Raw genomic sequence first — 144,179 nt, forward strand, 5'->3', positions numbered from 1 at the left:
AAAGTTGGGATCCTGTCTGTTCTATTCCAATCTTTCTATAGGCAGCTCTAGGAGAATTTGGTTTCCCTGGGGTCAGGTTTACCCATGCCAGTTGTCTGTTCTTGCCAGCTGTGTTTGTTATAATAAAAGGTATTTTATCTACCTATAGCCTTGCCTCCAGTAACACTGTTCAGTCTGGACCAGATCTTGAGCAGAGAACAGCACTAGTCTAATTCCAGTCAAAATTAGAACTAGGCTTCAACTAAAAGCCTAATTCTTTGTCAAATTCATCTTGGAAACTAGGGATGCTTTCATCACTTTCAGCATGTGAAGAAGGAGATTGAAGATAAATGGGAATAGGCAAAGAAAAAAAACCCAGATAAGTAATAATACCAGACAGAATCAAGTGCTGTGCAGAAAACAGCTGTAAAGTAGGACAACTTTTCCCAAGAAGCAGCTCAAAGACTGTGCTCCCTACTCCTTCAACTCTGTTTTTAATGGTATTCTGTTCCTATAGCCTCAGTGAACACCTAAAGTCTCCCTCCTTGAGCAATGAGCTTCAAGAGGAGAGATCATGGGAACATTTCTGGCCTGGTATGATTGCATCTGCAAATACCTTGTCTGTGTCTTCACAAGTATCAAAAGAACAAGGGTGGAACTGTGGCCATACTGAAGCTGCAGGACCTTCTGCATCCATTCAGGACTACGAGAAATACATCAGTCAAAGATTACTTTTTCTAACTCTAAACTTTCATAAATACTTTACCATCTGCTTTTAACCAAGAAAATGGGCCAGAGACTGGGGAGTCAATATAATTGGAATTGTAATTGGCATTGACAACATGTATAATCCACCAATAGTTGTAAATAAGAAGAAAACTATGATCCTTATTTTTGAAACTTCTTTAGACTAATGATACTTGGATTGAAATAAAAGTTTGATTTGCTAAAGCACAATCTATAATTTATAGTGTGACCTAGATTAATAATCTTCCGTGCGTATTTAGACAATTGATCTACTTGCAAACTCAGAAAAAAAGAAGATTGCCCGTGCATGTAGAGGGAACAGGAATAATGGGGAGATGGTGCCTTCTCACCACAGCACTTGGGCAAAAAGCAGAAATCACTCAATCACAAAAACCTGCTCCAGGGAAGCGGAATACAAGTCATGCCAGAAGTCCAGCCTTTCGAACTAGAAATTCTGATGCGTTCACATTGTTGAGTTTGAGGAGGGTCAGCTGGAGCCGAGCACTCGGGCTCCCTCACGTTTCCTGACGGGCTCAGCGACAGTGGCGGCTGTCCCGCTCCCCGAGGCGAGCTGAAGCCCTGTCCCCGCCCGTCTGAGGAGCTCCGCGGGCTGCTCCGGGCGACCCTTGCGAGTGACCCCCGGGGTCCTGACTGCTCTGCAGGGCCCAGGGCTGCAGCTGTCCCCATGCCCACCACTGGTCCTGCCGCCCTCTCCCCCGGAGCCTCCTGTCCCGCCGCTGTGTCCCTTCTCCCGTGTCCCCCGCTCCCTGTCCCCCAGGACACGCAGGGGCTCTCTGTCCCTGCCAGTCCCCACACGGGTACAAACAGCTGGCCTGTTTCCGACGGGATGAGAGGACATAGTCTTAAGGCGCGCCACGGGAAGTTCAGGTTAGGCATTAGGAGGAAATTCTTCACGGAAAAGTCCGATTGGACTTTGGAATGGGCTGCCCAGGGAGCTGGGGGAGTCACCGTTCCTGGGAGTGTTTAAGGAAAGACGACGTGGTACTTAGCGCCACGGTGTAGTTGACGCGGCGGTACTGGTCACAGGCAGGACTCCACGATCCCGGGGGGCTTTCCTGCCTGAACAATTCCGTGATTCTGTGACCCCGCCTGCCGGCAAAATCAGCCCCGCCCCTCTCCGCCACAAGCCCCGCCCCTCTCCGCCCAAACCCCGCCCATACAGCCACGCCCATTTCTCACCCCGCCCTGGCCCCGCCCCATCAGGGCACCGCCTCTCTCGCCCCAGCCCCGCCCCCGTGGGCGTGACTCCGCGAGTCCTTCCCTTACGCCTAAGCCACGCCCACCGCTCTGACCCCGCCCCCCCCGCCCGCCCCTGCCGGGGTCGCTGCGCGGTGACGCAGCAGGAGGGGCTGAGGCGGCGCTTCCCGCCCTTCCTCCTCCTCCTCCTCCTCCGCGCCGGCCGGACGGGGACAGAGCGGCGGAGCCAGGGCTCCTCAGCCGCTGCCGAGGCCCGGGGGATTAGCCGGGCTGCCTCCGGCCATGGTGGCCCGCTCGTCGCCGGCGGGGCAGGAGCAGGCGCGGCGGCGGCGGCCGCCATTGCTCGCGGGGGCCGCGGTACTATGAAGGATGGAAGCGGACGAGGTGACGATCCGGGAGCAGAACTTCCACAGCCAAGTGCGGGAGTACACGGTAGGTGCCGCCGTGCCCCGCGGACCCTCCCTGACCTATCACTGCTCTCTGCCCCAGCCCCGTCCCCGGGCACGGGCGGGTTGTCCCGCTCTCTCCCGCCGTCCTTGCCTGCCCCTCGCCCCAGTGTCCGGAGGGACTCGGGGGCCTGTCTCGGCTGGGCTGAGAGGTGAGTGCACCTTCTCTGAGGTGCCACGAGAGCTGGAGGATCCCAGCGCTGACCCCCTGGAGGGTTTTCCTCTCCCTGTGCCTTCAGCGAAAGATGGAGATGCTGTGTATGCACGCAGGGCACTGGTGCGCTCCATGGGAGTGCTCTCGGAGCAGGTACCGGTGCGACAAGCTCGTGAGCAGTGCTCAGCTTCGGTAAGACATGACTGCGAGCGGACATCATTTATGTGTACAAGTATCTCAAGGTGAGGTGCCAAGAGGATGGACCAGGCTCTTCTCGGTGGTGCCAAGCACCTGGAGATGAGGCAGTGGGCAGAAACTGATGCACAGGAAGCTCCACCTGAACGTGAGGAAGAATTCCTTTACTGTGCAGGTGACCGTGCACTGGAACAGACTGCCCAGAGGAGCTGTGGAGTCTCCCTTCCTGGAGGTATTCAAGAATGTCTGGATTCAGTCCTGTGCCGTGTGCTTTGGGATGACCCTGTTTGATCAGGGAGGTTGGACCAGATGACCCACTGTGGTCCCTTCCAACTGTGACCCATTCGGTGATTCTGTGAACACCTCAGTCCTCAGGTGCAGCCTTGTTCCTGTCAGGAGTGCATGGGATTTCATGGTATCACTTGTCATACTGGGATTCTCCTGCCTTGCTGGGCTGTTTGCAGTGCTGTGTGTAATTTTGGTGTTTTCCCTGACCCGTCATGCCCTGTGCTCTCCCAGTGGAGCACATGGCAGTGCCTGTGCTGTCCCATCTCCCCCAGCCCTCTGTAGGCACGTACAGCACTACACCCTGTGTGCCGACAGAGCAGTTGCAGTTTCCTCTCTGACAGCCTTATAATTGTTCTCAGGACTATTCAAATCTGATAGAGGTGTTTTGATGGGGCTCATGTCTCTCCTACTTCAATTCCAGGAAGGAAATACAGGCTGCACAAGGAAGACATGCAGTGTGGTGAACGTGCTGTCCTGGCTCAGCAAGGGAATCATGTTTTCTTTGCCATCCCTGTTGTCTGGGGGAAAAAACTAATTTCTTGAATTTAAATAAAATTTCACAATTTAGCTTTAAGTGTTTTTCAGCCTTGTTGGGAGACTCTAAAATATCATGGTTAACTGATTTATGTAGCACTATGGCTAGGTCATTTGATAGCAGACTTGATTGGAATGTGTTAATTACTCTTCTATAGTATAAGAATTAATGTTAAGACCTTTCTTGTGAAATACTCTATTTCTGGGACCTTTTTCTCTGAAGAGTGCAAAACAAGCCTGTATGAGGAGAACAGCTACTTTTTGGGTTTTTTTGGAATGTCTCTTCTTTGGGCATGGACATAGTTTATGTCCTGGAAGCCATGACTAGTGGAGGGGCACTAAAAGTAAAATACTTCTTTGTAAAGAAGGCTCTAAGTATTATCTTAATCACTTTGGTATGAAAACATGAATGTATGTTCAAATAGTCTTTCTTTTCCCTCATGTCTGTTTTTCCATTTGTATTCCATTGTGTGCTAATTATCTCCTACTTACTTTCACCATAGTCTTGTTCTGATAAATTGGATGCTACAAATTGCGGTTTCATTCAGTAGGAAACAGATTTTTCAGTCTGAAGGAATGGCTGCGTGCAGCCTCTCTGGGCACTGTTAGAAATACTGAAGTCTATTAAATTTTAAAGAACTGGTTCATCTGTACTGCAGGTACTCCTCCAAAGTTAGAGGGACTTTTTCAGCCCCTCCAGAGCAATTGGTAATCTTCTTACTGGTGTAGTCATGTGAGAAATTGCACAGGACATCAGTAACTCGTATTTTAGAGGTGCAGTGTTGTTTTGTTTGGACAGTGGGCTCAGAGTATTCTTGCTCTAGAAACTTCACTTTGATCTTAATACTGATCACAGGCCAGCTTTGTTATTGTTTAATCAATAGGAATAACATTAACAACGTTTCCCTCTAAATCATATGTTGGTGCAATTGTAATCTTGTCTTTAATTTATGTTGGAACACCATAAGGTTTTATGAGTGCATAAAGTGCTGCCACCCCCATCTGAGTGTGCAACCTCCTGTGGCTCCCACGTGGCTGCAGGAGAATATTGCAGTTATGAGTGCATTTGTGGTTAGTCTGAGCATGCTGGAGCACACAGAGTATGTTGCTTACATGTGCAATTATGTTAACATCCTCTCCTTACCGGTCCTGCCCTTGTTGCTCATGAAGTTATATGGTGAATAGAAATTCTTAAAATATGCAAATAGACAGTTGTTGTGTGGGTAGTGGGTGTAATCATCAGCCCCTCAGCTGGAGCAGGGAACATATTGCACTCTGACACATACATTAAACCTTGATTCCAGCTGCAGGTGGGCTGGGGGCAGCAGAGCAGTTTAAAAGAAGCATTCGACATTACAAGATGTAGTGGCTTTAAATTGGGGTAGGGTAGGTTTAGATTAGATATTAGGAAGAAATTATCTAATGTGAGGGTAGTGAGGCCCTGGCATAGGTTGCCCAGAGAAGTTGTGGGTGCCCCATTCCCTGGCAGTGTTCCAGGCCAGTTTGAATGGGGCTTTGATGTACCTGCTCTAGTGGAAGGTGTCCCTGCCTGTGGCTGGGGGTTGCAAACAGATGTTATTTAAGGTTCCTTCTGACCCAAATCATTCCATTCCAGTTTTTTGTGGAATGTTACAGCAGAGGAGACTCTCTATGCCTATTAGGAGCAGGAGAAATGTATGTTGTCTGTTAGAAGTATCTTTGAAGAGCTAGTTGTGTGGCACAGTCTTTACTGGAAGCTAAAATGATATATTCATAAGAGAAATCAAAGTAAGCTGATGCAGTTGAAAAGAAAATCCTTTTCACTTTTCTCTTACAAATTTTCTTTGAATACATACAGAATTTCTATATTGTGCTTTCTGATGGAGTCCTAAGGGCACACTGAGTTTAGCTTCAGTGTAATGTTTTATTTCTGTTTCATGTATTCTCTGAACTGGCAAGCTACAAAGTTTTCCATAAAGTTGTGTAACATAAAAAAATTTCAAAGCTTGTTATCCTTCTGCTGGTGGTGCTTGTCTCTTTCTGCAGGTGCCAACTTCTGCTAATTCCACCTTCAAAAACCAGCTATTTCTGACACATGTTTATAGACTGAGCAAAGGTAGTAAAAGATTATTTTTTAAAAAATACATCCTTCATCTGCTTCTGAGGTGACTCAGTGGTTTAATGCTTAATTTAACTCAGGCCTGTTTGCTCCTGACCTCATTTGGAGTGCCTATATGGCACTTGTTTTTCAAGAGGGTGCCTGTTTGCAACAAAATCATCTGCCTTGGATTTTGTTGCTTCATGAGGATGATCTGTGCTACTAGAAGGTGGTTAACTCCCTAGTCAGGCATGGCTCTTCAAACATGAATCTGCTCTATAGAGGATCTGTTGTTTTGAGCAGTTGTTAAAAACACCAATACACAGACTTGGTCTGAGTCTGAACTTTAACATTCAGTTGCCATGAAGTGAATGTGGAGGTTGTGAACTGGTGACCCAGTGTAAGAGATGTGGCACAGCCAGGAGTTTTCTTGGAGTTAGTGAGATCCTTGACTTCAGTAAAGCAGAGTCATCCTCAGTTCTGGCTAAAGGAGGCATCTTTGAAAAGCAGCTTTAGGTGATTGCAAATTACAGAAAAGGGTTTGTGTTCTGCACTTGGTGTGTATTGATATGAAAGAGTTGTAAAGGCAGGACAATATTCTGTTTACCCTTCCTGGTCCTTTAGATTCATTTATAATTTGCTGAGATCTTGCACATCCATGGAAAATATTTGAACTTCTAGGAAACTGCTTTTCCCTTGGGTCCTGTTATTATGCCTGTTTATAAAGTGTTCCATGTTCCACTGGTATTGTTGTGAACTGTTTATTTCGAATGTAAATGGAGCAAGTGCAGCAGTTGAGCCTCTCTGTGTTCCCCTGGGTTTACTTTTTAGAATATTAACTTCCTTTTTTTTTTTTTTTTTCCAGTTTGAGTCTTCTATTCTGCAGTATTAGCTTGTATTTTTAAAAATACAAACTAATTTTTTTTGTTCTTTTTCCACTTAAAAAATGTAGGATTTTGAGTATGTAAAAATATACAAGTACACCTGATTACGAGGGTTCCTTGGCAAAATAAATACACTGTGCTTGCATTTGTAGTTTGGGGAAGGTTGTGGAAGAACACAACAGAATTACCGTGTTCTATTATTAGCACCATAGAACTATCAGTTAGGCATAAACATAGTATATTTGAAAATAAGTTTATTATATTAAATATGTAATAAAAAAAATCAGTCCTGGTAGAATAAGTTCAAATACAAAAGTGCTGTTTATAACTTTCAAGTGTTTCATGTGAGTTCAGGCAGATATTGAAACTGGTTTAATATGGAGTTTTATGTTAAATGTGATATGCTTCCGTTTGAAGGACTAAATGTTTTCAGGGGTGCAGGCTTCAGATGCTAAATATTCTGAGAAACTTAGTTTCTTTATTTCTTCTCTTAATTCAGCGTGGCTACTGCTGGCATTGACCTCTGTAAGGCTGTAAAATGGAGCTGGTTTGAGCACTTGATGTCTGTTGGTAGTGGACTCCTGTTCATGGCCAGTTGTGCATCCTTAAAAACCTGCGATTTTCTCAGACTCTTCTTTCTGCCAGCAGTGATGATATTCTGATTAGAGTGTGGGTGATTTGTAGGAATGAACTTACTACAAATACTGAAATGTTTTTGTCTGAATGCTTATGCAAGTTTATTTTTTATTTAAAAAATCACGTATTTCAATTTTTTTTACCTGTACACTGAAAACTTGAGGACTACTTAATATCTTAAGTGGCTTCTTGTATTTCAGAAAATAACTTTGCTTAGACTTCTCAGTTTTGCTTCTTTTTTCTTTTTTCCCTTAAATATATTGGGGAAGATTTGAAGAAGTATTTGTAGCAGTGATGTGAGACATAAAGCTGAAGGATTGGTGCACATTTAGCATCATTAAATATATAAAATGCTGGCATATTTCTGTAGTCTTAAAAGTATACCTTTATTTGTAAACGTGGGTGCTGTACTGAACTTTAAGAAGTGATGAATCATCATCTGGCTGTTGGTCCTGGGGATCAGCACTGTGGATCCATCTGGAATCAATAGGCATCTCAAAATACTTGGCATGGACAAGTGCAGAGAGATACTTATTCCCAAAACAGAAACAGCTTTTGGAGAGTTCCACTATTTCTGTTCATGTATAATAAGCATGAAAGGATGAAGTGTAAAAATTTGCAAATAGTTACAGTTCAAAAATAATTCCTTTTGAGTTAGTGGTGTATTTCTTTGGAGGAGCAGTTGACCAAAAGGGCAACGCACTTCATGGAGGGTACAGGCATCTGTTTAAGAAAAATGTTGTATTAAGGTGTAATTAGACTTGAGAAATCTCAGTGGAAAGAGGAAGAACTGGCAGCAAACAAAACCAGCTTTTCATAATGTGACCTAAACCAAGCATATCCATCTTGGGTTTTGTTTGACTGGCTGGGCACAGAGTGGAGGGACTGGGTAAGAAGGGAGGGTTGTAATAACAGCTCAGTCTTTGCTGTGAGGAGGTTGCTGAGTGTTCCCAAGTTTATTAGCACAAGACCCTGTGGAAATACCTGGAAACACAAAACACCTGGGAATAGATGTTTTCAGAGAGTTTAAAGAAAGTTGAGAGATGAGTGATTAGGTGACCAGAGTAGCAGAGGAGATGGTGATAAAGTCAGAGTGGAGAGAGAATCTGAAGCATGTCGCCAGTGACATTATGATAAATTCAGAGCTCAATTCTGTAGACATAGATGGAATTTTGGGTTGAGGAACACTAAAGAAAACATTCCATTCAGTATAGGTTTATTGGTTGTATTTGGAGATTATTCAAGTGTTTTTTTCTTTTCTTTCTCCTAAACTGAAGTGCTTTCTCCTTTCCTGTCTTTCAGCCTTTCCTATTTAATTTGATATTTATCCTCATTTATAAGGGCAGTGATAACTTTTGTTGAGAAAGTCTTAACTTCTGCATCACTCTCTACTCCCATGTTCTCCCTCTTACCTTGAAAACCACTGACTCTTTAATGTGTGCTGTCGAATGACTTGGGAACCTGCCTATCTAGGAACAATCATGCTCAAGAATTTCAACAACTTCTAACACAGGAAGAGGAGAGACTTTGAAAGTCATGACTGGAGTTGGTTTTTATGCCTCCAGTGACAAACAGCCTTGGTTGTTGTGTCACTCTGGAGGGTGAGCACAGAGCCAGGTAGGGGTGACCTGGAACAAGCTGCTGCTCTAACCCCCTGATGAGGTGTGACAGGTGAGATTGCTTCATGCTTTCAGCAGCTTTGACCCAGCTGACTCTCAGAAAGATGATTTCAAAACTCATGTTGCTGTTTTATCAGCTGGGTGTTGAATATTCATGTATAATAGTGTTGCTCCCCACACAGAGGTTTCTAGTTTTTTGATTAGCTGGATATGTTAAAAGTTGTTTCTAACTACCATCAACATGATTTCAAGAGAGAGCCCCGTGGTTCTTGCTGTTCTAATATTTGAATACTTGAATAATTTTTGAAATTTGAATAATTTTTGAAAATATTGATTAACTGGAAAATACAGAACTATGTTTCAGTTTCTCTGTTTCCAAATCAAGTGTGCTCATGCAGCAGCAGGTAGTGTGTGTATTGATGGCACTGAAGTTTGCATATGGCTGGGTTAATGTACAGAGGATAGAAGCAGTGTATGTGTGTGATATTTTCCCCCCTTTACATTCTTGTGTGGTTTCCAGGATAGGCTTCACAATTGCCATCAAAACATGGTGCTTCAGTTCTGCTGTTGATTTTAAGTGCCTGCTTAGGCCTTGATTATCAATTTTTTTCCCATTATCTAACTGTAATTTCTGGTTTTAATGCATTTATGGGAAAAATTGATGCTGATGAGTTTTAGTTGAATTTGACAATAGGAACGTGTCTAAAATATTTGCTGAGTTTTAGACTGTGGTAACTTGTATCCAGTAGAGAGTCTGCATAATTGGTGAGAATTATGAAAACATACAGCTATTGCAGTTTAAGTATGTTTGTGTTTTGGGAGAGGGGTGCCACTTAAAAATGCTCCAGGATGTATGTGTGAGAAGACAAGGAAGAGTATTTATATGTGTTAGGATGAGAAAGTTTATTAGCTCTGTCTTCTAAGATCTTCTGCGTCGTGCCCTGAAAATTAATATTATCAAAGAAGCTGTCTTAAATAAATTGTTTACCAAGTCTGTATTAATGAGGCTTTTGGGGTTATTTTTTCAGAAATGAATTTTTAATGGTATGACTCTGGAGTTTTAATATAACTGATTATTACAGCCTGACTTTCCAGTGTCTCTTATTCAGGGACAGAACATCAGAATGATCTAGGTTGGTGCTATTGTGTTAATTCTAGAGACTGTTTTTAAATCTTGCACCTATGCTGAAAAACATTTTTGACTGAAGGGCTGTAGAAGCTGGTTTTTATGTTCAGCAGAATTACTAGTACATGGAAATATATTTATAATATATTCATATATATTTATATATATTTTTATATATTTATATCTGTATTTATAAAATATATTATATTTTTGAGTATTTCTTACTTTCTGTTGGATCCTGGGTGTTTATTTTAGATGAGTAAGTCTAGGCACCTGCCTATGAAGAAATTATAAATGGTTCAGGACTTGGGAATCAAAAAAAGTGGGTCAACCTCTTGCAAATGTTTTAAGCCAGGGAGGAGTCCTGAGAAGAGACCATACATGGAGGGGAATCATAGATATGGAGGGCAGTGTTAATGAGCAAAATTAATCTATAGTCATAGACAGTCATAGAACATATTTGGTGTTTTCTCAGAAGGTTAAATTTAGTGTGTCATGCCAAGTGTATAAGGCTGGCTGGTTTAGAGTGAACTTAATCTAACCACAGCAGAGTTAATGTCTCATTTGAGGAAAATGAGATTTCCACAGAAGATGATTCAATGAATGCCAAGGTCAAACTGAGACCACAGATAAAATTTTCAGTTTTTTTAGTGTGCTTTGTTGGTTTGTCACTTACTCTTGAGACATCCAGAACAGGTGGAATGCCTTATTTGCTATTTAGGTATCAGTGGGATAATTGAGTTATTAGAAATAGACCAAGCAGAGCTGCTTGTCTCCACCTGTATTTTCTTGCTGTTTCTTCCTGCCATCTTTTCTATCAGTAAATAAAAGCAGTTGCCAAGTGGGACAGTGGGAGGAAGCTTTTTAGTTGCCTTGTGGTATAGTAATGCACATTAAAATACTTCAGCAGCATTAGAGAAGTAAGAGATGGGTGTATAATGGTGTGTTTGTTCTCTATTACAGAAATTAAAACCCAGAAGGGCAACACTATTATTTTCTGTAGATAGTAATCACGGGTAAAATACTGTTTCATTTTCAACACTTAAACATGTAAATAGACATATTCTACATGGTGATATTACCCAGAGTGATCTCTGCCTTCATTTTTATCTGTGCTGTTTTTTTCTGTTCAGGGAAAAGGACACATTCTGTAAAGTAGCAGGTAGAAGTGGAGATGTTCTTTGTTACCTCTGTAGCCTTGTTTTGTGTATCATTTGCATAGAAATGCTTCTGGATGTAATAGCAGTAACTTTATTTTAATACTGACACAGCCACTTCATTTTAAAATTATTTCCTTTCTTCCCTTACTCTTTGGAGCTTCTTGATCTTTCATTTCATACATGGCATAGTAAAATGTTGTTTGCTGCTTGTCTTTTGCTCCTTCAGATTTTCCCTGTTCTACATGCTGGTATGCAATCAAGTTGGAGGAAACAATCACTTATTTGCTTTGATGCTTTTCAAGTGGAAATGAATCTGTGTTGAATTTGTTTTGTGCTTGGAAGTGTGTTAGGTTAAAGAGCATTGCTAAGGTGTGGGACTTTCCCTGTGAAGGAGTTCTGTGGTGGTTCCTTGCTGCTAAAAGTTGTTGTTTTGCAAGATGTCAGGCTCTTTCATGGTGGGAGGGCATCCCTGACACAGTCCTACAGGAACCTACACTTAATAAGCACATTAATAAATGACCTGGAGAAGGGTATAAATTATGAAGTGACTAAGTTTCTAATGGTGCTTTTTTTAGTCAGGAAAGTAGAAAATAAGGCTGAGTGGACTCCAGGCTCCTGCTCAGGGGAGGGTCAGCTATGGTATCAGGCTACTTGGGGCTTAAAAAGCTCCAGGAATGGAGGTTGTGCAGCCTGGCTGGGCAGCTGGTTCTACTGCTTAGCTCTCCTCATGGAGGGGATTTCTTAACTCCAGTCTCCTCCTCCCACTGATACCATGGTCAAGAGCTCAGCTCTGTCTTTAATGACCTCCTCTTAGGAGCTGGCAAGCTGCTGTCAGTCCTCCTGAAGCCTTGTTGTCCTCAGGCTGAACATGCTGAGGTCCTTCAGCCTGTCTGCACCAGGGCAGTGTTCCAGCCTCCTGACCATTGGTGATCATCCTTTCTGTAATTACCAATTCCTGTACTGGTGGCTCAAAACTAGACACAACTACAAGTGACAGGGTGAATGCTGCTTGGAGAGAGAGAATTGCTTCCCATGATTATTGGCTTTGCTTCAGGTAATACAGCCAGGGATGCTCTTTAAGATGTGTGCTACCAGGGCAGGCTGACTGAGAGGTAATGAACAATTACTGGACAAGGCACCTCTATGCTTTTTTTCTAGTGTAAAATACAGCTCCCTCACAACAGTTGGGAACAATTCCATGCTATATAAATAGAATCCTGTCCATAGAAATGCAGCTTTTAATGTGCACACACACAAATTGCAGTTGTAAAAGATGGTTGAATCTTGTTTGTAAGAGGGGAAAAAAGAGCGTCTTACACATTTTGAGCATAGTCTTTCTTAGCATGAAAGTGTAGCTCTTACACTTGCAACAGAAGATGATGCTTTCCCAATCTGAGGCATGAATTTCAGTGCCACAGTTTTAAAGATTATCCACATGGACAAATGAGTGTCAGCTGATCTTCAGTAATTGTCAGTGGGATGACTACAGTGTGATTTGACCTGGTTCAGACTGTTACTGCTCCTGTAACCTTCAGTGCTGGCCCCTAAGAGGCACATAGTATGCAGGTGATCTCCAGCTCCATTCTCACAGTAGCTGGGAGATGTGTGGTACAGATCCAAAAGTATGATGTGCATCATACTTGGATGACTTTGGATGAGAGATGCAAGGGTATGACACTGTGGAAGAGTTGGTTACAAGAGACATAAGAATGTAGTGCAGTGTGTCTCCAGAAGCAGCCTCTCCTGGCATGTCTGGTGTGTAATCTAAGCAGGAGCAGAAGGTACTTCCTTTCCTGAATAAAGATTAAGGGCTTCAGGAGAAGACAGGTTTCTTTTTGCTTGTCCTACCAGAAGTTGTATTTAGTGTGTGGGAAGAGATGTAAATAAATTACATGCTTGAGGTTTGAAGATTTCTTAACGTGCCATCTGTTAAAAAGGAGCCCTAGGATGTGGCACAGAATCCATGGGTCTTGTTTTCAATTACTGAATGGTGTGGAGGTGACATGCACGCGAAGACAATAGAAATTATTAAGAATTGCCAAAATAAAACTGTTTGGCTATAACCATAGACAAGGCTTGGGCTCCTCATAATTTCCTTTTTATTTTGATCCACCTGGTCAAACATGGACAGTGTATTTCCCCTGTAAGTTCAGAATGTGCCCTTGTTGTGTTTAAAGTAGCTTCCCAGTCTAATTATGGCAACAGATCCACAACTGCTTTGTCCCTCAAATTTGGAATGAATTTAAGGAAATAAACTCTTAAGATTGAAAGGTATTATTTCTTGTGAAGTGGGGGATGTCAGAAATCATTGTTCTTCACAGTTGGGTACATTGCACAGTGTCTTGACTGTCTCCTCAAGTAAAACCTGGAAAAACTTTACTTGAGCTCCAGTGAAAAACTTATTGCAGAGACATTTGAGATCTGAGGAATACAGCCTGTCCTTGATTTGCTGTATTTGCAACATCCTTTTGTCAGCTGTTTTTGTAGGATGGGTGATGGCATTAATCACTGCTTTTTGGTTGGAAACAACTTGCAATATAATTTGGATTTAACACTGTATTCCAGTGTTGCCTCCAATACTGACACACCCAGTAGTTTCTGAAGGAAAGATGGCATTAACAAAAAATTTAAAATTTTTGTTTTTACTGAAGGCATCAATGTAGTTTTTTGCATGGTGTTCTTTTGTGAGTAGTGCTCTATTTCAGTATGACTACCTGTGCTTTTTAGTAAGTGATTAGAAATGGAACTGATAGATGATTGTATGTAGTGTGACATTAAGGTGTAGTTTTAAAACAAAAATGCATGGTGATGAACTTGAACCCTAAAACCAAGTTTCTATTGAAAATGAAGAGCTGCTCTGCTGTAAGCAGTTGGGGAGGACAATACTGATGGATCCAGTGACAGGAGGTTAATGCTGAGTTACCAGCATGGTTCTTAGGTTGATGCCCTAAGCAGCTGGAACAGAGTCTAGACATAGTTAAGAGGAATAAAGATAATATTTACTGAAGAGCCTTCAAAGGCCACACCCTGGCAGTACCAGAGCCACAGCCGTGGCTCTGCCCAGATGGCTCCAAGATGGAAGCAAAAGAGGGCTTGGCCACAAGATCTCACATTTTTATAAGTTTTAGTCCATTAGCATATTGGAGCTAATTGTCCAATTACAGCCCCAGCCCATGAAGTCCCATCCTTCTTGTTTTTCTCTCTTCAGTCCACATTGTTTATATTCTTGGGCCTGAGATTCAGATTGGCTGTCCTTGGATCCTCAGCTAGAGAAGGATTTGTTGTGTCTACCAACTCTGTGAAGAGAGCTTACTGTGCCCCAATATGAAATCCAGACCCACACCTTACTGTGCCCCAATATGAAACCCAGACCCACACCTTGCTATCCCCTAATATGAAACCCAGACCCACACCTTGCTATCCCCTAATATGAAACCCAGACCCACACCTTGCTATCCCCTAATATGAAACCCAGACCCACACCTTGCTATCCCCTAATATGAAACCCAGACCCACACCTTGCTATCCCCTAATATGAAACCCAGACCCACACCTTGCTATCCCCTAATATGAAACCCAGACCCACACACCAAAGCAGCACAAAATTGGAAAAAGAGAAAAAATAAAAAGCTAAAACCTGAGGTATCAAGGTGAGTGTGGAGAAGCATTTTCAGTGCAGCAAAGAAGGACTTAGTGCTGTTACCTACAGCTGTAAAATCTTACCTGGAGTGCTGCATACAAGCCCAGCCACCCATAATTGAGAAACATGAACTGAAACTGCAGCATTACAAACAAGGCTGGATGGTTTCTTTTCCTTATGTAAAAATATCTGAAACAAGCAGCAGTATGAGGAACAGGAGCCCAGGGTTGCAGTGCTGACAGGACAGTGGAGTCTATTCTTCAGCTATCACAGGCAACACATTCCTTTTGCTCAGCTTAACTGAGTTCTACTCTAAAAATAGTTGGGATGCTGACTTGAGCTGTTTCCTTTAGAAAACTATTCAGAATGCATGGTTAGAAACCGTTCAGGATCAGAGGGTTCACTGAGTGTAAATTGAGACTACAGTAATGATTCTGAGTTTGCTGTTTAACTTGTTTGGGTCAGTAATGGAGGACTTTTAATCTGAGTTATTTTTTAAAATCATAATGCTCTCACTTAATAGAATTTATTTTCTTGCCAATAATTTCAAAATATTCTGAATTTTCAGTAATAAACAGCTTTATCAAACATTTACAAAGTTCTCAAATCTGGCAGAAGTAAAGAGAGAGTTACACCAGGATGTAGTTACCCCTTCTCGCTGGGTTGCAGAATAGCTGTTATCTAAAACCAGAAATCCAGCATTTGACAGTTCATGTTACTGGACAGCTTTCATCTGCTCTACCCTCAAAATGCCTCAGTTACCTCAGTGGTACCTTGTAAATAGAGACCCACATTTTCAATGTAACCTTGCTAACACAGAGAGAATAAAGGTCAGCTGTTCTGTTTGAAGGTGTAAACAAGACTGCAGTAATTTTTATTCTTGTTTTAAATAAAACTAAAAGATAAGCTTAACTATATTTTTCTTTTACACAGGTTACACCGTGTTATTTGCATCTGACAGATTTTTAAAGAATTCACTTACCCTGTATATGTGATACCTGATTTTCAAAAGTGGGTGCCTAAAATTAGATGTCTCTAGCTGTAGCCTTGGTCTAGTTTTCAGGGGAACTGGAAGCTTAGAGAAGGATTCTCTTTCAGCACTGGTAATGTGTTTTCCAATACTGACAGGATGAGCTGTGTCAGGGTACTCTGAAAAACCAAGGCTGTTCTCAGTTTGTTTTGTTCTTCCTTTTTCAAAAATATACCAACTTTTTTATTAAATCTTAATAACATTCTTTAGAATTACTTATTTAAAGGACTGAATTATTTATTCTTCTCTTCTCCTTTGAGGCATCCTTAAGAAAATTTGAGTGGTAAGCTCTATTCAGACTGAAGATTGGAATTCAGAGATCTAGTTATGAAATCTCATTTTCAGTGCCTGTATTTTGGGTGTTGCTGCTGTGTGTTTCCTGCACAGAGAATGAGCTGGGTTGCCACTTTCAGAGAGCACTGTTGTACTTCTGGGAGGCACCTGGAAGTCGCCCAAATGCCATACTCAGACTCTTGGTTATACTTGTTTTTTTAAATCTAAAATGTCTGACTACATCAGACAAATAACCTTTTCAGTTTATATTTATCAGTATTTCTTACAAAGTCTGTCTTTCATGAATAATGCATTATTCTCCACTGTGATTTGCTGTTCTGGATGCAGTATTGCTATTTAGATGCAGATTTATCAGGGCTATGATCAGTACCTTCACTTTAACTTTTCCCTTTCTCTTAGGGTAGCCTTTTTGCTCTTGATTTTTTTTTTTAAGACAGTGAGTCTCAAAGGCAACAGATCTACAGATGATAGCTTAAAGAAATAGGTTAACTATTGTCCAGTGAAGTAAATTTCCAAAACAGAATGGCATGCTTGCTTCTTGATGCATTTCTGACTGACTCATGTTTTCAATAGGCATAGGCATCCAGGATTAAGGAAGCAGTGTTGAGCCACTGATGCCTCATTCAAGAGCAAATTAAATGTGTAGGCTTGGAGGGTTCAAACTTTACCGGCTGTTCAATTCCTTTCCTATAGTATTTCCAGCATTTTTTAGGTGTTTTGGTCTTACCTTACTGTATTGTAATTGTAGTGCTAAATCTTATAAACAACTTGGTCCAAGGCACTGTGGGCTGAAGGTGCATCTGACCTAAATAAACCACCAACCTTATGAGAAGGGAAGTTGTGCCCTTGGCTTCTGACTGTGAAGGAAACATTGTGTGTGATGAGCTCATGCTTGGACATCCACTGTAGGCACGAGTCTTTCTGTGTGTGTTGTCACCTGGAATTTGCTTGATTCAAGGCAGGATGCAAATAGTAAACATGTTTGTTTCTTTCCACATGTGCTGACAGCATAGCCCAGAATAGATCCTCAAGAGCCCCTTATATAAAATACAATTACCCTTAGGGTATGTTTGAAGGGGATACAAAGCTGGTAACTTTTACAAATCAAGTGCATTCAAACTTCAAAAAACAGCCTATCCCATCCCACTCCACTCTGCTCACTCCTCCCTCAGACAAAAAAATCACACTATGAATGAGTCTTCTCTTAATTTTAGAGTAAAACTTGCTGACCATATAATTGATGCATTACCTGTTACTCTAATCAAGTTGTTTTAACGGGTTTAACTTTCTGTTAGTAAGATATAAAGCATAACAGTAGTGAAATTTACATAAAATATGCTCATGTTGATCTGAATTCAATTTTAAATTGTTTAGACTAGATTTACTGCTTATTATAATCCAGGCATTTCTTCATGACCTAATAAATACAATTTTTTTTCCAGATCTGTTTTCTCCTGTTTGCTGTTCTCTACATCGTTTCCTACTTTATAATCACAAGATACAAAAGGAAAGCAGGTAAGCATAGAATTTTTAATGTGTCAAAAAAAGTTGTTTTTCAAATATATAGATGATTCTTTTCCTGTCCATCTCCACAAGGAAAGTGGAGAAACCAGAACTGTTTGTTAGGCTCCTAGTCTATGGCAGCCTGGATTGACCTGGTTATGTATGGCAGCCTACATGTTAATTGATTTGAGATGGAAGAAAGGGGTTAATGTCAAAGTAGATGCTTCTGCCTCCCTTGCCTTGAGATCCTGTTGTTCTCCTTTCACATCAGCTTTTCCAGGATAAGTATCTTCAGCTGTGTTCTAGCAGCAAAATCAGGTTCTGAGCTTTTGCTAGTAAAGTGAAAGGTTGCCAGTGCTACAGAAGGGAAGTAGCATTATTTCTTCAAAAAGTCCTGTTCTGATCAGGTACAGTTGTTATTTCAATTATCTTAACCTGTTTATGATTTCACCACTGAAGTTTAGAAAATACCTTGAGATAACACTCTATTTTTTTCCCTTTGGAAACACTGTCTGGTTTCCATTTCAAAATTAGTCTGTAGGAAGCCCTGTCATTTCCTTCAATATTTTTTCTAAAGACAAATAGCATAAAAATCAGTATAAAATCACAGAATCTTTGACTTTTGACAGCTTATCTGGGACCTTGGTGCTTGATAATAGTCAGGCTTTAGAAACATTATGTATTGTGATCTTGGTGCTTTGAACTTTATTGGGAACTGTTTATTGAGTGAGCTGTGTTATGATAGAGCTGCTGTCATGGATGGATTAATGCTTTAAAAAGTAAACTTTTTGTGGAATTTAATTCCTTGAAAAAAAGGTACATCTCTGTAAACATAGGAAGTAAGGTAGATACTATCTTCTGATCCAGATATGTATTTTGGACATTACAAAGCTGCTGCCATTTGGAGATGGAGAAGAGCAGGAAAGGGAAACTGGCTTGGCAGACACTGTTGGATGCAAAGACACTTTTATTACCTTTTGTTGGCACTTATCTCCTCAGCTGGGAAGAGGAACTGCTCTGCAGCTGTCCTGACTTTATGAAAGCTTTGTGAGCATGTGCTTAGGCACACTTTGTAGCCTGCTATGATCTTCCTGATGAGAAATGTTTGAAGAGTTAACACAGCTGCAACTCTTTCAGGACAAATTGTTCGCTGTTTTTCCAAGAAGCTTTTTAGCCAAAATGATTCATAAGAGACCTTTACTTAGTCTTTCAAAACACCATGAGATATCCATCAAAAAACCAACAACTCCAGGTTCTTTCACAGAAGAATTTCAAAATAGCATGAGGTTATTTGCTATGTGTTTATTTCAACTGTGTGCGTGCCTCTCAAGAACTTAAATTTATTTTAAAATTTAACAATAAACAAAGTAAGGTGTTCAATCTCGTACAGAAAATAGGAGAAACTTTAGAATGCTGAGTGTGATATTATTTCAAATTCAGAAATTTTTATTTCAAAATGCTTGCATTATTTCAAATTTATAAATGCTTACATTTGTGTACTGATGTGCATAAAGAAGGGTGTAAAGAATAAATGAAGGATGTGTTAGTGATTCATGTGTTAGTAAGTGAATAAAAATGGTCTAAAATGTGAAGTCTCAGAAGGAAGTCATGATGTCTTAAATGCAAAACAAATAACAAGAATATAACCACCTCTACTTCCTCCCCTCCCTCAAATCCCCAGGAGCTGGGAAGAGGGGTAAGTAAAGAGAAGCAACTGTGTAGTCATCACTATTGCTCTGGGTATGCTTTCTTGTTTTTAAAAGATTGCAAATGATTTCCAGCAGTAGTTAGTATGGATTCTTAGACTTTCCTGTAGCTTGCCTGCTGTCTGTGGTTCCAGACATGCCCAAAGGGGCAGTTTCTAGCTGTAGCTGTGGTTGTAGTAGTCTGAAAGCATGTGTGCCATAGAGCCCTCTGGAAGAGGTCTCCAAGAGGTTTTGATCTGCGTATTTAAGTAAAGTGAAATAACTTTGTTACATTGATTGAAAAGAGTTTGACTAGCCAAAAAACAGGGTGAGAGTATTCATTTTTGGAAGGAACCTTCTTAAAATATTGATGCTCATGAATTGTATCAGTACATCTGAATTTTAATTGTAAATTAAAATTATTCCTATCTATATACACTTTACCCTGAAGAAAGACAAGTGAGTATTGAATATAACCTGATGTAATTTAATTTTCAGATGAACAAGAGGATGAAGATGCCATCGTTAACAGAATATCGTATGTACAGCTCTTCTTGGCAGAACTTCTTTACCTGAATGTATTGTTATGATAGGAATCTTCTGTGCTTCCAAATAAATAATAATTTATTTGAAATATTTAAATGTATCTTAAATAGATTGCTAGAGGTTCAGGGAAAAAGATTTGGTGTAGTGGCACCTTGAGTTATGAAAAGTGTTGTGAAAGTCTGGTCTAGGCCTTTTTTCACTTGTAATTCTGCTGGTAGGTATGAAGTTGGCCAGAACATTGCATGAGGACCTGATGCAAGAGGTGAAACTGAGTGCAAGACCTGCATTTAGGTCTCTGAGACGTAGATGTTTGGATGGGAGGTGTTACCACAGCAGTCAGTGCAAGGGAGGCAGTGGATCCTGTGAGGAAAGTTAGCTCTCTCTGAAGAAGATACCTTTGACCAGTGTAAAAAAGCTGCAGAAGGGTGAGAAGTGGAAGGCAAGCACTTGCCAGACCTACTGGTCTGCCAGCAGCTCTCTCCTTATCCTCTTGCTGTGTAAAGTTCGTAAGGATATCTCTATTTGAGTGTGCCTCAGGATGTGCAGGGCTGCCGTGGCTGTTGCTGCCCTCTCAATTACATCGTTGGCTGGGCCATGTGCATTGGCTCCTGTGGTCTTACAGTGTTCTTGGCTCTTCCCTGGTGCTGCTGTCATCCCCTTGGAAAAGGAGCTTGGAGAAAAGTGTTGTTGGAAATAGAAAATGTTCTTTTTTCTTTCAGACTAAGCTTCTTTAAATGTGCATGTTGTTTTCCTAAAAGCAATAACTCTCAAACATATGTAAATAGATTTCTCTTCACGTGGCATAATTGTCGGGACTTGAGGTGTGGAGGGATGAGGAAACAAAGCCAAAGGGGGCTGCAGCACTTTGCTGTAGTTTGTTAGGTTTCCCAGTTATGGCTTAGAATACTGAAACATCCTTAAATAAAAGAAAAAATCTCAGAAGCCAACAAGAACAGCATAAGAATATTTTTAATGTTAAAATTACTTACTCATGCTTTCTTTTCTAAGTATTGTATGAATGAAAAATGGATTTGTAGACTATTAAGGAAAAGTAAGATTTCTGCAAGCAGGTTACAGATGCTACTGTTGTAGGGATGTTCTATTTATTTTGTCATACAATTTTGCATTGAGAATTATTTCTAGTTTTATTATAGCATTAGATTAGTTCTGTAAGAAAATTTTGTTGATTTTATTTTTTTAAGTACACAGTTCTTTTTAATGCCACAAGATGGCATTTGGTGTAAGTTGTATTTGCGATCTAAAAAGAATAAGCTTAAATATTTGAAACATTTCTGACAATTTCTGTATATTGACTTTACATCTATGAGATGAGAACCTGAATAACTCCTTTGTGAAAAAAACCCAACTTCTTTTTTAGTTTACTGTTCAAATATTTATGTATAATTGTACTCACTCTTTAGTTGCTGGAATGTTGCTCTGCTTTAAAAAATTGTACTAATAATGTAGAAACTGAATATTTTTTTACTGTATATGTGTCTGTGTGGGAAATTAAAACTGGCAGAGGAGACTTGTGAAAAGATATTTAATGAACTCCAGTAGTTTAACCTTTGTATTACAATGGAATTGAGTGCCTGCATGTGCCAAGAGAGTAATCATGGTTGTTGGTAAAAACAAATTATTTATATTGGGTTCTGTAAACTATTTTAAATTTGCTTTTTGCAAGTCAAATGTTTTGGAAATCCCAGTTTGTCCTGCCCACTTACAATGTAAGAATGTATTGCCTTTAGACACTGATTACCAGGTAGCTTAATTACTTTTTCCCCTGCTGTTCAGAGCATGTTGGTGGTAACAGTGGTACATTTCTTTAAATTTCAGGCTGTTCTTGAGCACCTTCACTCTAGCAGTTTCAGCTGGTGCAGTCCTGCTTCTACCTTTCTCAATAATCAGCAATGAGATCCTGCTTTCTTTTCCACAAAACTACTATATTCAGTGGTTAAATGGCTCACTAATTCATGGTTAGTACTCAGCATAATGTAATTAAAATGAATGTCTTCATTATATGTGCACAGATATGTTCTTATTTTCAAACTGATAACTCATTTTCATTTAATATGCTAATTTTCAATGTGCTGTTGTCCAGTTGGTTTTGCTGCTGTGAGATATATCACAAAAGTCTGTCTTAACTGTTCTGTTCTTTTTTTAAAGAATTATGCAGGCTTGATGGAATTAAACCAAATTCACTGCTTCAAATATTAATGTAAATAAGAGCTACTAGAAGCTAACTTGAAACATGCTGTTCACACTTCTTTATGTTAATGCAAGATTCATATGCCTTTCTCTTTATGATGATACCTATAAATTTATTCTCAAAAACATGTTTTAAGAAACTTGCTAGCTGTGGGCAGCTCAGACTAGATAGTTACATTCAGCTGTTGGTGATTTATGTACAAACAAGGAAAATTGTGGAATATAAATATTGTGATAAAGATGTGCAGTAAAATAACTGGTGTAAACAGGACATTGTTTTCTAGGTTTATCTGCAGAAAGTATGTTCACTATATGAAACTATTTAGTCTGGTACAAATAATTTACAGGTTAACTGTGGTGTTCTCTTTAGTCTTGTGAAGAGAAAGCAATTTGGCTTTGGAGGATTTTTCTCTGAAAAGTGCATACTTTTTGGTAAATGTCTAATAATATTCACACATAGCAAATTCTTGAATTTCTGGATCCCTGACTTGCAGGGATTTTTTCTTTTTTAGTCTGGGTTTTTGGTGTTTTGTTTTGTGTTTTTTTTTTTTTTTTTGAAGTGAGAGGTGAGAAGTGATGTTTGTGGGACATGATGGAATAATTCTTCACAGCAGGGATGGTTAAACAGTGAAAAAGGCACTGGGAGATCTTGAAAGTTTTCCAAAACTCGGGTGGCCAAAGCCCTGAGCAGCCCGATGGCACCTGCAGTTTGGCTCTTTAGGGGCAGGTCAGACTAGGTGACTTTACAGACTCTTTCTAGCTGAGTTCTTTTTTGATGTGTTTTGTGACATGTCATGGGGAATTGCTAATTTGGTATGTCTCCTACATGGGAGGAAAAAAACATAAGCTAAAGAAATGTTTTTACATGGATTTAACTGCTCAGACATTTATATTCTTTATTCCCAAACATGAAAAAAAAAATTGGAAGATAATCCTTCCTTCTGTGTCTGAATCATCTTTGGAAAAGGGGCAGTAAAATCCATCAGAGACTGAAAATTACATAATAACCATTTCAGAAATTTTTACTGTCACTTGTTGCTCCAGAAAATTTGGGTTAGTAAGAAATCTGCTGGAATAGCTGCTGTTAAATAGGAAAACCTTCGAATTTGCCAGCGACCACCTATTAGCGGGATGATGTTTGAAAATACCACTTTCTGGATACACAGTGTAGCTGCTGTTTCGCGAGGCCGGCAGCAGCGGCTGACAGGGAGGGAAAGCGAGCATCTCGGTGTTGGCCGGCGTGTGCGGGGCGGCGGGGCCGCTGCGGGCGCGGTCCGCGCTGCGTGTGGCGAGTCCGGCGCCTTGGGCTCGGAGCCGGCCCGGGGCCGTTCCCCGGGCTCGGAGCCGGCCCGGGGCCGTTCCCCGGGCTCGGAGCCGGCCCGGGGCCGTTCCCCGGGCTCGGAGCCGGCCCGGGGCCTTGGGCTCGGAGCCGGCCCGGGGCCGTTCCCCGGGCTCGGAGCCGGCCCGGGGCCTTGGGCTCGGAGCCGGCCCGGGGCCGTTCCCCGGGCTCGGAGCCGGCCCGGGGCCGTTCCCCGGGCTCGGAGCCGGCCCGGCGCCGTTCCCCGGGCTCGGAGCCGGCCCGGCGCCGTTCCCCGGGCTCGGAGCCGGCCCGGCGCCGTTCCCCGGGCTCGGAGCCGGCCCGGCGCCGTTCCCTGGGCTCGGGCTCCCCCGCGTGGCCCCCGCCGGGATCGCCGCGCTCGGGGAATCCCGCGCGGCTGGGAGCGCTCCCAGCGCCCGGGCTCAGAGATGCTCGCAGCCCCGTCACACTCTGCCCGCACAGCCTTCACGTATGGTTTGGGTACTGCTTTGGAAATGTTGCCAAATGTTGCTTTAAAACACTTTATTTTTTTCTAGATTTATGGTTTACAGCCATCATATGATATACTTGAACCTGACGCTGAGGGGTTTTATTCTGTAGATTGTTGCGTTACATCTGGCAAGTAAACCATCAGAAAATACATGCCTGAAACTTTTGAAGCTAGGCAGAAAGGCCAAACCTGGATCCACTATAAACACACGTAGCTAATTAATATGTGCTGAACTAGTCCAGAACTAGTTCTGACAGCGGTGTTCCCTTGTGCTGCTTTTGGCTACAACCGCCAGGTGGGGGTAAAACGTAATGAAACTGCCATGAAGAAGAAAAATGGAAAATTGCTTAGGGTCTAATCTGTTTCCTAAAGACTAAGAAATTTTTAATTTTTATGTTTTATTAACTTGTTTTATGGGGGACAGTCTTAGGTCACTACAAATACAAATGAAAAAAATTCTGTTTGTTTAAAGAGTTTCTATATGTTGATGTCAAGTGTCTTATGTAATTTTGTGATGCAGTCAGTATAGTAGAAAATAATTATTTTTCTGTGTCTATTTTAATTTGATTTCTGAACTATCATATTAAGATGAGAAATAGAGAAGATCCTTACTTTGAGGAAAGTGCATGTGTCTGTCAGCAGCAGAACAGCATTGCCCTTGTCTTTCCTAACTTTATGTGCCTGTTGTAGCTCTGTAGTTTCATATTCTGTAGATGTGTTTCCTGTAAGCTACTAATACGTAAATTTCTGGATTTTAACTTCTTAAAAATCACCCTGGATGTGCACCAGTCTCCCCTCCCTTAAAATGCTCAGTGCTCTCTGGAGCTGCTAAGCACTGTTTTCTCTTGTAAGATATCACGTAATAGAGCTGCTGAAGTTAGGACAAGCAGCTATTCAGCTTTGCATGAGGTAACTGAATGCACTCTGTCTTCAGTTAGAGAAAACTGCTGAAATGAGACTCCTACCCCCATCAAGTTGTGTTTCTGCTCTTCCTCTGGTGTCTTTTTTAGGGAGGAAAGAAAAAAAAAAAGTGCAGACTGCTGGAGTTAATGTCCCCTTGTAAGGGCTGCTAATGACATTCCTGCTGATGTTGCTATGCCTGAATGTTTCTCGAATGGTAACAGGAGCTTCCTGGCAAAGCAAATTCAAAAGGAAAAATCCCCCTCTTTGTTAACTGGAGTTTAGCTACCTTTAGGCACTCTGTTTTCTTTAGCAAATGAGTGTTATATTTCACGCATCTTTTGGAATTTTCTTGGTTTGTTTTCTGTAGCCTGTTTGGCTGAGTTTGGTTGCTGGTGTCCTGCTGCTGTCAATTGCTGAAGTTCACTTGGCCCCCTGTCCCCCTCCTCCCCTCTAGCTTTTATTTCTCCTTCAAATTTGAATGCTGTCATTTAAGAAAAAAAGAAGTATATGGTGGAAGCATTTTTTGAGAGGGTATAGGCAAAAATCACTGCTAACTTCTAACTTTTTTACATTTGGATCTAATTCAGAAGTTTCTCTTGATAATGAATACCCTGGACATCCAGTAAACGTCTTTTTCCTTCCCTATTCTTTACAAAATGCCAGTTTCAAAGAGGAAAAGGAACAAGCCTGTACATGGGAAGAAGGAAACAAACAAGGCTGTTAGTTCAAAATTTTTTATCATGGGGCAGTATTCTTTTTTGAGTGATATTCAGGTTATAGAACATAGTCCTGCAGAATTGTGGAAAAGTGTGTGGTTTGGGAAGGGTGGGGAACGAAATCTGTTTTTCTCTACAGGCCTTTATTTTTTTTAGGATGCAGGACATGTGACAGTGGTTAGACCTGTTAGCTACTAAATTGCTGATAAGCTTCTGCTTTTATAAAGAAGAAACACTGCCTCCTGCACAACTTGTGATAGGATGATTGATGATGGGTTCATGTTTAGGCACCAGAAACTGCCTGTTCAGAAAGTGTTCATCTTTGAAAATCTTAATAGTGCAGATACCCTAACGGAGATTAGCTATCACTTCAGCTTGTTCTCTAAAGCCTTTCTCTTCCTGCAGATGTCACATGTGTCTTACACATGTCCTTGTTGTAGGCAATTGTTGATTTTTCATATAGATCACAGAATGGTTGAGGTTGGAAAGACCTCTGGAAATAACCTGTTCCAGGCAGGGTCAGTCTGAGAAGGCTGCTCAAGGCCCTCCACTTTTAGGTTTGAGTATGTTGAAGGATGGAGATTATAAAACCTGTGGGCAGCCTATTGTACTACTTGAGTACAGTGGCAGTAGAAAATGTTTGGGATTTTTAGTTTGTTTTTCTTTCCCTTTATGAGTAAGTAGATTTTCCAGTTTTTCAGTTCATGCTCATTGCCTCTCCTCAGTTCAGTGGATACCACTGTGAAGATCTGACTCTGCTTTCCTTTGTTCCTCCCTCATCAGATATTTATATGCGAGGATAAAATCTCCCTAAGTCCTCTCTTCTCTGCTCTCTGTCCATTTGCCTGTTGAGGTTCATCAGAGTTGCAGGACACTGCTGCTCCCCATGTTGTCTCTTGAGCAGATTTGCTGGGGAAGTGCCCTCTCCCACCACCCAGGTCCCTAATGAAGGTGGTTGAGCCACCCTCAGCCCACTGGGGTGTCCATACCGCTGCTCACACAACCCTGGGAGCCCAAAGCTCAGCCACTGTTCAGTCCACCTCAGAGTCCACTTACCTTGCCCATCCCTCATTAATAGAGCTATGAGGGGGTTCATGGGAGATGATGTTGAAAGCCTTATAAAGCTGAGATAAAAAGATCTGCTCTTCTTTTGCCTACTGAGCCAGTCATCCCATTGTGGAAGGCTGCTGTTACCATGATGTCTTCTTCTGATTTGGAGGTGCTGATGGCATTTGTGTACTGCTCATGTTGAAATCCATGGTTTGCTTGGGAAAATATGGGAGAAAGGGAGTATACAGAACTGGATTTTGTGAGATGCACTGAGAGTAGTAAAATACTTTTGTCCTGAGAACTTCTGCAGTGGTTCTCAAAGGAGCCTTCAATGAGATTGTGGAAGTGGTACACCTGAGCTTGCAGTCCGTCCCCCAAGGTTTCAGACATTTGCTATTGAAAGGTAAGTTGTATCCAGGTTTTGTTTGAAGATCATTATGCAGAGAAATGGATATTTTTCAGCAGTGACCTGTAAACAACTATATCCATAACCCCCCGGCACTTGTACGTATATTACATTGTTATATGCAAGGGAGGAAAATGCAATATATTTAACTGTGAAACTTATAACATAAACTTCTTGTTTGTTGCAGGTTTGTGGAATCTTGCCTCTCTTTTTTCAAATCTGTGTTTATTTGTGTTGATGCCCTTTGCATTTTTCTTCCTGGAATCAGAAGGATTTGCTGGCTTAAAAAAGGTAGGAAAACACTATTAAATACAGAGTAATTGCAGTGTACACTTCATTTTCAGCCTTGTTTCTGATGAAATTGAAATTACAGATTGGGGAGGATTTGATGCTGGCATGTGTATGCTTGTGGGAAGGTTATATACAGCTGTATCCTCTGGCACAAGCCATTATATTAAAGGCCATGTGTACTAAAATTAAGAAAATTACTTTTAAAAAAAATAAAATGATTCAGTCAGGATTTTATTTTTTGGAAGATGATTCTCTTGGGATGTTAAAAGGAGAGAAGTTTCAAGAAATGCACTAGAAATAAAATAACAAGGAAAAGGACAGCTTTCTTGCTAATGGGAAGAGTGGTTAAATAAGAAACGACCCTGAGAATACAGGCTTGATTTGTGAATTTTAAAGATTACGGGCATCCAAAAAAAAGGATCAAATATGGTCAATATTAGCAATAATATGTTAAAAAACATGTCTTAAAATATTCACCTTAATTAAATATATTCACATTGAGAGGGCTGATTATTTCAGTGAAGCAGGGTACTTGACAAAGCAATTTTTGAACCATAAGGTGATAATATTGTTATAATACATGAACTAAAGAAATACAGTGAAAAATTATTATAATGGGAGGCACATCAAAATTAATTTCATATCATAAATATCAAATAGATTAAACTGAAATTACTGTCTGGGGACTAATTGTAGCACTTTTCCATTAATCTTTATCATCCAAATGATTACACTTTTGTTTTTAATGATACTACACTTGAGGGAGTTCTGCTCCCTTTGGATGACAAGTCAGAGAGCAAAGGGTCGTGGAAAGTGATCTTGAAATCTGGAGAATTAAAATGAATTAAAGATGGATGCAAAAGACTATGAGTCACTGAAGCATGGCATGTAACATAAAGCCACAAGGGGATAATTGTGTTTGGAAGGAAAACATCATTGCTGGTTGCATTGACAGGAACTGGCATGAAGGCAGTGAAGTTGCCATTTTGGTTCTTGGTGGGATTGGGGGAAACTCAACTGAAGTGCTGCATTCAAGTTGGGATTTTTGGGCTCACTTGAGAAGAAACAGAGGACAGCAAAACAAACGAAAAACAACTTAGGAACTACTGTGTGAAGGAAAATTTTAATTCAGAGAGAGTTATGTGGAGAAACACAGACTTTATTCCGCAGCAGAAGGTTCTGGTAAATTACAGCCCTACAGCTATGTTAGAAAACACCTGCAGGGCCTGGCCCAGGTGGTGTGTAAATGTTGTCTGGTGTCACCTGGGCTGAGTTGATGCTGCTGCAGCGTTGCTGTGCATTGCTCAAACTGCAGAAGTAGCCAGGTCACTTCAATTAAGAGTTTGGGTGACCAGACTAATGCATTCAGCTTCCAAGGAGTTTGGTGATAGGCTACTGTGATATACTTGTCCATCTTGGCTGGAAAACACTTTCCATTCTTCTTCATTCACTTCAGGTATCTCTACAGGGCTGAGAGCTTTTAGCAATTCTGTTTGTCCTTCAGGTTTTCATGTGGAGGCCACTCCATTTTCCTTTTGACACTAAAGTATCTAGCCACAGCTAATATTTCTCTTTTCTTCGTAAAAATATGTTAACTGATTTAATGGGATTTGTGTTTCCTGCAATCCAACAAAACCAAGGATTCTCTCCATTAGCATACTGGGTAAGGCCCTTCTGCTGGTGGAGTTCTGTTGGCTCCAACAGATGCTTTGTGTATCCCAGCTACATGAAACTTGCACTTTACAGGAAACTTCTAGTAGTTCATGTGTAACTTTCTTATGGTAGTGGCTATCAATCAAGATAGATATCTTGATGGATATCAAGATCCATCAGATCACCATTGCATATTTATGCTTGAGAGCATTTGTGAGATGAGATGGGTAAGATAGAACCATAATCTTCTGCAGATGCCAGAGGAAAAAATGATTTTTGATGCTTTGAAGTTTACTTCTTCATGGGGGCAGATGAGATCAGATTTTAGTACCGAAACCCACCTATTGGAGGGAAGGAAATTCCATTCTGGATTTTTTTTTTTTTTTTTTTTTTAAACTTTGAGTTCTGGATGTCTTTGGGACATCCCAGAAGCCAAGTATGATTTCTGGTACAAATTCTCCAGGTCTTTATGCAGTGTCCATTCTATCTCACTGCTCTGTTTAAAATTATCCAAAATGGATGGTTTTGTTTTGCTGGTTTGGAGTGAGCCTTAAAGCTGCTGGTCAAGATTCAGGAATTGTTGGATGTTGTAATATGAACATACCTTGTATTTGATTGCTTTTCTTGGAAAGTAAGTAGCAGATGGCACTTCTGGACTAAGGTGATAGTTAAAATTAAATGTGCTGTTCTTTTCAGATGCTGATGTAGATAAAGGGTTCTACTTGTAATAATTGCTAGATATGTTTTAAAGAATTACACACATAATTGGGTGATTAGAATTTGGGAAAATTCATGATTAATCAAACTCATGATTGCATGTAAGGTTTCATTTCTGGCGTCTGTGAAGGAAGAGTATTTCCCATCAATCTACTTTCAGTAGATTTTTGTCATGTTTGTTACCTCCTTTCCAAGAAGATTTTGAGACCACGATTACGTTATAGAATTCTTCGTATTTGAAAAAACTATTTTGTGTACATTTAAAAAAAAAGTCATATTTTGTCATTCACCACATCAAAGTAATGGACCAGAGAGATAAAACATTGTTCAAATGCTATTAATGTTCACTGTAAAAATCAGATTTTAGTGATCTCAATTAAAAAAAAAACATTTAATACATTTGGCAAAAGTTGTAGCATTTAAGAGAAGAATGATCTACTGTAAATGTGGAGACATTCAGTAAAGAGGTTTGGTATGGATCTTTAATCTTTCAGTTGGGAATTGGGAAAGCAGTTGGTTCTAGATATCCAGCTCAGATAAAAATTTGGATAAAAAGACTGTTCCAGTGGAAGCTTTTATGCAGGTCATTTTGTCATTGAATTGCCTTCATCATAATGATTAAATAGGTCACTTGGGATATAGGTGTGTGCACTGAAGAGATCTATTTGAAGGTCTTAATATATCAATTACTTGTTGGACTTCCATAAAAATTTTGAAAATGCATAATTAAAAGAGGTTCATTCCTGAAATTGAATTTTTTTCATGTTTTAATGGCTGTCTTTGTTCAGATTAGATAGCAACAGTAATTTTAGTCATTACCACTTGTGAGTCTGACTCCTGAAGATTTTAGCCATCTGTTTGTTTATCACAGACTGTGCTATAAAAGTTGATTTTATGTATTGACTGTAATGTGATTTTTTTTTTTGCAAGCTCTGATATTTCAGATAGCTCATAAATTACTGTTGTGAGTTTTGTATAACTTCTCATTCCTGAGTGGTAGCATTGCTCCCTTAACTGTTCTGAATCAGAATGGGCTTGATTATCCATCTTCCAATTTCCTATGGCCATTTTCCCTGGCTGCTGGTGTCCTTTCTAAGTGGCACGTGGCCCCTTTCAGAGGCTCACTTGGCTTCCCCAGGGCAGCAGTTTAAAACAACCAAGGGCTTGCATATTGTGCAGAAGAGAGAAATAGGGAAATTCATCACTGGCCATGGATGGATGCAGTGCTGCACTGGAGTTCAGACTGATTCTCTGCTAGCTTTTCATGAAATCCACTGTGTGAATTCAGAAAGGGCATTTTGGGCCTGAGGGGGCTGAGCGTGCCCTTCCAAAGAGCTTAAATGCTGCTCTTTGCTCTTGTTCGTTTCCGTTGAATGGCACTTGAACAATTCTGATGTCAGGACAATAATAATAATCCAGCCAGTACTGGAGGTGTATAATATATATATGTATGTGTCTCTGTATCTGCCATGTGTGTATGCATGCACACACATTTTTGTGTGCACATGTGGATTGGATTTTTCAAGACTTTGAATCATAATTGGCAACTTAGCCAATCCTGTTAACTGAGCTGTTGGTGTACCTGATATCACTTTAATCTCTGCATCAGTACTAAAAACTGTTTTACATCTTTCTCTGTTCTTGTCTTCTTTTGTAGAGACTGTGCATAAAGTTATGTTTCTTTGTCATTGATGTGCTCAGATTGTAATTACAAAACAAAGTTGTCAACAGTGTTTCTTAATGTCAGAATTAACCTCATTCTTTATCATTCCCTCCAAAAAAAGAAAAATTATGCTGTTTACAGTTGAGTAGGTCACAGTGCTGATATTTCCATGTGTGGTAACAGACTGCATAGAAAATTACATGTGTGCTGCTGTGTGAAGGAGGCAAACATTTTTGAGGAGATAATTGCCATATCTTTTCTTGACATTTAAAGTATGACCTTTCTCTTGATGAAATTTGTATTTATTTGAAGCTGACAAAGAGAAGGATGTTTTGGAGTAATTTCCTTTTAAGAAAATACAAATAGTGCAATTTACTACTGTGAGAAACTGGAAAAACTAGGTATTGCATAATCACAAGTGTAGTTTTTAAAAGGCTTTATGAAGTATATTACCTTAATACTGATCTTTGAACTTGTAGTCATAGCATAAAGTTTAACATGAGCGACAGCAACATCCTGACCAATTATCCAAATTATCCAGACATCCCAAAATGTTCAGAACACAACACACAGAGTCTGTGGATTAAGAGGTTAACTCCTGGAACATCAAAAGAAGTGCATGATAATAAAAACAAATAGTACAAAAATTTGAGGTAACTTCCTTGCTTAATTAATTAGGTAGACCAGGTGGAAGCGAAGAGGCCAGAGCTGGTGCTCAGAATGTCTATAAAGCTGAGCAACATGACAGCACAATGGAGGAGGAACAAAGATTTTTTTAATATACTTCTATCCTGTGTCACAGTTTGAAATTGTCCTGGTTTATGTCCCTTTTGGCAAACTTACATAAAAGTGACCCTGTACTGTATTTTATGACCAGATGACTTTTTTTCCCAGTGGCTAATTTGTATCAGACCCCCATCTTAAAGAGACACAGAAATGAGTAGGAAGTCCAAGCCGGTTTGTCTCAATGAGCTTTCATTGCATGCTTTCATTATTTTTGCTCGTTTTTGCCACTGATCATCCATAAATTGTTGGAAATGAGTGATTAAGGAAGTGCTGCTTAGTGTTAGTGGCACATGCACATTCTTGGTATGTTTTTTGTGGGTGAGAGGAAATCGTGTACTGCACAAACAAAAAGGAAAACTCCTGCTGGGAACCTTTCAAGGAAATTTAACTTGCGTAATGTTTTGATCTTGGTGTTTATTACAGAAAATAAGAGTAATATTTCACCAGCTATTGTTATGTGTCAGCTTGCTTTTCCTTGATGGCTCCTTCTCCATCTGCTTGCCTTTCCTTGATGGCTTTTCCCAAATTCTCAGTTTATTTTAATAAAAGCACCACTTAAAAATGTAGCAGTTTGTTCATATGCTGAAGGCAGGTGAGCTGGACCAGTGGTCAGAACATTTATTGTGTTGTGCTTGCTACTGTAGAAAGATTTGGCTGTTGTGGCTGCAAAGCCCTGCCTGTGTTACCAGCTGCAGCTTAACCCCTGCAAGTAAAACATGGGAGTGCAGGTTCCTCACAAAATAGTGAAATACAGGGGTTTCTGCTTTTAAAGACAGATTTCTTCCCTTCATCTCTTTTAAAAATATGTTTTGTAAGTAAAATTACTTTTTTGGGGAGAGGGTGAAAGTTGAAGCTTTGCAAAAATACTGTTATTAACAATTTTGAAACTGCTGGTTTTTTTGCTGTACTGTTGCAAGCTTGCTGAACAACCACAGTGTGTATGTCTTCCATCTCCTCAGTATTTTATTTGATCCACTTTATTAATAGCAATGACTTTTCCTAGTCATTGCACTATGAAATAGGACTGAACTAAGCTTGAGTTTCTGATGTATTGTGTCGCAGTGCATTGTATGTGCAAATTCCAAGTAACTAAACATAGTAATACATACAGTGAAAAGTGAACATGCTACTTTTTTATTTCTTGGTGGGTATGAAACTTCTAATTTCTGTGTTTTTCCATATAGAAAATCTGTACTCCCAGCTTTGCTGTTTGTACCAGTAGAACTTTGGTACAACTATAGTTGTAGATTACTGTAAAAGACATTTTACAGTGTGTGATGACAATGTAGGAAGTATGTTCAAAGTTAGCTTTGAAGTATTTGCATTTAGAAACTTTTTCACTTATCTCAAACAGATTTCTATGGAAATAAATTGTTCCTATATTGCAAAACACTGGAAAATAAGTGGCTTGGAAATATTTTCCAATATAAAATTCTCTAATTGAGATTAGTTTTTAAATTTTGCCTTGATTTTTCTGTAAAATGGATTTGGAGAGTTCAAGATTCTTGAACATTGTTTGCAAACAGCATTTGACTGTGCTTTATGCTTACTTCTACCCCTGCCTGCAATACCCACAGGCCACTGTGTGTATGGCTCACCAAATAGTCTTGAGGTGCCCTGTTGACAGTGGATGTTTATTTGGCATTTAAGCTCATATTTATTTTTCTATAAAGTCTTTTAGCATGAACTGACACTTCAGTGCTCTGATCTCTATGAAACGTTTACCAGTATGCAACTGAATTATTGTAGATTATATTACAACCCATTTACTCATTCCATTAGTAATACCAGAGACAAAAGTTGTTTAATCAGTCACATCAAAGGCAGCTGTTTGGGTTGGTATTTTTGACATAAACTAACAAGTTAAATTCAGATATGAAGTCCAGTTTTTAAACAGGAGTCCTTTAAAATTACACCACCTAAAATTTATTAGAGTTTGTTGTTGTTTAGAAGCAGATCCTGATGATTCTGGAATTTGATTTGGCAAGTAGCTTGGTTATGTTTTTTCCTTCTGCTAATTAAAATAAAAGTATACTTAGCTGACAATTGTACAAACCCATAACATAATCTGTAGGATGTAAGGTGCAGAGTTAAGGACTGTAAATGTAAATCTTGCATTAAGGATGGTGCCTATCCTGAACCTTTGTGTGGTTGCTGCTTCCACTAAAGTCTTAGAAACAGCTTGTGTATGGCCAAATGTAGAATGTGTTTGTAACTTGCAATGTAGAGGATAGCCCCATCTAATATTAACTATGAGAAGAGTTTATAGAGCAGCTGGGAAGGGAAGATGAGAAGGTTCAGTATAACTTGTTGGCTTGTAATATTGACAAGTGTTACACTAAACTCTGAAAACATGTTCAAATTACAGCTTTATACTGCCAAGTCCTTCACTTGCACGTCTGTAGAGGAAAAAAAAATTCTTATCTTACAGGTATATATATTAGCAAATTAGAGTTTGAGTGTTTGGCCTGCTTTTGTGAATCTGTGACTGGAATCTGTAACTCTACAGTAGTTTAGTGTGAAATGAAAATACCTTCGTAAAAGTCACATCTGTTTGCAGTGATGTCTACTGTCCTTTCACAATGACTGTAAGAGCATGAAAATTACTACAGGTAAGTCAGAAGAGGTTGGCAATCCTTGTTGTGTTATTTTTTGTTTTTCAAAATCTTGACTTGAAAACACATAATTTTTTTTCCCCCTAAATGTCTGAATTTAGACATTTATGATCAAAGGCTGTACAGGACAGGTAAATAACATCCATGTATTTGTCAGCTTAAGGCCATACCGTGTTTCACTGAGAGTGAAATAAAAACAAGTTCAAGAATCAGTGGCCAGGAGAGAGAAACTTGCTAGATGAGGAATAATGGCTTAATGTGAATTTGATTTTGCAGATATATAAAATATTTTATCAGGTTATTATAAGAATTCTTACTTAAGTCAGTTGGGGACATTATATGCAAAAATCTGCCATTTTTATATTAGCATAGGAGATCAATGGTTTGTTGAATATAAGTAACAGTTCTGTGTCTTGGGACAGCTGAGGGGGAAATAAGGGAATGTTTGGTTGTTGCACACATTGGATCAAGATGTGATGAGATGTGATCTGTGCTCCGTTTCATTGAAGTAGTTAAATGTCAGTTGGTTGCTTCCATAAATTAGATGGTACTTCGTTTAAAGAGGCCTCGGTGTAAGGTACAAAAAAGTAGGCTGCCAGGAGATAAGCTGATGGCAAAGTTTATTTGGTACAGCTTTTCTGCACTGGCTGCCTCACTGCACTTCGTTATCTGGGCAGGGGTTCAACCTTTCTGCAGCTGTGAATGGAGTTGAGATTATAATTACTTTCTGTGACCAATTCTACAATGTAGATAGAAAATCAAAATGTGTCAGGTTAGTTTGTGTTCTGGCAATGTTTTAATGTGTTTGAGCTATGGAAATCCATAATTGAACCGATGATGCATTTTTACCCCAATATTACTAACAAGATGAGCCAAGTGTTGTTAGTAATATTGGGGTAAAAATACTGCACAAAGGAAATGGTGTTATTTTGAAATGTGGTTTTCTGACTGACTTTTCTAGCATGCTGTGAGAAACTGCATTAGGTGACGCATTATGAGTAGGTAGAGGCATCTGTAAAACTTTCAGTTTTGGAAGCTAGCATTGGAGTTATTCCACCTCACCCCAGCCAAGAATGGGCTGCATTGCTGAACTTTTGTGCTTTCCCCACGCCTACGTTGCCCTGAACTTGCACGTTTGTGCTGTATGTAGCATGCTTATGCTTTGTAGAATTTCCACAGTTTCTGCTAAGAGCCTTAACATGTAACTGGAGGCCTGCAAATGGAATAAGAGGAGAGTATTTTCCTTTGCTGCTCTCTTAGTGGATAAATTGAGGATTTTTTTTACAGTTTTTATTTGGTTTTAGGATAGCTTACAGAGTTCTGCATGAGCAAAAATGCTAAAACATGTTTAAACATGTTAAATACTTCTACTGCTTGTTAAGTGTACAGATGGTACAGCTACCAATGCTAAGCTTGAATCTCTTAGTTTATCACTGATATAAACTGAAGCACTGGCTTTTAAAATATTTTTTCTTCCAAAGACACTTATTTTTAGGCAGAAATAAGTAGCTTTTAAATTTTGTTTGGATAGAGCATTCTTAATGCCCTCTGTAGGCCCATCTGTTTGTGGTAAAATGACAGCTGTGTATCTAAAAACCCCAAGATGTATTTATTTTTTCTTTTTTTCTTTTTTTTCCTTATTTTACTTGTCAGTTTATACTAGAATTCATGTAACAATTTAATTTAAAACTGAAGTGTTTAATGGAAAAAATTGCAGTCCTTTGGGAAGGAAGTATTCACACATGCAAGATGCCTGAAATGGCTGTGATTCAGACCCCTTTCTTAGTCAATGGAAACAGGCAGATGCCTCTAAGAATTTGGCATATCTGAGTTAGAGCCTTCAAGAGGCAATGTGAGCATCTTCCCATCTTTGCCTGTTTGGATTTATTTCAATAAATGATCAGAAACATTAATTGATTTGCTGCTAGTTTTAGTTGGAGGATGTGATTTGTTTTATAAAAGTAGCTGGTTTATACATGAGGACTATCTTATTAAGATTTGAATATTTAAATATTTCCACATTGGTGTCTTCATTTGAATCTTCATTGACATCAAGTACTGACTGTTCAGAACAAGCAAAACTTTGTCTCTATTTTAAGTCTATTTATGCACTTACGTTGCTTTATAATAAAATTTAAAAATACTTTACAGATTTACTATAATTGCAATTTTAATTCACAGAAGATGATTTCCAGGGAATTTTGTATTAATAGTTGAAAGGTTTAATATAATTGTCTTAATCATAGAAAGGCAATAAACATTTTTCTAACGGGTTTTCATTTATTAAATGAAACTTTACTAGGCAGACACCACTTTTCATTCCTTCTCTGAAAGCAGTGGGTTTTTGATACTGATAACAATGTGATATTTAGAGCTGTAGTCTGTATTACTTACTTAGTATTACTGAAATTACTTCACATTATGGGTTGCTCTATATTAGGAATTGCTTATTCTGAACTGACAAGGAAGGAGCTTACACATCTGTAGTGAAAATTTTTGAGGCAGACAACAATTTTATTTACAAAGGAGGGGGAGGAGGGAGAGCCAAAGACTTTCTCCCATCCCTGTCCATTTTTTTTTTTTTTGGGTACCTTTTTCAAGAGTTTCCCATCTTATTAATAGGAACTTCCAGCATTCTGGTGCTTTGACCAGTTCCTAGAAGTGGGATTTCTTCTTGGGCTTATTCACCCTGTCAGGGCATTAGTAATAGACATGACTTCAGGGAATTTACTTTTGTTTTCTTTACTTATTTTAGAACTTTAAAAATGACCTTTGTGCTTGTACATGTAATTTGCTTTTGGTAACTGTCTTCAGGGTTTCATTCTGCCAGAAACACAATCACAAATTCCAAGTCTTTCTTTATACTTAATGTTACTTATCTTAATGCTCTGCCAAGCTACAAAGAAGTTGGAAAACATCTATTTATCTTCCTATCAGGCCAGTCTAGCAGGAAAGATTCTTTCTGATCCAAAAGTAAATGATTAGAGGGAAGACTCATAGTGTCAGAAATCCCACAGCTCCCATGCTGTTGTTGCAGGTGGCATTGGAAAGTCTGGGAAACTTGGTAGGTGGAGGGAGTGGATCATCTGAGAGCTAATAGTGAGAGCTGGGCTAGTGAATGGAACAACAGAGCAAACTTGTGGGGGAAAGGGGTGACGCTGGAACAGTGACCATTTTACTGTGATTATCCTTTCATTTCTCATTTCCCTTCTCCCCAGAAGGTTTGGGTTGGATGTCCACAGATCTGTATCCATCCCTTTTAGGGTGAGCTGCAGCAGGGTAGTCATGTTCATCTGACAGCTGTAGCTTGTGATTATTTTATTCCAGTTAGTGTCTGCTTGAATTTTGGCTGCTATTCTGTCTAGCTTTTCCTCATTTTAAGAAATTGGTATGTATTCTGTATTCTGGTATGCATTCTGATACAAAATTTGTGTGCAATAATACTTCATGTATACTATTTCTCTGTTAAATTTACAAGAGTGATGCCTAATGTGGAAGAGCCAACTGCATGCTTGAGTTATTTCAATCCGTGCATTTGAAACCGCACCTTAACTGCTAGGCAATAAATGAATCCCACCTTATTATTCCCATTGGAGTCCATCTTGCATTGGATAATTAAATAGATTTTAGGGGGAAAAAGTGAGAAAAAACCGTTTTTTGTTCTTGTCCCAAGGACTCAAGTCTGCAAGGAGTCCATCTTGGTTCTTAGGTTATTTCACTGAATTATTTGTATGCAGTGGTGTCAACAGGAATGTTTGATGGGTATGGACCCCAAACTATGCTATAACATTGTGGTTTGGATGCTTCTCTGGGACACTGAAGAAGGGAGCATAACTTTTCTTTGGCAGAGGAGTCACTGCAGTGAGTGTACTGGATCCTGAATAGATGGCCTCCTCCCCAGGCTGTTAAGTAAAACATCTTTTTCTTGACCTCTACTTGAGGGATTTTTTGGTCTTTCACTTCCAGCTTGGCAGGCATAACTCTAATGCTTATTGTTACATGTCTTTAGCCAGTATCCAAAGAAATAATTTTGGTTTTTTTCCAACAAAACTAACTTTTCTGGATTTTCAGAATTTTCTGGATTTTCTTACTTAATCCTGTGTGGCTGTTAAGTTTGATATGGTTCAGTATTTTGGCTGCCTACTCTTGCTCCATTGACAGCATGGTAACAACTGTGAAACCATTTGAGAAAAGATACTGACAGAAAAATCAGCTGACAGTTGCTAGGAACGTTTTATGACTGAATTTTTCATGTTTGTATTGTGTGGAAAATAAATATAAGCTTTAAATTATACTTGTGATGAAAAGTGCTCTTTTTAATCTTAAAATCCCTACAGGCTGTGAAGATTCTGTGAGGGGGGAGGTGGTTTAGGAGAAGACAGTCAGTGATAGTTACAGTCTGAAGTACTTGATTCTTGTATGGGCAAGGAAATGTTGGTTTTCTTTTTCCCCTACTTCCTTGAATCTGATGCCTGAATATATTAATTCTTGATTAAAATTTTCTTAGCTTGCTTCATGAAGGTTCTGAGTCATTAGCAGCTACATTTTTAAAATGAGCTGAGTTTTCCTAAAACTACAGCATCTGTTTTTGACTTAGTAATTTGTGTAGTCTCATGAGGTAAAGTGTTCTCCTTTACTTATTAAAAACTTGTTTGTGGACTGCCTTGAATAGGTCACAGCAAGGATTGCTCCAAGTCTGGTGTCAAACTATAGAGAGGGGTGAAATGCTTGACACTTGTCTCAGGGGGTGTCGCATGCTAAAAATGTAATTTGGGTTAATATATAACATCCCCAACCTCATACCTAGTGTAATTCTCCCTTTTTTAGTGCCTCCACTTCTCCTGAAGATGTTATCATGTGTATTTGTTGCCATCAGCCCCTCGCTGAGCAAATCTTGAGGTTACTAAGACTCCTTTCTGTCACGTGAGAACAATGGGTGTCATGTGTACTTTAAATGTGCCATGATTGCAGAAATGTTTCCCAGGCTTTCCCCATGGGTCAGGGCATGGTGTAAAAAGTGGTGTTTACCTACCTTGCAAGAGGTCAAGATGTCCAAGCAGAACCGTGTTCACGTATTCAGCACCATAGAAACTTAGTTAGCACTCTCTGGTTTTGTGTGTAACATGTAATTTTTATTTCATTGATGATAGGGAGTTTTAATATTTTTTTTCCTACACAATTTGCAACCAGATTAAAATGTCAAATTAGTAAAAGCCATTCCATGCCCTGCATGAACAAGGTGGATCCAGAAATGTCAGTTTTATAAGAGCTAAAATGTTCATCAAAATCTCTATAGTCAGGTAATGTTCCAACAAAGAAATGCCTTAAAGTAAGGATGAGGCTGTAGTTCTTTCACTTTACCAGGAATTTTGCCTCTTGCAAAAAGAGATGATAACATACTGAAAGGTTTTCTAATGATTCATCGTCATTTAAACGAAAGAACTCTTGGTAAATATCTCTATGTATATGTTAAAATCCATATAGGATTAGGCAGCTTTAAAAACTAAACTTAAATTTCTGAAGAATAATGTTTTCCTCACAATGTGTTTCTCCTCACAACTGGCAGAGAAAAAAATGGCAAGAAATGGCTTGATTGCTTTAATTTATTTATTCTTTCCCAGAAAATAACAACTTGTGATTTTCTGGGCCAGGTTGTGCCACATTATCTTCCACAGTGTCTTTCCTGGAATATGGTGCATGTATTACCTTAGCATTGCTAGAATGGCAGTTGTCAGAGATTTCCTTTTAAGCTTTCCAGAGTTTCCATGAGGCTCTTAATGGAGAGAGGAGCAGGCAGGAGGTTTCTTGCCTGTGCACTGTCCTTGTGTGTCAGGAGAGATCCCTGTGCCAACTGCTGGTTATGTGAGAGGCCTGAAACCTGGTGGACAGCCAGTGTGCAGAGCAAGGTCTTCACTTGTTACTGGTGCCACATTAATGGCAAAGAATGTTGTATTCTTACATTTGTATAATTCAAAGTAGCAACAGAATTTTAAATGGGAAAAAATCCCAACACTTTTGTCTTTATTACCAAGAAATTTTCCTTTTCCTTATTGAAAAGCTGTAAGGACCTATCACCACACATGTTTTCTTCTAAAGCAGAAACAGTCTCTAGGTGTTTTGTGTTGACACATATAGCAGGAAGAGTCTTAATGTGTTGTAAGTGGCATAATAGTCATCCCTCAACACAAATGTACTGCAGGGGAGAGGTGGTGTCCTTGGTAATTATGCTGAGTTGCTTGTATGACATCTGTTATTCCTTCAGGACTGTTGTTGCCATTTGTACTTCATTGGGGTTTTCAGATGAAGAATTACCTTTTTTGGCCATGTGCTGTTTTTTAATATCTTTTGGCTATTTGTCATCTGGGATGATTTATCTGTGTTAATCATAATAGAAAAGAAACATGGTAAGATTTTGATGATACAGAGTAGCAATTAAAAATTTGTCCGAACACTTCAAAAATAATTAAAACCTTTCCTGCTAAAATTAGGCTTTTCTGGAAACATGAACCCTTAGGCCTGGTGCTCCAGGCAGCATAAGTAGCTCAGGATTAAGCTATAAAAATTTCTGATTGTCTTGACAATTGAATTTTAAAGAATTAGAAGCCTGAGAGTCAGATATTGATAAGGCTGTACAAACCACAAGATCCTTAGAATGTGTTTGTAGGACAGCTTTTATTTGTAGGCAGGCCTTGAGAGCTTCAAATGCTCTTTTTTTTTTTCCACTCCCCCCATTAGTGCAGAGAGAAGATGACAGATATTACTGAGCTCCTGGCAAGTTGCAGTCTGCTGGGATTGATGTGTTAAATATCTTTCCTTTAATAAAATACTTCACTTGGTTAAGTGCTCATGTTAAAAGAACTAGGTGGATTTTGAAAATATGCTGCGAGTGAAAGTGTAGGTGAGCTGTGGACTCATAATCTGTGAAACTTTGAAGTTTAAAAAAAAAGGTGGGGGGTTTGAGGGTATAATCTGTCAGTTCTTTTCCCCAATTCTCTTGATAAACAGTTAAATTACAGTTTCTATTGGATTATAGTAATTTGCTTCCAAAATTTCTTGTTTATCATATTTTTTTCATCTTCCATAAGAGACTCTTTTAATGTGTCAGTCAGCCTGTTAGGGGTCAGACTTCTGCTTAGGGACAGTAGGGAGCCATGCAGGCATTGACTTTCAGGAGTGGCTTTTGCTTTATGGATAATCTGAAATTCAGCTGGAAGAATTTGTAAGGTGTTGGGTGTGTTTTGTTTTCCTGCTCAGCAGTTACCAGAGATGTTGTTCTGGGCTTGTAGTGCAATGACAGATGGTGCTTTATTCTAGATACCTTCATGGAAAAAGACTTTCAAGAGGAGAGCTACTAAAACCAAAATCACTGTTGAGATAGAGAAGTACTGCCTTCCTTCAAGCTGGCAGGTGTTCATGCTTCCCAAACACTGATCCTGAGTCCATTTTGGGAACGTGTCCCTCTCCTTTACTGACATGCAGAGAAGTCTAGGTATGAATTGAAGACCAAAGATCAGACTCTTTTTGACACTTCTGCCTTTCTTTTAAGCAAGAATTAGTTTTATAATTTTGCTCTTCATGGTCCAGTTCATCTCTTTCTCCCTCTTGGTGTACACAGCCTTCCCTCTTCTCTGCATGTCCCTGGAGAGTAGGAATAACCCCAGTGTATATAAAAGTGAGGGTGCTTTCTGAGCCCCTTCTCTCTGTTCATGTCACTCCTTTTTTTTTTTTTTTTTCCCTCTGATATCTTCAGGGAGTGTTTGAAGAACCAGCCATGCTTTATATTACTTTATCTGTTTCCATTGATGAAAATGTGTCCTGGTTAGAGATTCACATTTTCTAATCTTAGAGTGGCAAATAGTCTTTCTACTAGTAGGCTTTGTGTTAGACAAGATTTTTTTTAAAGGAATATATTTTCCCAGGTCTTTTTACTTCCCTTATTTCTTTCCCACCCTTTTCCCCTCATGCACAGAAATGTAACCTGAAGATGTAGCAGTATTCACAGTGTACAGCAGTAAGTGTATGAAAGCCCACCACCTTAATATGCATTTCCATTGTCCACTTAATTTTATAATGTTATATTTTAATTGTTACAATTTTATAATGTTATAATTTTAATTACATTTTGTGTATTTTGTGATTTTTTTTTTTTTTTACTCCTCCAACTTAATCAAGATCCCAGCATTATTTGGCCAATGAAAAGTAAATGTCAAATGAAAATTTGACTGCCTTAAAATAGAAGTACTCCAGGGGGCAGCTTGTTTTACTGAAAATGAAGCCAGAGTTTGTCTAGAGAGGTTTTGGAGTCTCCAAGCTTGGAGGTACTCAAAAGATTCCTGGGCAACCAGCTTTAGGTGTCTCTGCTTGAGCAGGGGATGTCACCAGGTGACCTCTGGAGGTCCTTGCCAACCTCAATCACTCCATGATTCTCCAGAGGTTTTCTCCGTGTGCACAGGGGGGAAAATTCTGTACCTTTCTTTCCTTTGAAATAGCAGCTATTTGGCAGGTACTCTAATGTATGTAAGTATGAACTAATGTGCCTGGAACATTAATGTTTTCATAGGGCACAGTCTTATGGGTGCCTAATTGAGATTAAGTATTTACCTATGTGCTTTAAGTGTCTTAATTTCTTTTTTATCCTGGACCATTACCAAGTATTCATTAGTGTCTATGACAGAATATTTCTATTTATCACTTCACCAAAGTTCTTTATAGTATTAAGATTTCACTATGTCTAAATGAGTGTGAATCCTAATCTGTGTGTGCTGTGCAATATAAAAATGTTTCTGCCCTGAGCAGAATGGAATGAGTTGTCAGTGGTAATCTTCCTGTTCTGCAGAGGATTGATGGTGGAGAGGAACTGGTGTGCTACAAGAGATCAGTACTCATGGTTAGGATGTCTGGGGTCCTCGTTCATGGTTGGATGCCATGATTATGGAGAGAGCATAATTTTCAGGGTAAATGTCATATAAAGATTACCCTTAAGTAAACCCCTACTTAAGCAGCGGTGAAGATGTGATAAAAATAGAAAAAATAATAAAGTAAAACAAATTTTCTGCTTTTACCTATCAATTAGTTTTTGCAATTAAATATCCTCAAGCTGGGGTGAGCCTGTATGAAAAACAAGTTGGATTTGCTTGTGGAGATGTATACTGGCAAAGAAAGGAAAAAAAAAAGTAAAATCATTATGTAAATATCATTCTGCTATTTAATGACCTGGATGCTTGAAGAAAGCATCCCAATCACTCTATTACTCCAAATTAGTGAAATGAGTGATACCAGTAAGAAGTAAAGGTGAATTTTTTGTGCGTGTTGTTTGGTGTTACCCATATTTGCGAATCAGCTGTCGGAGCGGTTGTTCCTCTCGAGCAGACGCGGCGGTCCGTGCCCTTGCGGAGCTGCGGGAGCCGGGAGCCGCGGGCGGGAGCCGGGAGCCGGGAGCGGCAGTTCCGCAGCCGAGCGCTGGAGGGCTCCGCAGACTGACGGCTGCCGGGCGATTTTCAGGGAATTGCTGCATCGTACCTGCGCAGGGTTTAATGCTTGCCGGGCCATTTGGCTATTTGCCATAATTGGCTTTCCATTCCCTTGATTGGAATCATAGATAAAAATTTGCTAATCCACTTTCTTTGCTGAAAGTATTAGAAAAGTAATCCATCTTTTCAAAATGCTCGAACAAAATCATATGGTATAAAGAGTACTTTATGGAATAATGAGATTAATGAGAACTGTAAGGCATATGCAATTTAAAACATTTTTCTGTGGGTTTAAGGGGAAAAATGCAGTCTGGGCACTATAAAGCCATAAGTACTTCCTTTTTTTTATGCGCTACCTTTTAAATGTGCATTACATGTTATGCTTTTGTCTACATGATAAAATGTGAGTATGTATTTAGGAAGAAGAATCTGCTATTTACTTGTAATTTTAAAAACGTTTGAAAATACCTGATTCAAACTTTGTGGCTGTGTTTTTTTCCTCTCTCTCCCCTCTTCTGCCCATAGGGCATCAGAGCACGGATTTTGGAAACCCTTGTAATGCTCATTCTTCTTGCACTGCTTATCCTTGGAATTGTATGGGTGGCTTCAGCACTCATAGACAATGATGCTGCCAGTATGGAGTCTTTATATGGTATGGAATGCAAAAGAACCTTCACCCAGTTCCATTGTAAATGCAGGTTTGCAGTTAAATGTATTTCTAATACATGCTATGTGAGTATTCCACAGGTTGTGAAGAAGGTGTCTTAATTCAGTCAGCACCATTTTGATGTTAAATTCTGTGACATAAGGAGCCTCTTGGTAATTAGCTAAAGCTGTGCTTAATGTTTTCTTTACAGACCTCTGGGAATTCTACCTCCCGTATTTATATTCCTGTATATCACTGATGGGATGCTTGTTACTGCTGTGTAAGTATTTTCCTCATTATTCCAAAAGAGGAATGATATTATGGTGGGGGATTTTTTTGTGTATTGTGTTCAGTGCTTTTTTATGGTTAAAGGAAACTTTTTGATTGTGAAAGTAGAGTGGGATTTTCCTTTTCTGATTAAATTTACATGTGAATTTGTCAGGTTTGGGTTCTGAAGTTTAAATAAATGGTACCTTAGATTTTCAATTTTTGAGAAACTTCACAACTCACCCAATTTTGACTAATAACTTGTTAAAGCAGGCAGTTGAAAAATAGGGACTCCATTCTGCAAAGAAAAGCACAATTTTTAAGTGAAATGTCTGCAGGAGGCTGGTAGTATGGTGAGAAAATTATTTTGGAACATTTTGTCCTATATTCGGTAAACTACCATTCTTTCTTTTGTAATTGGAAATGTTGCTGTATAGGCAGGAGTTGGAAGACAGTGCATCCAGCTTTTGTAATCACACAGCTGGTCTCTGGCCAGTCTGCAGGTCAGTTACACAACTGCATCTGAAACAAATGCAGTAAAAACCCAACCTTACACTGACTGCTCCTAACCAGAGTTCAGTCATCCATGTTTAGGGGAATAAGAAACATGATGGAAGGCTCAAAATCCCACTTACAGTCTCAGCCCCCTCCTTGAATAATTTCTAGAAACTTGCTGAGAGGGACAGATCTCTCTTTCTAGATTACTATAGTTTGATCTCTTCTCCAAGCTTGACAGGTTCAAAGCTTACATGGGGCTGTCACTGTGGAGAAAGGGTGGGGGATGATAATTTGTGATATCCTTTAAACTGATCTGTGAAAGAGACCTCAGTGAGTCTCCTTAGGTTCTCTGTATGTGCAGGTTCTCAAATCCACTTTGGAGGAAGGTGGGAGGGTTAAACATTGGGCTTCTCAACATCTTGTGCAGGCTGTTCCAGAGTGGCATTCACAGAGGTGCTGAACACTTTAATGGGAAGTTGGTTTGCAAAACTTAAAATCTGCCCTGCAGTTTGCTTCAGCAGAGCTGAAAGTTCAGCCTCTGTTCTTGGGGCTGTTGCAAATCAGTTCACTGAAATGATTGGGATTAAATGCCAGGTTTTGGAAATGTGTAACTTAAGCAAATCACTGAGGTGAAGGCCCTCCAAGCTGTTAGACTTGTGTAGCTGAAAGGGCAGTATACAGCAGTGGGGCAGCTGGTGGGACAGAGATTTAGATCTTCAGCTGGTTTAATTGCTGAAGCAGTGTTTGAGTAAAGCCTATTGCAGTGGTGATTTGGAGCATCACTTTGTTTGTCTTTTCTCCTTTTCCTGCAGGTTTCTTCTGCAGTAAAGGCAGACTAACTTAAGTTAGATTTTTGAATACTCTTGTATTTTATTCTATTATGCAGTAGCTACAGTGAAACACTAGTTAATAAAAATAAATACAATCCTCACAATAAAATCTTGTCTTGTTTTTTTTGGCAGCTACATTTCATTATGATGGAAACTATAGATGTCCATATCATGCATATTGTTATAAATTCTTTCATCTCTGACACATTTCAGTATTTGAAGGCTGTTTTCCCTAAAATGTTGTTTTCTACTAATAATTTTCTATTGTTGTGGTTGAGCCTTTCTCCAAAGAAGCATACATGCATCATCCCTGAAAACCATCACAGGCTAGGATCAGAAAGGGCCCATTGTTATTTCACAGAAAATAATCTAAAGTCTGGTAGCTGAGCCCACTATCAATGGAAGTTCAAGGATAACTTTCAGCAGAGCAAAGCAGCTTCAGGATCTCTTGGCCTTGCAGCTACACCTGTGCTAAAAGGCAAAACATGCCCGAGATGTTCTCCAGTGCTGTGGCCAGCCAGTGTCACTCCATCCAGGATATTGCAGTTGGCAGGTGTCTGTGCAGCTTTGGTTCATGATAATGGTCCCTGGGCTGCCTCAACTCCAGAACTACACTAAGAATCATTTGGGAAAGTGTTAACTGGCCCAGGGCAAATCATACCTGGAATAGTTCTAACAATTTACTGGTGTAGGCAATCCAATCTTAAAGCCCAGGAATGCATCCTGGCACTGCTGAGTTTCCTAGTGAAGACATAGCCTCTGGTGCCACATGCTTTGAATAAATAATTAATTAGTTGAGCAAGCTCAAGATCTCTGATCATATGGTGGTCCTTGTTGACAAAAAAAAGTCACAGTTAAGCTCTTGGGAGGGGGAGAGATGCTTGTCTTGTTCAAAATTCCTGTGATTGCAATGTGCTTAAACGTTCATGTTGGAGATTTAAGCTCTTGCAATTCTTTTCAAAGCCAAAAAATGGTTATGAGTGGAATAGCACACTCAGCATCCAAATAAAAACACCTAGTCTTTGACTTGCTAATGACTGTTTTGCATGCTCTTCCTTCCCCTGCAGTGTGCACACCAGTGGGGCTCTCGCGGATGTTTACAGTAATGGGTCAGTTGCTGGTGAAGCCGACAGTAAGTGTTGCCCGGTTCTGTCCTCCCGTGCCGGCCGGTTCTGTCCTCCCGTGCCGGCCGGTTCTGTCCTCCCGTGCCGGCCGGTTCTGTCCTCCCATGCCGCCTGTGAGAAGGTGGAATGGTATTTGGGTACTTTCTTCTAGAATGCTTACACATCTACAGAACTCTTCAGTTCATCAGAGTTTCTAGAACCAATATTTATGTACTTATTTCACGTTTCAGGCACAAAAGCCTGTTTCTGTTGGAACTCTGGTTACTGAGAATTTTAGACTTTCTGTGCTGACAGGCACTGACCCCCAAGAGAACACTACATTTGACCTGAGAAAGCTTCCAAAATTGAATGATAAAACTAAGATTGAGTGCGTAGCTTGAATAAAAGTGTGTAATATCACATAGAAAACTTAGAGTTTAAACATTTAAAATACAGTAATATATATAAAACAAAATTAAAGTTTTAAGATAGAAGCTCGTCATTCTTCATAAATTTAAGAAGTATTGTATAATTAGATAAAAAAATCCATATTGCAGGCCATGAGTAGTTAGTTATTAAGTTAAAAGTAAAAATAATTTGTGTCATTTCTTAATTAGACAATTTATCCATAAAAAAACCTTATAGAGAGAGATACAACTCCATTTTTAGTTTGTTAAAGTGGATTACTGTAGAACTCAAAGTTTGTGAAACTGTAATATAGGTAAGAACTTAAAAACATCTGAATCAAACAAATATGGTCTCACGCATTTAATCCCATCCCTGACAAAAAAAAAATTAGAACTCCACATGTTTCTTTACAAAGTTTTTCTTAGGATAATACAGACTTCCTCTGATTTTTCAGTTTATGTCAATGCTACTCATATTATCTATTACCAGTATTTCCTGCTGTGTTTTACCGGTGCCTGAAAAGTGTGGGCATATTCTGAGTTCAGTAGCAAAGAACACAAGATCAAACAAAGTCTGGATAACAAAAAGGGTACCTGGGGTACACACAGATGGGTGAAATGTGCCTAGTTGTCATCTTTAAGAGCTTGTTACACGCAGATGCTCCTTGGTTCATGTTCTGAATGCTGTGAAGTTAGGGAGAAGTTTGTACCACATACAAGTGCTCTAGTGACTTGGGTGTCTCATGTCCTGGTTTGTATTTACTAATATTTGGGTGCAGTTAGATCTTGCTTTCCTTTTCATTAGTCAGTTCAACCCTGATAATACAAAGAAAATACCAAATATTTTTATCTTTAGTCTCAAAGCACCTGGTAGCTGAGGTAGATAAACTTCATTTATTTTGTTTTAGCTTCCAATAGCAATTTATATTCTCATGAAATACTGGCTCATGTGGAAAGTTGCTTTTTAATACAATTTTTCAAAATCTTTAGTTATTTTTGTTTAAATTGGGTGTGAAGGTTGATATGATTTGAATGTAGGTCAGACATACTGTTCTGTCTCTTTAGATTGAAACTGAACATAGAAGCCTTAACTTGAAATAAAAACTTTAAAGTAACTTTGCTTACAGTAAAGATACAATTGTGTAACAGAATGGAATAATCTGTGGAGTTCTTATTTGTGTCACTATTGTAAAGTTCTAGACTGTATATTTAAAGTACAGGTTACAGGAGCAAAGTCAATCTAATTATGTAAGCTTAGTCAGGAAGACAAGTGTCTCTGATACTCAGTTCATGTTTTTGGTTCTAAATACAGATCCTGGAAGACCTAGATGAGCAGATGTATATCATCACTTTAGAGGAAGAAGCAATTCAGAGGAAGCTTAATGGTATGTATGCTGTACCTGTAATGGTACTGCTTCAGATACAGTGTTTACAGTGGTTCTGCTCAGGAGTCTCACTGTCGGTCAGCCTCTTCTCTCAAAACAGAAAATTTCAGCATCTTAGCCTGGAACAAATGTTACAGGTGTACATTTCCTCACCAGCTTTTCCAAGATTGGCTCTTGTGTTTGTGTGGCTTGCTTTGGTTTTGTTTTTGAATTGTTCATCAACTCTCTAATATGGGAATGTTCTGAGCCTGAGAGAGCAATTGAGTAGTTGTCCAGACCCACCACCCTTACTGCAAAATAGCTTGGATTGGTAAGTTAATTTATTTCAGCCTTGTTTGAAGGAAAATGAACTTACATTGACTTCCTGCAATATGAGGTTTTTTTCTTAATTTGGAGGATTTTTTGTGTTTCAGTTGATTGTTATTCAAAATCTTAGGTACTAATCCATTAAAAATCAGAGCACTCCTTTATATTCTAGGAGTTATTTGGTGAATTTAATAAATAAAAACATTCTATTAATAAGTAATGAAAAATAATAATTACAAGAATATTTTTTGACTGTATTTAGTCTTAAAATCTTGCATTTCTTGATACGGTGTTTCTTTTATTAAGTGTTTAAAAAACATGAAGTATGAAGTAAAGTATGAAGTTTTGGCTTAGAGTAGAAATTAGTGTTGCAACAGGCAGGCACCAGTTATGGAAAATGTATTGGTTCTGTAAACGTGGAAATCATGTTGTACAAATCTTCTAGCTTGCTTTTAACTGCATGGATAAGCCATAATTTGTGCAATTACTGCAGTTTCGAAAACCAAGGAATTTTCATGTAAGACAGCACAACAATGTATGTGTCATGATGACTTATTTTAGCCTTAATTTTTAGCCTTAATTTTTAAAATTTCCTATTTTTTCTCTCCTGCTTTTCAGTCTTCTGTCATATATCTTAAGCTTTCCTTCTGTGAGGTCTCATTAAGTCTCCTGTCGAAGTTGCGTGGTCAGGGGAAGTACCTTTGATAGCAGAGATCATGGTGGTCATCTTTATTCCAGTGCTTAAAATTTGTGGAGGAGTAGTGACTTTTGTGCTGAAATCAGCCATCACTTCAGTTTAAAAGTAACAATCACCTTTTCAGATGTTTATAGTGACACATGTATGTATGTGCATTTACACACAGGCACACAAAAAGGTGCAGCAGTGAGTGTCTTTGAAGCTGTGGTGGGGTAATGATAATCATTCAGTGTGTTTGATGTTAGCTGGGAACTGTAAAATATTTGTTACTGAATATTTTATGTTGTCATGGTGATTCTGCTTGTGTACAACACAGAGCAATGACCCAGTAGTTATTCATGAATCTATTGGAAGTAGTGTTCAGCTGGGGAATGTGATTATTTAGGTGATGCTTGGCTGCCCTTTTTCTTGCAGAAGTCTCTCAACAGTTGCTTATATTGCAGTTTAATATCACTTGTGGAGTGGACCTAGGCTGTTTGTAGGTGACTAACTGGGTATGTGTTCAGGATGTGTGCTGGGAGCACCCCTAAACATCAACCTAGGCTGTTTGTAGGTGCCTATTAACTGGGTATGGATTTAGGATGTTTTCTGGGAGCTCCCCTAACATCAGCCAAGAGACTGGATTTGCTTTCAGCACATGGCTTGGTATTCAGGGAAAGGTGGAACTGCAGCCCACCCATATTCCATGGAGCACTCATCAGCCTGCTCTTGAGCAGTGAAAGACATGGGGCTTAAATGTCCTGAGACAGGGGAGGAACTGGATTCCCTCTGTTTCCAGTGCTGAGGGAATGGCATTTACACCCCCAAAAGGAATGCTTGAAAACCCCTAGGTAGGTGTGCAGAGAAAATTAATGGAGTTAAGCTGAAAAGTAAATGAAAATCTAAACATCCATATAGCATGTAGTTGGGGCAAGATGTTATATGTGCAAGAAGATACTTTGCAGGATTTTTATAGTAATTATTTTAGTAAATTTAAGCACAGTTCTCACTATGGTAAGCATGGAAACCTTCATCTTCTCTTCCAGAAGTCTTTCTAATGCATACAAATTATGCCAGTAGCATTGACATTGTTATTGCCAGAACTATGAAGGGTCATGTTTACTATATTTATTGCATTTTAAAACGTGTATATAAATGGAGGTGTTGCTAATTACATCAGTAAATGTCCTGCTATGATGTTGGAGGCCATAATCTGTGTTTTAGCACACAGATGGTCACTTTGTTGCTGTGTCACAATGGATATATTCAGCTACACACTTCCTTTGCTATGGCTGTTGCAACTCTTGCACCATGTTGGTGGTGGAAATCCATAGTGCTTAAGTAACCCTGCTGGGCAGGATTCCAGTAAAGTGCTCTGAAATATATCCTTTATTTATATGTATAACTAAAGAGTTGAATTTTGATTAAAATGAAGAAGACCAGAGCAGAGGCTTAAATGATACCTGATGATTGTAAAGCTTTTCATATTTGAAAATAAATCTATCTGTGAAACTGTAGATCTTCTTTGTGGGAACTAATTTTCTTCCTCCTCAGGTGTCTGCAGTGTCTAACTGAAAATTGGAGGAGGAGGGAGGGGAAAGTTTGATTGTGTTATCTACCCTAGTATTTTTATCTATTGAAGAGATACTGGGCTTTGGGAAAATGTTTGTTTCCAGTGTATTATATTTCAGTACCCACATCACTCCTACAGTTGAAAAATAAAGCTGGGACTTTTTTATATTAAAAGAAAAAAGTTGCCTTCAGCTATTAGTTTTCCTGAATCCAAAGAGACGGGTGGGGTAGGATCAAAAATACTTACTTGATCAAAGTTATTGGCTCTGAAGGTATCCTTGCCTATGTAAGAAAGATGAAAGGTGTTGTTTTTATTGCACACTAGTAACAGTGTAATTTTGAACTAATTGGTGGTGAACTGCCAATCACCTTGGGGGAATGCAAATAGATACTCTTACAATTTCCTTTGAGGTACTGAAATCTTATGTCGGGGCTGGAAGAAAAACAGAATAATACCGTTAAATTGACCTTAAATGAGCTGCTTTGTGGCTTTCTTGGAGAATCCCTTCTAACTTTTCATTGCTAGTCCAAACAAGTCTCGTCTACCAATTTGATTTATTGGCTAGACAGCGCTGACATTGAACTTTGTGCATGTTTGAAATAAAGCTAATGTAAGAGAGCTTTTAAGAATTTAGCTGCATCCTTTCCAAATACTCTTTTGACTGATCTGAAACCTTGCCTCTCTCATAAAATATCCCTTTGTATAGCAACCTGTTGTTTGCAACTATTTTTAAGGAGGAATTACAACAGCACTTAGATATGATTCAGAATTTCTACTGACCTGTGTCTTAGGACCTTGTGCGATGATGCTGATTTCTTGGATAGACTCCCATGAAATCAGTGTTTTGAGCTCTGGATTTTTATGTTGAGGGGAGAAAAAAAACATAGCTATATATTGAACTGAGCTTTTCCTCAGAGACTCCTAGATCAGTTACAGAAAAGAAGAAGACATCAGATGCTGACTTGAGTTTTCCTTCTTGTTCAGCTGCTTCCATGAAAGTTCTTTTCCCATTGAGCTCTATTGCTATCCTTTTTCCCACCTAAAAGTAATTAGTCATTCCATAAAACAGATGTTTTAGTCTTTTCTGGGGGGAAATGCATCATCACAAAAGCTTATTTTTATTGTGATAATTAGCTTGGGTTTTTAAAAAACTTTTTCTGAAAACTTGTGTATTATGATTAATTAAAAAAAACACTGAGAAATGAAACTGACATTTGTATTTCAGGCACTTCGAGTGGTAAGATGTTGTTATGGAACAGTGTCTCTAGATCTTAGTGGATAGTCTTGGGATTAGAGATATTTATATATTTGAAGCCCTGCAAATACTACCCCATGCTCATTATGTTTCTGATGTCCAAGATAAATGTTTAGACAAAGCACAGAAATTGCATGTTGTATGCAAAAATGTGTGTGAAAGAAACATTCCGTTAATTCGATTAAACATTTAAAATTTTAAACAGTCGGATGTTTCATTGATAATTTGACTGCATTGAACACATCAGTATTTAATAGTCTGCAATGAAAAGAGTCACCTTTTTTCTTGTATTAAGGTTGCTGGATGGATGAGGAGACAACAGAAAATAAGGAAATAATGAGACAAAGTAGTGTTGCTGTGCCAGCAGCCCGAGTGCTGTTTAGATTTTGTAGGCAAGTGATCAAGATATGAGATAAAAGCCTGGACAAGAATATTAATCTCATATAAATTTATTAGAGACTGTTTAAAAAAGTCCATGGGGCACGGTGCTCTTCCAGGTTAGCCCATGGCCAAAGGTGGGGCTGAGGGTAGGGAACGGCCAGTAAGTGAAAGGTGTGCATGTAAATCAGCAAAACAACAACAGAGAGGACTTTGGGTTTAAGACTTTGAACTGTCACTGCCATGGTGTGTTATGGCAGAGTGAAATTGGCCTGGAATAGACAGGGAAAATATAAGCCCTTAACTTATTTTCAGGTGAGAAAATAAGTTTCACTTTCATCCCTTTTACTTCTAACTCATCCCAGGCAGAATATTTCAGAGAGTAAAAGCTAAAGCAGAAATAATGGGATGGGAACTGAAACAACAGATGCCTAGTCAGCACTGCAGAGCTGTGTCAGTGCCTGAACACTGTGCAGGGTTTGTAGAGGAACTGACCTCAAGGAGGGAAACCCCAGTGTGCTTGCACTGGGAAGGAAGAGTGGGAGGAAGAGAATGGAAAAGGATGGAGAGAGAAAGTGGGCTGGGTTTCCTCAGGGCTGCATAAGGATAGGAACAAAAGTTGATGAGCAACATTTAGGCAGAAAATTAGTAGGAAGAAAGGAATTAATATTAGGATTGTCAGGGCTAAGCTGATGTACAGGAGAAAGTGTGAGGAGTTGCACAACAGTGTCACATGTATGTTGTGAACTGGAAAGTGGAAGAGGTTGGTCTTATGGGTGGTTGTGGGCATATCTGGTTGTGGGATGGAGCAGGCAAACTGGTATGAGGAAAAGATCCATCAGCAAGCAAGTCAGCAGTGTGGAAACTGAGCTTGCTGAGCAAAGGGAGGGAGGGGCAGAAGCTGAATCTGGAGCTCTGGCCACTTTAAAGGCAAGGGCATCTGGAGATTCTTTATATCTTGGTATAAGAATCATATAGGGATTTAAAAATGAGGCATTTGAGACATCCTGTCACACTGTGGCTGGTCATTGGACTTGTGTGAAAGTTTAGTATCCGCAAACAGGCTGGGATCACAGGAGATGGTGCTGAAACTCTACTGGGAAGACTCTGCTGTTTGTGAAAAGTATTTGAAGAGTCTCAAAGAAACACCTGCAGTTTAAAGTCACAAGTACTTAATGTGATACTTCCTAAATCCAAATTGTCACTGTGTGCCTTGCAGTCACATCCAAAACAAAATCATGTCTTTTGTTTTAAAAGGTGCATCTTCCACAGTGGAATACCAGACAGTAGAGTTGGAACGTGAGCTTGAAAAAGTGAGAAGCAAGAAAACCAATCTAGGTAATGAGCTTCCTAGTGTTTAATGTAGATTGTAGTTTACTAAATGACCTTAAGGTGCTGTGTTTAGTTTGAAGCAGTTGCTTGATTACTTCCAGTTTGTTCTTAACTAAATTTGTGCATTTGCAAATACATTACATTAAATCATTGCACCCCTCCAAAAAATTAAGTAAAGAGTCTGATTTGGACCTTATTTTTAACAATATTTTAGAGAAATTGTAACACTTCTTTGCATGAAACTTTTAATGTATAATATGCTTATGAATATTTAGGCTAATCTAGGACATTACTTTCCTTTTTGTGTTTGAATTATTTCTGTAAAATTCAAACAGTGTTTTCTTTTCTTGCACATGTGAATGATGTCCAGTAAAGTTAGTTGTCTTTCCTGCCTTACAAGAGGAAAATACTATTTCAATATCTGAAATTCTGTTCTGTCCCTTTAGGTCATACTAAAATATACATGCAAACAGTGTATTTGTAAATTCAGCAGATTTTAAACTTTGTGGAACTGCTGTATGCTAGGGGAAGAAAAAAGTTAAGGGGAAAAATGCCTCTTGGAAAAATCTGTTTGTCTCTCTCTGTCTCCCCAGCCTTTCTCTATAGAGGTTTCGTATTTTTGCCATTGCTTTGTAGATCTGTACAGGGTGGATGTTCTTATGAACTTATTGATGTTTGTTCCAGATCAAGATCCTGTTGTTATTTATATTTATAGTGAGCTTATGGATAGCTGAATGATTCTTACTTGTTTTATTCTAAGGTGATCTATGGTATTAGGCTTATGTTTTTTCTCTTCTGAACAGAACGGAGGAAAAAAGCTTCTGCTTGGGAAAGGAATTTAGTTTATCCAGCTGTCATGATATTGCTCCTGACTGAGACAGTAAGAATTTTCTTTTTTTTCCCCAGCAAAAAGTATAAACAGTTCTTTGGTTATTTGAGGGAATAGTTTTAAATTTTTGGAGTGAAGATTGTTTAAGCAACAATCTTGATATTCTTTTCTTGACTATTTAATGAAAACTTGACATTATGGAGTCTGGTGAGGATAAATGTGTAGATTTTAAAAATGTGGAATACTTGTCAATAACAAGAATGTTTCTACTTTTTTTATAGTCCTTTTCAGTTCTTTTAGTCGCTTTCAACATTCTTTACCTGTTGGTTGACGAGACTGCAATGCCAAAGGGATCAGGGGTAAAGTAATCTTCTCTTACAATTTTTATAATTTTAGTAAAGCTTTGGAGGCCTTGCAGAAGTGCAAGTGAGAGCTTTTGCTTTAATAGCGTGGAAACTGATGAGCCTTTACCTTGACTTTGCTTCTAGGTTTCATTCCTGTGCCCACACAATCATTTATTACATGTCATGTTGTAGTGAGTTCTTACCACAATAGTGCAGAAGCTTTATGTAGATACAGTGATGCACTAAAGCAGATGAGTAATCTGGAGTTTGCAGTTGTGTCTTTGCAATGCATTTCACTGCATTTTGAAAGCTGCTGGTGCCACTGCATGGGGTGGGACATCAGAATGCCCCCGACACACTGAATTGAGAAAAGGTTGTATTGCATATAAGATGTTACGTGTTTTGTTCTTGGTAGAAGTTAACTTTATGAACTGTTGCATGTATCTTATTTAATTATGCAAAGTATCTTTTTCCTTGTAGGGACCTGGAATAGGAAATGCCTCCTTATCCACCTTTGGCTTCGTGGGAGCAGCACTTGAAATCATTTTGATTTTGTATCCTTTCTGGAAGAATTCTGTCTGTTAACAAGTATTCTGTCTAGTTTTCTGGGACACTGGTAATACACTAAGACACTAGCCTGGAAAGAAGAAAGATAGGTCAGTCCTTCTCAAACACTTGTTTTTGTTTCTTTTTTCTTTAGTTCTTAAGACTTTTAGGAGACTGCTGAGAACTTGAGTGAAACTTGCATTCCTTGGAGGTTCCTTTTTTCCTTGATTCTCACAGCTATCTTATGGTATCTTCTGTCGTCGGCTTCTACAGTCTTCGTTTTTTTGAGAATTTCACTCCCAGGAAGGATGACACAACTATGACAAAGGTAAGGTACAATCTGGGATGGGCATGGCCCCCTCCTGTCTTTCTTGCCACCCAAGACAAACTGACTCTCTTAGTAATTGCCCTGAATGGCTCATTTGCAGTGATCAGTATTTGTTTGTAAGCTGCGTAAACACAAACTGGAAGATTGTCAAAATGCTGAATGAGTGGGAAAAAGGATGTGCTCTGTTTAGTTTGGATGGCATCCATTCACTTGTAAAAAGCCAGGAATGGCAGAGCTTGTTAACTGGCTATAGAAAAGCAAGTGAAAGAACTTCCTTCAAAGGGAACTTATTGCTAATGAGTAACTTTGATTGTGTTAACTGTACTTCAGGAGCTTGTTTGAGATCTGAACAACGTGGTTGCTAGAAGTAATATAGACAAAGTAATTCAAATTTGAATAATGAAACTAAGACTGAGGACAGCTATTCAGCAACATTTTGCAATCTGAAGCTAATTTGACTTTCTACAATTTAGCACTGGCTTTAGAATAACCAATGATGTTACCTAATTGGGAGGAACATGCCTAGGTTTTTGGCAAAGTATTCTCACAGCTGACATGGAGAAGTGATCAGTAACCAAGGAACAGATGTTGAATTCTATTATTTTTTCAATATGTTTCATTGTCTTTTTTTTTAAAGTAGTGGATTAAGACACTTTTACTACAAATTGTTGGAAGTGAGAAAGTGGGTATGCACACAGAATGATTAGAGTAATAAGTAGTAGAGAGTTGGAATGTTCTTAGTATTTCCTATTGATTGTTTACAGTACACCAGGAATAGTGTGGAAATAAATAGTGAATGTACAAATGTCTACCTACTTTCAAGTTTACTTTTTTTTCCCTTTTGGCTTCTGATAGAACTAGACCTGAAGAAAATGTTCCCTTGTGAAAGAAAGTTTCAATTACTCTTTTTAAAGGCTTTACAAGAGCAAGAGTAAAATCTAACAGCTGTGAATTTTTTTGTATTATTTAAAGTGGACAACAGGCATTGAATTGAAAGGAAGCTCTTTGTTGTAATTTTTTAAATAGTGCTAATCCTGCAAGCAGTTACATCCAAGGCTTAAGCTGATGTATCAGTCATCCATTCTAAGCCCATGGAATTGTTCTTTTATAAAACATTCCCAGGAAGTAGGTAAACATTTGATGCTTTGCAACATGGTTATTTTGAATAATTTTGAATCTGAGCATACATAACACTTTGATTAAAAGCATGTGAACGCATATTTGATTTTTTTCTTGGATCATCTTTGTCTTGTGTAACACCATGTGGAAAGGAGTGACTAGAGAAGTCAACAAGACTAACAATATGTTACTGTAAATTGCTTTAGGTTCAATTTGAAGAATGTGCCTTTTAAGAATTATTCTTTTTCATCTTGACCGCTGTTTTTCTTTGTGTTCCCTTCAGCAATCTCATTTATCATTTAAATGGTGTTTGTCATTTTCAAACAGATAATTGGAAACTGTGTCTCAATCTTGGTGCTAAGCTCTGCTTTGCCAGTGATGTCAAGGACACTGGGTAAGTGAAATGGAAGTAACATCATAATAAAGGGTGTTTAATTAAATTTAAAAAAATACAAGAAAAAAGAAGAACCTGTAGCTGTATTTTCCATAGTGTGTAATTTACCATCACTTTCAGATGAAAGAGCATGTATCTGGTGCCTTCATTTCTACACAAACATGGACTGTTGAACATACTCTATGTACATGAACTGCAGAACATACTTTCTAAAAAGAAAAAGATGCTAAGCATTTTTTAGAGAATATATTATTTTAAGAAGGTCAGATTTGAGACTTCTTAAAACAGGAGATTGTGAGATGAAAAGATAGGAAAACGGATTGTCCAGAGCGGTCTGAAATAGTTTCATGTTGACTGTGAAATTAGAGCTTTGTTCCGGTAAAGAAATACATTTGGGATTTGGTATCTGAAAATTTGAGGTAACACGTGAGTGCAAATGGCTTTTTAAACACAGTTAATGACTCTTCATTTATTAAGTTTTTTACCAGGCTACTTTCATTTTCCTTACGCTTGTATTTTTGTTATCTTCATTTTTCAAATTTAACAATTTGAGTCTACCATAGCAGAACTGAAGAACTCCTGATTTTATTGCTGAGGATTGGCAGTAGCATTTGAAGTAGTTAAGCTGTTTTAACCAGTTGGAAAGACATGCTGTATCTTCACTTTAATTAGGTAATCTTCAGCTTGAATTCTTGAAGTTAAATTGCAAGGCTATTACATGTTTTAAGTAGTGCAGAATCCTTGTAACTAATGTGAATTTCATTGGGAACATTAAATAGAACAAAACAAAAATCTTCACCTCGGGCTGTACAAGTCTTAAGTACAAGCTTAGAAGTTTGAGCTCAGGCCCACAGACCAGCAGTGTGTACTCAGTAGTTCTCTAGCTGGTTTTTCTTTCAGCGAGAATACTCTGGAATCAAGAGTAGTTCATGGTTTTCCAGTATTATACTGTATATTCTCATGCTATGTGTATCTACAGAGGGGATGTTTTAATAAATTCTAAATAATTTCTATAGCAAATGAAAAACCCTCTGTAATGCATTTTGGAGTGTTGAATCTTAAAATAAGCATTCTAGAACTTACTTAAAAAAATCTGTAGTAAAACTCCACAAAAATGCAAAAAAGTAATTCAAGTACTTAAAGCAGTGCAGTTTTAAAATATAACCAGTATGATAAAGGTCTAAGAAGTGAAATGGTTCTAGCATGTGGAGCCAGATGTTACATAGAAAAATCACTTTTTTAGAATAGAATTGTAACATAAGTTTGTGTCCACTAAGTTACTGCATTCAAGACTTGTTTGAAAGAAAATAAAATTAATTGTTAATGATCCATGAGATTACCAGTTGATAATAACCAGATTCTGTGGCAGTAAGTGTACATGCTGAGTCCATTGTTGTCTCATAGGAAACAGATTAATGGTAAAACTCACTTAAAAACCAGACTAACAAGTGAAATTCCTGAATAGTTTGCCATAGAGATAAATAAAAGAAGAAAAAAGATGGAACAATTAACACACAGCTAACAAATGCACAGTCACAGCTGTCCAAACAGGATTAATAGTGTATTAGAGTACAGTGAGTCATGTGGTGCTTTTGCAGAAATATCAATGTGTGTTGCACTACATGCCACTGCCCTGTGGCACTGAATAGATGAAAAGAAATAAATATGTTAAGCAGATTCATAGTCTTTTCACTTTATTAAAAAAGCGAGATTCTAGACTATACAGAAAAAAATAGACTTCATCCGTATGGGAAAAGGTGAAAAAGCAAAAGTTATCTAATACATGCACTGACCTTTTTCAACTTTTAAAAATGTAAATAGTTTCTTACATGTTTCATAGCATTCTAATTAGATATGTAGGTGGTGGATATGTCTAATCTGTCATTCTTCTAGAACTCCAGGAAAGTTTTAAACTAAAATAAGTTAACTCCTATTTTCCCAGAACTTTTTAGCCTTTTAGAAGCCCTTCAGAAATATTTCCCACCAGCACCATATTGCTAATTGCAGAGAAACTAATTAGGAGCAAGACACTTAAAGTCAAGAATACAGAAACAAAGAATTCCAGAGAAAATTGAACTTTCTAGTATATGGAAGTTTTCCTAGAATTCTACACTTGAGTATTATGTGCAAGCAAATGGGGATTTAAAATTTATTAGTGTGTGCTAAAACCTACTATTTGTTTTTTGTTTAATAGTTTATTTGGTAACATTTCACCAGCTTTTGTGTGTATATATTTGTGCCACTAGATATGCAAGTTTTTGTTCAGTTACTGAAGAGTTATTAAAAGTCTTGGTTTTTTCCTTTGTGGGCTGAGTAGATACTGCTTCTGTAAGAAAGACATCAAAACCTTTTTAACCTTTTTCTCCCATGAGTTTACAGACTGTTACTGTGTCACTTTTCTGATGAGCAGTGACTTTTTCTGTTTGTAGGAAGAAATTGAATGTAATTTATGGACAATAATTTTCCCACCTACTCTAATAGAAGTGTCAGGGTTCATTTCTCTTTGCCCTTGTAACACTGCTCCATGGCTCATTGTTCTTCTGGACCTCTATGTGTCAAGGAATGTTATTCCTTTTCCAGGGAATTCCAGTGCTCTGCCTGTTTTGTTCCTTTTCTTTTAAAGTTTTGGGAGCCTGTACCTTCAAACCTGACTTTCTTAATTTTCATGTGGCTTCACAATCTGGCTAAAACACTGATGCTTTGGAAATGATAAGGACACGGTTTGCCTTCAAGTGGGAAAGCAGCTCTGTGTTTGTTGTCCTTCATCTCTTTACCAGTTAATTCCGTTGGTTTTTTTCTTTCTTTGCTAAGACCTTCTGTGCTTTTTTAGTATTTCTCCCTGCCTCTTTTGCTGTTTTGAACAGTGATTGTTTTGTTTCATTCTTTGAAACTTCTTTTCAGTTCAGTATTTTTTCCTTAGATATCAAATTCATTTCTCATGTTTTAATTTAAATGACTGATGCTGAGTATAAGTAGTGTGTATATTTTTTAACATTGTAATAACTGGCTTGCAAGTCCTGGGTATGCAGATAAAATGAGATTCCTAAGAGTCAGGTTTACCCTTGGAAGAAGTGCAGCTGAGCCTTAATTCTGTCTCTTCATTTATTATCACTTTTGAAGTCAGTTTTTAAACGCTCCAAAACACTTTCAAAATAAAATGATAGAAAATCAGGAGTTTTCAGGAGTTTCAGAGCCAGGGCTACTTTGTGATTGCCTCATTTGCTGCTGCCTTTTTAGTGCTGGGACAGGGTCAGCTTCCTGCTTTTGCACACTTCCCTCTGACATCATCTGTGCCAAAGGTTTTTTGGGAATACAACAGCTTTTGAATCCTAGACAATGATCATGTGGCTGTCATCTCAATGTTCTGCCATGTGTGCAGTGCAGTATTCCATGACACCTGACAAAGGAACAACCTGTGGCTCTTCCTCTTCTGCCTTCTGCCATGGGCCCTACACCTGTAAACCAACATGTTTCCATGTTTCAGAAAAATGTTGTTCACTTAATTAGTGATTGACAGGCCTTTGATCAGCACAAAGCCCAAGTGTCAGGGTTGGAGGTGCCCTGTGAAAAAAACCTGTCAGCACCATCTTTCAGCCTCTTTCCTTCTGTGCAAATGCTTCATGGCTGTAGTGGTGGGTGTATCCAGGAGAAAAACTGCAGTTGGAAAGATGTCTTTAAACTTTGATTTCAAAAGCAGTGCTCTGGAAGAACACTTTAAAGGCTTAGTGTTTACCATAAAATGTTGTAGCTCTCATAGAAGGGTTGTTTACTACCTGTATTTCTTTTAAAAAAATGCTCAAGGTACATTTCATTCTTTTCTGAAATGATTAAGGATTTTATAAAAACTGAGGTTTCAACCAGTTTTCATACTAAAGCTGATTTTTTCCTAGTTACATTTACTAATGTAATGAAAAGAGTTCTTACCTAGAATAGACAATTCATTTCCACTCCTATTATTCAAGCATTTTACTATGAAATTTAAAAAACATTTTGATAAAGGTTTCCTACACTTCTATAATGACCAACAAAAATTGTCTTGTGTGTTTAACCATGTCTCTTCTGGTGTGCTGTCTGTAAGAATTTTGCATCCAAATGTAATAGAAGGAAAGTTTTGCATTTCCTAAAAGAATGTTATGAGTATTCTGATCTAAGTCTTGCATGCAATTTAACAGGAATCACCAGATTCGATCTCCTTGGAGACTTTGGAAGGTTCAACTGGCTGGGAAACTTCTATATTGTGTTATCTTACAACTTGCTCTTTGCTATCATGACAACGTTGTGTCTGGTCAGAAAGTTCACTTCTGCTGTGCGAGAAGAGCTCCTGAAGGCATTAGGTAACACAGCCCTGAAAATTCTCTGTGTGCTTGACCACTCCCTTTCTCCACCACTGACACCTTGATGTGCTACTGGTAAAGTTCTGTCACAGCTCACAAAATACTATTTTTTGTGGTGGAAATTTATCTAAGTTAAGGTGTGAGGATGAATAATATGTTGTTTTTTTAAGAGTCCAGAGCTAAGGTACAAAGTTGATTTCAGTGATATGCCTGTGGTACTTAATGGTCTCCAGTTGGATTTTCAGTCTTTGGAGAGCACAGAAACATTCTCATTGCTGTGAGCAATTATTCCACGTTAAAACTTCAGCTTGTGTATGGATTGTTTTCTTTCTCATTTGAGGCAAGTTATTAGTTCTCTGTATTTGTCGGAAGACTATAGGTCTATAGGACTATAGTCCTATATATATAAGGACTACAGGTTCCCTATATTTATAGGGAGTTAACAGAGATCTCAACTTTGTTGTCATACTTTTTTTGAACATCTATTCTGGAAATCATTGTACACAATGCACAGAACCTTAATAACTGGCTGAGTAAAACCTGTACCTGATATAATCAAAAATTTGATCAAATCTTGCATTGATATTTCTTGACCACAGAAGAAAGGATTGAAACACATTTGATACTAAGAGGATAAAATGTTATTGATTTTTTTATTGTTGTTGCCTCATCTTATCTTTACTAATTCACAAAGCTCCTCTCTCTTTAGATCCCTAAAGTAGTATTTTCTTAAACTTAGAGGATTAATGGTGAAACTTAAGTGTTTCTTTGTATCTGAGTTTGCATCATCTGGAAGTTACTCATGTTAGCTTTCACTGCTTTCAGTGTTGTGATGCTGAAACAAAATCCAAGCACTTTCCAGAGTGCTGGTGGAAGATTAGCTTAAAATAGTTGTAAAATAATCAGAAATGAAGTGTTTAATAAAAAAATACAGATGTTGAAGGCCGATTAAGAAACATAAAAATGCAGGCATAGTATGGTAATGGTCACTGGATTTGACACAAGTAAGGAGTCACAAACCCTGAAATGTGCAGGTTCCTGGCACAAACTGGGTTTGTTTTCAGTGCTGTACATCACAAACGGTGTCTGTTAAAAACTGTCCCACGTAATTCAAAGAATGAGAACCAAAATTTGCCTATGACCAAAAAATTCATGTATTAAGACTACAAATAAGGCAGTATTAAGGAGATTTTGGTTTTTTAGTAGTGCTGTCAATTAGGGAATTCCTATTCCAACAGTGCAAGAAATTTAACTTTATGCATCATGGCACTTCAGTGTAGCCTACACAAAATGAATAAGAAACTCTTCCCAGGATTGATTCTTAACTTTAGAGACTTGATAGGAGACTTCAGAGAGAAACTGTAGCAAGCAAGGAAGGTCTGATATCATGCCTCTTTTGAATAAAATATGGCTAAATATGCCATCTTTCCTTATCTCCCTCACCCACCCCAAAAAAAGAGTAATTTAACTGCTTGCCTGGGGCAGGATGTGAGACTTGAATTAGCACTCATCATAGAGAATTGTACAATAAGAACAAATGGCTGGAAACAGAGATAAATCAGTAATAATGTAGTCCTAAAAATGTAATTAGACATATAAATAGTTTAGAGAAGTGATCTGGTCATCACCAATGACATTAAGATCAGCAGTGGGTGATTTACAAAAAGATGCTATAGTTTAAAAGAAATAATTAATAATTAATTATCAAATTAATAATTTTAGGCCATTATTTAGGTCTTTGTAGGCAACAGGGTAAATTATTGCAAGTCTTTCATGGTTCTTAACATCTGAGTCTGTGATTTAAGCAGTGGAAAGTTAGGGTTCTCTGTCTTCCATGCTTGTCCACTGTAATGGATTTTCTTACTTAAACAACACTGAGGGAATTTCCCAGAATCAATTTTACAGCAGGTAGAACATCAGTTCTGGTCTTCAGCAAATGTGAAGTCTGCAGTCACAAAGCAGGATTTGGGTTGTTTGTATTCTTTGAATACCTGTGTGCATGAAACAAGGGGGAGTCTGAGTTTTTCCTTATTCTGTAATGTTTTGCAGGATTAGATAAACTTCATCTATCAAACAATCCAAGAGACTCGGAGACAAAGCCTTCTGCAAATGGCCATCAGAAAACACTGTGATAACAATCACCTGCAATCAGCAGAGCTGAAAACATCAACCTCATGGCATTCCTGTCATCTCATCAGCATTTTTATATTGCTTTTAGTTGTTAATTTGGGTCGAGCCTTGTCTCGTTTAATGCTGTGTGCTTCTGAGGAAGTTAGATGTGTCAGATTCTTCTCTTTCCAGTGAACCTTTGGTCTGCTTGTTTATTTCCCAGGAAGTTAATGCAGGAGGTGCCTTGAAGACTGGAAGCTGAAGAGAAAAAAGCATTCCTTTTTATTTGTTGAAAGTCTCACATCTTTATTTTTAGACTTGCTACCATTTGAATGCACAGTACCTCCTGTGTTATACAAACACAGCTATAAAGAATAACTTTGGGACTCGATTTAAAAAAAAAAAAAAAAAAAAAAGAAAACATACACTTGAAGGCCAATATGACCCTTACTGAAAATGTAAAGTAGCTGGAGTAGGTACCCCGTGACAGGAGATAAACAGCTCTATGGAGAGTGAGTTAAAAAGGACAGGAGAGATCCCAGTGCTGGATGCAGTAGGCTGTGTCACGGTGCTTTCTCAGGCCAGTGTTTTCAGCTCTCTGTCCTTAGCTCCAAATGCCAGCTTGCTTTACTGGTGGTCAAACAATGTCTTACGGAAGTCCAAGAGGAAGATTATCTTCAGTGTTAAATCTGAGCCTAGTATGCTTTGTAAAAAGCTGTGTAGACCCACTGTTACAGCTCTCACAGTTCTGTGAGCTGTTGTGCCCTGGAAGTCCCTTCCCCTACCCAGTACCCCCTGTGAAATTCTTGATGAACTACTGTGTGTAAGCAGTACCTGGATCAATGCAAGGAGCACAGGCCTAGGAGGCTGCAGTTGCAGTTTTCTACAATCTTTATTTTGAAGTAAATTTCTCTGAATTTATACTTCAGTTACCAGGATTTCTGTCCAGTGGCATAACCCAGTTATCTGTCACTAGCCTGATTTTTAATGTACACATGAACATGTATATAGGCCTGTATGTGTAGATATCCTAAATGAAATTCTAAGGTTATAGAGATGACAGTAGGTGCTTTGGTAAGTAAAACACGTGTGTTCAGTCTTGGTAGTTTGAATTTCTGAAGTGTTACTGTTTAACTGCTCAGAGGCCTTAGATTCAAGATGGCATCAGTGGGTGATAATGTCCTTTCTTGTAGCATTTCCTTGCAGCCTTAGGAATCCTTTAAGCAGTTTATAGTAAAGAAAAATACCAAGTAAGTATTCAAAATCTGGTTGCACTTTTGTCCTGCTCAGCCACAACAGACTGGAATGGGGACGCCTTCAGTGAGTGCCCCTTCATGTGGGGAGCCAGAAAATTTTCTTGTTCATTTCCCATTTCTGTAAAACAAGTCTGCCTGTCTGTAGTTTGAGGTCTTATATTAATTGGTTTCCAGTGTGGTTCCAAAATAAGGTAAACCTTGTGTTAGAAACTCTTTGGCCGTTCTCTTGAGATGACTGCTCTGGGCTGTAGACTTCATTGCTGTGTGTGTGAATGTCTGCTTTTTTTTTTTTTTTTTTTTCCCTAAAGTGCTTCAAAAATCAAGCTCCAGTACACATAAGGATTTATCTTTTTTTGCAGCTGCCTTTTCTGACTTGAACTGGGGCATAATGTAAATATTTCTGTAGTAAATATGATGCTAGAGAATTACTTTTTTTGTGTGTGTGTGATTAGTATAAATTCAAGGTTTATTGAACTGACTATTGATGTGTTGTATCAAGTCTTGGAAGAAAAAGTAAAATGACTTGATTTCACTAAGATTTACAAGCATCTTTTCTCTTGTTTAGTGCTGACACTTTAGTGAGAAATCTTTATCTGAGTCAAAGTTCTGCAACCAATAACAGAAAGTTATAATTAAAAGTTGTTCTAAAATGAGTTTATATTTAAAATATTGGGAGATATATTGTTAGGGGCATCAGTCAGGTATTCTCAGAGCTTGTAGCCTTATGTATTGGCATCATAGTTAAAACCTGGTGAAATGTTCCACTTTTTCATGCAAGTTGTTGTATGACCAAAATTGTCCTCATGTCTTAATGGGGCTGGTGAACTGTGGTGTGTGAGGCCAGTTAGCTTTCTAGAGGTACTTCTGTTACAGTGCTAAGACAGTTAATACACTCTGAAGAAATTAATATTAGGAATAAACCTAGGAGTATGAACCAGCATAGGTCTTGCTCTTCGTGCCTTTGGGGAGATGTTTGTCATGGCATCAGTGACCCAAGAACACAGGAAAAGGTGGGTTATAATGTGTGTGTGGCTTCTGCAAGTGAGTTGGGCAATTACTTCAACTGAGCAGGGGCAGTTCCTGCCAAGAAGCACCCAAGCTTCAGGCAAGACTTTAAAACTTTTTTAAAATGTTGGGGCCTTGACTGTCCCCACCCCTCGTGCTGGATTCTGCAGGCAGATGTGTGGATGAAGGCTACATTAGGGGAGACTTTACACTGGACTCTTTGGGATGGCTGAGGTGCTGTGTGGTTTCCAAGAAGGATGAGAAATTCAGAACTACTCTGTGCAACTACTGACAGTGTTTTGTTTTAAAATCAACTGCTGACATTGTGACACTGTCTACATTAAAATATGCCTTTGGCCTTGAAAATGACGTGCTTATGCAAAGCTTTGTCACTGCATGCAAGATACAGGTCACTGTATACTTTTCACAGAATCATATGGTCACTTAATTATGAGCAACTGGTAATTCATTAATGGATATTGACAATACATTCCTAGTATTTTTGACTCATGTAGAGTCAGGTGGTCTATACCTTCAAGGTATATACAGCTGATCTTAGTAACATTAACATCTGCCTCACTTCTTACGAGGCAAAAAGCACATCAATGCTTCCATCTTCAACTAGATACCACACAAGACCAAAAAATAGATGTAAACTGAGTGTTTTAAGTTAGCTGTTTTTTGGCCTTTTTTCTGTGTTGGTAGCACAATATTAAATGCAATTGCAGAACTGTAATATTTGTGGGGTTTCTAAGCATAAAGCACACATGCTAATCACTTTAAGCTAAAAAAATAGTAGTATTGGTTACTGTACAAGTAACAGTTTTGCATTCTTAGGGAGCTTTGTTTACTGTCTGTAATGTGCTGTTTATCTTTGGCCCTGTTCCTCTGATACATTTGACCCTGTTGGCTGTTTTAGTGTCATAGAAATTAAAATATTTGACAAGTTGTTTTCCTTGTCTGGTTCCCAAATACCACCTGGAGCACCAGTGGAAGGAGGCCTGGGCTGCCCATGCAGGCAGGAAGGAGCTCCTGCAGCAGGTGCTTGGCAGGAGGGACATGGGAGCAGATCCTGGGGACACATGTCACCAGGAGTGGCACGTTGTCCCCTGTGTCACCAGGAGTGATGGGTGCCAAGGGGCTGCAGCCCCTGTCCATCCCACCATGTCTCTGCCACTCACCCCTGAGGCTGCAGCAGCTGATGCTACTTGAGGTGCTCACATGTGCCCAGTGCTGTGTAGTGAAGACATGATGGCCCTTTTTGTAAAGAGTTTACAGTCTGAATTAGAAAGGAATAAAGTCAAAACAGAAAGCAGTTGGCCTCTTCCTGCCTGTGGCTTTCCTTGAGTTCTTGTAGCATGCTCTAGGTTATTTCCCATCTCTTCTTCCTCTCCCAGAAGTGGGGTGGTGGTGTATGTACAGCAGCTGAGCCTTACCCTTAGTGGACTGGTGTCTAAAATTTTGAAATAACAAATACAGGAAAACGGCTAAGTCCTGTTTAACATATTCTCTGATCTTGAAAATTGCAATTTTTAAAATCAGGGTGAAATAATCTAAACAGAGACAGGACATTAAGGCCACATAAATAACCTCTTCAGAAAGAAATGTGCTTATTTTTGTTTAAAGAAGTGTTGATGTGAACTGTGAAGCTTTAATAGCTTTAATGAAATAAGATTCCCTACCTCCTAGTATTAGGATTATTGTTATTTTAGTGCTGAGTTGAGACAGTGTTGCCTACACTGACTTCCCTCCCCAACCCACGAACACTGAATTTGCTATTGGTAAGCTGGCAGGTTATTTCAGTCACAGTGTCAGATTTGAACTTTGCAAAAATGCTACTTTTGAATTTATCCCATTCAGCAAGAGTAAACTAAAGCCACAGCCACACAGTAATACAACTTCTACCCCTTTTTCTACCTTGCCCCTTTGAGACAAACAAAACATGAAATAGCAGAAGAATCCACATAGATTTCATTTATGCACTGTAAAAAAAACATACCAGAAGACAACTTTAATGGAAGGCTCTTGAAATGTTTCACAATTGAAGCACCTAGAACTCTTCTTTCAAAGAGAAAGAAATATGTATCATTAGTATACAAATGTTAATTGTGTGTTCTCTAAATAAACTAGGAATTCACTGACACTGAAAAAAAATTCATCACTTCTCAAAATCTCTTCTGTGATTCACAGTGAAACAGTATCTTGGACTTTTATAGAAGCCTGTGAACTGCTGAAGGTATGTCTTGGCAACAGAAACCTTAGGATGCTTGTGAGTTTTGTGTTAACTACCATATTTTATCAGTAACTTTTTAGCTTCATTTATTGCTCATGATTTTCTTAAAATATACATAGCATTAAATGTTTGAACAAATACAGAAGGTGACTCCAAACAGTCAAAGAGAGAGTATGAGAAATATCCTGTAAATGCTGATATTCTTGACATACTGAATTCCATGCTATTTAGAAACTGTATCTGTACGAAGGCCTTACATCAAATAGAAATTAGGAAATCCTAATTCTTAAAGGCTTTTAGGTATCTGAATGTTGATGTGTACCTACTGGAGCACTTTGGAATGCTGCTTCTAGATGTTTGTTGATCACTAACCCCAAGTGCTGCTGTTGCTTTTCTCCCTACCCCTCTTACATGAAGTTTTATAGTCGGCACCACTGGATGAAGCTCCTTTCCTGAGCAGGGCTTTATTTTGCATTGCTCCTCTATTCCCTGCTTCCATAGATGCCAGCTATTAAAGTATTGGGGCACCTGCTTTGATTTTAATGTATTTCTTTTCCCACATAGGCTGTAGAGAGTTATTCCCTAGTTAGAACTGTTCTTCCACTACAAAAATGTTCACATTTATTAATTTGTTTTTTACCACTAGATTCCATTTAAGCAATCTTGTCACTCGAGGGTTCTCTAATAAATTACCAAGAGCTCAAGTCAGTTTGAATGATGAGTGAGAGGGTTTAGTCATTGCATACATTTGTGCTTTTAGCTTCCAGTGGTATGAGGGTACAGCCCCACTTCTCAGTGGGGGGAATGAGCTGGTTTGGCCACTGGGAGCCCCTGGGGTGGCTGTCACTGCAGGGTGGCTCCTGTTGTGGACCTGCTCTGCAGCTCATCTGCTGTGGGATGTGCAGAGGGACCTCCCTCAGTGGGAGTGGACACACTTTGTGTCAGCTCTCAGCAGAGTCAGGCGGTGCGAGGTGCTGAGGCGAGGCTCTTCACCCGTTCTCTGGATTTTTGTATTTCACGTGTATGAGCATATTTTGGGCCTTCTCTCCCCATGTGAATTGATCATTCAGAGAAGTGGCATGATAGTGATACCTGTGCAGTGGATTCAGTGGGTGTGTTTAAATGTTTAAGAAGAGAATTAGCTGGTGTGTGATTTCCCATTGCCCCCTAAACGATGAGTTTATTCCAGTTTGGACCAAAATTCTTAAGAGTCACAAAATCTCTGTGAGTACTTTCTCCTCCTTGGCTTTATATAACAAAAAATTTCAGTCACTTTTACTTTCTTAAAGGTAGCTTTCAAAGTATTTTTGCCTTAATTGGTATGATTTCTGTTCCTTTAAAGAGAAGTGGATAGAAAAAGAAGATATATTTAGGTCATGAGATTTGAAATCTTGGTGTGTGTGTTTCATACACACATGCACACAAAAAAGGGTGTATTTCCTTTCCTGTGAGGTTTGGGACCCAACCCCACATTGCCTAAATAGAAATCATGTGTTGCTCTTGTCTCCACTAAATTTTGTCTTTAAAATTCCCAGTAAGGAGGCTGAGGGTGTTCTCAGGTGTTGCTGGCACCCTGATCCCTGTTGCATGGAATTGGCTTCTTGTCTGCTTGGGTGGCATGACCTAAAAACAATTCTGGGCTGGCCTGTCCATGGCTGTTGGTGCTGCTGGCTGAGCTGTGATGATGGCAGCAGGTACCTTCACTGTGCACATTTAGATTTTTCACTGCAGTGTTACTGGTTAATATCACAGTTTACAAAAAAAAATCTATAAATTACGCACAATCTCTAAACTGCGTGAGGCTGGGAGGTGCTGAATGGAGCTGGTGGTCCCCTCTTGGTTTGATTTGTGCTTTAGGTTTTGTAAACTCCATAGTCTTGAGCAGCTGACTTTTCTTTCACATGGATGTATCTGACCAAGGTATAACACAGCTGAAAAATTGTGCTTTGAGTGTTACTTTAATCCCAACAATTTTTGGTGTAGATACCTTCTCTCCATCAAACCCTTCCTGGTTCATTTTAGATCATCCAGAATTATGATTTATAATGTTCTCTGTTGTGGGTATTTTATTGTGTTACCAAAAAAAAAAAAAAAAAAAAAAAAAAAAATCTGCTGCCTTAGCTAGGCTGATTTTGTTTTGTTTTGTGGAAAGCAGTGGTCATGTTTTTTTCCTTTGTTTGAAATGTTACACTGAATGTTTTGTAGGAATTTTTTTTTTTACTGTGTTTTCAATAAAGGTAAAGTGTGATTTATAGCAGAGTTTTCTGCCTTTTTTGTTATAAGCAATAAAAAAATAAGAATCTGTGTCATTCTGTAATTGGTATGAATAGTTGTGTTCCTCTCTCTTATTCCTTCTCCCAAGTTAACTTGCATTTGAGATTCTCAAATGGTTGCATTTCTAAAAATAGCTGAGGTAGGGAATGTGATGGAGATTCCTCTACACTGAGGCATCAGAGCCCTGTGTTTTAAGACAGGTGTGCAATTAATTGGAACCCTCTGCTTTAGGCCAGTGGGGATTGTTTATAGCAAAGAATGCTCATTATGTAATTTGTAAGTAATTTGCAATCACTTAATAGTTTGACTGAAGGGCAATTTTTACATGTTAAACCCCTGACCACCATGCTTCCTAAAGTGTTTGTAACTTAAACAGCTTCAGACTTTAAATTCCATTTCACAGGAGAGTTTAGGCTGTTTTTAAAGTTCAAGGATCATGTGGTGGAAGGGACCTGGAGATGTTTGATCCATCCAGCTGCACAGGATCAAACATAGCTCTGTTACTGCTGCTATTTAACCATCCTGGCAGGGGCTATCTGTGATGGGATTGCTCTGCTGTCTCTAGGCAGTATATTCCAGTGTTTAATTGTCCAAGATTTCATAAATGTCAAATGTGAAGGGCCCTTGCCTGCTTTAAGCTCTAATTTTGTTCTCAAACATCCATAGTAAAACAAGTCTTTCTGCTTGCACCAGCTTTTTCCACACCTGAAAGGTTACATTTCCCTTTATTTTCCACACCTGAAAGGTTACATTTCCCTTTGTTTTCTATATGAGAAGTGACTCCTAATTCACTCAATGGATTTATGGAGACCTCTTACCATCCTTTTTGCTGTCTGTGGGGATGCTTATGTATTTTTGGAAATGCAGAGCTCAAGTGGACACAGAAACCTCCAAGCTTGAGCTCTGGCACTACATCACGTCTTCAGTACTTCTTTCTTTGTATTTTTTTGGGCTTGGTTGGTTTGGTTTTTTTGACAGACAGTGGGAGAAGAGGCATCTCAGGTGTTGTCCTCAGCATAGATTTTTATGCCTTTTTACTGCCTTGAGTATGTTTTTGCATATTGCATGTAGGCCTGGGCAATCTCGTCTTCATAGCTGAAGATACTCCCACAGGGGCTCAACAAAATAAATACCTAAAAGGATTGCTTTTCTTGAATTTAATCATCTTGAGTGCAATCCCAGCTCACTGTGGCTACTTCCTCCTAATGTACCCCTGTATCGGAAAGCTCTGCAGGGACTCACACAAGTCTTAGACTTGTCTGTGTGTCTGACCATAAATGTGTGCAGCGGTTTTAAAGGACATTTTGTCATCTGTATTATGACCAGGCAATGTGAGCCTTTCTCTCCATGCTTTTCCTGTGAGAGAAAACCTGATAGGAAAAGAAGGAGCCATTTTTTCAAGGAGTGTGGCTTGGGAAGTGGGAGGCAATGTGGCAGAAGGGTTGAGCTCAAGGTCAGACACCTTCATGACACCTGAACACTTTCTTATTGTTTTATTTCACTTTTTTTCCTTTTGGTAGCTTTTCTCTACCAGCACATCTGCTCTCTTCCAGCTGTGAAAGTAACCCTTCATAGCATATATCAGAGTATTTAAAATTAACTTTTCTAGACCCAAAGAAATCAAGACCCCCAAATCTCAAAAAATCCCTCAGAAATGATGTGGAAAACTCACTGAGAATTTATATAAACTTTGAATTTCCTAAATTTTCTGCTAACATGGTCTCATATTCTTTTTATTCTATGGTCTGATTCACTGCTAACTGAGAACTGTTATGACTTACTGTGTTCCCAAATGATCCCTAACACAACAGGCTATTGAAAGGATGTATCCATTTGTCAGTAGAATTTGGATTCGTTCCCTTGTTAGTAAATGCTGATTTAGCAATGTAACATAAAAGAAAGAAGTTCCCTGAGAGCCTTTGCATTGTAGATGTATTTAAATCCCAAAGGGATGGGAAAAGCAGCAGCCTGTATTCTGTGAGAGAATTCTGTGTAGCAAAGAGCAGGTGGGGAACCTGGTGCTTGCCCTCACGACTGCTCTGTGTCGGGAGAAAAACATCCCTGTCTCTCCAACGCAGACATTCACACTGACCTTCAGTGGTATGTGTAAAACAAAAAACAAACAAACAACAGTCCCATCACAGGCCTCCTCCAATATTTACACTTTGTGGTCTCCAAACAATCCCAGCTGGTGACACCGTGTGCTCTCTGAATGACTTGTGAAATGCTGCCTATATCTTTAATATTTTAATTGATTATATATTTAATCAATAACAACCCTGGTAAGTTGTACCTGACTGTTGTTAGCTGGGTTCTAGAACTGAATCTCTGCATTGCAATTTTAACTGCTCTTACTGATTTCGTATTAAAATCTGGCTTCAGGAAGAACAAGCTGAGATTACACCCAACTCTTAGATAATTTGGGGTTTCTGTCCACCATCAAGTAAAGGCTGATCCATTTGAAAACACTTCTGGCCCTGAGCAATGCTTGGTCTTCATTTATAGTGGTATCAGACTTGACCAGACCTGACCTGGTGTTGTAAGCAAGTGAGCATCCTTGAGCTGGAACTGTAATAAACAAAAGAGGAAAACTTCCTGCATGAAACAGGGATCCATGAAGTTTCTCTGCTGCTAGGACACTATCTTCTTTGAGCTGCTCCTGGACTTTCTGTAGTATGATCTGACCCAAATCATATCCACAATCAGTAAATAAAGTCTAAGGTTGGGAAGAAAAAGAAGTGTAACTGACATTTAACCCAGATTTTTTGCTAACTGGTAGGTCACACTGATTTATCAATGTGAACGGAAAGGAAATCAGCATTTTGAGTAATTTGTTATTGTCACGTTCTAGGATGTAAAAATGAAGTTTTAATGCATAATACTGAATAACTTGTTTTATCCTACAATAACTGAAACAGAGCAAGCGAATTTATTTCTGAAAACACCATAAGCTGTACATTTTATGTCTCAGACTTCCTAAATCTTGGACAGAGTGGCATAAAGTGACTGTGCAATCCCCCATCGGTATGCAAAGCTGCATCAGTCATCTGTACAGCAGCACAGGACTATGATAAAATGAAACCATGAAACAAAGCACTGAGGTGAACTTTGTCCATGGGGAAACCTTTTTAAGTGATCCAATGTCAGCAAATTGCTTACTAATGTGTTGACTTATGGCAACCCTCAAAAGTAAAATGAAAAGGCAGGAATTTACAGCATATCAATGAATCTGTTGATAAGCTTTTACTGGTTTAATATCCTCCTAGTTTTGCTGCTTGGAGCCACTTCAGGTTAGCAACAGAATGTTTACCATCTCTGTGTGATAAAGGAAGTCAAACGACTAAACAAATTCCAGGACCATTATCCTGTTTGGTGAGATTTAAATTAAAATTGTTGGGAGAAATCATGTGGAGGGGGAAGGAAGAAACTAAAGTCAACTGCATCATTTCACAATGACTTACCTCGCTTCCTAAACAATGGCAGGATTTTTAGCAGAGCTGGAGATAATGTAATGCATTAGAAAAGATTTAATTGCACCAATAAAAGGCTATACCACAATTAAATGACATACAGAGTGACATTTATAGGTAGGATCAAAGAAATTCACTACCTAACATGCTGAAGCAACACCCTGCTCTCTGTGTACAGGAGTGCTAAAAAGTAGCCTACTTTGGTTTCAGTGACCTTTCTTATCTCCTTTGATCTAGATTATTAAAAATTTTAATGCCAGGTGTAATAAGGGCTACTGTAGCACCTAAACAAGCAATATGTGTCCTTCCTAGTACTAATATTTCAAACCTTGTTTTTTATTTTGTGATATTTATTTAAGCATATGAAACTTGACATTTAACCTTTGTGATCCTTCCAGAGGCAGCAGGGTTATTAAAAAAATAATTGTGGGGGTTTTTTGGCTATTGTGATGCAGTTTGACTAGGCTAATGTTTAGGGAGTGACATTTTAAAAGCACAGTTCAATTTTGAGAAACAAATTCTATTTTAGAAGAGCTTTTTAGTGTCTGGAAATGGATAGCTCCTTGTGAAAACTTTCTTTAGTGTTTTAATTAACCAACACTTTAAAGTGTAAGAGCGAACAGCAGGAAAACTCATCTACAGTTCCCGCTTGAAAGCCACTAAGAAAAATAAGTGCAGGTCCTTTAATCACAGCTTGCACTGAATTTATTCAAACCTGGCTAATCATTATGAGAAGACTTTATACATTTATTCTTAATAGAAGGTGGAAGAGCAGTGCCCATTTTGTTCCCTGTAAAATCCTGAAGTATCACATGTAAGAACAAGTTCCTACTGCTGAGGCCTCTCTGTGGATACTGTTGGATGAAGACCTTCCTGTGGCTTTTGAAATGTGGGCAGCCAGGTACCAAAGGCAAGGAGCCCAAAGCTAGCCCAGGGCATGTAGCTTGGAGGGTTGCTGCTGCAGCCATCTGAAGTTCAGTGAGAGAAATTTTGACCAATGACATTCAGCTGCAGCTTTCAGCACATTTAGGAGCCGTCTCCAACCTCCTGTTGCCAAAACCTTGTTTCATGGCTTTGCACGGTGTCTTGGGCCCATGGGAACCTGGCAGGCTTCTTGGGAAAGAAGCCTACATCTGCTTCTCCAGACTTGCAAACAGCAGGAAAATCCAAGTTTGTCTGTTCCAGTGATGTTCCTTGAGAACAGTCACAGTCCACTGACAGGTTAATTTATTCCAGACTTAGGGGTTTGAGCACTTTTGAGTGTAATACCACCGTTCTTCAGTCATATTCTTTTTCTCTACTACAGGGAAGGATTTTGGATTGGTTCTGAAGAGGATGGAATGAACTGACTGACAAAACAACGGAGTGGCTCCAGTGCTGCCTGTTTAGTGTGAATGAGAAGGAATAAGTGAAAAGGGAGGGAGCTGATAATCGGGAGTTCTGGTTTAAGGAAGCTGAATCACCCCAAGGAGAAAGACCAAGGAAGCAAATACAGCAAAGCATTTTATCAAATAGTTGTTTTCTTAATTTTCTATCCTTAGGAGGCACTGCTTCTCTTAAGTCTTTAGACTCTTTTCTAACAAAATATCCCCTCCAGGAAGCTTGACTTCTCTAAGACACAATTCTGCTCAAGAAGAGGAAACTCGAATTTTTATAATTTAGTTATTTATATGAAACAATGATTTAATACTTTTTTTTTGAACTTTAACTTTTCTAGTGCATGCATTCTGTCTAGTTTCTTACTAAAAATGTAATGCATTTGGAACATTATTAAGAAATAAATACTGCCTGGTGACACACCTGTAGCAGAAGTAAGGCTTACCTAATTAATTCAGTTTAACTAAGCATGCCCCATCATGTATTACTGTGGTCTGATACTGCTCTTTTCTACATATAGGACAACTTTTTACCTGTAAATATTTCAAAGGTTTTTCAGGCATGACTGAAAAAATAATTATAATTACAATTTCTTACAATATATTTAATCTCGTTGGTAGAGATGAAACAGGCTAGATTACAGAATATAAAAACAGTTAATTAATCAATCCATGAACACTATACAACATACGTATTTTTAAAATTAAATTGTTAAGACAATTTTGTAAGTCTCCACATATTTACATGAAATTTCATGGATTAAATTATTCCAGGTTAGTATACTCCTGTATATCTCAGCTGCAAACTATGTTTCCCCATATGCTTTTAAAAAAGGTTATAAAAAAGAATAAAGTGCTTCATCATAAAATAGCTTCAAATTATATTTCTTACCATAAAAATCTAGAATCAAAATTGCTTTTCAAGATGATTACATTTAATTCATTAAGATATTCACTTAGGTAGTTTAATTAAATGACTCATGTATTATGTGCTTGAATAGTTATATGAAAATGTACTCCCTTAATGGACTACATGGGAACATGAATGCAGCACCTGTTTTTTCAAAGGAAAGAAAACAACCCCAGAACCAAACCTGACTTTAAAGCATTCTAACAGCTGAAAAGGAAAAAAATGCTGACAAGAAAAATTCTTAAAGGTCATCAGTTTCCTTCTGTGATTACTGCAATCTTTTGAGTGAAAATAAAATTAGTTTGTGAAATTGTGAATTTTGTGTTAACAACACATGATGTGGCAGAAAGCAAGAAACGGCAACTGCTACTGGCTGGAGGAAAAAATTATAAACCAAACATTTAAAATGAAATCTGATTTATTTTTCTCTCCTTTCCCAACAGAGACATTACATTTCAAGAGGTGATGCACATCATATGCAACGTTTCTCACATACAATAAAACAAAAGAGAAAGTTGACAGGCTACAAGAAAACTTCATCTTTATCTGACCTAGATTCCCACCAAATGCTGATGATCTCTGTCTTGACAGAAGATACAGAGTTGGACAACAAAAGCAGTTGGCTCTTGGAGGAAGGGGAAACTGGGGAAGGAGGGAAGCCCAGAAGAAGCCGTGAGCACCCCTGAGCTGGCAAACACAAGAGGATTAATGGCCAGCAGCCAGCTGGAGGGCAAGCTTTCAGATACAGTGGCTTTTTCCCTTGAGGGAGGAAAGCTAAGGAAACCCCGAGGACAAAAAGAATTCCAGAGGCATTTGCCTTTTTGTGCCAAATATAAAGTAAGCTTTTTAATGAGGTTATGCTGGTTTTTGCTGCCTCTGGTGCAGTTTCAGACTTTCAGGGTAGCCAGAAATTGGCAGATCTTTCTAGACCTTTCCCACCTGTCTGTGGACAGTTGTTCACCTCCAGCTAATGTTGATGTTAAAAGAAGCAGCAGCCCTGTATTTAAGGTTATTCAAAGACTTTGATTCACAACACAGACCTGGCTGTGAAAAGTCTTCTAAAAAAATTTAAAAGAGGAACAGGCAGAAAAACTATCCTAAAATGCACTGTGGAAAGAAACATTTAAGCATTTGGGATAATTCTTCTAATTACCCTCGTCACCTCTCCAAAGCAGCTCTCCATTCCATCAGTCACTTGTCTCTTTTGCTTAATATTTTCAAGATGATAGATTAGAGACTGTAATAAAGCAGGATGTATTTATGCCCATGCTACACATGGGCATTGAGCAGGCCATCGAGGTAAAATGCAGGCATTTCATCAAATAACCTGAGGAAGTGACGGCCTGCCTTGGGGTGTACACCTACTTTGTGTTCCAAATAGGAATAGCTGTTGTACTCATCTGAAATTAACAAGGCTTTTGAGAAGACAAAAAATATCTTGAATTGTACAAACAGCAAATGTTTACCTGATGAATGAGAGCCAGAATCATATCTAACAGGAGTTTATTTGAAGCATAAAATAGCCTATACCTGCTTTGCAAGAACAGATAAAAAGGCTTCTCTACTGTCATAATGTCAGAAGTGCACAAATATTACCAATCTTCCTCTACAATGTCATGTTCAAAATAGTGTCAGAGTTGGCCACTGAGCTGGTCCACTTATTAAAAGCTAATGGTGTCTAAAAGTAGAATCTTTCCTTCATTTCTTCCTCCAGCTGATGACTTTCAGCAGTACCTCGGGAAAATAAAATAAGTAAATACAGTTGTATTCACTTCTGTAAATACAACTGTAAATACAACTGTAAATACAACTGTATTCAGTTGTAATTCACGCAGTTATTGTTATACTTGTACCCTGGGTTGAATTGCAAATTCCTTCCTGAATATTGGACAGCACTGTATGAATTTTCCATGCTGTGTGGATCTCTTTCTTTTTACCCATTCTTCGGGAGGAAATGACAAGGAAGGCTGCTCAACTACTCCTGATTTCTGACCAACAATAACAACAAATCACTGAATAAACCCCATTGGCCTTTAGAGACAATGGATTTTCTTCATATGAAGTTCATTAATAATGCATTTGCTTGGAAATACTTTATAGAGGTACTTCATATAAATCTATCATCGGACAAAGCACCATCAGGCAATGTACTTCTTACGATTAAGTAGCTAAAGGGGCTACAAGAGAGCTGGAGAGGGGTTTCTGACAAGGCAGGTAGAGATAGGATGAGGGGGAAATGGTTTCAAACTCTAAGAGGGTAGGTTTGGAGTAGATACTGGGAAGAAATTCTTCCCTGGGAGGGTGGTGAGGCCCTGGCACAGGTTGCCCAGAGAAGCTGTGGCTGCTCCATCCCTGGAAGTGCTCAAGGACAGACTGGATGTGTTTCTGGGCAATGTGGGGTAGTGGAAGGTGTCCTTGCCCATTTCAGGGAGTTGGAACTGGGTGATTTTTAAGGTCCCTTCCAACCTAAACCATTAATAGATTAGCTAGTCAGTAATTATCAGAACCTCTTTTACATACAGGATTTATACAGGATTTTTTTAATGCATATTTTTATTTGCTGAGTAATTTCAAATTGATACTTTTCAGAGTCTTTAAATGGGATTAACTAAAGAATATAATAACACATAATTTCAAATAATCAGTTTAAATAAAATCTCATAATTGTGAAGTTTTCCTCAGCATTGCATTTTGCACTCTTAAAAAATAATCAAGTAGTATAATAAAGAACTGTGGCTGCTGCTGCAAAATTCTGAAGTTTAATGAGGCCGTTCATAAGAAAGAGGAATAAAGAGCATGAAGAGACAAAGAGATGGTCACAAGAGGCCAGTGATACTGTCACTGTTACAGCTGAGCTTGTCCATCTCCAGCAATGAATGTGAGTTGCCTTGCTGCATGTACATGTGAAATCTCTGCTTTCTTAAAGAAGGAATCAGTGAAAATACTTACAGTGTTCCTGCCTGCCCCCACAAGTGCCAGATAAAGTCCAGTGTCAGCACCTCAGCAGTAAAAACCTTGTGCTAGCAGAACATAGATATTATCTTTGAAGGCCAGAAGAAGCTGTTTGTGTTGATTGACCAGAATCCATGGAGAAATGTCCAAGGTTTGTGTAACAAGCCAGTAACTGGAGTCCATGGTGAGGCCTTAATGGTGCTTGACAAAACAAGAAGGGAAGAGCGACATGCAATAATTACAATAATTACAGTAATTACATTGCAAGCTGACAACACCTAGATGAGAGCTCAGTCCTAGATGGGAAGGAAAGGGTAAACTCTTTTATTCATACCAGAATCTTTGCATAAGTCTGACAGTACTATGCAGCACATATTTGTTCTGTGTAAGCTTTCCAAACCATTTCTCATTAAGAAAAAAGACTCCTAGCAAGTCATGGGGTTTTGGTGATCCCCTTGCTCAAGTATCTCATTATTCTAGGGCAGGATTTGTTAATTTTTGAGGCTAAAATTCTCCTTCTGAGCTCATCCATCTACAGATGTATATCGTTAATCATCTAAAATTTGCACAAACTGCCTTTGATCTTTTTAAAGAACTTTTGAGAGGTACTAAAGGATCTATCAGGAATACTGTCTTCCCTTTAGCTGAACTATCTGCCTAACCCACTTCCTTGTGAGGTCATGACATCCTTCAAACATAAATCAATTTGAATCCATGTTTTAGAGCAACAGCTTTGAGGTTTCAACTGAGTCAGTTTATGCTTTTGGAACAATGTGGGGAGTGATCTCCCTGCATGTGGTTTGGTTCACCTAGACCCCACCTTGTTACTTTTGTTGTCCCTTTTGGATAGCCCAGTCTATAGAGTGATGGCCTCTGTGGTGAGAAAATCTGGGTACAGAGGGAATGAACAAGAAAGCAAAGCAGTGACAGCATGAAAGACACTATCACAACCTAAAAAATGCCTGATCTTGATTTCTTTCCAAGCACTGTGGGCAGAGACTGTTTTATGGAAGAAAATGAGATGGCTTTATGGAAAGCCTTCTGTATATCCCCAGGGTAAGAGAAAATTCTTATTTAAAGCCTTCACAAATGGATTATTTAAACTGCCAAACAAGAAGAGATTGGCAGCAAAGCTGAACTTCTAAATAATACAAACCAGATGGGACACTTGTGAGAGACAGGTTGTACAGGTGTTTTGAAGGAAAACTTTTATACAGCAGAGTTTCTGAGGGAAAACTGGTGGCAGGATACACAAGGAGGGAAGTGTGGTCAAAGCAAAAGGCTCTGAGGAGATATTCTCAAAGCAGCACTTTGAAAAAATACAAGCAATGAAAACCTATATTTATCACAGCTTGGGACATCCAAGAATTTTCATCCTTATGCATCAAGTTTAAAATCCCAACCCATTCACTGACACATCCATTTACAGCCAAGTTATTTATCCTAAAATAAACCTTATCTAAGTGTTTACATATGTTAACATTTAAATTATTACTGCTGGATTTTAGGAATCAAACTCCTACTGAAAAAAATGAATGACACAGACCTGTGAAACTTTGTTTGATTACCCATAAACTCAAGAAGAAAATGTTCCATTAAATTACATTTTCAAAGTAGTTTTGCAGTTTTAATGTTTAAACCACGCAATCCTTATTAAGGAAGAGAAAGTTTGACAGATACATTTTGAAATAATATGAGAATATTGCTGAAAATACTACAAAGTAAAACCCAGGAACAATTGAAATTTAAAAAGTATTTCAGCACAGACTTTTGAATCCCTTTCACAAATATTTGTGTGGGGAAGTTCAGTCAGTGCTGTGATTTAAAGAGAAAATACTTAGTCTTTCTAATAACAGCAGAAAACATGCTCACACCTGGGCTGCATTTTTTCACCTCAGCCTTTAGCTTCCATAATCACTCATTATTGATGTTCATTTTAACCCCAATACCTCTTTTCTGTTTTTCTCCCTGCTTTCCTCTCTTCAGAATGAGCCAAAGAAAAAACCCTGCCATCTTTAGAACTATAACCATGTAAATGTAGTGCCAATTACCTCATCTTATTAAGGTAAGATCCTGTCCTGTCACTGGTTACACTCCCTTGTTGTTGGGCACTATGTGAAGTTTCCCTCTGAATCTTCAGCTGATTCCAAAGGCAGATGTGCTTGGATGGAGCATCCCTGGTTTAATGGGTTCCCTCTGGAGCTGGGACTACTGTGACAGTTCCTGTGACAAAGCCAGCCTGAACTTCAGGGATGCCAAAGGGCATTTGCATGAAAAAGAATAGATATAACAGTTATTAATGATGATGAAAGTTTGTTATACTCAAAACTGCAAATTTTGGAGCCAGGAGGTTCTTTAAGTAGTGCCTAATCAAGGTAACAGAAAAGATGGACACAAGAAGATGTTCATGGCAAAAACAGTGTTGAAATCTTTAGAAAAAGGGAAATACAGAGAGGCAAGAAGCACATTTGATCTCCTGGTCTGTTAAGATGCTCCCTGGCTTTGTTTTTCTAAGCAATATCATCTGTCGCTGCTCCACAACTGTATTATTATAACACCATTTAAAAGTGAGTTTTCTCACCAGGCATCATTCCAAGCCCTCACATCTGTGACTTTTATCTTGCTGCATGTTTGCTTCTAAATTTGAAAAAGGTATTTAGCTACAGGTGTTAATTCTTCCCTGGTTTAGCCCCAGGACCATTGTAAAAACAAACCTTTTTAACTTTGAGCAAAGCTGGGTATATATTAACAAAGAATACATTTCATGCAGCATTATTAAATGTCTTTTTACAGAATAAGGAATAAACCAGACCATTTCAAATAGACTTAAAAAAAAGCTTAATGCTAGGACCTTTTCCCAGCTAAATACAGTAAGAAAATCATGGATGTTTTCTTAAAAATAAAATGTAAAGAAAGTTATGACATTCAATAGATATTAAAATTACTTCTTGCTTCTAATAATGAATATATCTTCATCAAGATGCACTAGTTTCACCTTTTTACATTCATTGTCACAAGAATAATGTTTTAAATGCATTTCAGATATGAAAAGACACATTTAAGCCACTGATGGCAATACCATTTTTTACCTAATGACTTAAACTGCTGAATTTTAATAAATTTTAAAACAAGATACCATGCTGTTTGCATTAACTCATCTTCTGAACAGAAAGTTTAGCTCCCACATCTTAGTTTATTTTAAATAAAAACAAAAATTACAAATCAGAATGGTTTACCTAAGTCAGCTGTGGAGCACTGGGGTCAAGAAGATCCTTGTTTTCTGCATCTTCCTTGCTTTTGTGCTCTTTTTCCTTAGTCCAGTATCTACTATTATTCTGACTATTTCTTTTATTCATGGGATTTGTAAAAGTTCTTGGTATTCCTTGTCCTTGACCCAGAAGAATACATTGAAAGGTCCTGCAGCTGATGACTGTGTATGATATGACCCTGTAGAGCAACTGCAGAAACTGCTCTCATCTCTTGTTTGGAGGAGCAGCCCTAAAAAGCAAAAAAACCCCAACTAATATTGAATAATTATTGTTATAAATTATTTAAAACCATACATGTTATAGTAAATTAAATTAAACTCTGCACTTAGGCAATATTTTTGAATTGTTAAATGCTTTTATACACATACAACTCCAGTAGTTGAAGCCTAACATGCAATTACTGTAATATGAAATTTAAGATTGATGTTTCTGACACATCCTAGTTTTAACTTATAAAAAGTCAAATGAAATCTTTGATTTATCATTTATATTAAATAAAACAACAGTAATTTTAAAATTTTAATTACTGAGCTCATAATTATTATATTCAATAAACTCATTATGAACTATAAAAGTTTGGCATGCCCAAACACATTTTAATTTCATATAATTAAAAACAATCCCAAAGGCTAATTTTGCCTTCCAGAGCACTGAATATAAACAAGAATGTATTCTTTTTATGCAGGGAATGGGCTTATCTACCTGTTCCTCCATTCCTCCCCACATTTGTGCTTTATTTTAGGAGATGTGAAATAGTACCTTGTAGAATAATGATGTTCCATTGATAATCTTTAGCTGATTTGACAAGAACAGTATTCCATTACAATAAGACTTCAATTCCATTTTAAAAGACTTCAATAATATTTCTCAGGAGAAGCAGCCTCATCAATAGCAGATAAGAAACCTGCAACCTGTTTTCTCCTTAGGATCCCATGGGAAAAGCTTAACATCTGTTCCAGGCGCAGAAGTTAACTTTGGATCCATAAATCAACGCGTCTGTTTCTCTCCTGTCAACCTCATTTCACCCTCAGTGGGCTGCCTGCAGTGTACAGGGAATGGATTCCAAACAAATGGCAGGAATCACAAATTTCAGGCTGAACTGACGCAAAGATGTGGCTGCAGCAATAAACTGCAGCAATAAACTGCACAGAACTGTTCTGCAGGATTGGCTCGTGGGCAGGGAAGCCTGTGATACACAGAGCAGGGATGATGCTGGCAGCCCCTGTGGGGCTGGAGCTGCTCTGCTGTGCTCCCAACATCCCCACTGGTACAGCAGGGGGACGTCACTTGGCACCAGAGTGGAGGCAGCAGGAGATGCAGTGAGACGCCCTAGCTGTGCCAAACAGGAGCCACTGCTCACAGGCGGCTCTGATTCACACTCACAGCGAGGTTCAGTTTGGAAAGGGCCTTAAAGACTGCCTTGTTCAACCTGCCCTGCCATGGCTGGGGACACCTTCCACTATCCCAGGTTCCTCAGAGCCCCATCCAACCTGTCCTTGAACACTTCCAGGGATGGGGCATCCACAGCTTCCCTGAGCAACCTGTGCCAGGGCCTCACCACCCTCTCAGTAAAGAATTTCTTCCTAATATCTAACCTAAATCTACCCTTTTTCAGTTTAAAGCCATTCCTCCTTGTCCTATCACTCTGTTCCCTCTCCTGCTGTTCCTTAAGGCACTTGAAGCTGCTCTAAGGTCTCCCTTCTCCAGGCTGAACAGTTCCAACTCTTAGCCTGTCTCCATAGCAGAGGTGCTCCAACCTTCTGATCATCTGTGGCATCCTCTGGACTCACTCCTCCAGCTCCATGTCCCTCCTACACTTGGGACCCCAGATCTGGACATTTCAAGGTGTGGTTATTCCTTTCCCAGTTAAGGCAACCCTGAGCTTCTCCACTCACAGCTCAAGATGGGGTGACCAGAGGGGCTGTGTCTGTGCTGCAGAGAAGCTCTAGTTGTGGCACTTGGGGACATGGTTTTGTGGTGGACCTGGCAGTGGTTAATGGGTTGATGGCTGGACTCATTGGTCTTACAGGTCTTTTCCAGCCATGAGGATTCTTTTTAACCTCTTGTCCCTTTTCCCCCTGCACAGCGCCAGCCCCACAGCCCCGCACAGGCTCTGAGGGAAGGGTGGCAGTGGGAGGTGTTGCTCCCTTCTTCTCAGAGCATGGAACAGAGCCTCTCCTGGCTTGACACCAGTCACTGTCCATAGGGAATAATTCCTTTCTGGTTTTCCCTACCACTTCCTGTATCCCACTGTCCCTAGGCAGTGTTTTCCCCTTTGGCTCTGTGTGGTAATGTGGAGGTTAGTGAGCATTAGTTGTGTCCCTCCATGAGCATTTGGATTCAAAGACTTTTTTTGCTGTGTTTTTCAATTTTTAATGTGCATTTTTAACCTGGCAGGTAGTAAGATGGGAGGCAGGCCCTGTGATTATCATAGATTTATAGAATCATTTGGGTTTGAAATGACTTGAAAAGTCCAGCCATTAACCCAGCATTGCCAATCCACCACTAAACTGTGTCTCTAACTACACATTTTTAAAAACATTCCAGGGATGGTGATCCCACCACTTCCCTGGGCAGCCTGTTCCAGTGCTAGACAACCCTTTCAGTAAAGACATTTCTCCTAATTTCCAATCTAAACCTCCCTTGACCCAACTTGAGGCCATTTTCTCTCATCCACACTGCTTGTTACCTGGAAGAGGGGACTGACCCTCACCTGGCTACATCCTCCTTTCAGGTACTGGTGGAGAGCAGTAAGGTCCCCCCCGAGCCTCCTCTTCTCCAGGCTCTCCATCCTCAGGTGCTCCTCACAGGACTTGTGCTCCAGAGCCTTCTCCAGCTTCCTCACTGCCATTTTGGGTGACCTGTGACTTTGGCAACTCTATAATGGAGTCACCACAAAAAAAAAAAAAAAAAAAGAAAAAAAAAAAAAAAAAAAAAAAAGAAATCTTTGTAAAGAGGACGGAACGGTATCCATATGGATCAAACAAAGATCTTTGCCCCTTAGTATCCTATTTGTGTGCAAGGCAAGAAAGAAAATGGCTCAGGGACATGGTAAGGGTGCGTTTAGTACAGCATCAGCTCCTTCAGGTCCTTCCCACATTTTAAAGTGTGGCTTCCTGAGCCAGGAGCGCTGCCCATGTCTTTGATTAGCACTGATGTGTTTCTTTCAGATGCAGAATTGTGCAGAAGTCCTTCTAGTAGGAGGGTAGGCTTCCTCTGGCCATTTTCCTGGTTATTCTCACTTGGTGGCCCTTTATTTTTCACGAGGAGGACAGGCACAGATGGTGCCTCAAATCCAGGTGTGCAATTTCTTTGATTTTTTTAGGTTTAAATACTTGTCAGAGTCCTTCTCAGCTGCTGCTGACTTGAGAGATTTGTTTTCCTGTGGAAATGACATTTTCTGAGCAAAAGCAGTTAGGCTGTCCTGAGAGTAATCCTTTGAGCAGCATATAAATGGAGTGATTAATCCACTGGATGCACTTCTCTGTAATTACAAGTAATTACTTTAAAGTCAAATCTGCAAATGAGAACACCTCTCTCTACGGTAGGGGAAGATGTAAAAAGCAGCTGAAGTGGCTATCTTTAAAATGACATTAAATCACTGATTGTTTCTGAAGGCAGGGATAAAAAGATAAAATAGTGGTTTTTAAAGTGAACTTGCCTGTTATCCCGACACCAAATATGATGAAGGTATATTTTACAGTATAAACTTTTAAAGATATTCAGTAATAATTTTTAATTAGAAAATAAAGTAGAAAACTTGCTTTTGTGCTGTCTAAAATTTAAATGAAAGGGTCAATGCTGAAATATTTTCAAAACCCAACCTACTGATGTGTAGAAAAATCACTAACATATATCATTATAGTTGTAAAGATTCTAAAAATTACCTCTCTTGTGCCTATTTCAGTTTTGGTTCTATGCTTGAACATGATTCAGCATTTTTGTCTTTTCACTATTGTGTTCCTTTTTTTTTTTAGAATCCATGACTGACTTTCCTAAAGTTGCTAATAAGCTTCTTTTCAAATCATGCTTGCAATCTCTTCCATTTCTGTCATACCTCATTAAAGTGATCCTATACACATGTATGCTTAATTAAGGCTTTTCCTTAAAATAAGCCTTTAATCCAGAGGTGCTGGGCCTTAATTGAAACTCAGAGAAGATTAGTGTCCTCTCTCATTTTGGTTTTCACTTTTACTGTACTTCCTACTGCTTCTAAACTAAAATGCCTACGTTAGCCTTAGCTGATACATGGCCAGGAAGAAATTAAAATTCATACTGCAGTCTTCTGGAGAGTAACATGCCTTAGTAATTGCCATTTCTTATTAAGTGCCACCTTTTACTAAGAGCCTCCACTTCAAATGCAAAAGGTTGCTTTAAACACTCCAAGGACATTAACATAATGAACACGCTGCCTGTTTTGAAGGTGACTAATAAGTGACTAATGATACCTGGTTTTATCCATGTGTATAATTTTTAAATGTTAATTGTATGTTTAAATAGTGCTAAAATCTCATATTTGTCTCGAATGACTGACTTTTACAGAATCATTTTTAAGAAGACTTAGGAAAAATGAGGATTTTCAGCCTCAGGTTAACTGCACTCAGCTGAGGTACTGTTCACTGCAGTAAATTTTAAAATATTTTTGGAGGTGTAAGTCACAGATTCACCACCTTCTGGTCTTCTAGAACGAAATGCATCAGCCAAAGAGCCAATCTATTTTCTTCTTGTAGAGCTGCAACTGGGCATGGTACTGCTAATTAACAGAGGCAGGTGGCCTGCTGTTATCAATGGCAGGAGAGTAACTTTTCAGGAAGAGCTATTAAATTGTGTGGGCTGAATAAATCTGATACAGAAGCAGCAATGCTGGGGCAAAGATTTGAAGCAAACTTTTTAGTACAGCAACTGTAATGGGCTTCACTGATATTGTGTCTTTACATCATGAAACTTGCTGCCTGTAATGTGTTTTTACACTTAGTTGTGTTAAAAAAGTGTGATAAAAGTATAAGTGGAAGGAAAGCAGCACTATTGTGCAGGTTGGTTCAAGCTGAATGGTGGTTTCTACAAGGATGTGTTATAAAAGTGTGTATTGACACAATAAGTAAAGCCTGTGTGGAGAGCAGTGAGCATGGTGAGGGCTCTACCTGCCCTGAGCTTATCCCTTAGAGGGTTTTATTAGGTAGGATGGTCCCAGCGGTGGTCCCAGGGTTGCTGGGCTGTGTCACTGCCTCCCAGCCAGGCTCCAGGGTGTAGACATTGAGTAGGATGGATAAATCTTTGCCTATGTAAGCATACAGATTTTTTTCTCCCACTGGAAATCAGGATATTTATGCTACTGGAAGCCTACAAGCCAGCATTTCTTCTGAGAACCAAGTGCACTGCTGCCATAAACAATGAGAGCTAAGTCTGAATGCATTAAGGAGGAATTCCAGCTTGAAATACTTCTGCTGGCTGAGGAGGGCAGGTTTTGGCAAATCTGCACATGTGAGCCCTGCCTTTGACTCAGCAAGGAACACTGTGTCACAGACCTTTGTAGTTGCCCTGTTAAAGGTTGTTTTAAGAGAACTGAGTCAGACATCCTTAATTACAAAAATACACTGTCTGCCCTTTCTTCTCAGGAGTTTGAAAATGTTTTACCTCATTTGCTCTTTGTTCACATATATTAAACATTTGTTTGTACATGGGCATATTATGTATTTGTCATTGTGTTATTTTCTTACTGCTTGCATTTTCTGTGAATTTCTGTTAACTTTCAGGCATGTGCTTCCAACTCAGTAGGAAAGCTGAGCAATTTTAGTTTGTAAGGGTAGTAGAGATGTTATTAGGTCTCATTTAAAGCCCTTACAAGCCAGCGAAAAGGTTGTCACTTGTTTGTAACTGAATTTAAAATCTGCTCTGTTAAGTAAATATTACTTCCTCCTCAAGTAGAAAAAGCTTAATTTAAGGGTAAATTTGTATATATACATTATTGAATCAAATTAGATTCCAACCAAAATGTGATTTCACATATGATCATTGATTTTTATTGACCATATGTCTTAGTGAAAATCTTTTTTACTTCAACAGTGCACATTTAGTAAGGATTTATAGATCTAATGTGCTTTATATTTTTGAAAATGTTAAAATATTTTATAAGAATGCATTGGCAACTGCTTAGGTAATGTTGCTATCAAAAGACCAAAACATCTTGTTTGCAATATTTCTGATGCCTGTGCATTAACCATGTGCGGTAGGAGGCTGTGTAATGTGGTAGACATAGGAATGTTTAGTTTTAAGTCTGTTTATGAAGTGCTGAGAATGTTGTAATCTGTAATTTCCAGTCAGATTAATATTTGCTCATTGGAGACATTTTTCACTTTGTGGGATATCTGTTTAATTGTGTAAAGGGTGAATTTTCTGCAAATGTGTCCCATAGAGTGCAAGCCTCAAATTCATACCATTGTCAGCATTTAATGCACTGATATTGTTTCTTCCTTTCTGTTTGTCTTTGGAGAGGTCCTCATTCCTTGGGGATGAAGTAAAGCTCTGGTTCCATCACTGCGGCCTTCAGAATTAGCACTGAAAACACAGGATTCTTTCCCTGGATTGATGAAAGTAATTTCTTGTTTGCTGTGTCAAACAAAGCATGCTATTTGTCACATTGTGGTTTGTGTATCTTTTAAGAAGCTTTCAACTTTGATCTGAGCCAAGGTACACTCAGTAGCACAGATGACAGAAGTAACAAACCAGTGATGTGCATTGTCATTCATACAAACTCTTTAAGTCAACAAATACTGAGACTTAGACGTAGAAAACCATACTGCTTTTGAGGGGGCTTGTGCATTCTTGTGAGAAAATGAAGACCTTTGCTTTTCTTGTTTCAGACAAAGGTGTGGAACAATTTATTAGTTAAGGATTCAGTTCAGTGTCTGCAATCAAAAGGTGCCTCATCTAGTCCAGATTCTGGCCCTTGCTGATATTTTCTAGGTAAACAGTTGCATTTAAAAGACATTGTGGAGATGGGCTCAGTAGCACATAAAAGCTGCTTTCTTCAAACTGTCATCACAGAGGTTTTCAGAGCATGCTTTTAATACTTCCAGAGTTGGTGTTTGTGTCTTTTTCTTCCTCTTTCCCCTCTCTCTCTTTATGTTAAATGCTATTTGAAACAGGAGTGGTTTTTTAAATACAACTTTCACCTCCTTTTTACTTGATATGTCTGAAGGGAAATTAACCTTTTGTGCAACAAGACTCAGGGCTAGAAAACTGTTTCACAAACTAAGCATTTTAAGAAAATTAGAAAAAAAGAAAATGATAAAAAAGCAGCAGTAGTTATGAATGGTTGTGTGGTTCTGGAAGCTGCTGCATGTTAAAACTTTCAGGTTTGAGGCACTGTTTGATCACCCACTTTGGCCTTCTAAGATTGTGCAAAGAATTTTATGCAGTTGTTTAGAACTTAAACCATTTGTTTAAATCATTTATTTCAGAAAGCCATCCAGTTTTCATCTAAAAATTTCATAACGTGGAGGAGGTTGTTTGTTCAAGTGATTAATCATCCTGACTGTTACTCTTTATTATATCTCATTTGAATTTGTCTGGCATCAGCTTCTCACCATTTGCTCTTTTTATGCTTCTCTCATCTAGGCTGAAGAGCTCTTTATTAACTGGTATTATTTTCTCCTTGAAAAGATACATTAACGATGTCATCAAGTCATCCCTCAATTTCTGTTGTTAATCTGAATAGACTGGGTTTGTCACACCACTCTCGAGACATTTGCCTAGGCCTAGAATATTTTCCTGTCTTTTTCTCACCCTGTGCATTACATGAATTTTCAACTTAAAAAAATTAAGATCCTTGAAAAATATAGTATTCTGTTCTTTGTTCCATCAGCTTATAAAAAGCAAAAATATTTCTTATTCTTGCTTAGTGTTACACATTTCCTCATAGAGCAAAAGTGTATGCAGGAAAAACAATCTTTACAAGAAAGGGTATTTTCCTGTGATTTTGCTTTTTTCTTCTTACAATTGCAGATTAAAATGTTCCATTTCTAAAAGGCTGCTCAGACCTCTCATCTTTGCAAAATACACCCAAGAACAGAAGACATGATAAGCAACTGCACCTACGGTGCAGCAAGGGGGAAAAACACCTCTAAAGAGGAACATTTCAGTAAAATAATAAAACTTGCAAATACTGATATAAGGAGCGTAAAGGAAACTCTTAGTAGGGCTTAATGTCTGGCATCAGGATAATGTGGGTATAATTTATCACTTGTGAAATATGGTGCCAAGTTCAAAAATCAATGAGGTACAATAATTCATTTCTCTATACTGTGTAGGAAAGAAACTGGGATGTGAAAGTGGGAGGCTGTGCTATAAATCCCATAGGTTTATTTAGACAACCAAATTGAAGAGTTCATAGGCCCAGGAGAAAATATATGGCCTAAATCCTACCTTGAATAGGTTATGAGTGACAGTAAAGAGTACAAAGCAAAGACTGTTTTCTTCTCAGGTGGGGTTTTAAGGCGAATATGAGTAGAGATGACAAGATTGGTGTGTATTGTTAAAAAACAGGGGTTTATTATTATTTCGGAGCCATTTGCTTGTAATACAAGTGTAGTTAACCTCAAATACTTTAGAGGAAATTTGAAGAATGTTTATAGTGATAATGTGCTGAAAATACATGAGGAGTCAGCAAGGCACAGAGGGAACAAACTGAAAAGACAAAGAGCTTATGCAGAAACAAAGTCTTTTGGTGGCTTAGAACTTCAGCAGAGCAGATCATAAGGAACCACTTGCCTTAGAATTTGCTATTTACAAAGAGCAAGTGTTGCCAAAAGCAGTGATGTATATACAGGGTTTGCAACAACCCATGGAATTAAATGACAAAGTCAGAACTTGTGGCATTCGTCCAAGGAATCTGAAGGAGCTAAAGAATTGCTAACTGAATTCCTATTAAAACTTAGGTAATTAATTAGGAAAATGTGATACAATAGAGGAAAACTGGAGGTAGCCAGCTTTATACAAAACCCTGTTGGGATAAGTGGTTCTGAGAATGCTTCCAGGAATTACAATGATGAACTTTTTTGGTGTCAGGAAACTTAATTGATAAAGTCATTAAAGATAAAAGACCCAAATCTACAAAGAGCCTAGAGTATAATTCTAAGGAAAAATAACCCTGATTGTTGCAACAGTATACCTTGCTGCTCCAGCCTTATAGTATATTTCAAAGATTAACAATTTAATGGAGAAATTTACAAGTACATATATAGTTTTATCAAAAAGACATGAGTTCCATAAAAAATACTTGACAAAGTTTTTCTAGAGAAGCTAGTAGCACAGTTCAGCATAAAAATAAAAACTTAATAGTTAAGGTGAGAAAAATAAAGCCAATGAGGGGGAAAACTAGGTTGATGATAGAAAACAAAAGATTTCCTTAGAAAAATACATCCGTGGGATATCCAAGGATGATTGTAGATGTGTTTAAACTACCACAGGGACAGAGCATGTGCCACCTCTTTTTCTGACACAGCAGGTCTAACTCCCTGAGCTGCACTGTGTGTGTCCATTCCTACACCTTCCCAAACCCTGGAGGTGTCACAGACCTTTCTGTGCTGCACCCTATTGTGAATCTGATTTTGGAGGAGAGCCTAGAAGTGGTGACTAACCACATCCCAATTTGCCAATGAAACAAAATAAAGCATTTTCTCACCATGCTTCTAGGATAAAAACCCAACCTCAAACACAGGAAAGGTCAAGGGGGAAAATGGAAATGATTAGAGGCATGTGGGGAGCTTCTTTACAAGTAAATTAGCAAGAATGGTCCAGATTTGCAGCTGATGAAAATTGGCACAGTTCCACGAGAATCAGGGCATGTTGCCAGTTTACAGCAGCAGAGAACCTACCCCAATATGTTTTTAATATGAAAACCAGGGTGATTATAGCAGAGACCTAGAGCAAAAGACTGACATAATTATGAAAGCAAGGCTTTGCAAAGGCTACAGGGTGTGTGTTTAGAGGTGTGGGGTTTTTTTGAGGGCTGGTTAGGATCAGTTTTTACAGTCAATGTGAAGTTGCTTTCTAATTTTTGCTGTAGGATGCAGGTTTCTGTCTGCTCCAGTCTAGTCCTTTCTCCTACCTTTTCCCAGTTCCAGTTCTGGCATCAGGGAGGGTTTTTCAGCTGTGCTATGTAGGCACCACAGAGCAAAAGGGGAGCCCTGAGAGTGCAGTAGGCAGTTCACAAGTCCATACAGCTGTCAGGGCATTTCTGCTCCTCTGCCATCTGCCCAAATTACCTTCAAAGTGGGGGTCTTGCCTTCTCCCTCTAACTCTGCATCGCACAGATGTAGTGGGAGCTAGAATATCTTTCTGGAAAACCAAGTTGATACTTGTGTGGGTGGCCCACACTGAGCTCAAGGCAGGCTTGGTGATGTGGATAAACTGCCCAGGTTGTACCACCAAGCTGTGGATCCACAGATCTCAGGCTGTGTAAAAGCCACAGCTTGTCTGACCTAGGTGCCTGTGTTTTCCTACACTGGTGCAGAAAACATTCTGTGTAGACTACCAGGACAGGAGTAGAGGCTGGTCAACTTTTGGGGGTAAAATATGGTTGAAGTGATTCAAATCTCAGAACTCTGGGAAGATGGAACATATTAGCCAAAGACAGAGGCTTTAAATCTGCCAGCTCCAACAAGACTCCCTTGAGAACATGTAGAAGGACATGCCCCAGTTCTATCTCTTTTTCTGCAATTGCCACACCAGCAATATCTGAGAAAGGAGTAAGTATCTTGAATATAGACAAAACAGTTTTTCCAGTCACGTCGAAGGTTTTCACAGAAATTTTCCAGCAAAGTTTCTTCCTGAGACAGAAACCTGGCATGGAAAACAACTCAAGTTTGGCAAGGTTGTGAGCAACTGAAAATATGTAATAAAGTGGTGTTAAACCACTTAATTATAAACACAGTTACCAGCTAAATAATTTGTGTAGTGAAGATGTGCTTGATGCAGCTAATTGCACGTCCTGATACTACCTGAAATAAAAGGTGAATTAATGAGAGGGAAACACAAAGTTAATGAGAGTTAATGAGGCAAAAAACCCGTGCAAATAGTTACATCCACATGGGGGAGAGAGAGAGGGAATCCCTGCTGCTTCTGCAGGGCAAGCCACTGCATGGAACAGAAATACCTTCTATAATTCTGGGATAGGTGTTACTGAAGAAAAATTTCAGGTGACATCATTAATATCCAAAATTATTTGTTCCATGTCATGGTGACTACAGTTCCATCCAACTTCAGATAAACCCAAGGTTTTTTCCTAACACTGTATTGCACAATAATAGATCTTTAAAGGGACTGTTTCTTCTTCTAAACCAGAAGTCAGTATTTTAGGTACTGGTCACTGGGCTATTTGTGCATGTTGATGCCCCAGTATTTCTCATTTAAAATTAATTTTTCTCCCCTTTTTTAAATTTTAAATGCCCGTGAAATGCCTGTTTAAACGTGTATGTATTTTCTAGTTTAATTTTTTATTAACAGAGAGTAAAATTTCCTAATAACCATCATATTTCTAATTAGAATTCATCTCAGAGGTGAAAGAAACAGCATAATATTTGTTGAATAGGAGACACAAATGCTGTTGCTAATGTGATGTAGCTATTGTGCCTGTGTGAGGCTTATGTGCATGAGAGAAAATATTTATTCCAAGTATATCTGTTAACTTGACAAATATTATTAAATCTCTTTACATACATCATCTCTCCTAAGTAGAGCTTTGCATATTTTTTTCTAAAATTATACTTTGGATTTGGAAGAATGAGTAAAATCGGACATTCTGTCAAAAATATGCAAACTTTTATGATAGTCCAAACAATTAAAAAAGTAAATTGCCATTCAGATTTAGTGTTGTCAATACTTATGGAAAGGTTGCTGAGTAGTTCTTGTTGAATGAGATTTTCTCTAATGTTTAAGCCACCAATAAAACCTCCAGTTAAGCCCTTCACAGGAAACTTAAGAATTGACTGATGGGAGTCACATGGTTAAATCAGTGCTTGTTATTCATAATTTATTCAATGGTTGATGGAAAAAAATTGTCCAATTATTTGACAAATACTGCTTGGCAAGATGATTTACAGAGAATAATGCAAGTATTTGTTGAAGAATTTAAAGTGACAAAAACTGCTAAAATTACGGCCTTTATTCTCAATGCAGTGATTAGAGCTGATTGAATGATATTCAGACAGTTTGACTAATTTTGAATAGTCCTTACACAGGCAATATTCCCATTGACTTCAGCTGGAATTTTGCCAGAGTAAGGACTGCAGGATTGGACCTTTGAGTGTAATGTCTTGAAAGGGTCCCTTTATAAAGCAGCAGCTTAAATTCTGAACTGCAATGAAAACCCATTTTCACTTTCCTCTGTTACTTTGCCTGTTCTGTGCAATTGCTCGGTATGAATGTTAATCCCATTCCCTCTTTATCAGCAGAGGGTGCTATGGGAGTTTTGTGCTCTCCAGTAGCCTTTTGTTTATGCACAGTTCAATCTAATTTAAGTTGAACTGACCATTTCAATGGGAGTCAAGTGTGTATTTAAATGGTGTGTGGGAGAGCCATAGTTTAATGGCAAACCATTTCCCTAATTGATCCAAGTTAAAGAAGGGAGACATTTTAAAGTGGATATTTTCAGATTCCTGGCCTCTACCCCCATACCCTCCTAAATGGGTCACTGAACGTGGTCTTACACCTTTGCTTGATAAATGATAGCATTTGGATGTGTTTCTGAAAGGCAGGTTCAATATTCCAAATTTCTAGAAATGTATAATAAACTAATATTTTTGAATATAGTTCATATTTCTGTGACTTTTTAAAGTTCCTGATTTTTCTAAATGTTAGTAGGACTTCAATACAAAAAAAAAAAAAAACAGTGTTTACAATTCTCTGATATGGAAGTGCCCAAAAGTGGGAAAATGTTTTTTGGTAAGTCAGTATATCATACACTTTGTTACAAGAGTGTTAAGGTTGTAAAGTTAGGTGTAGAGAAAACAGAAAATACTTAGACAATCTTCATTCTGGTTATTTTTCAATCGTTCACCATCATCCTGACAGGGATATTAAATTACATGGTTGCATAGCTACTTTTTTCTATGAGATATCTGTTTCTTTAACATATACAAAAGAGATGGCTGAATAGGAGCTTTATGAAGTGTTTCTTTTTATCTGAATTGCTCAGTGTATGCCACTGAGTTATTTGCTGCGCACCATTCTGTCCAGCATTGAATGCATGATTATCAACTTCCTCAAGTATCTTTCTATATAGTGCTGCCATAAGAGGGTAGCTTATTAATCCTTTGGTTAATCACTGTTTAAATATTTTTTTGATATTTAATGCATAAGGACAGAAAAAATGGTGAAATGCAAGGTAGAAGTGATCAATTTTATGAATTTGAGATGCCTTAAACCTCTTAAATTTCAGAATACACTTCTTGTAGGGAAAGCAAGTCTGGCCAACTTCTGCAGTTCTGGATTCTCAGCTCTTTCATAAATCAGACCTGTGATTTCAGGCATCTGGATTTTCAGAAAGTTAGGGCCAGACAGTCAGAGTTCAACAGTGCAAAGTTCGGGGTGATCTTTTCAGCGTCGTGTAGGTTGTGGCCAAAACTGACATGGCTGCAATACTTGAGGATTATATTCTTTAATTTTATGACCTCATTTTTAATTTTCCTCATGCACTGCCCATCTTTCAACTTCTGCTGTAAGTGAGAGAGGGTCCTAACGATGGCATTCTCATTTCCAGCTTTGGAGGGTTCCCAGCCTGCTGGCCTCTTGGTACGTGGAATGAAATAGCTTAAAGTAGATGAACATCTAAAGGTCCAAAACTACTGAGGTGCTGGAGCAAAGTTATGGAGGGATTCCAGAGTGCTGGGTTTTTTCCAGCCTTGATTTTTCATAATGCCATCCTGTGGAAGGAAGTGAGACTTCAAAATTTATTGGGAAAGTGATTGTAAAGCTGCACATGTTGAGTGCTTGAGACACTGGCAAAGACAAAATCCTTGGATGCACTGGACCATCTGCTGCCATTTGTTGTTCTTCATTATATGGCCCAGTTTCCTCTCTGAACTTTGTAATTGAACTTTATCCAATCATGCTTAAACTTTCCTGCCTGATTCTCATTCTGCTGGGATAATTTACAATAGTCCTTTCTAACCATGACCATGGAGAGGGGGGAGAGCAGACAGAGGCAATAAAAGGCACAAGAAGGAGAAAATGTACAGCTTTCATTGCTAGTGGGCCTGGTGGGTGCACACAGAAAGGCTCACCAAGCCTTGCAAGGGGATGGTCCTATGATTCAGGAGGACGAGGTACACACACCCTCTGCCCCAACAGGTTTCAGTGGATCCAGCTGTGCTTCTTATTTTCTCTACAGTCAAATTTTCCACTCAGTCTGTGTGGGCAGATGTGCAGAAACTCATCACTTGGCTGAATTTGTGGACATTTTCACAAGAACAACAGAATATTGATGCTATGGCAACTGCTGTGCCATGTTTCCAAATCCCGATCTGACTCATGGAGGGAGCAGTAGCATCTCCACCAAGCAGCTGTAAAAGGTATTTTTTACTTAAAATACAAAAGATGGGGGGAGGAGGGAATAGAGAAAGAAATGTATTTATCCTCCCAGCCCTGAGAAAGAGCAGAATACTTCTAGGTCAACATTTCCCAAAGATTTCAGCCTTAGCACTTTTCAAATCTCTCAGCCCAAATCCTTACAGTTTGGGGAAGATGTGAACTCCTGTAAAGATGATATTTTAGTGGGAAGTCTGAGACAGCATTGTCTAAGAGCACTGCCCACTGTAGATAGTATCCCCTCTGCCATAAACCATAGCCTTCTGCTGGTGAGAAAGTTTTGTTCACTGCTTTTGTAGTGCCTCCTAACCACCTTAGAAACACCTAGTTTGATTAACTCCAGTCCTTGCACAGATAAACTCTGTTTCCTCTGGCATCATCAAAAGCATTTTTATGTTTGTTTTTCTTTTTGTTTTAAATAGTGCTTTGAAATCCAAATGTTATGCCTGTATTGTTTGAGGCTATTGCTAGAACAGGTGTAAGATGATGAGTTCCCTGAAAATGGTTGTAATAATAGAAACAAAGGTTGAATTTCTAAATTGAAGATTGCTCATTTTTCTTTTGTTCTTGTTTGGCCCTGTAACTAACTAGTGTGCTTCATTTCCAAATGTGTTTACCTGGAAATTTTGCTTATTGCTCATATTCACAGTTGTGCTCTTAGCAGTTCCAGTGATAATATTTTCTTGTAGGTCAAATTAATGTCATTCTTCCTTACTAATCTCTAGAAGGTGGTCTTGCTCTCTAACTGCTGAAGAATTAGGATTTTATTTTTAAGGATATTTTTACTGTGGCGTGTCTCTTAAGTAAGAAAATGAAAAATTCTTGTATTTAGGTGGCTATTTAAGAAAAGTGATATAATACTCCTAAAACTACTGCTAGAGGAAAAAGTTTAACTTGCTGTTGATTTTTTAATTCTGTCATTGAAAGAGTATTTTAAGTAGTGGTCTGTACTAGAACAAAACAGGTTCAGGAAAAGTTTTCCTTATGCCCACTGAGAAGGTTAAGTGCAGCTGGAGATTTTTCTTTGTGTGTAAATATTAAGATGTGTATGTGTTTTTTCTACTGCTCTGACTCTCTTAGAGTGTTGCTGAGCACTGAGACCTAAGCAGCCAGGAGAGACTAAACAGATGAAACTGTACTTCTTCATCAGGAGGAGCTTTCTTGCCAAGTTTTCCAGCACATAATGTGTTTTGTCTTATTAGTTTTTACTGTTGTAAAAGTCTGTTTAACCCGCTTTTATGCTGATTACAATAAGGAAGCTAAATGCTTTCCTAGTTTGTTCAGATCACTTGTAAAATTATTGGTGCCAAACTTAATATGGCTCCATCTTTTCTTTATTTTAATTACTGCTAAGCTCTTCCACCACGCTGTGTGCTCTTATTTTACGTTGCATCCAGTTTGAGTGAAACTGTCCTTGAATTGATCCTTTTGGTGACCTGCCAATCACTTCACTTTGCCTACACTTCTCCATATGCAAGGGCCTTCTTTCTTTGATATCCTCCCTGTTCAATCAACAGCTCTTCCCAGTTTCTGGGATGTTGATCTTTTAGATTAGGCTATCAAAAGACTTTAAATCTCAGGCAAATTACATGCAAGTATGTTTAGTATAGATGTTTATCAAATCCACACTTTTTTTCCATTCTGTGTCTCAATTATTTCTGATTGCATCCCACTGAATTTGTTTCTTCTTCAGCCCACCAGTAAAGAAGAGCCCCTATTTTCAAGGATTTTCATTATTTTTATATGGTATTCTTGTGTTGAAAGCATTTGAGCATTCTTTCCAAGAGGGATGAAAAAGGAGGCATTACAGAAGGAAAGACTTATGTGGGAGAAGGAACCTGAAGAATAAAAGAAGAAAAGAGAAAGCAGAGAATTGTATTGATCTCCCACATAAATAATGACTTATAACTAAAGCTCCATGTGGAAGGAGTCTTTGGTCCTTCATTACATAGTAAATGCAATGCAATATCCTTTTTCCAGGGCAGAGCACCATATCTAAAGTATACCTGTGAAGTATTTATTTATCTGGTATAAATACATTTGGATTCAGGCTTAATCACCAAAGTGACCTAGAATATTTTGTTGATGATGATCCAAAATCTGAAGGAGGGCAAGTCTTCCCAGTCTGAGTCACTTAGATAACACAAGAAAATCAAAAGCCATCGGTATTCAGAGGGCAGAGCACCTACAGGGTGAATTGGAGCAGTGCAAAAGTGAGTGTTCCCCTTCTGATAAATCTTTATTAAGAAACATCTTGCAAACGAAACAAAACCACTTGGAAAAATGTTTTGGAGAAAACAAACTGGAAAAGCTTGTGTTTCTTCATGTGGTTTAGTGTGTTCATTAGTTACCTTGCCATGTTCAGTCAGGAGGAACCAGGAGACATATGCAAGTGTGATTGTTCCTTATTTGCAATAAGGCCCTACATAAGAACCAGGACTTAAAATTCCAAATTTCACTGATCTGCTGTTTCTTTGATGCTAAAGGCAGACTGATAGGGAGCTACTAAAATATGCCCCATTCAGTAAACAGTCTAGGAAATTCCAGTTTCTCCTGCTTATGGAAGCTTAGTCCTGGTCTAAAGACCACCTGAGGTAATTCTGTATTGCATTATCTCTCAGTGCCTTTATCCAGGGAATTCCAGGAAGTCATTTATCTCATGGTACAATAACCTTTGGTCAACAGCTTGTACCCTTTGTGCAAAAAGTAGATAATGGCCAGTACTAATGATATTGTCCTGGGAGTATGGGCTGTAAATCCCTTCCAGGAAGTCTGGCAAATACTTGGGTATTTGGCATGAAGAGCATCTGAGCAAACTTCATTCAGGCCAGGCTGTGGATGGCTTTGTGCATGGCAGTGACTGTGTGTAGATACTGTGGCAATGCACATTATTTTGTGCAGCAAACTCCATTAGTTTGCCAGCATAGACTCCACTCATTTTGGTTACTGACCACGTTTCTCTAGTGTGCAGAAGTGTGGTGGAGAAGATTTTCCATGGTACATTAGCAATTCCATCACTATTCTTGAATGGTAATCAAGGACAGCTGACACCTTCTCTTTGTGAATAGAATTTCATAATGCTGATGTTATCAGGTGGCTGCTTAATTCCTCATCTGTCACCTTCAGCCTTATCCTACTGCTGGCAGAATAAACACACACCCTCCCTTAGGAAGTGTTTCTGGAGCAGTCAAAGAATTTTCTCATTTCCCATTTTTATTTGCCAACTATCATTCTTTATTTTTCATTTGCCTGTTGATGTCATGGTGGTATCATCCACATAAGTGAAAGAACACAGGTGAGATATGATGTTCAAAAGTATGGAGTGGTTTTATGCTCACTTTTCCTTGTTCTCATTCTATCTAAAACCCCAACCAGTTCAGTTTCTGTTAGTTTTTATTTATGTTTCTAGACCTGTTGGGAATTACTTTCTTGGAGGTGTTAGTCTCAGCTGAAGGAGTTGGGGAGGAAAATGCTGTGTGCTGCACTGCACCATCCCTTCCCTCTTCCTCCAAGGCTTTATGTTAAAAAAGCCCTGGAGAGGCATGGTATGGATCTGGACATGGAGAACCTTGATTCACACAGTCTAATCTCCACTTATTTGATGCTTTCTGTTGCTTGAGATTCCTTGAAAGCCCAAAGAGTTACAGTTCAACTTCAGATGGACTTTGGGCTGTAAGAATCTGGACCATGAGACTTTAGGAGCTGAAGAATGATCACCAGAGTGCTTCCTAGAGATGTTGGTACGAATAATCAGGAGCAGAGAAGCTGTTTTTTTTTTTTTTTTTTTTTTTTTTTTTTTTTTTTTTTTTAATAACTTGAGGCATATAAAATACTTGAAAAGTAAGATAGTAACAGCACTTGACATCATCTTGTGACTTTAGATTGGAATGGCCACCTTAGAAGAAAAGCTCTGTATTCCTTCAGACTTGGGGATATTACAGGTATATCCTACTAACACAGTCTGTTCTTTATCAGATCTTTGCCACGATGTTCCTGTTTATCTGCTGTCATGAAACTCTTAAATGAATTGAATGAACTGGAAGCCACCTCTAAATAACATACCAATTTTCCTTGAGTATCCAAATCTAAGATTCCATGGGTGGGAAAATGCTTTTTTATGTTGTCATTAGGAAATGGTAAAAATCTGTGCAGTAGGAGAACTAGTGTACAGTGTTTCATGTGCAGTAGTTGCATTCTTTAATGAAATACAAAAAAAAAAAAAAGAAAAAAGAAAAAAAAAAGTCTTTGCAACCTGCCCAGCATCTTTAGATTGATTTTTTTTTTTTTTGGGCTATGAATATTTTCTATATCCAACCTTTAAGCAATTACATGTTGTTACATAATATTATATTTTATTGGCAGCCCTTAAACTTTTCTGTTCTGGGAAGAAACTTCCCAGACCATATTCCCACAAGAAGTAAGTTTTAATATGCATCTCTCTGATCCTTTTTTTCTTCTGTTCAAAGAAAATGTCAGCTCTCTTTACAATTGGCCAGGAAGCATTTGCAAGAGGTTAAGTGATACTACAAATATTCCTTAATTGAGTTTAGATGCATTCCGTGCATTTTTACACCAGCATCAAAGAAAACATCTTTCCAAAGATAGGCAGCTTCTTCTCATATTTCAAAAAATCATCACGTATTTTCATCAAGCTTTCAGGAAAGAAAGCTGCTGGACTGCAGTGTTGTCATAATAAAAAAGAAAGGTGCACCCAGAGGTTCTGTGATCCAGAGGTGACAAGTGCTGAGCAAACAGCCCGTGAAGACATCTTCCTACCTGACAGCATCCGTCTCCGTCCGTTATTGCTCTTGTACGGGCTCAGATATGTTTGATCAACTTTCAGATGATTATCCTGGCAGGAGCAGGTGAAAGCAGTCATGATACTTTGATTCAGAGTAAAGTACAAGGCAGTCTGAAGGAACCTTTCATTAGCAGTTGATACTCTGTTGACAGTGAGATTCGTATGAGGAAGCTGGGATGAAAGCAGTTTTCCATTTCCCTCCTTTCTGAGAGAGGTTTGGTTAGGGTAGTGTGTGTAAGGAACTTCTGCTCTCTGACTTAGATATTAACACATCTGGTATTCAGATTTATTGCTGCAAGATATGAGTCTGGTTTGTCTGCACCTGATATTTCCAATTAAGTGACAGGGTTATTCTTTCACTTGGGTTTAGGTTTCTAAAAGCTGTTTTGAAACACACCTATGACAGAACCAGTGCAATTCTCTGGGAGAAATTTGAAATCACTCCAATTTGAAACAGCTCAAACTAAAACCTGACCTGAATTTGTCCAACAAGGAGTTCATTATATTTGTAGTATATATTGGTACTATGGGATTGGTTACCTGCTGATGGTTTTGCTCTCTCAAGAGACTACATTGAATTGTTGATGCACATCCCAGGGTGTTCACATCAAGAATGACTCTTTGAAATATTCTCTATTAATGTAACTGAAAATGAGTTGAGGTAAATATGCATGAATGAAGAATAAAAAATTAGAAATTTAGTTAGTCTGAATAGATTTTGGAATATGAATACTACTTTTTTGTTTATTCTTTCTTATCTAAAGCATTTTCTCTCTGACCTGCAGCGGGTCTGTCTCGCAGGACAGTGTGCAGGGTTCTGCCCCTCAGTGGGATGTTACAAACATTATATACCAAAAACTACGTGTGGTATATTTACAATAACGTGCCAATACTTATCACCCATGTTGAACAGTGTGTCTCCAGCCTAAACCAATAGAAAAATGCCAGCACCACAGTGAAACATGGAGGGCATGAAGAAGAAGAGAAAGGACAAGGCATGCCCAGTTTCCTCCATCTTGCCTCCTTTGAACCCCTTATCTAGAATTCTAAAATTCTACTTTTGCACCCGTGCCACACTAATTACTACTTATATCAAACACTCAGAGCTTGTAAATCATCCTGAAAGATTGAAAACTCTTTTCCATGGACAGAGATCAGAAACAGTGTCTCTCAGGGCTCTGTACAGGGGGGTTCCTGACCCCCTGCCAGGGTTCCAGACCTTCCAGGGCAGCCAGAGGGATGCCCTGGATTCCCACACTTTTTTATTTCCCTTTTCTGTATTTAACCAGTTCTAGTGTTAAAAATTTAATTTTATTGAAGAATAAGATTTAAGTTCTCGTCAGCATTAAGCAGATGAAGTCATGTTAGTAAGCCCAGTGGGGTTATGGATTTTTAATTTTCTTTCATTCAAAGCCACATTAAACAAATAGAGAGGCATAAAGACTCCATAACACAAATGCGAATCAGGCCAGTGGTGTATTTTCATATTCCTAATGTCTGTGCCTCTTTTCAGCATTCTTCTTGTACCTCACATCATACCATTTTTGTCTTTTGATCTGTGTCTATCTCTTCATCACCTATGATAATTTATAACATTATTTTACCCTAAACATTGAGTGCCACAACCTGGCTTAATCAGACATTAATTAAATATTAGCTAATAATGTTATCTGCTGACAGTTTTTATCCTGTACACATTTGATAAAAGAAATGCCTTTTGGATTATAGGTGTTTGCATTTCACTTTAGCATTTTATCAAACACTCATATTTTGTCACTAATATAACCTATTAAAATTCTCCCCTCAGCTACAAGGAACTGTGATTTTTAAAAATAAATAGATGCTTATGCAGACTTTAGTGATTGCAATCTTTGCATTTCTTCCTCCCAGTTTCCTCAATGAGAAAAACTCTCCAGTTAATCTTCCCTGAGCCATGAATTTTCCAGGGTAAGGTAGGATGGAACCATGCTTGTTGGAGAAATTGAGCTGTGAAACAGAGTAGGAAGGGTACAAATGGCAACCAAAACAGTCAAATGGATTTTTTTCCTGTGCCAGATTTACAGAGTTGCATCAAAAAAAGATTAGCTCCTCACATGAATAAAAGATCATGAGATAATGAAATAAGATTCTGCATGTCTAGATTCTACAGATCCTCTTCTGCATTTTTTTAATAAAACCAGGAACTCATGTGAATAATTTACCTTTTCTGCAATACCTTCTCAGCTCTTACTGCAATTGAACAAAACTTACCATAAATCAATGTTTAATTAGTTATAAAATTGTAAAAGGATTCCATACCTTATTCTGGATGCGTTGGCATCACATTCTTCGATAGGCATGTGAAAGTGGAGCTCTCTCTGGCAACAGTAGATAGTTACAGTGAGCACAATTAACTAAAATGTTCTCCTGCACACATCTTCAACCAGCCATTCCCTTAGAGACAGAATCAGGAGCAGAAAGGCCTCAGTGTCCTTGTGACTGTTTTGGGCTTGCACACCACGTTCATGGTGAACGTCTGACTGTGAGCCCTGATGTGTTCAAAGTTTATTTTGTCATCCATTTTTATGATCTCTGTTGAATGCACTTGCAAGTACTCGCCTATGTCCTGACAGACTCCTTTAGCAAAAAGAGAAGTGTACAAGAAAAAGTCTTAAGTAATTTGTCTTTTAGTTGCTTTAATAACAAGCTGCATTTTTGACTTTCCATTGTTTTTCAGTGAAGAAATTTTGTTCTTACATTGCCTGGTTCTACTGAGGTGCTCAGGCTAGCTGCTGTAAACTAAGCATATAGCATTTGCCTCATAGGGGATACCTGGTTCTTGATGCAAAGGGCATGAAAATATGAATAATCTTTACCCAAACTCTTGATACTGATAATTTCTGACTACACTGACAATGATTTTGAAAATAATGAAAAGCTTAAAAATAAGAAGAATGTGTGAGGCACATTTTGTAAGGATATTTTGAATGTGGAATGGGTTTAGACACAAGAAGATATGCACTGAAAGTGGAAATTTTCAAATTCCAACCCAGACAATCCCACCAATAGCCTAATCCTTTTTACATGTCACAGGGTTGGGTTGGTAAATTTTTCTTACATGGACACATTCGAGAGAAATTGAGAGTCTTTGATCCATAAATTGTCCATATTCACTCTCAATGCTAAATAAAGAAATAATATAAAGTCCAAAGGCAACAAAAAATGCACCCATAAAACATCCAGGTGCTATAACAGCTGAAGAAGACAGGGTGTTCTCAAAGAAGCAGAATTTTTCATTCCCACAATGAATTTACTGGTTGTCTTGCAGGTTGTATCATTTCAAATAAAACTGAAGGAGCACACAGCAAAATGCATCACAGATTTGGGGACCCTGGCTGTAAAGGGGATTTTCCTTATGGTGACATTATTCCTTATTATCCATTATTCCACCCTTATTCCTGCCATGCAGAAACCTGTCCAATTTCAACTGATTTTGTGTAATGGTGAGACATTACAGTGAGAATGCAGACACAGAAGATTCTTGCACTAAAAATTTGTAGCAAAATGTGTTTTATTTCACTTGCACTTGCTTCTGGTATATTCTTTTGCCTGCACAGCTGAAGTGATTATTCTTAATTAGAACTCAATAAAACATGTCCCATTTCTCAGTGTGACATCCAGCACTTCACTGGCTTTGGGAGAGGTCATGTTTGGAAAATGCCTGGTTGCTCCTGTGCCTTTGGGATAGTTACATACTGTAGAATTCTCCATGTTTAACCTCATTTTTTTCTTTATTTTGTTGTGTCTATTTTCCTCAACTGAGTTTGCATCCAAGGAACTTTTTTGGCCTTCCTCTGAGCAAGGAGGACACCCAAGGCTTTTCTTACTGTTTATATGCATGAAAGTGTGAAGAGAGATAAGGCAGAAAATTTAACTGCCACCACTTGCATAGTCTAAAACTGTAAATCCCCACAAAGTAAGGTTAATTAGAGTCCCTGTCTTCACCAACAGACTATTCATACTCTGTCTTACTCCAAAAATGCCGTGTACGTGGGGGATTAGTGAGTGTCTGCATTATCAGATATCTGGCATCGAGTAACCAAGCAAGATGTCCAAACTTCTGTGATTCACCAGAGCTGCTGGTATTTTTCCAGCTGGAGTAGGCATTCATCAGCTCTGGGAAAGCAGGGAGGGAAGCACACCACACCTCCAAATCCCGTTTACTTTCTCCTTTCCCACAGGAGAGAATCACTTTGTTGAGAGACAAGGTGGTTAGAAGTTAATTGCAATTTAATTACCCCCTGTGTATACTTTTGCAGCTAAAGAGAAAGACAACCTCTCAGTTAGTATCTTCATGCTTTCAAAAACAGCCCGGTGAGGCTTTCAAAAGAGGTCTGTAAATCTGGGATGCACATTTTACACCTATAGCCAAGTGGATCCCTCAGTTCTGCTCTCACAAATGCCTTGAGGCAGCAGGTTTTGGTTTGTTTTTTAAAGATGTTGTGTCTCTGATTAAAGTTGTAAAAATTCTGAGACCAAGCTAGAGATGTCCATCAATCAATGAGCCCAATATTAATGAAAATATTGCCAGGATTTTTTTTTCATTAATTCTAGGATTTTGACAGATGGGACACAGTGCTATAAAAACATGAAATAAAAAGACAGCCTTCTTCCAAAACCACATAAAATCTTAAATAATAATTTAAGGGGAAATTTTCAGATAAACCTCTGAAAATCTAACCTATTCTGTGGCCATGGTGTTTTTAAAATATAGCATAATTGTTAGGCTGATAAAGACTACCTTCTAGCAGCTCTTTATTTTGCCATTAATATGAAAATATAATTATTTTCATATGGTTTTTATTATTGCTATCAAAGACTGTTTTTACAGGATGGGATGTAATTGGGTTTTATAGAAGCCTCCACAGTGAAATTCAAATATTTGTCTGATTTCAAAAGCATACATAAAATTATAAAATAAAATTGCAGTTTACTCAGCATACCTGATACAAAGACAGAGTGAAAATACGTGTAACAAAGCAAATTTTAAACCCAGCATTTTCTGGAGAAGATTGATGTGCAGTAGATAAAGCAGAAGACAGATTCAGGAATCTAGTGCTGCTTTTCTGTTGTTGTTTTCTTTTTAAAATGTTTTAAATTCTTGTGTGAAAAGGCCTATGTAAATGCTTCCTATTGGCTTGTTCCCATTTCTTGCATGAGCTCCTTGTTTAACCTGGACTAATAATCACTTAGCTTTTGTATGGCTGCATTTACTCACGAGTGTAGTCACTATGAGTAATTTGACAGAGGTGTCTTTATGTTACATTCCTTTTTGAACCTGAAGATAAAAGGCTTTATTTTAATAACTGTCTAATTCCTGAAGCAACACTGATGTATCAAGTAAAACAGTGCACAATTTTTGTACTGCCTTTTTAAAAAAATGCTAAGCCCTGAATGCATTTTACAAATATATATTTTATCTTTTATATTTATAGAAGAGGAAAGATGGATGCTGCTAGAATTTTTGAAATACAAAGAGAGCTGGTGGTAACCTGGTACATCTACAGCGTTCTGCAAGGCTCCAAACCCTGTGGACTAATAATTTTAAATGCAAACTACAAAATTTAATATTTGGCACCTTACAGGATAGTTTGACACTACCTGAACAAAGTCCTCAGGCAAAGTGGCAAGAATATTACTTTGTATTTACAAGACCTTTTTGCTGGAATTTCTCATAGTGCATTTTGCAGATGGAGAAATTGAAATGCAGAGGAAAGGCAAGGCTTCAATGCAATGAGACAATAAATAAAGTGCATCTGTATGATGAGTGATCTTTCTTAAATAGATGCTCACATGTGATGCTGGCTTGGGGCTGAATTGTTTATTTGAGGTGGTACAGCAGACGGCTCCAGAATTGAGACTATTGGAATCTGTAGATTCTCATTACTCCTTTTATTTTTTTTCACTGGATTGTGATTAACATCAACAGCAAAGATGAGAAAATGCAATCATAAAAGAATAAACCTGACCAGCAGGTGGTTAACACTTTTACAGAATAAGACATTTTCCATCTTTATTAGCATTAAACAACCAAGTGACACCAGTGGTGATGGAAGAGAATATGCTGGAAAAAGAGGCATTCCATATGCAGTTCAAGCCTATATGTGCATTGAAAAAACACCATTGAAATCTCCTGAGTAGTTTTTAGAAATAATGTGACATTGAGAGATGTTGTGGTGATTATGCTCTTTGACATTAATCCTCATGAATGCTAACTAAAGTTTTGTGCATGCAGCTCTGTGAAATAAATATGTGCATCTGCCATAGAATTCCTGCAGATCAACAGCATTTTTCACAAAAATAGCATATAGTCTTCAACAGACACTTTTAAAATAACATATTTTCCCTGCTTTTATAAAGAAGATTTAAATTGTTCAGTGTGTTTGTACAGCTAAGATATTTTATTACCATCACATTCCACAATGTTCAACTTTGGGCTTTGGAAGGGACCAAATGGTTTCTGAAAGTTTGTTTTGGTTTTTTTCTTATTTTTTGGGACAAGATTAAAGAATGTAAAAGACTATTTGTATTAAACAGATTAAGCTGTTAGTAAACATGTCCCCTTTAAATTAAGTGGTGGTGAAGACAAAGAAAGTGCTTTGTTGTTGTCAGATGGATTTGTCTTAAGTCAAATGGGCAAACAAGTTAAACATCAGCCCTCTTTAAATCCCTAATGGCTGTGCAGATTAAATCTCAAAAGGTCTGTAAAATGAGTAAAAAAATTAAATTGCTTTACTTCTTCCTGTCATTTACTTTGACTAAAGCATTTTTCTTCTTCCTTTTCTTTTTTATTCTCTTTTCTCTTCTCATCCAGCTTTTGAAAACTTTGTTTTCAAACTGCATTAGCATACAGACACATATTAAACAAGAATTTCACTTCTCTGCAGTCTTGTCACTTGTGATGAATACACCCTTGCTCGGTAAGTGCCGGTGACACATCATTGTGGCAGCTTCTGCCTCTCAACAGAAGTATAATTAATCTTGCTATCAACACTTCTAAACAGGGGTAGTTGGTTCAAAGTTTTTATTCCATAGAGCTGCTTTGTGTGGGGTGGGATTCCTTAATTTGAAAGGTCTGCCTGTGAATCGTGGCTTTTCTGTGATTAGCTTTTCTTTAATGCTGGGGGTGTTGATCTGTGTAGGAACAACAAAATGAGCAGGTTTTGTGCTGTTCTGGCCTGGCACTTTTGTGCCTTAATAAAGTGGGAGGGTGCAGAAAATATACCAAGTCCTAAGGTGATCTCACAGGAGTGTGCAAGAGAATTCAAGGTATCCTTCTACAGATTCTTCTTCCATCCCACTGACTTCAGTGGGAATTTGGGTGGTTGGGTTTCTGCCAGGAAGACATCTGAAGTATTTTGCTTATACACCCCAAATATGAGTGTGAAAATATTTTCTGTGCACATCCAACAGCTGCCAAGCATCAGAAGTATTGGAGAGGGGACAGAATGCTAGCTTGCTATGCATTTAAAACTGACTATTCACCGATATTCCCCCCAAGAATTTCATCATCCCAGCAGCTTTGTAATGATGAAAATCAACCAACAGAGTATTTGTTCCAATTGGATTTTCATTCAGTTTATTAATGATAAATAAACTCAACTTCATGCATATTAAAAGAGTGTTGATTGAAGGTCACAGAGGTGTTAGCTGTGGTGTCCTGGCTAAATTCCAGTTGGATAATTACAATCTGCCTTCCTAAAACTCCCTTGTAGTTTCATTATTTAGATCATTATCTTTTTATATTTAGTTCCAAACTCCTGGTAGCACAGCTCTATTTTTGTTAAAGGGCTCTCACTCTTGAACATATTGGGTCCTGGGAAGGCAAATGGTGAAGCCAAATTTCTGCTCCTTGAGAGCAGTATTGGTGGTATGGATATGGGATTTAAATGAGCGTATATCTAGCTCCAGTACAAAGGAACTGAGGCATGTATTACAATATCATGTCCCACTCTGTGGCTGTCAATTTTTGTTCTAGAATCAGAGGGCACCCTATGGAAGGGTGTATCTTTTAGCTACTGAACTCTAGTTGTCCAAACCCATAATTTGACGTGATTTCTCCCCTCAGTCTTTAATTTTCCAGTTGTGTGCTTCTCGCTCCTGTTTACCTGATACTTTCTACCTTTCTGGAGGTCAGCCTTTATTTTCTTGGAAAGGTTTGTTAAACCAAGCAGGTCAGATGGACAATCTTTTTTTCTGACTGTCTCATGTTAGTTGTTTTTTCCCAAGACATGTGAGCTGTCTGTGGCCCTTCTAAAGGGGTCATCCTGGGAAACACAGGAATGGATTTTCTGTTTTGTGGTGCAGAACATGACTTCCCTCCACTCCAGACAAGCACCTGTTTGGTCAGGGCTCCCAAAGCTCTCAGTAGGAAAGAGAGAGGTTCTGTGCTCTGTTACCCACTTGGTTCTGTACTCAAGGACCCATGTTGCAGCTTGCAGAGCTGATCCACAGACTTAGGGGCTCATTTGATTTCAGCAGCATTGTTTTCACATTTAACAGGGGTCACACATCCATGGTGCAGTCTAGTAGTAGCAGGCTGAGGTCAAATTTGGCTGTGGTCTGTATTGGCTTTACCACTATACTCCATTCATGGTCTTTGATTGCTGAAGGTCCACTGTGAACACTGAGGAGAAGCAGTGAAGCAGCTATTCAGAAATGGGCTCAAATGCAGTTGAAATAATTTGCTCTAGAGATTAGGCCCATGCTCTTAATTGAAAAAGGAAAGGAAAATGATTTATCAATTATTCAGCATGTTTTCTTTGTATGAAACACTGAGGGTTTTTGTCAGTATGTGTGTCTCAATATAGTGTTTTTATTGAACTATTAAATGTAATTAGAAACCAAAGGTAAATGGTGTCTCAGTGAGTCAAGAAAGCCACAGAGGAGCTGAGTGGTGTCTGTAGCTTTCTGAGCATTGTCAGTTCCCCAGGAAGCCTACCTAAGGGTGATTAGCTCTTTACCCAGGCTTAGTTCAGCTTGCTTCTAACTAATGATGATTTACCATTTAGCTAAATGCTAAGCAGCATTTGTTTGACAGAGTGCAAAGTGAGGGCTCAGAGAAAAGCAGGTAAGGATTCACTACAAAGGGCCTGTCAAAATACTTCTAACATAGACTGTCACAAACTTAAACAATTTATTAATAAGCCTATTAATACCCAAGGATTTTTTTGTTTGGGTGTCTTGAGGTTCTGTTAGAAATATCAGTGTTTAAGATGCTATCCACACAGGCTTAATGCCAGAGAAAGCAATCCCATTAAATTGGACCTCATAAATATTTCATAAGGTCCAATTTAAAATTAATCTTGGCATGAAGCCAAACCAGGCAGTATATTTGCTACTGTATTAAAAAGAAGCAGCAGATGAGGTGCTTTTTCACAATAGTAATCTGACTGGATTTTTTGCAGCATCCTATCAATATTTTTAATAATACAGCTGTTAGTTTTGGCAGGAAGAAATGCATTTCTTTCATCACCCGTTCATGCACGAATCATACTGCAACTGGTGTATTTTAAATGTTGTCATTCTAGAAATGATTCTATTTTCCTGGTGATTAAATCTCTGTTTTCTGAAAAAAATGTCACCTTGTTACTTGAAAGAAAATAAATAGTCGAGTCTGTAAATTAACAGGGAAAGTGTAGGTTTATTTGGGAAAGGGCAATCAGTTGAAGCAATCAGTTTTCAGAAGGGATTTAGGCAGGTAGGAGGTTTTCAATGTGATTTGAATCTGAAGTACCTCGGTCATCTGGGAAATGAAGTTTAGGTTTTTAAAGTCATTTTCATTGTGAAATTTACTTCTTAGTAGGAAAATTGCAAGAAAGGCAATTTGACAGTAGTTGAGAATGAGTAAAATATATCCACAGGTATGTTAGAAATCTTCTTGGGAACCTTTTATATATTTTTTTGAGACAATGTGTCCAGATTTTAATGCCTCTTTGAGTCATTCAGGACACGGAATCTGAACGCATAAGACACAGGCAGAGAAAAGAGAACTCATTTACTTTGCTCATTTGAGAGATCAGATGGTTCTGGGGGACTGACTGTTGGGAAAGGAATTCAGGCTGCAAAAAAAATTACTGCACAAAGAAAAAGTCTCCTACTCTTGGCAACAAGCATCAGATGAGGTCTCTAAATATTTACCAATTTTTGACAAGAATATTAGAGACTTTCTTTTCTGTCTTTCATATATTGCTTGTTTTCCTAGTCTTTGTCCAAATTCCAGTCACGAGAATTTCCTTTATATATTTGCAAAACACTTATAAATGTGTGTGTGAGGAAAGGGAATAAATAATAAATACAATGACAATATAAAAGCTTGAGTAACAGTTTGTGTTTTATGGCTTTAAAGCTGGTGTGAGGATGTAGAAGAAAGCCTTTTATGCTGGAATAATTTCTGGGAGACACTGGTAAGAAACAAGATTACAGGGTGTTTAGAGATGTGCGTTTCAATAAGGAGCAATCACCATTCATATGCATACGTTTCATTTAAATGCATTATATACACCAGCAGATTGGGAGGCAATCCTGAAACATTGAACATAATTTATTTGGATTTGAAGAAAGCCTTTGCTTTTGTGCCTTACAATGGGTTTGATTTACTAAGTCGGGAGACATAGTGGAAGCAAATTCAAATGGACTTGCATTTGACTGAGGAGAGGGGAATAGTGGTTGTGTGAATGTGGAAATGGACAAGGGTTGGTGTGGAGGGAATGCCACGGGGTTCAGCTCACCTGACTTACTGCCTGAAATTCTTGTTTAGATGTAATGGAGTGAAGGGGGAAGGTGAAGCTTCTTCAGGTGCCTCCTGTCCTAGAGAACTGGATCCTCTTGTGAAGTCCTGCTCTGCCCCATTTACCACAGATGGAGCCTACAGACCCAGCTTGGACTAGGTGCCTCATGTGAAACTAGAGCTGGTGAATACCAAATTGGTGCTTTCCTATAGGTGTGACTTGTCTCTTCTCTTGATTGCAATGAGTGAGAGACTTAAGTGGCCATTTGATTTATCTGGACTCTTCTCCAGTGGGTTTTGGGCTGGGCCCTGTGGAAAGGAAGGAAATGAAATGCTTCCTGTGAAGGAAAGGTGACTTTGATCAAACACTGCTTAGAGTGGCGATACTGGATGGGTTTTGCAGGGCAGGAGTGAGCAGCTCTGGAAACCAGTGGGGATTCACTGAGGAAAGATCACCTCCAAGCTGACAGTGAGAGCTAATCCCAGCTCAGGAGTGAGCTGTATGTGTCCATGTTGCAGTCACATGTCATAGTCTATGGGATCTGCATTTCAGAGTTTGTGACATATGAACTTAAGGAACAAGATGGGTTTGATCCTTCCAAAGACAAGTTTTTCAGAATGGGGAAGTGAAAGATGCAGACTTTTGAGAAGTAGGGATTTCACTATTTCAAGGAACTCTGGCCATGAGATTTCTATTGTGTTGCAAAATTTGGCCAGAAATGTAGTCCTGTGTAGCTTTCAATTTACTTTCCCAATCAAAGAGGATCAGAGAATGATTAAGGTTGGAAGGCACCTCTGGAATTTGTCTAGTCCAGCCCCTCCTGCTCAAAGCAGGGTCAGGACCATGTCAAGTTGAATTTTGAATCCATCCAAGGATGGAGACTCCACACCCTCTCCGGGCAACCTATTGAGTGTTCAGTCACCCCTATAAGGTAAAAGCTTTTTCTTATGTATAAATGTAATTCCTTGCTTGTATTCCTTGTTTTCTTGGATACCACTGAGAAGAGTCTGGAGCTGCCTTGTGCACACCATCTCAGCAGTAGTACATACAAGGCCACAGGAAATTCTGAGTCTTATCATTGCTTTGGGCATTCTTTCCTGCCCAATCAATATGCTGTACACAGTATCTTTCTCTAGATTAGGTTGCCTGTCTGAAGATAATCAGCTTTTTCATATGCTTTTTCCTGCTTCTCTCTTTCTCATATCCTCTCAGCAGCAAGAAATCCTGTTTCCTTTTTGGCCCAGGATGTAAATTCTGAACTAATAATGAACTTCTTCAGTTATGTCAAAGAATGGAGAGCTTCAAGTGATTAAGGGTGAAGGTGAAAGCTCATGTCTTATAAAAGAAAGGATATACTGGATTATGATATAGGTATCTCAGTTGCGTATATAAGAAGGAAGAGAAAAAAATTAAATAAAACATCATGATATGAAAGCAGATAACAAAAAGAAATTGCTGTAATCTGAAAGCTTACCCACACAAAATGACAAAGAGGGTAGAAAGTCTGGAGTCTGGTAGCTAACAACAGATTGCCTGTGATTCACCCAAGTGACTGCAGAAAAGGCAAATAGAAAGTCTCAGACCCAGTGTTTCCAGTAATGATATAGAGTATTAATGTCATCCCAAAAAGCACTGTTAAAGCCTAGGGTTGTTTAGCCTAACCAACACTGTGGTATAAGTGGATATGTCTTCTCTGTTCACCCAGTGAGGGAGGAAAAACACAGGTGCTGGTGAAGCTGGAAGATGTTGGCATTAAAAATGGGCTTAACCCTCCATGTGTAAGGCTGGCAGCATCAACAATATTTGTATCAGAAAGAGCAGGTAAAGTTCTGGAGCCACCTCCCATTAGAAACTGTGAGGAAATAAGAGTGGAGTGTGCTCAGTCTATAAAAGAGTGCAAGGTAGATTGTGCCAGCTCACACTGTGTCCCAAGAGCTTTCTTCTAGTCATCATACTGCTAAAATCACAAGGGAGCATTCAGTTGCCTAGCCATAGATATCTAGTGCCTTTTGGGATACCTTAGGATGTCCTGGCTGTCCTCCAGGTGCCACTCCTGTGTCACATCTGATGCTGCAGCATCCCTGAAGGATCTCCAATGGCATTAGATCCTTGTGTCTGGGCAGCTGAGCCAAGCCCTGACAGTCAATAGAGGAGAAGTTGGGAAAGTTAAGCTCAGCTGTGCTGACCTCTGGTTTGTAGGGCTGGTGAAACTTGAGCACACAATGCTGATACATTGTGCTCCTCCATCACTAGCTTTGATATGTGTTTAAGGGATTTTTTATGAACTCGTTTGAAATGAAGGAATTAAAACTATATGAAGTGTAATTTGTGAGTTATGAAAGAAATATCTATTGCTAACTACTAAACCGTGCTGTAGAGGATAATTTAGGAGCAGCCAACAGATGATTCTACACAACACAAACATGTTTATCACTGACTCTACGCAAGACAACCATGTTTATCACAGTCTGGAATCTGTATTGTCCCCATGTCTTCTGCGACTCTTTCTTCAATAACCAGTGTTCTCCCACATTTTAAATTGATGAGTAAACAGTGATATCTTCAATCTAACTTATAAGTGTCAACTTCCTGAGATGTCCTTATATGTCATTTGTAACAGTAATTATTGAGGATATAAGCCTATTTTAGATCTTTGGTACCAGTGAATTTGCCTAAAAGCCAATAAAATATGGAGTGACTCTACAGCTTACTGAACAAACAAAATTAGTTTAATATTATATTGATTTGCTGGGACTTAGAAAAAGCTATGCATATGAAAATAGAATTAATAGATTTCTGTTGATTGCAACAAAACCAGGGCAAATTCTCCAAGGAGAGGTATAGATGCTCTTAGAAGTGAACTGGCTGATATTTAGTGAAGCTCTGGAGCTGATGGTAGATAAGTTTGGCACTCTACAAAAGGAGATCAGCATTCCATTCAAGTTGTCATACTCCCCGTTCAAAAGTAGACTTTTATCTGCTGCCATCAGAAGGAAAGCATGTGATTTCTTCCACCAGGTGTTTCTGACCATACGCCAATATTATTAATATCAACACATTAACAATATTATTAGATTATCTGCTGTGCACATGGAGATACATAACATTTGCAATTTTGTATGGTAATGAGTGTTTGGAATATGCTGGTAGTTGAAGTAGATTTGTATCTACAATTGTGAGCAGTATCCTGATAACAAGCCACTGTTTCTCAATTATATAGGCTAAGATTTATACCAGAATACCAGCACTCAAGGTTGGCTATGTATTTCACAGAGGATTTTTGTTGAATAAAAGGAAGTTGCTTGATTCTAGATAAGATTTTCTGTGGAAATTATGGGGCCACAAGTCAGGTAATTCCATTTGTAAGATACACCTGGAAAAGGAGAAAGAATTTGACTGGATGGCATGATGATGTCTAGCTATGATATTTCAAGAATGTGTTTGAGATGCAGATGATGTACCCTATAAGATCAGAACTTTTGTTTTTGGAAGAGATTTGTTGTCAGTTCTGGCAATGCTTTACTGTTTCTTCAATTAATTCTGTGGAGTTTCAGGGATGAGGCCATTGCAGAATTATGGAGTTTACAGCTTTGCTAATCTCAGTCTACATTAGTGATCTAGATATTTAATCCACTCATAAATGAAAGATAATTTAGATTTTTCATGGCACATCCAGATTCAGCTAACCTTTTTATCTTGACTGATTTTATGGTGTGGAATTTTCTGTGCCTTTGAAATCTGTTTCATTCCCCTCCTCCCTCCCCCATTTAAAATAAACCAATAAACCACATTGGCTTTAGACTTATTTCCTCTGCAGATATGTTTTAGGATTGAGTGGCGTTACCCTATTATTCCTTAACTTGCAGTCTTCTTTGTTTCCTTTTGTAGGTAGAACATTCTAATGTGTTTTGATATATTTACATTTTCATATGCTCATTTTCCTTTCTTAGAATAAATACTGGGATGTGTCTTAAGAGACAAAGATTGTAATTCAAGTACTTACCTTCTAGGATACATTCTTGATTTAATTAAAAAAAATATAAGTTTTCTTGTGCAAAATCCACAGTTTAGTCTGGGCTGAGTAACCATGAAATGTTAAAGCATAACAGTAGGAAAAGCCAATTTGGACCCATATTTTGCAGAGAGATTGAACCTACAATGTGATTACAATTAGGATTAGTAGAAAACAAAACACTGCCTGCATAGACAGGCTTAGGTTACAGCAGAGGAGTTGTTTCTTACCCTGATTTTATGGAGTTTATGTGCAAGAGATAAATAAGTCTTCTTAAGTGGAGTGAAAGATCTTTTGAACTTTCTCTGGAATCTCAGAATTGAAATTACATTGTTCTTCTGGTGTAGATGGGTATAGACAGGTAATGCAAGGCCAGGTGAAATGTATCAAGGAGGCTTTTTTATTAATTTGGCATACTTGCAAAATGCTTTTAATCTGGATGGCAATCAAAGCCCTGAGATCTGAACCAGTGTCAAACCCTTAGGACAACCTTTGGTATTACCACATAGCAGGATGCTTGCAGAAAGTTAAAGAAATCTAGCAAGTATTGTGTGTTCAATGAGTTTGGCATACCAAAAGCATTTTTTTGGATCCCCAAGAGTAAACTTCTGGGGAGAATTAGATGTCCATTTAAAAAAATATGACTCGGTACAATGCTTGGCTCTGATAAGGATTATCTGATAAGGATTATCTATGGAAGCAAATTTTAAATGTATCTGGTTTTAAATGTTGCAGGGATTATGAGGGACTCCATTCATGTGCTCAGAGGTAGGATTGATTACTTAGATATGGCTTTATGATGAAAATCAAGATTTCTTGAAACAAGACTTTGTGATTTACCTTCTTTAAGGCCACATCAGCCATGGATACTCTCCCAAACATCAATTGCATGTTACAAGATGTGATGTCCATGAATTTATGCATTCATGCCAACCTGAGTGGCTTATATATCTAGTAAAGGTGAAGTTTTTATTCCACAGATGAAGAAGGAGAGCGAGAGAATTTGATAAATAATTGAGTTTGTTCCAAACAAATTGGGTGGCGCAAGGTAAGGAATATACATGAAAGGTGGTGAAGGGGATGGATTTGCCAGCGCTAAGGAGTGTAGGAGGAGATGAAAGTAGAGATGTGACTTTGAAAGAAAGCTTTGAAAGAGAGAAGAAACATGGATGTGGGAGCTTGGAGGATATCCACTGAAAGAGAGGGGCTATAGAGAGCTGAGTTTCAAGTGCAGCTGAGCTGGAAGGGAGAGTGAGAATGTGCTATGGAAAATAGGAAATTGAGTCATAGCAATGAGGATGGCAACAGAGGACACAAATGGAGATGTAGAAAGTGGAGAAACTTCAGGGTCTGGGTATGAGGGCTCTGCAAGGGAAAACAATGGGGATTTCATCAATAAAAAGGCTGGTGTTATCAAACAAGTAATAAGGAAAAGAAATATGATATTATTCATGTTGGGTCATATTTTCTGTGAGCTAAATGGACTTCACCAGAGTGAGTTTACCTACCAGGTACACTATGAAGTGATCTTGAGGATTAATGATATCATAAAAAAATAGACATTTTAGGATCAGAATTTAGAAAATACAGGATCTGTAGAATGTGGAGAGACAAATTTTCAGGGTATGGCAGAGGAGGTCACCTAAGAGACTGAGAGAGGTAATTAGAGTGGAGGAAATTGTCTGAGAGAAAAATCAAATTAAAAGCTTCAGAATGCAACCTGAAAAATGTCACTGTTTTTTATCAGTTCTACCTCTCCTAAAGATTTATAAAAGACATTTATTGCACCAAGCAGTTGCTACTGGTGGAACACAGATACAGGAACAGAGTGGTGTTTAGAACAAGCAAAATTGCTTGAGAAAAATGGATGATAGTCTGCACTTTTCATTTAGTTTTTAAAAATGGATTCAATCAGTTTACATCTTCCATTAAAACAGAAATAAATTTAATCCTAATCTCATTTTGTCAGCACTCTGGGAATTTGGGAAAAAACCCCTGATCTTGCCTCAACTCTATTTTGGACCAGAATGCATATTGAGAAACTCTCATAGCTAGGCAGACAGGGCTGTTTTTTGTTTTGTTTTACAAAGTGTGTGTGTTTGTTTGTGGTGGATATGTTCAATTAGTCTCTTAAACCACCACATTTCAGGAAATGATCTAGTGTAAAGCCCATAATTTCTATTCTTCTCTGTATTTTATAAATATGAAATCACTGACTGCGATTTCTTGTGAAAAGAATGTATTGATGTCTTAAAAGTAGCTAGAGTAAAGATGCTTAGAGAAGGGTTGGTGTTTGGTATCTTTTGAGATTCTTGGGGTGTCCTGCACACAGCCAGGAGTTGGGCTCAATGATCCTGAAGGGTCTCTTCCAACTCAGTATATTCCATGATTCTTTGATTCTAACTCACATAGTAATTTTTTTTGCCTCTTGTACAGGTTTCATTTACATTTTTCTTTCTCAGGATTAAAAAAAAGTGTTGGGAGAAAGCTGATGACTTTTTGAGGACTTCACTGTATTGCCTGTCTTCTATAATTACATTGACTTAAATCAACTGATTTACTCCACTCTGTAATGAAGTAAGCCTTACTCAGCCTTATCACACATATTTATCAGCACAGTTCTGTTTTGAAAAGTTATTGGATGTAGGAATTACAGTGTTCAGAATTTATGATATTATAATATAAGCTCTTTTTTTGCCTGGAGCACTAGAATTTATTTGTGTTTTTATTCACGTAACATATTTATTACTTATGGAAGAGGCTCCAGTGGTAATGCTGAAGAGTAACACATGGATTGCATGCACAGATAAGCAGTTTTAAGGTATGTGCCATCTTCTTTGAGATCCTCTTGTGAAGCTGACAGTTCTAAGTGGCATCCAGAAATGATTCATTCCTTTCTTCTTTTCCAGTGTATTCCTGTTCCAGTGAACATGTTTCATGCAGGAACATGAATATCATTTTTCCAGCATGTTTTCTCTGTGTGTATGCATTGTTTGGACTTCTGTGGACACCAATAGGACTATGGCTCAACCTCAGTGCATGCACCCAGAAATACCCACCCAAAAAAATGGAACCATGTAGGAGTGTGTCTGGTGTTTGTGAACAGACTCACTTTCTGTTTGCTGCTTTATAAACATTCCAAGGCTGAGCATTTAGAGCTGTAAATCCTGAAAATCGAACCAATGATTGTTGATTCATTGCTTGATGCCTCTAGACTGCTGGTTTGATCACGTAGATGTGACCAGTGCCCCTTCTTGCTTAACTTTTCTGTGTTATGAGACCCTCACTGTCATATCTGGTGGTGCTCCATTGAATTTATCCTCTATTAGCCAACTAGATCAACATTAAGTACAAAGAGGAAAACAAAGGTTCTGGTCTTGCTCTGAGGAACTTAACTGCTATAAAGGTGAAAGGTTGAAACTGAATTTAGTAAAATGGCTCCCAGAAATGTACCTGGTTTCTGCAGTCTTGTAATATAAGACTGTGTGAGATGTGAAACTCATACAAGTCTACTCCCAGGTTTTAGGATTGTCTCCTTGCATGTAGGAGTATTTTCAATGTGTATGTGTGGTCTCAGGGAAAACAACAGGAACACTAAAATGGATAATGGTTCTCAGGCTGAGCCTCTGCTTACAGTAAGAGAAGTGGGTGGATCCCAAAGCAAACAAAAGCATGTCAATACAAAAGAGTGTGGTTTCCGTGGGCACATCATCATAATGAAAGTCTTACGCTTACTCTGTATCTTAAATTCCAATGGAGTATCAAGAGTTCTCAAAATGTGATCAATAACGTTGCCTTAAAATATGACATATTGAAATACAACAGAGTGTCTTGCTTTTAAAAATGAATGTGATCAATACATTTTGTTTAGATGTCCAGAGTCGTGGAATTGATTAATCTTTAATTCTGAAAGGTAAGTGAAAGTGCCTGAGATGTTTAATATAATAACAATACATTAAAATATTCACTACAAACGCCATGACTCCTGTGCCTTGGAGATGCCAGGAAGGAACGTGGTTTCCATAGGCAATGCATCTTGCTCTGGATGCAGTGCTTGCTCTTCAGGTCATACATCCAGCATGACATGTTAATGGCACTGGGTGTCTTTTTAGTGCCACTGGTTGCATGGTACTCGAGTGTGATTTTGGCAAGGTGGTGTGTTGTGGGCTCCCAGAGTCATGTGTGACTTGCAGATAAACAGCACTAATTGAAGCTCAGAGTGGAAGTGTTTGCATTGTGTTGGGGCACTAAAACTTTACATAGTTCCTTGCTTAAACGGTGGTGGCTGCATAGGAAAGTTCTTCTGAGAATGCATATTTCAAAAAATAGCAGGCTTGACTTCAGAAATCTGCTTCAGAGGCAGTTTAGCCAGCTCTGTGCCCATCAACAGAAGAGTCAAACAGTTTTTAGTAGGAGGTTTTTTTTTTTTCTTTTTTTAATTTTTTTTTCCCAGTCAACTGTTTGGAGACCGAAGGCCAACTCTGTCAGTGTCTACTGATACGGACATGAACTTCTATGTCACATGAGTATGCACTGTAAAATATTTCACTCATCCTACTTATATAATGGAAGAAGATGGTCCCACTTCACAAGCAAACTTCTCTTGACTGTAAATGTTTCTGGAACATGTTTTGTCCTGATGTGAGTGTTATATCTTCAGTTGTAGGTGGTACAAAATGATTTGTAGCACTCTGAAGCAAAGCTGGTTAAAACCAGCCAGCTAACCTTATTAATAAAAGTGATGTCCCAGCAAAGCATGTCTTTAACATAACCTTAATAATCCTTCTATTGCCTTCTAAATACTATGCTTGTTTTGAAAAAATGTAATTTTGTGTGAGTCAGAGCAATTTGTGAATATAGGCTGGAGTGAATATGTTTTCCTGAAGAAACTATCATGAAAAATAACATGCTTCATTGTAATTATGCATCCATGTCTTATACAATTTATGGTACCCATGCCAAGATTTGAGAGCTTATTTGCTAATTGCAGATGAATATGCCAGTTAATTAATTAGGAACTATACACCCTCAATTATATGTATCTATCATACTGAAATAATTTACAGTGATACATTTGTCTGGATAATTTCTTGTCTGTGGAGGGACGTAATGCATGCTGTTTATTTAAGGCATCTAATTTAGGTGTGATTTAGCACACCAGAAGTTAAGAAATTCAGTTTCCATGTTAGGGAAGAGGAACAGGTACCTCTAAAGGCAATTCAAATCATGTACATCTGGATACATGAATATGCTTCTGGTGCGCAGCAGCAATGAAATGAAAGAGTTTATCTTTTGAGACAGGATGAGCAGTAATCACTAAGCAGTCTCATGAGTTTCCAGGGCTTTGGACACATTTCCTCCTCATCCTCGGTTTTTTATGTGTTCATGGAGCACCTCAGCTCATCCTTTCTGTTTCCAGCTTGCACTAGTGAAGTGACTGTCCTCTGTCCTACAAGGTGACAGTCAGCTGTTTTGAAAATCTGATTCTTGCTTGCTGAAACTTGATTGTTATTTTGTACTTCTTGGGATAGTGGTTAGTTTGTTTATTTTCTCTCCTGTATCATTAGCTACGTGCCACAGGAAAACAGGAATAATCTCTGCTTTAGGAATGACTGTAACTGGAACATAGTAATGGTTTGGTATGTGTGTATATATCTGGATGTGCATAGTTGATCATCTGGGTATAAGCTTAAATATATGGTCCAAGACATTGCAAAGGCAAAATGATGTGCATAGTGTCACTGGTTTTAATACGAGGCTTTTAAGAGTTAGCAATTTATGAAAGAAGCAGGCAGGATCTTAACTTTTTTTCCTATGACATGTTCATGACTTAATAAAGATTTCTAAATTAAATTTTTTGCTAAGCTTTGGAGGAGATTCTCACTTACAAAGTATTGCCCCAAACAAAACCAAAAGGAGACAAACAATAGGTACCTATAAAGGAAAAGTATACATCCTGTTCTAATAACTCTGTTCAAAGCCCACTAGGAATGCTTGTGGTGTGCTTGTCAGAATATACTGCTGCCCAGTGACATGTAAATAAATAACAAATCATGTCAGTACATTTGAGGGATCTTAATAATGTTAAATAATTGATTACTAAATACATAATTTGATGGTTTTAATTAATAATATGCTGTAGTGTGGAGTTCTGTCATGGTGACCCCAAGGTCAAGACCTGTAGTTTATGGACTATTAATTAGCCATTAAGTAATTCACTCATCTGACCTGCAAATCTATCAGATTGATGGATAGCAGAGACCTTTATGTTCCTAATAGGTATTCTATTTAACTTTCAAAATTTTCAAGCAAAGTTTGATGCCTGAGTAAAATGAAGTGAGAAGCAAGCTTAACAATTTTTTAAGGCTATTTCATCACCTTTCACTTGAAAGCAGATATTAACTTGAAGAATGCCATTGCTGTCTTCACTGTTCTCCCAGGACTACTGACTGAAAGGTACAACTAGTACCTTAATTTTGTTCCTTTAAAAAGAGGAAATCAAAATGATTTTTACAGATCTTTTGAATGTGTAATATCAAGCATAAATTTTAATTGCACTTCATTTACTAAGTGGTGCATTACCTCATCCTTTGGTTTTAACAATGGATTTTCTATAAATCTTCATATGGTTAAACATGATAAACTGCTCAACATATCATGGAACATGGCAGTGCTTATTAGCACTTGAGAAGTTATCGATTGCTTATCTTGATTAATCTTTTATGGGTCTCTGTAGTATTAATTCCACAGAAAAGGCTTTGGAAGTTCTGTAGCATTAGTCTCCTCATTCATACATTTGCTTTCAATTACATGGATTTCTTTGACTGCTCTTGGGAGATTAATTATAACCTCTTTGTCACCAGATCTTGCTTTCAGTTTATCAAGAATTAGAATTTTAATGAAAATTACATATTTAAAAGATTCTAAGAAAGAGTGGCGTTAATGAGATGAGATGTTTCCTGCAATTTGGTAAAGGGAAGAAATTCTTAGGTTTATGATATATAAGGAAGAGAAGTTTTAGAGACACAGTTTATGATGCATGGGTTTTGCCAGATATTCAGCTGCTTCATTTTGGATACAGGCTGGGAAGTTTCCTCTTACTCATTTTTAACATAATGACAAAGCTTTTCTCTGACAAGCCATATCAGCTTTATCATAAATCAGAGACAGACTGCCTTTTGCTCACCAGTTTTATCTTCAGGAAGGCACAATTCCTATGTCCCAGAGAAGTACCTGCTCTGCTCAGCTTTAGGCTATTAAATGGAAATCTTGGTATGTTTGCGTCTTCTTTCTGCTGAAGAGTGAAAATATATTCTGGGACTCAAAATTTCACTATGTCTTTGCTCTTGGACAATCCTAAAATCAAAGAGCATTAACATTATACAGAATTCACTGGTAGATAAAAGGACTTGGTAAACAGAAATCAGTCTAACAAAACATCCTAAGAAACTGCTTCAACCACAAGATCTGAGAACTTATTGGAGGTCTAATTTGATAGAATGTCATCAATTCATAGTCAGCTACTGATGAATTCTTGGTCCTGTGGCTTTGCCATCACCATCCTGGTCTCACTTTCTGCCCTCTTTATGCTCCAGTTTTTAATTCACTCAAAAAAGACATTAAATAAACATTGGGATTCATGGAGGAGGGGAATACAAGGCTTTGTAACTGCTAAGTGTCCAGTCTGGAGTGCTGTGTGGCAGAATTTTAGACTTTGCATTTGCTACCTATTGTGTGAAGACATGAAAGAAATTTACATTTATCATATGTGTATATTAAAACTTTAAAGGATTGCACAGTTATGGAGAAGTCCTAATCTGATGTTGTAAAACAGCAACAAGAGGGTGTGGAAGTTTCCAGTGATTTACAGTAGTGTTGATCTTATTCCAGTTCAGGAGAATGGAAAAGCTGTCACTGTCTGGAATGGACAGGGGTCAAACCAGTGTCACTGAGACATTACTTGTAATGATCTCACTTTCTTATGGATCTAAACCATTGGCAAGAGCAACAGAGCTCTGAAGTAAACAAACAAAACCCCCACAGTAATAAAAGGCTGGCTTTATTCTGAGTTAACAACATATTGAAGGCCTAATGAGTCATCTGCCTTATTAATAATGGGCAGATTTTCAATACCAGCATATTTTATTGTTATCAATCCCTGTTGCATGTGTAGGAGCTGGAATACAGCCAAAAGGAGAGGAGGAGTAGAAAGGTCCCTTGGTTTCATAGGTTAAAAGAAAAAAAAAAAAAAGAAAGCAGATGAGCTCAATTCCTGTTTCTATTTAAGTTGAAATCAGAACATTTTTTTACCTTGAAAAGACCAATATTCCACCCCAAGTGAGGACTTTTCCCTTTTCTGTAATATGCTTTTATATGCAATGCTAGTCACTGAGACCTCTGCCATCCTCACAGATGTGCTGTGGGAGAGGCTTAACTAATCCTGGTCAAGGTCTTCACGTGGCAGGTGCCAAAAGAATGCGAATCATAGAAAATATTGGTGGCTGAGTATGCATGGACATCTGTGAAGGAATTTAGACATAAATGGTATTTAGACATCCACTGCATTCCTAGGAACATTTTGTATTATGTTAGTTCTGAAAGCTGTTGATGTAAACTATTGAATATTAAATTTACAAGGGTGCTCCATAGGCAAGACAGGTCACTTCTCCAGAGACACTGGGCAAAGAAATGGACCTCTGGTGTCTTCCTGTCCCTCGGAGTTTTGTCAATCACACAAAGAGGACAAAGATTTCATCATACAAATCCCTTGGAGTTCATGTAGTGTCAGAAAGGGCTTAAATGCAGATATTTTATTGTATGGGAATGTGCAGGACACATAAATAGAAAGCAACCTGCTATGAAATGATCAGTAAGTTGGCATAAAATAGGATTTATACTGGGGCTGTAAAATAAATGGATACATTAACCACAAGATCCCTATAGGGAAAGGAAGCGGGCCATGACTCTGGTGTAGCCTGAGGGTCGTGACAGCAGCTGCAGAGCAATGGTTCTTTGTGTCATGCAAAATGTTCATCTTGTCTTGTTTCCACATGGGTCTCTACAGAGGGGAAAAAAATTTGTTTTCTAATAATATTGAGGAATTTATACCTGTAATTTTCAAGGGGTAAACACATGATGTTTCGGATTAGGATATACTGTCAGGGAAAAAAAAAAAAGTGGTCTGAAAGAATCCTGAAGTTGGTTTAACTTTATTTTGAAATAGTAGATCAGAGAAATGCCTTCTAAAATCAGGAAGGTCATGTTATGTCTCTAAATTAGTCTCAGTATCAAGGTTATATGAAAACAGCTCTATTTTTCAAGTTGATTTTCTGAACTGAGTAAGCAACTTTGATAAATAGGCAACTAAAGTGAATTGCTGCAAATACATGGCATGTCCATATGAAAAATGTGGAATTTGCCAAGGGAAGAGTTTAATTTCAAGTTTTGTGAGTTGGTTTAAAGTTTTACTATTTATCTCTATGATATTTTGAGGTAAGAGCCTTCAGCTTCTGCTTTGACTTACACAAAAATGTGTGTGTGCAACACCAGTATGTTTCTTGTGCTGGACATCATTTGTGCTTTGTCACAGCCCTTGACCATCTGCATGCTCAGAACATCTGCAGTATATTCCAGCCATCCTCTATCTTATGGTGCAGGGTCCCTTTAAAATCAGTTAGGGAAGTCATGTGAACTACTTTGCAATATTTGCTGTTTGAGTTACATGGTTTTACTATGCTGCACTGTGGGTTTTTTTCTTTAGTGAAAGGTGTTTTTACTTGAAAAACAATTATTTTATTGGGAAGCTTTTTTTTTTCTCAAAAACATGCTACACAACATCAGAAATGAACATGTTAAAAATTAATTTTCACTTACAATCTCTTCACTTAAAGGGTAACCCATAATTCTTATAACACTCACTTGAACTTAATGTTTTCCTGTCTTCTAATGGACAGTAATTGAGAGGGATCCATCATCTAAATTATACTCTAGTGCAGAGAATCACTTAGAAAAATGATGCTATAAACTGGAATCTCTGTGGTAAAAATCAATCCATGGAAGCTGGTTAGTTTTAAGGAAAGATATTACCTGTCTGTTAGACTTATATGTAGCTTTATTATGTTTATATTAAATGTGCATATGCAGTGTAAGTCCATTGTTTTTCTAATATGAATTACAATGATGGCCCTCATACTTATTTTTTTCTTTTGTTTCCACATGCTTCCATGGTAGTCTTCACTGGCATTACTGGATGTAGTTTGCAAGATTTTAAGGTTGTCTCTGATTCTAGGTGACTGCATTTACTGAAATGAAAATCCAAGGAAGTAAAACCCGAGGTAAGAGCACTCTTGCTCTTCCCTGCTGCACAAGGGGATCCTCTCCAGCTTGAATTTGTCTGTTTTAGCAGGGTTTGGTCCCTTTCTGGTGAGAAATCACCAAAATGACTGTGGTGCAAGACACCTGGAGGAAGCCCCTAACTCATGGGTTGTCTTTGGAGTATGGGATCTTCAAAGAGTATGTCTTTGGAAAGGGATCATTTTGTACCAGCCCTGTCCTTAGTCCTCACCTTAATTCCTACTCAGGGCCTGATACCAAGGATATATGGATGTCCCCCTGCCAACCTGCCTATTCCTCACTTCTAGTTTAATGAGAGACAGAGGGAGATGCATGCCCGGGGCATTGCTTCCCCAAATTCAGCCTCCAAACTTTCATTTTTCAGATATTTGGTGCGTTCCTTCCAGCTATCATCAGTACCCAAAAGCCTTGTTTCCCAAGTGGCTGAGAGCAGCCCTAGGAAGCCTGTGGGAAGACCCAGGGATAAATGCAGCACTGAATCCCAGTCCAGTAATTGAACTGGAAAATATCGGTGTATTGTCTTCCTGTCTCTTGCAAACTCCAAGGGCCAGAAGGGCTAGGTGAAAATTTAGCAATATGTACTGGATGCCATATTTTAAAATTATTAAGAAATTCATCATAAAAGACAGAAATTAGTCTCCTCTGACCACCTCTGACCTTGAAATATCCTTCTCCCCTGACACATCAGTTTTTGCTTTTGATAGTTGTGAAGCATCTTTCTCCAAGAAACTGTGACCATTCTTTTTGCCAGTTTGTAAGCAAGACACAAAGCAATTTAAAAAGCTGTCAGCTTTTAATGACTTCTTCAGGGTAAAAATTACCCTTTGTTTTTCCAGTAACCACTAATATTTCAAAGCACTTTCATAAAAATCTTCTGCACTTCAGGGAAAGGACTGGTTTTATATATCTTCATTGGGAAAAAACCCAACAACAAATCTCTCCAAATCCAGGAGCCTTGATAAATGAGGTATTTCCTTTTTCCTTTAAAGAGACTAGCACTACAGCCTCTATTTTTACTTTTTTTCTCCTCCTAGATTTAGACAGAAACAGCCTGATGGTGTCTGGTGCTATTCTCCTCCTTGCCACTTCTGTATGCCTGCTCACAGACTATGATATCACAGCTCATTAATCAGGCAGCAGGTTGGCTGTGAGTGAGATCAGAGCATGGGCCAATGCCAGTGCTCCTCTCCTCTGATTCATCAGGTGATTTTTTTTTTCTTCCGAGTTTGGTCACAGAAGTGTATAAATAGGAGCAGTATTCAGTATTTTATCCTCAGGCTAAATGTAAAGGTTTCACTGAGATCAGGTGTATAAGGTGGGCTGAGCATCTAAAGCAAGGTTCATTAAGCTGACAAATGTGGTGACAGTGCTAAAATACTGTTTAGCTAGAGAGGTTTTGTTTAAGAGCATGTAAGGGAGTCTATGCCAGCTTTTGTAAAGAAATGTGTAAAGAAATAAGGAGTCTTCACTTGCTTTACATTCCCATGCAGGAGCCAACCTATTTTCTCTGTTTTTTTGTTAGTGAGCTACAGCAGGCAGGTAACTAACCAATGTCCAGATCTGCCAGCAGGGTTACCTGACTGCAGAGAGAAAAGCCAAATAGTTCCAAAGTCAGGCAAGAATTACCCCGGACGGATTATTTAGGAGTCTCTGTGTTTTTTTCTTTAACAATACTCATGTTTTACTCTTTACTATATTTGGGAACATTATCCTATGTGACATTCACATTCTCTGGACAGAGAGACATAATTCTGTCTTTCAGGATTACTTGGAGAAGCACAGAGAGAAGAAGAGAAAATCTTTCTCTGCTGCTTTGTTTTCCCCATGTGGAATGTGGTGTGGAGATTGTTTACCTGCAGTGATTGCTGGGTTGGATTCTGGTGAAGGTTGTTTGGGGTCAGTGACCAATGGGATCCAGCTGTGGCTTGGACTCTCAGCACAGAGTCACGAGTTTGAGTTTGTTAGTTAGCTAGGTAAGTAAGAAGTATGTAGAATGGGATACTATCTCTTTAAATAGTATATTAATGCAATATAGTATAGTTTTAATAAAGCTGTCCTTCAGCCTTCTGATCTGGAGCCAGACATCATAATTTCTTCCCTAGATCCAGGGTTTGCTGCATTTTACTATAATCCTATGGATAAGTGTTGGTGCTTAAAGAAAATAAGTTGTCACTAAAGGATGGCAAAGAAGTTCTGGAAAAGAAATGCTGCTGGTTTAACTTGGCATCTTTGTGTGCCCTTGCAGGTGGGGAGAAGAACACAGGCAGGTGACTGAATTCATGCCCTTTTCCCAAAAGGTTCATCTCATTTCAGGTGAAGCATCTTTGCTAAATGAGCATTCAGCCTCTTCTGGGGGTGATTGGTCTGTTCCAAAATGACAGCAGTGCCAGGATATTCCTTTTCCAGGCATTCACTTCAATTTTACCTTCCTCTGAGCAAGTTCTGAACTGTAGGAAAGGACAGCCAGTGGTTAAGGACTGAGCTGTAGCTGCCTCCTCTGCAGAGCAAAGGCTCTCGAGGCAGAAAAGGAGCACAGCAAAAGGAGCAAAGGAGTAAGATCTTGCTGGCCTACAGATGACAATCTGCAAGCAGCAAGGTTTGAGATAGCACAGAGAAGAACATTGCAGGTTTTTTTCACTTTTCCAATGACAGCATGATTTACAGTGGGAATACTGTGTCAATGCCAACAAGAGCTGAGATGATGCCCTACAAAGTACAGAAAAAATGCTCATAGTTTTAAATTAAAAATGTTTGCTCTCCAGGAGTATCTGGCTGGTCCAGGTTACTATTTTCACAGAGCAAAAGACTATTGATTAATAGTGAGTGACTCCTGAATGAGGTTTTTGTTTTCAATTTGGTGGCAATAGCATGGCAGCAGCTGAGTTACAGAGGAGTTGTGTAAGAGGGAACCCAAGTGTTATCCAGTGGCACAGAGGGTTCATGAATTGTGCATTTGAGGATAAACTGTTATAAAATCATCTAGCAACCTAGTTCTCAAAATAAAACCCTTTTATTCCTGCATCTTGATTACAGTGAGATTTTCTGTTTGCTTTTCTACTTATTATGAGGGTTTTGCTTTTTTCTTGTGCATCCTGTTTCTTTGTTGCAGCTGCTGTAAAAACCTTCCTTGCTTATCTTTCCAGCTTTTTTATTCTTCAAAAAGCTCGTACTTTCCTTCTTCAAAAAAAAAAAAAAAAAAAAAAAAAAAGCAGGCTTTTCATTCAACCTTTTCACACCTTTGTCAGTACCAGTCTACCTATTCTTGCCTATGATTGCTTCAGTTTCTTTTGAAGCCAGCCAAGTCCATTTCCCTATGTGTCCATATTTTTATTTTCTCTTCTCTGATACAAAGAATTCTGGTCTATATCTGTCTGTTCTTTATGACTTAATCTCTTTTTAAAGATCTATTTCTGATGTGCACCTTTCAGGGAGCTAGCTCACAAGCTTTAAGTAGAAGGTTATAGATGCATAGCAGTGTTTATGTTAGCATAAAAAATAATTAGGTAGACTGGCCAGTCTTGTCAGTTCAAGCCTTTGATTGTGCATTATATTACTTCCTTTCACTCCATACTTGGTTTGCATGCTGTCTCAGATGCTAAGCACTTTAGGCAATCTAATTAAAAATATTTGTATGGCACCTTACCCCAAATGTCACACAAGGTCAGCCTGGCCTGTCAGCGGTACCAGTGGCTATCTCATGCCTCCAGAATTTGGAACTTCTCTTTCTTTCCCCACTATGTTATATTAGCTGCTCTGTGTTTACAATGATTTCCATCAAAGTTAAGTTTGGCCCAAATTTTAGTAAAACATTCTTCTGAAAGTATTGCAGTGTAGTCAATACTCTTATTGTTTCCTGCTGTGTCTTTATTTGCATGTTAATGGCAGATTATTGTTGTCTTTTCCAGTGTACTTCCCCAGAGACTCTATGCATGTTTTTATTGATTAGTTCCTCTTCATTTAACATTTAAATGGATATTTTCAAATTGGTGCAAAATTATAATAGTGTGTTTGCTCAAGGCAGTTAACTGTGGTATTAGCAGAATCATCCAAGTCTGCTGATTATGCATGCTCCATACAAAAGAGTTTCAGGACTGCAGTGCAGACCTGCAATTAGGTCTGAGTTACACAAGCAAAAGAATCCCAGGCCAAAAGCACCCATCATCTCATTTATCTTCCCCAAATGACAGTATAGGTGGAGTATGAAAGTAGAAAGTACATGTTATAGTAAGAAGCGCATAAATCTGAATTTGTAACCTTCAATAAAGTTCCTATTACTATTTCAGCTTATCTAACTGTTGTATTCCTATCTTATCCATTATCTAAGTTATCTCTTCCTGTTGTTGTAGAAATTCAAGGTTTTATTATTTATGATCATACATGCACTTATTCCATGCAGCAGTGAAAAGTTTTGCTGTGTGAACCTGCACTGTAGTGATTGGTTTGCAGTTTTAAGAGTATGGACTGCATTCTTACCAAATTACACAGAATTCATCTGGCCTCATTGATCTCTAAGTAGTAGAAGCATAAAAGTAATAGAATAAAAAAGAATATTTGTCTAACGTTAAGGGAAACATTTATGGAGTATATTGGCCTTACAAATTCGATTTCTTCATTGTTTCTACAGTACTGTTTTCCTGTTGGTTTTGAGGCCTGAGGATATGATCATCTTTGCTTTTTGCCTCCTGAGTTGATCTTATTTCTAGCCAGTGCTCTTAAGTAGTCTCAGGTTGGCACTGGGTGCCTTCTAGCAGATCCCAGCTGACAGTTATAACCTGTTGAAAACCCACGTGACACCACAGACATTTTCACAACAGACAAACCCAGCTTTTCTGAGTAAATTCATTTTCATTAATTAGAAACATAGAATCATTTAGATAGGAACAAATAATTGACTCCAAATGTGTCAGACATTACAGTCTCCTGTGGTCTTATTTCCTACATTTGTCTTCCTTTGCCTCTGTTTAGGTGAAATAAATATAACTGTTCTGCTGAACTCTTTCTCAGTCTTGTCCAAAAGGTTCTTTTGGGCTGAGTAATGAGTCCTGCTTGGAAAGCATCTTGGTGCTTGGGAGAGGTGCTGCCTCTGTCAGTAATGTTCTATTGGTGTGTTTCTTCCCTCACAGTAAGTTTTGCCTTTCCTGTTTAAGCAGGTTGTAGATCTGAGACTCAAAAGTTATGAAGAATCCCAAAATCATGACAAAGCAGGTTATTTGTTCACCTGATGTGAAGGAGGTAAATTATGACAAAGCTCTGAATGATTTCTGTGTGATGACCTGTGAATGAATAACCTACACAGGTAATTGTCTCTTGGGAGAAAATGAAGATTTTCAGCCCATTCTGTGGAATTGGTGGGACTTACACTGGAAGAGTTTTGTACAAAGAAAGCCACTTCATATTTCAAATAGAACTGGAATATAATTGCTAAAACTGGCATATTCCTTGAATGTCTAATCCAATGTTCTTTAATGCTGACATTCCAATGCACTGTGATAATTTCAAGGGTTGCATCTCTATTTATTAGGACACTTAAATGACTGAATCTCAGTCTTTCTTTGGTGGCTGTAAGGAAAAGTATCCAGAGACCTTCCTGAGCTAGGCTACTCAAGAACCTGCAGCAGGAGGAGGGCAAGGAGTCCCAGAACCTTGTGTCAGGGAAGGAGGCAACCACAGAACTGCTGGAGGTGTCTGTGGTTCAAGAGGACACTGGATAACATTCCTTTATGCTTTATAAAAGAGTTGCTGGAGATAATTTTACACAGTTAAACACAGCCTAGAAAACTGGGCTACTAAAATCAGGCTCTAGCTGGTTACTGTGGCACAAAATCATGTGTTGCTTGCAGGATTTGAAATTATGTAAGGATCGGTTAAAAGTTGAGTTTTTGCCTTTTAACTGTGCATTTCCTGGCTGTTGTCAGCTTAAAGCAAGCCCTAATGTTATTTTAATGTAGTTTGGTGTGTGGAATGCATCAAAGTAGGTTATATATTGATTGCTCAAACCTCAAAGCTCTGGAGGTAAATCTCTACTGAGAAGTGTCAGAACTTCAGTTAATACACAAATTGATAGGCATAAGATGTCACTATTGTGCTTACTGCAGAGATAACATTTGTGTTGAGATTTTAATGTCCATAATGTTTAGCCTTTCTAGATTATGGTGAGCTAATCAAAGAAATTTCTCTGGTATATAAATCACTGCACAGTACTGAAAATTGTAGACAAGATAAATCAAGATTTTCAATCAATTCAGTCTTTAATAATTTTTTTCCAGCAGCACAGAAAATAAAGTCCATGTTGTACTCAGAGTTTGGTAGCAAGGAGATGTTTAACATCAAGGCTGGGGATTAACAGTGACAAGTTATATTGTGGAGAATGTGAAATGGTGTTTAGGCTGAAATATTAATTTCTAGATTGATTTAGAACTTCATAAGTAGGGCCATAAATCAGTGCTAAAATCAACTGGATTATGCATCATCTCAGTTAATGCTCTAGGTCAACACATTCAAAAACTAGTCCACAGATTTAAAATCTGGAAATTGCTGTGGGAAGGTAAATCTGTTTTGGCACAATGTATTATATTCTGAAACCCTGGTAGCATTCACTACAACAGCAGAAAAAATTTTAAACTCTTAATTTTCATAGATTGTTTCTTTTTTTTAGAGACTTATGAACTATTTTTAGATAGATCTTTAGATTTAAAAGTCTGTATCCAATCAATAAAGGAGGTGGTTTATTTGTAATGAACACCTTATTGTACTCTTCAGTCTCTTTTGCTGTTTGTGAGTTATCTGCACAGTTTTTGACCTTCAACATTTGTTTATTTTATGGCAAGATTTATTTGAATACATTCCAGCCTATGGACTGCACTTACCTTGAAAACAGAGTTTATCATTGCTGCTGCTTATTCTGCACGATTGGCCACCAAAGGCATGTGGTTTGGGGCTCTTTTTTCCAGTTTCTGTGCTGAAAACCACAGAAAGCTTTTAAGCTGCAACTACTTCTGCCTGAAAACTTAGGTCCACAGTGGATAGTGAAGTACAGAATAATCTTTATTAATTAAGTTGAATAATAATATATATAATAAAATATTAAAGCTGAAATCTTCTCTGGTCTCAATAATGGAGATGTGTCCAAAGTAGGCATTTTCAGTGATACCCAGAAAGGAAAAGTATATTTTTTCTAATAAAAGTTTTTACAAAGGAATTTATCACACATTTGCCAGCAGAGGACTGCATTGGCAAGCTGTCCCACATTTAAGGTCTTGTCAATGGGAAGTATCTAGTGGTTAGAACTACATTTCCCAAAATGCAATAATTAAAAAAAAACCAAAAACAAACCAAAAAAACCTTCTCCTGTCAAACTGTGAAGGTGCATGCTGGGGCTTGTAGTATTGGCTGTCAAAGCAGCTCTGCACCAACATAAGGGTGCCTTTACAGAGTGATTTATTGATTGTGATTGCTTTGGGTTATCCTGTGAAAGACTTTTGGCCAACCAATCTCTATATGAAGTCAATGGGAAAAAAAAAATTGTGAATGCAGAGATAGTGAGTGATTAATTTCCCTTCAAGTTACAGGTGGTTTTCCAAAACTGATGAAGTGAAATGATTGTCTGTCCTGGGTGGACAACCTAGAAAATGCATTGTGGTTTTAGCATGATATATTTTGGGCAGATTAGAAAATACTCTGCTAATTAGGGGAATTCCAGACGTGTACAGGAAGCATATTTCAGTAACCCACGATTATGCTGGGCTTCGTGTAAAGCTATTTGCTTGGCTGCCAAAGTGTTTTATGGTGTGGTGCCAACTGTAATATATTCAGAACACAAGCTAAAAAAAAACCCTCCAAACTTTGATGTTGGATGTGTTCATAGGATGGGAACACAAAGAACCTTGAAAACCTCAACATGCATAATTAAGGCAAGAAGACAGACTTTTGTATTGTGATTGAAACATAAGGAACTTTTGGGCATTACAGAGCTAGCTAGAAATTCAAAACTTCTTAAAACAAAAGCATGTGCTGTAGTATCTCTATTATCTAACTATTACACTACATTTTATTATGAGCTGACTTGCTTCTCCTTTGTGGAAGGAGTACACTGCCATCCCATCATTACTTCCAGCCTCAGAGAATTACTGTCATCCTTTGAAAATACATTGAAACAAAAGTCACTGGCATCTTAATATTTCTAGAGAATCCTTAATAGTGGATTAGAGGTGGAGCAAACAACACAACAAGTTATATTTTTGAGTATATTATATGCACTTAGGAGTCTATACCAGAGTTTTACAAGAATCATAAGCTGTAACTTCATGGTCAAAGTTATATGTGGAGCATCCAGAGTATCCAAACCTCTTGGGAGGAGTGAGATTTTGACACAAGGTTGTAGGGGGGAAAAAGAAATAAACAACAATGAACCTGTGATACTCAGCAACAGAACTGCAGGTGATGGGTAAGGACTGGCCAGAGCCCCAGTTCAGGCATCACTATATGAAGTCCTGGCTTTAAATCACTTAAAAACATTTTGGGGCAAAATCCCAGGCCTGGCTCTGATTGCTATCCCTGCCTGAGAGAAACTTCTTGTTTGGGTGTACTTTGTGAGTCACTTGCCAGAAGCTGCTCCCACCCCACTCCAAAGGGTTCTGGGGAAATGTTGTCAGCTCACAAAACCCAAGACTGAGGTGCAAAGAGGCAACAGAGCTGTGGAAAACAGTGAGTTCCTTTGTACTTTGGTTTTGGAGGGTGGGACAGAGATGACTGCCAGGTCTGCATGCATCAGGGCTTCATCTCCTGACCTTTCCCAGGGCTGGATGAAACATCCTCAGCCCTGGGATGGGAGCAATTCCCTGCACAAGTCACTCCAGGCGTGTGCCAGAAATAAGAGCACAACAGCATCTGCAGCCCCTCTTTCCCCCGAGCCCAGCATAATGAGTGTGGCCAGGGAAGGAGGGTGTGGTGTCAGCCAGCTGCCAAATTAATTAATTGGAAGCTGGAAATACATAGATTGACTCAAAGGCTGCTATGGGGTGGGCACTGGGGGATGGATTTGACACTGACCAGAGCCAAGGAGCCATAGGCTGGGCTGACAGCAGCTGGTATGACCTTCTGAGATATCACTGAGGGCCTGGCTCCCAAAATAGTTTTAATAGGTTGCAAATTTTTGTCATTGTTAATTGCTTTGTTTATAATCCAAATCTGCAGGGTCGTTTCGTTTTAATGAATCCATTGTTGAACAGCAGCTAAAACATTAGTCTGGTGTCAGGTTTCATTGCCTCTGCCTGGGTTATAGTGTAAAAATGTAAATAGCTATTTCCTTTCTCCTGCCAAGGAGCAGCAGGATCTGTGGAGCACAGGACTGTAGAACAAAAGCAATCTTAGATCTAAAAGACAGGAGCCACATCTCCCCCTTGCCTCCATCATAAACTTCTTTTTTAGTCTTAGTGCAATCATTTGAGCCCTGCATAGCTGATCCCCAGGATTACAAACCACAGAGGGAACATAAGACCAATTCTTGTGTTGGGCCCTCCAAGAGAAGGTGCTATGGGAAATGAAAGAGATTGTTTTTATTTCATTGTGTCATTCAGCACCTAGTATTGGAAAAATCCTACTGCTGCTGTTTTGCTCTCTGCAGAGGTTGAATCTCTGGCACAAGGATGAAACAAATTCCTAGATAGATGCATAATCTCCTGGAGAAGGGACTCACTGCAGCTAGAATGTATGTTTGTTGTTTTCACCTGGAGACCTGTGCTGGTTCACCCACACAGCTGAGGACTGGAGTAGACCAGGGTCATCTGCATTGCAGTGTCTTCAAAAGTGGGGAGCAGAAGAGGATGGAGAGTGAGATGTGATCTGCTTGCTCTGCTTCTGAGCACTAGGAATGGTGTGTTTGCTCTCCTTTTTAAATGTGTGGTTTTGGTCTAGTGTGTGTTGGAGGCAATGTGTTAGATGGGAGCAGTGACTCTGCTGGCCCAGAGTGCAAGGACATGTAGGACCCTCCATCCACTGGCTCTGCTCCTCCGTGAGGGACAGAGGGATGGGAGGAGAGACCCAGGCCTTCAGCTCTTCCCCTAAAAACAGGTGATTTAAATCAGAAAGTTCCTAGAAATGCTCCAATGCTAGAAAGTCCTCAGTTCCTGCTGCCACCTTTTTCTTCTTGCGAAGGTCCCTCTCCTTGGATGAAGGCTGGGGAAGATGCCCATGTGCCAGCTCCTCAGGGGCTGCTGGGGGTCAGTGTTGTGCTCCGAGGATTCCAGCTGAAGTGGGTGTGCTGGGTGGAACAGTGGCCCTCCCTTGTCTGTAGCACTGCAGTCTGTCAGTGCCACGGGAGTCCTGAGGCCAGCTTGGACTGTGCTGGTGCCGGTGTCCGAGACCCGTAACCGGTGCAGAATTCCCAAGTACAAAAAAAATCTGCCTTATCCAGGGCAATAGGGTGAAGAGAGAAGAGAGGTGATGTGATAACCCAGATAAAGATATAAGATAGATAATGCAAGGCCTTCATAAATTAGGGCATGAGAACAAGTTTAGTACTTCTGCTGAGACAAAAACCCACTTCTTTTTAGAGAATAAGAGCAGCGCTGATCGGAATAGTGCAAATTGTGCCAAAGCTGAGAAACATGGAAAATTGTTCCATCCTTTTATTTGTTGCTGAACCTTGACAGTATTTCAGTTTCTGTGGAAGTGCTCTCTTAGGGATTAAACCCTTCTCATCTCAGGAGGGTCATCTAAGGCAGGCTCGGGAGGAGGAGAGGTGGCTGATGAGGTCCCTGAGGCCAAATAGTTCCAGAGCCACAAAAAGGCTGTGGGTTGGCCCCAAGCTGGAGAAGACCTGGCAGTCATGTCTATGATCTGCCCAAAGACAGAGCCCGTCCTTGGGTGGGTGGAGTTGAATGAGGGGTGAAAGAGTTGAAAGAGAGCTCTTGCCACAGTTCCAGCCACTGCCTGAACATCTGGGCAGCTGCCAGCAGCATGTGCACACTGCTGGGCCACTTGAGTCTGAAGCTGCAGCACTTAACTTCCTAGGACATCGTGTGTGTTTGTGTACCTGCAACAGCCATTTATAATTCATTTATAATCCTGGTGTGCTCCTCAGCCCGCAGATGAAAAGGGAATTTCAACCCAAGGTGGGGTTTGCCACGATGTTGCAATAATTGTTCATTACCGTGCATCATTTCTGTAAGGCTCTGTCAATCAAGGAGTCCAATGTCTTCATTGTTCTGTAGGTGCAAGTCCCGCTGGAGGGGAACACCAGCAGGCTCAGTGTTGGGACTTGCCCTGAAACAGCTACAGAGAGAGCTTCCCTGCGAATCGACAGGAACTTATCTGCACTACAGGCCTCTTCTGGAACGTCAAAGTAACATCTTGAGTTCAGAAGCCCTTAATGAACACAGCAGACCAAATTCTGCTTCAGAATATGCAAGTGCGGCTGCTATTGAAGTAAATGGGCGCTCTGCCGGTATCTGAGATAAGGATCTGGCTTGTAGCAAGGCTTAAAGGGCTATGCACTGGCTTTTAATGGACTGTCGCCTACTACAGAATGGATTTTTAAGCTATTTTCAGTTATTTCTAGTGTTGCAACAGATTATCTTTTCTTATTTTGCTGCTACATCTTCTGCATGCTGGTTTAATAAGGCATAGAAATGGAAATAAAGCAATCCGACCAGAGAGTTTATTGTGGTTTCTTTAAGGCAATGTCAGGATATTTTACAAGCTTGCAAAATTACATTTATTACACTCCAATCATCTGGCAGACCATAAACACTCTGGAATATTTTTAGTTGGAGGAATGGCAATTTTTAAAAAAAAACCTAGGTAGGGAATATGAGTTTGTTTGAAGAATGAGTGAATTTACCTAACATCTTTTCATTTTCCTTTAATTTGGCCAGTTTGGCCTTTAAAAGCTGTGCCTCTGACATCTGTTTTTTCTTTGCTGACACCATTCAGGCAAGTAATCAAGGAGAAGTCTGCCACTGCTTTTGCTGCCTTAGTGTGTGTGTGTGTGTGTGTGTGTGTGTGTGTTTGGAAATTTCAAAACTTTTCCAAGGAGGAAAACCGTGAGATGTCAGAAAGAAATTATGAAACAGGATTAACAACGTAACAAATAAAATAAACTCTAAAGGTAATGCATCAATATAATGGATGATAAGACCAGGGAAAAAATACTACAAAATTATAAATGTTATAAAAAAGAAATGTATATAAAGAAGCAACAGTAAACTTAGAGGTGTGATTCCATTTTCTTTCACAAAACTCAAACAGAGCACTATCTGGGACATCATATCTGTGTTGAAAGTGTGATGAAGGTGAAAACTGAGTGTGGAGCCCAGGCACTGGTCCTGTGATGCTGCATCCTTCCTTTAATGCTGTTAATTCATGGGATGCCAATCTTTCTCATACAGCAGAGGACTGGCAGTTCTGACCCTGGATTAGTGTCCCAGCTTTCTGATCAGCACTGAAATGTGCAATTCATAGGCAAAAGTTCTGAAAAGTTTGAACACTCACTTATGTTGACATGATGGGGAAAGCTCGAGATGATGCAGAGTTTCCTATGCTTGTATCTGGAGCAGCCTCTGACATGAGTAAATAACAAATGAGCTCTTCCCTAAAAGGGAACTCATAGTGGGAATTCTTAAATTCAGAGTTCAAGACTTACATATGAATGGCATCAGGTTTCATGCCACTGTCAGTCTGTGAATGTGCCAAGTGTAGTTTGGGTATTTCTTCAGGATTTAAAGTAAGTTGTGGGTTTCTCTATAGAGAGTGTCAGTTCTATATGATAGACCAAAAAGAGAGAGGGACAGAGAGAGAGAAATCTCAACTCAAAAAAGACACATGCGTGTATCATTTTGGACCTTTACAATTTGTAAATTATACATCATGCCTATTACTTTGACTTGTTAGAAATACTGTTTCTCTCAGTAAAGTTATAAATCCTGCTCTACTGCAGCAAGACAGTGTATAAAACCTCTGGAGTGGATCAAGAAAAGGGCATTTCAGCTCTCATTGTCTGACTATGCTTGGAGAATACAGCACCGCAATATTCCAGAAAAGACTGTGCCAATCACATGTAGTTGGGCTAGTGAGGAGCCAGTGATGGGAAAGAAGTCATTCCATCAACAGCAGAATTTCTAAGGTCTAATTTATATTATTTTTTTATCTTGTACATTGAACAGTCCCATCTCTCAGCTCACTCAAGCAAAACTGGAGCTTTTTGTTTAGTGGGACTTTTAAAATACCTCCCTTTTTGGGTTTTCCACCAGTACAATTGTGCTGAATCCTTTCTTGCAGTGAGAGCTGAAGATTCATCCAAGTACCTGTCCTCAGGGTGATTGCTCATTTTCATGAAGGCTTTTATGAACCTGGCCTTGCTGAAGCTCTGCTGCTCTTTCAGATAAAATTGAAACTTTCCAGCAGCTTTAGTGGTCATGAGGAACTGGATAAACATTGTTTCCTTCATATACTGGAGTACAGTGAAAGAAGAAAAGCCCAAGCCACAGGAACACAAATTTTTGAGCTGAAAAAAAGTGCGAGTGGAACATCTTTAAGAAATGGCAGAGGAAGGAAAAATGCATCACATGCTGGGCTTACAACTGAAAATTCTTCAAGAAAAACAAGCATCCTCCAAAGTGCTGAGAAATAATACCAATGAATGCCCTAAAACAGCAGGTGAATGTTATACATGCTGGAGTCCATACGTCACAGTTTTCAGCAGATGAGCTGTGCACACAAATACAAAGCATCCTAAACCATGTATTATTTTGGTAACTCTGCTGTTACCAAACATAGTTAGACTGAGATCACCCCATGCCTGTTTTGAGATCAGATGGAGAGAGACTGGTGAGCTTTGGTTGCAGAAGCTATGGGTGGTGGATCTATATTTTTCACTCCAAGGAAGAGACATTTGCTTGAAAATGTTTCTGGGATAAATATTGACAGACATAAACACACTCAAGTTCTCAGAACTAAAATTGTACATCTCTGCAGAACAGCTTTACTCTCAAAAATATAATAGGGATGATTTAGAAATGTGATTATCATTAATAAAATTCAGTGAAATAAAGTACATAAACATAAATAAAATACAATAACCCTAACACAAGCAAAAGCTTGAAGCGTGCCCAGGCTATGTAAAAGCTTAGAAAATATGAGAAAATAAAGAGTTTAGCAGGATATTTGCATACTGCAGTTAAAGACATGGAAAAGAAGAAAGAAAAAACATTGTGAAAAAATCCCATCATCCACTCTCACTGTCCTGCCCCTGCGTCTGAAGGATTTCTGAGAATGATCTGGGGTTTCACTTACGGGAAGTTTTATCCCACTGATTCTTCTGTTAATATTTCAAATACAACCAGCACAAGTTCTTGCAAGGACCCTGAGGCCTAAGCCAAACACTGTTGCCTGCTTGACAGCTTAATATTCCCAAGCCTGGGACTTCTGCCAGGAGAACATATGAGTGAAGTGGGGATGAGGATATTTGTTATTCATCTGTGCAGAAAGTATTTCCATCAGAACTTTACAAACTGAAAGCAAAATTGAAAGAAAAGGAGGAATTAGGGAGATAAAAAGGATAGATGAAATAGTCAAGGGGATTTTAGGAATGATTATGTTGAGTATAGCAATTTTGGATTTCTAGTTCTTCAAGGTCTGTGATGCCTGAAAAGATTGGGAAAAATGCGTATTTTTTTTGTCTTTGTAAAAAGCTCTCCCCTAAAGGTGGCAGGCAGCCTGGCCTGTACTCTGCTGATCTCAGCTGGGTAAATTCCAGCTCTGGAACACACTACCCAGGAGCCACCTTAGTATTTGCCCACTTTCTGCTGAAGTTTACCACTTCCAAGTTTCATAAACTTTCCTTCCAGGTTATCCCTGCCTCTGCTCTGCTCAGGGGAAGCTCACACAAGGGAGACCCTGGAAATTTCAGCAACTATACAAAATAACCTTGTGGGAAGGCAAGAGTGATTCTTGAATTTAATGTCAAGGAATTTTGAAAGAAGGATAGTTTTGGCTCCAAAAAATTATACCAACCCTAGTTTCCTTCATTAGGAGCTTAAAAACAGCAGGGGAAAATATGTGCTCACCTAGGCTTTTTAAATAGATCTGGAGCAGGAAGCAAGGCTGTTTTCCTATCTACAGTGGTTTTTTTTTCCTGCTGTCTCATTCTGGTTAATTGGGTAACTCTTGTTTCTTTGAAAGCACTTTGATTCACCATATGAACACTGGAAGTATAATAAAATCAGGCTGTTTAAGAGTGTGTCTGGAAATGGTGATAAACAGTCCGTTTTCTGCAGTTTGTTACATCTATGGATCATAGTGAGTTCTCAGCCTCTGTTAGAGGCCAGCTGATTGCAGTGGGCTTATGGAAGTGTTGATTATTCATTATTTTTCTTGTGGCATTTGCAAAGTTTATAAAATTAAATGTAATGCAATGTAAAATAGAAAATTGCAGTCACATTATGTGAAGGATTGGCTTTTCCCCTAGAATCAGCTTCAGGCAGGCTGAAGTGGGAAAGCAAAGAGGGTGAATCTGAGCTCTGAAGAGTTTTGTTGTGCTCAGGACATCAAATAAAGCAACATTTGCCAAAAAATATTTTTAGGAAAATTGAGAAATGGAAACCAGTGCCTGGAAATTCACTTGTGATGAATTGTAACCCTGTGTAAGTGGTGGGAGGAGGGATGGAGTGGTGATGCAGGTAAAGGACAGTGAGATTGTTTTGGATCACATCTGTGTTTGGACACTGTGATGTGTCCTAGAACCTACCCCTAGTACTGAATAGCTCAGGGATGCCATGGCAGTGAAACAAGAAATAATAGGTATTACTTGTGCTAAAAGAGTCAAAAAATATGGAAAAGGCATTGTGGGGGTATGTGTAATTTCTCCCAGTTTTTCCAGTCCTAAGTTGAACCCTTTGGGCATCAGGACTTGGTAGAGCACAGGGGTTGTTCTTTACCCTAACATTTTCAGTAGTGTCTGCTGTGACTTTATTTGAAAAAAGCACAAAACCAAAAATTAAAACAGCAAGGCATTATACAAGAGGTATCAGGAGCTGGCAAGGGCTGGGCCATGTGTTTTTCACCAGGCTGCAAGGGCCAGTCTCCTGGGTCAGGATAGGTGAAAGGCCTCTGGTGAGTGCATAGAACTAGCATAAGGCTGTGAGGCTCCACTTTGGTAGCACATAGCCAAATCTCAGGGTAAGGTTTTTGGGTGCTGCATGTCTAGCACTGC

General features: G+C 38.7%; 2 protein-coding genes and 2 long non-coding RNA genes across 5 annotated transcripts; 3 read left to right on the forward strand and 1 right to left on the reverse strand.

The window, feature by feature from the left end:
- Positions 1-2,060: 2,060 nt before the first annotated feature.
- On the forward strand, positions 2,061-71,452 carry LMBR1 (limb development membrane protein 1). 2 transcript variants are annotated; one of them, XM_068174526.1, is made up of 17 exons: positions 2,061-2,376; positions 17,470-17,542; positions 19,714-19,753; positions 21,598-21,737; positions 27,040-27,143; positions 44,573-44,699; positions 44,905-44,973; positions 47,356-47,420; positions 49,111-49,183; positions 54,629-54,709; positions 55,507-55,583; positions 55,814-55,891; positions 56,357-56,430; positions 56,660-56,750; positions 58,197-58,263; positions 62,436-62,597; positions 64,647-71,452. In XM_068174526.1, exons 1-17 carry the CDS (start codon positions 2,314-2,316, stop codon positions 64,727-64,729), a joined length of 1,467 nt encoding a protein of 488 aa, XP_068030627.1. In that variant the 5' UTR covers positions 2,061-2,313; the 3' UTR covers positions 64,730-71,452. The 2 variants fall into 2 exon arrangements, with proteins under 2 accessions (XP_068030627.1, XP_068030636.1); XM_068174535.1 differs by lacking the exon at positions 21,598-21,737 and having other exon boundaries at positions 2,062-2,376.
- A 4,770-nt stretch (positions 71,453-76,222) lies between these two features.
- RNF32 (ring finger protein 32) lies at positions 76,223-84,233 on the reverse strand. Its single transcript, XM_068188276.1, is given in 9 exon segments — positions 76,223-76,555; positions 76,774-76,854; positions 77,354-77,374; positions 79,084-79,218; positions 83,422-83,483; positions 83,486-83,531; positions 83,534-83,680; positions 84,211-84,221; positions 84,224-84,233. Coding segments are annotated over 9 exon segments (846 nt in total).
- An 18,527-nt stretch (positions 84,234-102,760) lies between these two features.
- Positions 102,761-105,694, forward strand: LOC137485096 (uncharacterized). Its single transcript, XR_011005186.1, has 3 exons — positions 102,761-102,902; positions 104,729-104,790; positions 105,555-105,694. It is a non-coding gene; the product is annotated as an uncharacterized lncRNA (long non-coding RNA).
- Positions 105,695-137,742: 32,048 nt separating this feature from the next.
- LOC137463387 (uncharacterized) lies at positions 137,743-139,624 on the forward strand. Its single transcript, XR_010993904.1, has 2 exons — positions 137,743-137,776; positions 139,183-139,624. It is a non-coding gene; the product is annotated as an uncharacterized lncRNA (long non-coding RNA).
- Positions 139,625-144,179: the final 4,555 nt, after the last annotated feature.

This window comes from Anomalospiza imberbis, chromosome 1 (assembly GCF_031753505.1).
Source record: "Anomalospiza imberbis isolate Cuckoo-Finch-1a 21T00152 chromosome 1, ASM3175350v1, whole genome shotgun sequence".
In the NCBI taxonomy this organism is placed as follows: domain Eukaryota; kingdom Metazoa; phylum Chordata; class Aves; order Passeriformes; family Viduidae; genus Anomalospiza; species Anomalospiza imberbis.

What these genes read in the sequence shown, in the direction of transcription:
- LMBR1 (XM_068174526.1), top strand. Translation starts at nt 2,314, where the DNA reads ATGGAAGCGGACGAGGTGACGATCCGGGAGCAGAACTTCCACAGCCAA. An exon ending in GATTTGCTGGCTTAAAAAAG is followed by an intron (nt 27,144 to 44,572) that starts GTAGGAAAACAC and finishes TTCTGCCCATAG; the next exon opens with GGCATCAGAGCACGGATTTT. An exon ending in AATTCAGAGGAAGCTTAATG is followed by an intron (nt 49,184 to 54,628) that starts GTATGTATGCTG and finishes TTGTTTTAAAAG; the next exon opens with GTGCATCTTCCACAGTGGAA.